The following is a 128,646-nucleotide window of genomic DNA, read 5'->3' on the forward strand; positions in this document are numbered from 1 at the left end:
TATCTTGCTTCTGTTTTTGTTAGTTTATTCGAGAGTTAATTGTTTGTGGTCCTACAATGATAGTTATGTTGATCATTCGTATTTTTTTTGGATTATCTTATTATAATTAATTCTTTTTCTTTTTTGGTAAAAAATAATAAAACTATGTATGATTGACTGTAACCGAAAAGAAATGTCTCTACCAAGAGATGGATGGAAGGAGTACATTACATTATCATTCAAATGAAAACCATATCATTGTCATTAATACTTAAATTAATTTGATTAGCGAGGAAAACAATGTGATTGAATGCAACGAGAGAGATAGAGAGGCTAAGTGGTAGGAGCTATATGGTCTCTTCCTGCCAAATTGAAAAGTGCAATATGTCTAAATTTGTCTGATTATTCTAGTCAAACTGCCCATGTAATTCTGCCCTGTCTAATTAATTACGCATACAGCTTGAAACTAGGTATGATTGACTTGGCACCACGCCTACTCTACACATGCTATGTTGATTTCTATTCTATTCCATCTCTTTAACTAGCTAGTCTCCATGCAGTCACATGATATGTAATTTCATCTAAATTTAATGAAATGTTTTTCACATCATTTCGTTGTGATGCTTCTTTTTTTATTATTAAATTGACCAACTTCGTATTTATTGTTTTATGCTAATTTTTTTACTAAAAAAAGTTTGGAAACCAATTTTGCGAACTACCTTTACAAATCTAATGAATAGTTTACTCAAAAAATTTCGATTCAGAAATTGATATTAAATTCACCAGTTACTATTACTAATGTGTTTGTAATTTCCACATAATTATTCCACACGAATTTTCAATTCATTAAAAGTGCGTAGAATTGTCGCAATTTAAATGTAGAAAGACGCGTGGAAAGATGACCTTTTATTAAAGGTGACCCATAAATTTAAAGCAATATCTTTTCAATGCCTTTTTTTCGAAAAAAATGAAATATTGAGCTTGCGAAACATTTTAAAAATATTTAGACTTGTATTTTAATCTCAAATTCACCAGGATCCTAGCACATTCCTAGATATAGACATGAACTTTGTCGGATAATTACAAAGTCTGGACAGACGACTGGTAGTAGAATTACAATTAGTTCAAAACAGATTGATGTTTTTTATTTCTCAAAAAAGGAACGGTACTAGTTTATTATAGTAAAATGAATCATTTCAATACTCCATTTGTAAAAATAATAATTCCATTTGTGGACAACACAGATTTTAATGATAAATTGATAAAGTAAGAGAAAAATAAGAAAACTTAGATAAATGAAGAGAGAATGAGAAAATATGGGTAAAATATAAGAAGGAAAAAATAGGTCACCTATGAGTTTTTTTTCATTTTCAAACTATTTTTTTGAACATTCTGAAATAACAAAACAAGACTATTTTTTTGGATAAGAGAGTATTATATTGTTCAAACAAACAGCTAGCCGTCAATCTCTTCTTTAACTTTGTTATAATAGTCAATTAATCAAATTACTCTCTGACATAGTCAACACTAATTATAGACGCTCATTTGATGTTAGAACGTCAATAACTCCTGATTAAAAGCTAATAAAATAGCAAGTATACAACGTAGATCTGGTATAACTAAAGGTTAGTATTGGGATATCGAACACAGGGAATAGATTGCAATTGTCTATCATATACTAAGCATTTTATACTATCTAGAGACACGAGAATTTTGGTTTGATTTTATAACTAGACAGAAAGAAATAAACAAATAATGAAAAACAATTGAATAAATAACTCCAAATCATAGCATGTTTACCCAAAATTCTACAAAATATGTTTACTACTCATAGACAAGTAAAAACAACAAAAAGTACTAGACAGAGAGAAAAACACAACAAAATCCAAGGTTGAATGATGTAGTCTTCAGTCTTCTCTTGCCTGGATCTGTAGAGCTCCACTCCAATGGAAGGTGGAAGAATAGTATGTGGAATATGAGATGGAAGAAGTATAGAGATGGAAAGGATTGGAGGCTCTGAGATGAATATTATGAATTAGGTTATGAGGTATATATAGGCTTGATAAAGATTTATAATGGGTAAAAAATATCCTTCAAGTAATGGAAAAGATGGTAAATTCAAATTCTTCAATTAATAGGAGAGATTTGGTAACAATTTCTTTCATTCTTTAATTTCCGCCAGATTTTGATTGCACTGTGTGACGTTCGTAGAATGGTCATAACTTTCTTCACAGAACTCCGAATTAGATGTTCAAGGTACCCACGCGAAGCTCTTTCGAAGACGAAGAGAATGGTATGTAGTAAGCACTGATTGGACTTCAAACTCGCTTCCATAATGTGCTCGAACAGAGGCTACTCACCTTGGCCTTTTTGCACCTTTTTATTTTATCTTTTTATATAATTTATCAACAAACAAGTCAAAAATACCAAAATGTATAATATATGCAATTTAAGAACACAAGTTTCATGATTGACATTTAAAACGAGACAAATCTAGGCCTTAAGAACATGCAAATCCCGTGTTTATCAACTCTCTTCATCTACGAAAAATAGCCCTTGTTGAAAATGTAGAATTGATATGGATTGAAATCTCCATCAATGGAGGATGAAGAAACTGATAAAATAGAGGAAAAATTGTAGTGCAGGAGAGAAAAGTGGAAAAGGAAAAATTTCACTAATTGACTACATTTTTGGAAGTGTTAATTTACAAATTACAGTAAGATGCCTTATATAGGCTAAAGAAAAATCTAAACTATCAACTAATAAAATACTAAACAAACAGTATCTAACAAAAGAAAAACAATATCAACTAATTACAATTTATTTTTAATTTCAACACCCTCCCTCAAGATGGAAGCACAAACAAATGCTACCATCTTGGAAAGAAGCATCAAACTAAGAAGGAAAAAAATACAAACAACTAAGATTTATTATAACTTTAAGTCTAGAGAAAATTCATCTTGAACATTTGCAAATCAATTGGAGATGTTGCTGCATAGCATCGAGTACAACCAAGATTCCCACACAAACCATACAACTTTTAATCCTCCAATATAGCTCAACAAGAGCTTTATGTAGTTTGAGCAGTAGCAGAAGCTCTAACAACAGATTTCCACTCCAATTTCAAACTTTGATTCTGAATGAAATAACACTGCAATCACCAATTGATGTATCTGAACCTACTAAGATGCAAGTGTGCTCTTACCAACACCACCAAATCAACATTGACCATCAACAGTAGCCACAAAAGGTCTTGCATTGCAACAACTAAGAACAATCACAACACCAACTCTCAATCTCTATTCCAATACCAACCACAACAAATAATTGATCAATAATACAATCTCCTTGCCTGAGAATCATTGCCAAAAATTCACAATTTCTCTAGGATAGCCTTTCCTCATCCAATACAAACAACAAATCTGGCTATACATCAAAATTCTCAATGAAGAGCAAAAACACATTACAACCAACCACAACCTAGCTTGGATCAGAAACAAAAGAGACTCAAACATCGGAAACATTCCGATACAATCAGAAAACAAAGATAGATCTGAAAATATATCCAGAGATTCTATCAACAACAAATTTGAGAAAACATATTCTCAAACTGAAACACTCAACCGATTTTAATCGGAGAGATACAAACTTGGATCATACAAATCCAATGAACAAAGGATACAAACTTGAGATTCGCAGATCTCAAAGAGAATAGAAACCGATTCACATATCGGAAACAAAACTGATACATCAGACTCAAAAACAAGTTATAATTGTGAAATCGGAGCATACAACTCCATACTTCAACACACTAAACCAACCATGAACTCTGAAGCACAGAGAACCGATTACAATCGGAATCGAGAAAATTGAAAAACTCAATTTAGATCAGAAGATAGAGAAATCACCGATCAATTGGTGAAAACATAACAATTTCAGTGAGAAGAACAAAAAAATGTAGATCGACGAAAAAGGAGGAACCGCCGAAGAGAGAGAGATAAAAAAGAAGGATACTAGATCGGTGAGAACAAATCAACTGATTCAAAATTAAAATGAAAAACAGATATTGATAAGAGAAAAATGAAAACCTGAGAGGAGATCAAACACATTTTTCTGCCGGCAGTGAGTCAATCGGAGAACTCTCCGGCAACAAATCACCACGATTTCATTATGAACAAAGAGGAAGGTTATGCACTCACTGTGGTAAAAACAATCATACTATTGATCGATGCTTTGTTCTACAAGCTTTTCCACCAAGTTTTGGACGTGGCAGAGGAAAACCTATGTTTAAAGAATCAATGTAGCCTAAATCAGTGAATTTGGTGGAGGATAATATTACTGATTATAGTGATAAACAATTCACTAACACTGCTACAAATTCATCTGTCACAACAGGTTCTATACATTCAACTAAACTATGGAGCAATGCCAACAACTCATGGCTATTCTGCAGTCTCAGCTTGGCATATCTTCCTCTCCTCAACCTACTCCACCTCCACCAGAAAACATCTCTGCCGCACTCATACATTCATTATCTCAAATTCCACCTTCACAGCCATCTCATTTTGCTGGTACATTTTCCTTCACTCCTTTTGTAGCTAATATTGTTGTTCCTTATTCTTTGTTAATTGATACCAGTGCTACACACCATGTATGTTGCAATTTATCCATGTTTGATTCTTCTTCACCAGTTAGTGAAACATTTGTGAATCTTCCTAATGGTGAAACAACAACTGCAACACACATAGGCACCATTCATCCCACATCTTCAATCACTCTTTCCTCTGTTCTTTGTGTGGCTTCCTTCACATTCAATCTTATCTCAGTCAGCTCTTTAACAACTTCTTTGCCTTGTGTTGTGAATTTTACTTATGATTCACTCGCAATCCAGGAAACTTCACAGGGGACTTTGATTGGGAAGGGTAAACGTGTTGGAAACCTTTACACTCTCATTGTTGATACTTGTATTATTCCTTCAGCTTCTGTTTCTGTTGTAAATGCGATAGTTTATGTTGATACATGGCATATGAGACTTGGTCATCCTTCCATAAATAAACTCAAATGTATTTCTGATGCTTTGCATTTGCCAAATAAAAACCTTTCTGTTTGTGATATCTGGCTCATGGCCAAACAAAAACACCTCAGTTTCACTCCATCCAAATCTATAGCAGATAACCCCTTTGATTTGATATATTATGATGTTTGGGGTCCTTTTAATCCTTGCACCACACAGGGCTTTAACTATTTCCTCACCATTGTTGATATGCTTCTAGATTTGTTTGGACTTTCCTCATGAAACACAAATCTGATGTCAAAGATATCCTCACTCAATTCTTTAACACAGTTCATACACAGTTTACCAAGAAAATAAAGATGATTAGAACTGATAATGCCCCAGAGTTCATTATACCCTCCATATACACTCATTTTGGAACCATTAATCAACACTGTTGTGTAGAAACTCCACAACAAAATGCTAGAGTGGAGAGAAAACACCAACACCTTCTAAATGTTGCTAGAAGCCTTCCTTTTCAATCCCATTTACCTAACACTTTCTGGGGAGATTGCATTCTCACATCAGCATACTTAATAAACAGAACTCCATCATCTGCTTTACCCCAACAAACCACTCATTTTCATATTTTATACAATAAAGAACCTTCATATTCCCACTTGAAAGTTTTTGGCTGCTTGTGTTATGCCTCAACTCTTCAAAGAGGCAAAGACAAGTTTTCACCAAGAGCCTCAAAATGTCTATTCTTGGGCTATCCATCTGGGTATAAAGGGTATAAACTTCTTGATATTGACACCATGCATGAGATAATCACTCGGAATGTTGTCTTTCATGAAAATATCTTTCCATAATCCCACCTCACTCCATCAAACTTTCCTGATTCACCATACTCAGCCTCACAAAATATTTCAGCCGCACAAAATAACCACATCTCTGCCGCACAAAATAACCACATCTCTGCCGCACAAAACACACCTGATGATCCATCTTCATCAAATAATCATCTCACATCTTCTTCAGATAATAATCATCAGATTCCTCCATCTAATTCTACCAGAGCTGGCAGAATAATAACACCACCACCTCATCTGACTGATTACTTATGTAATTCAGTTTCTCCAGCTACTCCCTATCCAATCTCCTCTTACTTCACTCTATCCAAACTATCCCAACATATCTTCGATATGTCATTCTGATGACTGCAGTTTTTGAGCCGGCCAGTTACTCTCAGGCAGCTCCTATACCAGAATGGCATATGGCTATTCAAGATGAGTTAGCTGCTCTAAAAAAGACAGATACTTGGTAAATCACAGCCCTCCCACCTGGGAAAGAACCTATTAATTGTAAATTGGTTTTCAAAGTGAAGTTTCATGCAGATGGAACAGTAGAAAGATATAAAGTAAGGCTAGTTGCTAAAGGATATACACGGCTAGAAGGTGTAGACTTCCTAGACACATTCTCTCCTGTAGCTAAGCTCACCACTGTGAAGTTTATGCTAGCACTAGCAGCTATAAATGATTGGGAACTCTGTCACCTTGATATAAACAATGCTTTTCTGTATGGAGAATTAGAAGAAGAGATTGAAGGGGTTGGCAGCGGAAGCGTGCATGAGATCCGATCACATAAATTTGATCTATTTAGCAGATTATTTAGACAAATTCTATTCGCGTAATTATTACATGTATCATGCTCATAACTTGAATTAAAACATGTTTTAGCATATAAAATCCCTAAAACATGCTTACTACGGAATTAGCCAATTTACCTCGTGGATTCAATCAACAATCGATGATGGCTTGCTCTGTCTCCACGTGAAGATCTTCAATACTCGACCTCGGATCTTCTGACTGGTGTCCCAGACTGTACACTGATATTTGTGTGGGCAAATCTCACCAGCGTACTAGGACTTGAATAACGAAGACAGAACTCAGCTCACGGAGGAGGCAAAATTTCGAACTCTCTCTTTCTCTGAGGGGGACGAAAATTCTGAGCAATAATAATTATATTTTCTGTCTCCTTTATTCTCCTATTTATAAAGTCACATATTGGGCCCAGTTAGGGATCTAAGGAAGAATTTGGACATGGCCTCACCCAATTAGCTTTTTACTAACTAAATTGAAACCACAATTTAATATAAGCTTATATTGGAATATTACAAGCAGCCACTACAGAAGTAATGTTGCACTGCCTTTCCAAATCCGAAATTACAAGTATTCCGGGTTTCCTTTTATTTGTTTAATTCATTTCCCGCGCTTAAGATAGAAACATCCATTAATTAATTAATGTCTGCTATGGACTTAATTAATTAACATATTTTATTCTCCAAGAGTGGACTTAGCAAGAAACTCTTATTTATTATTCATAGAGTAATTAAACTCCAACTAGCTAGGTTCCGAATAATAAAACCTCGTTTCGAGCTCCTCTTGTGGATGTTATCGAACGAGACTCTCCTCGCGCACGATTCAACATAATAGCAATCCTAGCACCACTAGGCAATGATCACCACTACCCAATATACCTAGATCGTTGGGTGATGAAAAACCCGCACCTTTGGTAAGTCAAATTAGTAGATACTCAATATCGTATGCTCAATGCTAATGTACATTGATTAAGAAATTAATTATCAAGACCTCGTCTTTCAGTAGATAGCATAAAGACTCGTCTTGCTGTTAGATCCATTCAGTGCTATACCACACCAACGTCATCATATTTCAATAAGGCTTAGAAATAATCGGACTGACATTGTAACCTTTCACGATAGGTAGTCTAGGTCTATCTGGGTTGTGAAATTCTTATTTTTCTTTGTTCAGAACTGACCGCGTACCTTAAATTGAGCGCAGCCCACAACCGGTCTACTAGAACAAAGACTTAAACTTATGTTATGTTCGCTTATACATTTAAATATGTAATAAACATCCATTGAATGTAAAACATAACAACATTATGACAAAAATAATTTGTTGCATTCATTGAAAAATAATTATTAGAGTTTTACAGTATTCAATCACTCGAAAGGTGATTTCTAGTATACAAACCCTAATAAAGATTTACATGAATATACCTCCTGGGCTGTCTGTTGAGGGGGTCGATTGTGAACCAGGAACCAGACTTGTTTGCGGACTTAAAAAGTCTCTATATGGTCTTAAACAAGCTTCTAGACAATGGTACTTGAAGCTATCCAAAGTTTTGAGTGGTTTTGGGCTTCAACAGTCAGCCTCAGACCATTCATTCTTCTACCAGAGAGATAGTTCAGGGTTCTTTGGCATAGTAGTTTATGTAGATGCTATCTTGGTTGCCACAAGTGACAAAGAAGATTGATAACTTCAAAGAATTCTTGACTCAACATTTCAACTTCAAGGATCTAGGCATTAATTCCTAAATATTTTCTGGGATTAGAAATTGCTAGAAGCAAAAATGGCTTACTTGTATCCCAAAGAAAATATGCTATGGGCTTGTTGAGAGAAGCTGGTTTACTAGGTTGCAAACCTTCTACAGTCCCTATGGATCCCACAAAGCAACTAGGACAAAATGCAGGAGAAATAATAAAAGTCTTCAAAATATAGAAGATTGATTGGGAGCCTTCTATATTTGTGCATCACAAGGCCGGATATAACTTTTGATGTACACAAGCTTAGCCAATATGTTTCCAAACCTTGTGAGGAACATTGGCTAGCATCCGAGAAGATACTGAGATATGGGAAAGGAAAACCTGGACATAGACTATTTTACTCCAGAAACCTTCTTTGAGTATATTCTCGTATGCTGATTGGGTAGCTTGCCCAGACACTCGAAGGTTGATGATAGGTTATTGCTTATTTCTGGGCACTTCCTTGATATCATGGAGAGTTAAGAAATAGCATACAATATCAAGGTCTTCGACAAAGGGCGAGTATAGAGCAATGACCCAAGCTAGTTGCGAAGTTGTGTGGGCATCGACTATTCTTGCAGATTTTGGAGTAAAGAGAGAAAGAGTCGTCCCTCAATATTGTGATAATCAAGTTGCGGTTCGTATTTGCTCCAATCCGGTCTTTCACGAACGTACCAAACATATGGAGATAGATTGTCACACAGTGAGAGAGTTGGATGGGATTATTAAGCCTATGCATATTCGGAACACTTTGCAGTTGGCTGACATATTTACCAAACCTTTGGGAGCTGCAGCGTTTCAAGGAGTATTGGACAAGATGAACTTCAAGAGTCTATACTGTCCATCTTGAAGGGAGGTGTTGAAAGTGAACTAGAGTGAGCTAAGTATGAAGATAATAAAGTGAAGGAAGGTCAAGCTAATAAGAAGAAGGAAGCCCATGTGAGCTGGCAGTTAGTTAGAAGTTAGTTGTTAGTTAGAAGAGAGATGATCGTGTGTGATCAACTCCCACGCACTCGTGTGCACCGTAGCTACATCCTAGCTCAATGAGCATTAGTATAAATAAGTAGCTAGCTTATCTTTCTCTGTATTCTTAATATCTTTTGATCAATGAGAAATATCTTTTCTTGTTTCTATTTTCTCTATATTGAGAGTTAATATCTTCATATCTTTCATATATGTTTGATTTCCAAATTTCATATATTAGGAATGGGTCACTCACCCCTTAAATAGAAATGAGTCACTCACCCCTTAAAAGGCCTTATAAGGGGAGGGTTATCTATACTTTTATAGGTGAGTTAGGATCGTTACCAAGTCTATGTGGGACAAGATATTAAGAATTTTAACACGCACCCTCACGTGTGGGCCGGAATGACACATCGGACTTCCATCACATGAGTAGGCAAGAGAAGAGATAAAGAGATAAAATCCATCATCGACTTGGGCCCGCTCTGATACCATATTAGAAATGGCCACTCACCCCTTAAATAAAAATGGGTCACTCACCACTTAAAAGGCCTTATAAGGGGAGGGTTATCCATACTTTTATAGGTGAGCTAGGATCGTTACCAAGTCGATATGGGACAAGATATTAAGAATTTTAACAATATATTAGAAATTAGTCACTCACCCCTTAAAAGGCCATATAAGGGGGAGGGTTATCCACACTTATATAGATTAGATGGGATCTTCACCAAGTCGATGTGGGACAGAATTTAGAGTTTTTAATACGCCCCCGCAAGTGTGGGCCGAAATAACACATCGGACTTCCATCACGTGGGTAGGAAAGATAAGAGAACCATCATCGATGTGGGCCGAAAAGGACATCGGTCTTCCACTCGTGAGGTAGATATGAGATAAAGAGAAAATCATCATCGACTTGGGCCCACTCTGATACCATATTAGAAATGGGTCACTCACCCCTTAAAAGGCCTTATAAGGGGGAATGTTATCCCCACTTATATAGATTAGATGAGATCTTCACCAAGTCGATGTGGGACATAATTTAGATTTTTAACACGCCCCCTCCTCACGTATGGGCCGGAATGACATCGGACTTCCATCACGTGGGTAGGTAAGAGAATACCATATTAGAAATGAATCATTCACCCCTTAAAATGCCTTATAAGGGGAAGAGGGTTATCCACACTTATATAGATTAGATGAGATCTTCACCAAGTCGATATGGGACAGAATTTAGAGTTTTTAACACGCCCCAGCACGTGTGGGCCAGAATGACACATCGGACTTCCATCACGTGGGTAGGCAAGATAAGAGAACCATCATCGATGTGGGCTGAAAAGGGCATCGTTCTTCCACTCGTGAGGTCGATAAGAGATGAAGAAAAAACCATCATCGACTTGGGCCCGCTCTGATACGATGTTGAAAATGTAGAATTGATATGGATTGAAATCTCCATCAATAGAGGATGAAGAAACTGATAAAATTGAGGAAAAATTGTAGTGCAAGAGAGAAAAGCAGAAAAAAAAAATTCACTAATTGACTACATTTTTGGAAGTGTTAATCTACAAATTACAGTAAGATGCCTTATATAGGCTAAGGAAAAATCTAAACTATCAACTAATATAATACTAAACAGTATCTTATAAAAGAAAAACAATATCAACTAATTACAATTTATTTTTACTTTCAGCCTCCCCATTTTTTTTTTTCGCAATGTCCGCAACAAATAGTCAATTTCTAAAATGAAAAGTCTCTCTCATACTTTTCTTACTTTTTCTCCACTTCTCTATTACTTTACACACTTTTTCTAATATTCTCTCTTACTTTACCAATTTCTCATTAAAACTCGTGTCGTCCAAAAATGGGACGAACGGAGTATCATATACGGGCAACGATGAGGTAGCTTACGCGGTGAGAGTAAGGTTTATATTTTGTTCTTTTCCAGAAACAATCAGTCAATTATGTCTATATCTTGTTTTTGTAATTTTTTTATGATCCTTTTTGTAAAAAAAAATATAATAAAAGAGATAATAAATTTGTTTTTTTTTGTTTTGAGTTGCTAAATTAAAATTTGTAGTTGAGAAATTGAATGCCGATTGAAAAAGATGAAATAATATGACAATGATAGAGCCCTCTAGCATCTAAAATCACGCTCAAGATCGTGTCCAAATCTCTCTCAATCTCCAACGTATTTTTTAATATTTAATTTGGCATATCTTTTGTAATCTTATTTATTTATTTATTTTGCTTATGTTTTAGGGTTTAGAATTCTATAAATAATAGTAGAGTTCTATAGTATTTTGATTCAAACTTATTCTCATTCTTGGTTCTGTGGAAATCACTCCTAGCACCTCTGATAGATCAAGGGTCTATCAACTAGTGCTTTCATTGAGAGCCCAAACGGCTCGGAGTGGTGGTCGGGCAATGAACTCTTCGTGACCAACGAGTACGTTTGGGGCCGACTCGGAGGGTGACCCACGGAGTGGTGGCCGGCAAAGAATCCGCCGTGACCAATGAGAACTCGGAGTGGTGAGCTGGTAAAGAACCAGTCGTGACCAACATGGCCGTGACCAATGAGGACGTTGGCCCTTAAAGGAGGGTCGAATGTTACGGACTCAATTCCCACATCGGTTGTGAGAACAACTGATGTGGTGTATATAGACTAAATGGATTCTCTCTCATAACATGCTAGTCTTTTAATATTAGTTCTCATGTTTGGTCTGTATCAATTGGCTATTCTCCATGAGCGCTGACTAGGAGATGCAGTTCCACGATCATCCCACGAATGTCTGTAAGAGTGTGTTGTTGTATTTCCCCTATAAAAAGCATTTTGAGAGATAAGTAGCGTGATGTGGTGTGATGTAGAAGAGTTTGTTTTGGGTTTGTAACTATTGTTCCGCGAGAGGTTTGTTGGAGATATTTTTTTTTGGATAGTTCGAGTCTTTTGAGAGATTGGAAAAGATGGAAAACAACCGTGAGTGTTGAGAAAAATTGAGAGAGCTTGATTGTGATGGAGGAAGAGTAAATCAATGGAAGCACCAGTTGATAGACCCTTGATTTATCGAACTAGAGCACCAACGATTTGTAACAAGACGAAGAACAAGATAAACCCTAGTTGAGGTGCTAGGGGGAGATTTTCACAATAACCGGGAATGAGAATAAGTTTATACTTTATTTCTCAATGAATGAAAATACTATAGAATTCTATTATTTACCGAATTCCAAACCATAAAACCTATCTTCATAATCAAGCAAGATAATTAAATAAAAAGCTTACAAAAGATATGAAACATAAATAAAGATATGCTAAATCAAATAAAATCAAGAAAGATATATTGAAGATATAGACCAGACAGGAGAACTCATCCCAAAAGACTAGCATATTAGGAGAAATAGCCAATTTAGTCTATATACACTGCATTAGTTGTTCTCACAACCGATGTGGTAATTGAATCTGTAACATTCGATCCTCCTTTAAGGGCCAACGTCCTCGTTGGTCACGACTGGTTCTTTACCAGGCCACCACTTCGTGGGCCACTACTCCGAGTTTTCGTTGGTTACGGCCTCGTTGGTCACGACGAATTCTTTGCCCTGCCACCACTCCCTAGGTCATGATAGGGCCCTCGAGCATCTAAATCACGCTCAAGATCGCGTCCAAATCTCTCTCAATCTCCAACGTATCTTTTAATAGTATTTGATTTGATTTTGCATATCTTTTGTAATCTTTTTTATTTATTTATTTTGCTTACGTAGCTAGATACGTTTTAGGGTTTAGAATTCTATAAATAATATAATTCTATAGTATTTTGATTAATTAAGAAATAAAGTTAAACTTATTCTCATTATTGGTTCTGGTGGAAATCGCTCCCTAGCACCTCTACTAGAGTTTATCTTTTCTTTGTCTCTCTACAAATCGTTGATGCTCTAGTCCGATAGATCAAGAGTTTATGAGACAATGTGTGAAGAGACCCATTTTTATGATGAATAGCCTCGACTAAAATATGCCCACCCTAGCCGATTTTGACACGGGCGTGTTGGGTTGGCTAGGTCTTTTCCTACCCTTGCCAAGACCTAGTCAAATGACAACATATGGTCTACGATCTCTTCTTTGATAAGCTCCAATTCGGTCTGCTTGTACCCTTAAATAACCTGCCATATTTAGTGAAGTTTAATTATTAATTTCACTCACTACAAAGAACTTAGTAATATCTTACAGGATGCAAAAATTGAAATGGAATTACTTGCTATTGAAAATTTTAAAAAATGACAACAATATAGGACACAATAGAAATCGTTTCTAAATTAAGGACTAACTAATTAATCTTTTACATTTTAGGACGCTTCTATTTACGTTCTCTAATTTTAATTGGAACACCAACAATATGCATATTAACTAGTTAATAACTTTTGAAAAGAGGAATAGCTGTAGAGAGAGAAAGAGGGGAATAGAATATCGAAATTTGAGAGAGGGCTATTAAAGTCAAGAGCATAAGTTTGAAGAGATAGATACACAATCACACCTTTTTTCATATGAATCTTTTTGAAGTGTTAGTGACATATTTAGAAACACAAATTAACGTCCTTAATTGCATCAAAAAGTGTCCTTTATATTAGACGATGACTCAAATTTTGTTGTAGTGACTCTTTGCAACTAACTTAATTTTACTATACTAGTATATATCAGACGATGACTCGAATAAATCCATTTGATTAACATAAACTTTTTTGGCTTCACCCGTGGAGTAGTATTTTTTGTATGAGTGAGTTTGTTGTGGGGAAAAAAAAGTGTCTTTGTATTAATTTCATCGACTTACAAATCAAATAATGCAACTCCAAAAACCTCAAATCTCAGCGACGTGCATGATGAGTTTGTTCTAAGAGCTGGTATCAGAAACAGGGCAAATTTTCTCTATTTAGGCGGTTTATGAAAATGTTTTGGTTGGACGTGGCGATGAGATTGTCTATTGGAGTTATGTGGTAAATAGAGAGGTGTTGTCTTTTGGCTGATCTAGGTAAATTACTTCTAAGTTATGATTAAGATCAACTTCATACGTTAGTACTTCTTCCGTCCCCAAAAAAATATACATTTTGGGCACCTCACGGGTTTTAATGTAAAATTGATAAAGTAAGAGAGATGTAGAGAGAAAAAGTAATTAAAGTATTGTTGGTGGGGAATAGGTCTCATCACATTAGAAAGGAAAAAGTTTTCAAAATTGGAAAGTACATATTCTTGTGGGACGAATTAAAAAGAAAAGAATGCATATTCTTGTGAACGGAGGGAATAGTAAAATGGAATTTTCTGATTTTTTCCATTATTTATTAACATTAGTGTCTCGACTCATTTATACATGGGCTCGAATTTTTAATTTGGTCATTTTCTTCACGTCATCAAATAAATCGTGTCAAGTCTGTTAATTAGTGACCTAAAATTCAAAGAGTCTAATTGCTTTTAATAAAAAAAAGTTAATTTTTTATTGCACTCATTCAAAAGATTTAAGTGTTTAGCCGAACTTGGATCAAGTTGTTTGACTTTGTGCACATATGCTACCACTAAACTAGATAAGTTTTGTTTCCATATCCCTTTGCTTCCAAACACTAGCGGATCTACATGTTGGGCTGAGGGTCCAGGCCCATCAACATTTTTTTTAAAATGGGCATTTGAGTCACAATATTTAGAAAATTTAATATCATTAGTTTTATAGATAATTTAATTCAAAAGATTTCTGTTCCATTTACGCGGAATTGGAATTCGAATCGAATTGGAATTAGAATTCTACGGAATTAGATTATAATTCAATTTCAATTTCTCTGTTTGGTAAAAATTATATAATTAATATGAAGTGTGTGTAGTATGTGAAGATGTCCAATTTCATACTTCGAATTTCAATTATCTACTTTTGTTGTTAAATTCAAATTGTGGAATTAGTAGTGTATGACCAACACTATATACTCAATGTTACATCCTTAGATATAAATAATTATCGAGATCTCATACTCGATTTATACAACAAAAAGTATGTATCTCAACGTGATTCATTCAATAACAAGAAGCTGAGTCATTTAACACCTTAAAAGGCACAAATTAGACTTTTTTTTGCTAAAAACTGTCCCGAAGTATGGTTCCAAATTTAACGGTTTAAATATCGGAGTTTGTTATAACTTATAACTGATGCATGTAACCATTCCCCATGATAGTGTAAGTCTAATCTTAATTCTTACCTCCATTTATAAATGGAACCTTATACGGTGGTTGAAGTTTTAATTCTTTAATTGCTCTTCATTTGATCACTCAAACTTCCAAATTTATACTAGTATATTAAAGGATAAATGGTTTACTAATTAATAGGGGAGATTGAAATTGATGTGGCATGATTTACCTTCGACTCATGTATGTCTAATTTCTTGTTTTAGAATATATGACTCAAATTATTGAAAATTATTATTTTACTCCCTCCGTGCACGAAAAATAGCCACATTTTGCCATTTCGGAATGTCCACAAAAATTAGTCTAATTTCTAAAAACGGTTTAACTTACTTTACTCACATTTTCTCCTCTTTCTCATTTTTTACTTATTTTTCTCCATATATCACTTATTTTATCTACTTTTTCTTCTTTTCTATTATTTTATCAATTTCTCATTTAAATTTGTGCCATCCACCACATATGAGACTTATTTTTCTCCATATATCACTTATTTTATCTACAAAGAAGTAATGAGAATTAATGGTTAAACTACGGCCGTTTAGGTGAAGAATAATTAAATAAAAATTCTAAGTGGATTAAATCGAAAAACTGAAATAAGCATACAAATCAATGAAAATATATCACATCCTTATTCTATTAGTATATAGTTCTATAAAAAAGGACCAGATTCCATAGAGGCCAGAATGTTCGATGTTTTATCGAACCCCCCCGATTGTTCTTGAATTATATATACCAAACTGCCAAACTGCGACAACTGAATAAAAAAATCATTCAGGTTAGTCCCATAATTAATTGATACTGCAAAATTCATTTGTGTCCACTTGCATAAGTGTGATATATACATGACATCAACTTTTCATTCTTAGCAATCAATATAATAAGTTGGATGAAAGATGCCATTGCCGATTTGCTTATCCTTAAGATTTAGCATCCTAAAAAACTTTAGTTTGTTAAAAAAATCTGGCTAATTATGGCAACACCAAATTGACCTCATGTTCATTATACGTGGACTTCTCTTCAACTAGATACATGTAAATATTACAATAGGGCAATTCTGTTCACGAGCATTTATGGCCATTCCCGAAAGAGCAAAGGTTAGGGCACCCGCAACGCTGTGCCGTTGCGGTTCCTATGCCGTTCCGGCGGAACGGTTCCGCGGCGGCACGCGTTGCGGGATGCGTTCCGTCGCCGTTCCGTGCCGTCGCCATTCCTATGCCGTGCCGTGCCGCGTTCCGTTCCGGAGGAACGCGGAACGGAACGTTCCGCCACGCGCCGAGGCGACGTGGCGGCCTCCCATTCGACGCGTGAAGCCCACTCGCTGCCCCGCGAGTGGGCTTCGTCCGGTGACGCAATAATTCATTTTTTTTAAATTCGAATTTAATAAAAAAAATAATAATAATTTTTGCAACGGTAATGAGACCGTTTTTTTTATATCCGTTTTTTATTTTTTTTTTAATTTTTATTTTATTTATTTACTCTATAAATACTCCTATTTCATACTCATTTCAATCACAAACACACATCTATTCCTCTCTATTTCCACCCCAATTTTCATCTCAAATCAACTCTATTTTCCTTCTCCCAAATTTAATCAAACTAATGGATCCTTATGAACAAATGCGTCAAATATTGGAACAATCACTTGAAGAAGATCGACGACGGGAGGCGGAAGAAGCTGCGCCGCCCCAACGACGCTCCCGTACGTATATCCATCGTAACCGGGAGGAAGCCGCCGCAAGGTTAGTACGCGACTACTTCTGCGATAACCCGGTTTGGGGAGGTACGTACTTCCGTCGCCGTTTCTGCATGGGGAAACCACTATTTCTCCACATCGCGAATACTTTGGCAGCCCGGGAAGAGATCTTCCAGGAAGGGTTCGACGCGGTCGGCCGTCCCAGCCACACGACGCTGCAGAAATGTACTGCAGCAATCCGCCAGCTTGCGACGGGACAAACGGCCGACATGTTCGACGAATACCTCCACATCGGAGACAGCACTGGGCGAATGTGCTTGCTCAAATTCTGCAAAGGCGTTCGGGCAGCCTTCAGCGATGAATTTCTCCGGAGGCCAAGCACGGTCGATTGTCAGTTCCTGCTCGACCTTCACGAAACAGTGCACGGATTCCCCGGGATGCTCGGCAGCGTCGATTGCATGCACTGGCAATGGAAGAATTGCCCGGTGGCGTGGAAGGGGTCCTACACGAGCGGCCACAAAGGCACCCACCCAACCGTTATACTCGAGGCCGTTGCCGACTACCGACTTTGGATCTGGCACGCGTACTTCGGGGTCCCCGGGTCGAACAACGACGTAAACGTGCTCCACCAGTCCGACCTCTTGACCGAAGTTTTGGATGGTAAAGCGCCGGCCATCAACTTCGTCGCCAACAACCGGCTTTATAAAATGGGGTACTATCTCGCCGATGGCATCTACCTGAAGTGGCCTACCTTCGTGAAGACGTGCAGTGGGTCTGCGAACCCAAAGCAGGCTCTTTTTGCGCAGAAGCAGGAGGCTGCTCGCAAGGATGTGGAGAGGGCGTTCGGGATTCTCCAAGCGCGCTTCAACATCATCAAAGCCCCGGCTCGTACGTGGTTCATGGAAAACATGGTCGACATCATGTATACGTGCATAATCTTGCACAACATGATTGTCCAAGACGAAGGACCCGAGGCGGGAAATTGGTTCGACGACGAATCCCCCGGAAGCTCAACCGCAAGTAGTCCGCCTCGAAGTGGAGCGCATCCGTCTATACAAGAACGATTATCTATTCGTGCAAGGACACGCGACTCTAGTGCCCACACCCAACTCCAACAGGATCTAATTGAGCACATTTGGGCAAATTTTGGCGGATGAAATTATTAAAATTGTGTACTTTTAATTTTTTAGGATTTTTATTGTGTGCTTTTTATTTTTTTAGGATTTTAATTGTGTGCTTTTTATTTTTTTAAGTTTAAGTTGTAATTTTTTTTAATGTTGTGTGTTTTTTAATAAAGTGTGCTTGTTTTTTAATAAAGTGTGTTTATTTAAATTGAATTGGGTTGGAAATAAAAAAAAATGAAATTGAATGAATAGTAATTTAAGGAACGGTTAAGGAACGGAGGGTTGCAGGTTCCGTTCCTTAGTTAAGGAATGGAGTAAAAAAGTACAGTGGGGCCCTCAAATAGTGGTTTAAGGAACGGTATAGGAACGGTATAGGAACAGCGTTGTGGATGGCCTTATAATTTTGAGTGCACCGTGATCAATCGAATAATTAAAATCTTAGAGAAGAAAATAATTATTTTAAAGTTAAAAAACAAGAATAACTACTTTAGTCAAAAGATTAAGTGGCTAATAAAGTTTACATTAAATAGCCATTAAGTGTTAAATTGATAGAAGATAGTACAAAAAAAAAAGCCTGAGTTTTCGCTAAGACCACCACGGTAGATCAACCTCAACTCAAGTCCCCTAAAGAAGGCACAATATTCTTCTCTTATATGAATACCATGAAGAATAATATTGTGGAAAAAACTATGGTGATAATCTTTAGACCTAAAAACCAGTCAGAAAGAGGATTTTGTAAGATTATGGCATCGAATCCAATCATTTCTTCAATGAGGCAAGTGGGTTTGGGCGACAAGTTGCAGTCCACTTCAATTAAATAAATGATGTAAAGAAAATCACGCCATGCACGAACTTCAATTCCACCTCTGTTTAAGGTTTCACTTTCTCCACTAAAAAGTTGAAGAAAATTATATTTTGTTAATTCTAGACTTTTCGCTAAGGAACCGTATTAATGTTACCTACAATATGTATATGTATCAATGTTGGGTACTAAAGTAAAAATAATAATCAAATTCTCATATTTTAATTGATTTTAAATTTGACCATTTTGCAGATCGATCTCATGTATATAATGGGAATTTATTTATTTTTATATATGAAAATATTTTGCACTAGGTGAAACCAAGTGTGGAAAATTGAAAAATCATCTTGTAATTTTCTATACAAACCGATTTAGGGATTAAGTTGGAAAAGGTGTTGAATGCTATGGAAAGGGCGGATCTAGAATATATTAGTGTTATATTGTACCTTGTAGGTATGGTCCTAAAAATTCAATATAATAAGTAGTACATGCATGATTGATAAAATAATGAATTTTATTAAAGAAAGTATCATATCTAAAGAAAAGGAGCAATTTCCAATCTTAATATGGATATGGCCCTTAAATAATTTAATTCTTTTATTTTGTGATGTCAGGAAGTAGCGCATCCTGATAGGGAGTCGAATAATATTCTTTCATCTAACTATACTATAGTAATTCAGATCATTAATCAAATCATGAGGCTTTATCATTAGGCTATTGTGCACACAGAGATATCCACTACTATCTTTTTCCATCGAATTAAGGGCTTGTTCACCTTCCTGGTTATAGGCAGAATTTGGTTCAATTATGTTGTTTATTGGGTGTTCAAGATTCTTGGTTCATTTGTGGAGGCCCTGAAATTAAAAGTGAGCCCGCACTGTTCACTGTAGAAATAGGCATGATCGAATTCTCAAACTTTTGGTGAGATTTAAATCTACTTACACACCAAATATGAAGACAAATTTCCTATTTCACCCTTGAAATTTTCCCTTTCCACCCAACATCGCAGCGGTCACCATGAGGAGTACTTTAGTAAAACCACAATTATCAAAAGTCAAATTCATTATTTTAAACCACAAACTAGGACCTACCCACACTCATTTCTTGCTCATTGAACAACGAAATAAATTTTCTAATTTAAGGCCGAACAGTGCCAAATCCCATCACGATTCAAAACTCAACAACCCATATAAAGGAAAGTGAACATCTAATATTCTAACTTGTCTCATAGTTCCCACGCTCCAGTATTTTTACCTCCATAAATATTGGAGGATTTAAGATTTAAGCTAAGCATTGTAACACTAATGATTGATTAAGTTAGTGTTAGTATAACCATTTTATCCACAATGAGCATCCATCAATTGAAGATGAAATCGAAATAATGTTACAATTGGTATTAAAATCAAGGCTTTAAAGGAGCATATAATTGAGGGATGTTGAAAGATATGAGTATTATTCATTCAACTTGTTTAGAGAATTACAATAGGTACGCATCCTTTAAATAGGCCAAGGGTTACATAAAATTGGCAAGATTTTCCATAATACTCATTCCCTAATTAATTTATTTTCCTTGCTTACATATTTTCCTTTCTAACACTCCCCCTCAAGTTAAGTAATGGGATTACCGATACTTAACTTGCCCAATACCTCATGGAAGCTTCTTGCATCGACAGCTTTCGTGAGTATATCCGCCAACTGATCTTCAGATCTCACAAAATGAAGTTCTACCGTCTTGGCCTCTATATTGTCCTTGATAAAATGTCGATCCACCTCGACATGTTTTGTCCGATCATGCTGAACTGGATTTTCAGATATACTGATTGCCGCCTTATTATCACAGAACAACTTACATGACTTCTGTGAGTTTAAGTTCAACTCAATCATCAATTTCCTCAGCCACAGAATCTCAGTCAACCCACTCTTAATCCCTCGAAATTCAGCTTCTGCACTTGACAAGGCTACCACTTTCTGTTTTTTGCTTCTCCACGTGACAAGATTTCCTCCCACAAAGGTAAAATATCCAGCAGTTGATTTCTGTCATTTGGGTTCCCTGCCCAATCAGCATCCGTGAATCCATGAATCTCTAAATGTCCATGATTCTCGAATAGAATCCCATGGTTCGCTGTCCCTTTCAGATATCGAACAATCCTCAGTGTTGCTTCCCAGTGAGCTACTTGAGGTGCATGCATAAACTGACTAACAACTCCAACTACATAAGCTATGTCGGGTCTAGTGTGGGATAGGTATATCAATTTCCCAACTAAACGTTGATATCTCGTGCGGTGAGTGGCTTCAGCTCCTTCAACTATCCGCAGACCATGATTCTGAACCATAGGAGTATCTGCTGGCTTACAGTCCAGTAGTCCTGTCTCGGTTAAAAAGTCAAGTACATATTTCCTCTGACTGATGAAGATCCCCTTCTTTGACCTTAGCACTTCTATACCCAGAAAGTACTTTAGTAATCCCAAGTCCTTTATTTCAAACTCTGCAAACAAATTCTTCCTTAGCTTGCTTATTTCCTCTTCATCATCTCCCGTGAGAATCATGTCATCTACATAGATGATGAGGCATGTAATCTTTCCTTCTCTTTTCTTCAAGAATAATGTATGATCAGAGTTGCTTTGTTCATACCCATACTTCTTCATTGCCTCAGAGAATCTCCCAAACCAAGCTCTAGGTGACTGCTTTAGCCCATATAGTGTTCGTTTTAGTTTCCAAATCTTTCCTCCTTCGAAATCTCCAACAAATCCAGGTGGTGGCTCCATGTAAATGGGCTTCTTCAGTTCCCCATGTAAGAATGCGTTTGTCACGTCGAACTGATGTAGTGGCCATTCCCTGACTGCCGCTATTGAGAAGAGCACTCGAATAGTACTCATTTTTGCTACCGGTGAGAATGTTTCAGCATAATCAACTCCATAAGTCTGAGTGTATCCTTTGGCCACAAGTCTCGCCTTATACCTTTCAATCGACCCATCTGGCCTCCGTTTGATAGTGAAGACCCATCTGCATCCCACAGTTCGAACTCCATCAGGTTTAAGACATACTTCCCATGTATTGTTCTTCATCAGAGCCCGCATTTCTACTAGCATTGCTTCTCGCCAGTGAGCAATTTTCATAGCCTCCTCGGCCGTATATGGGATTTCTTCTTCTTCGTAAAGTGCTGCTTCAAACGCCCTAGCCATCTCTGTTAGATTTGCTTTAGCCAGATTCGCCATAGAATATCGGCTTCTACTAATCCTCTCAGGACTGTATCTCTTAGCCGGGACCCCACGAGTAGTTCTGTTGGGGAGTATATAGCGGCCGGTATCACCATCAATTGCTGCATTCTCATTCTCGTCTACACCAAAAGTGTCAGGAGTAATAACTGTATTATCTGAGCTAGTTTCAGGAATTACCTCGGATATCACTGGAGGAGGACTCGATTCAGGCGTAGGCGGTTGAGGAGGCTCTACCGCAGATGTGACTGACTCGGCAGTGACACTAGCTTGTTCTGTTGGTTCCACGTTTGAGATACTTGGATGTGGCATCGGAAAACTGAGGGGTCCAATTTTATCACACTCCCCCTGAACAGCACTCCCCCTGACCCCGAGGTTGGGTGTGATAGAAGTATTCACTTTCTAGAAAATTACAATTCATGGTTGTTATAACCTTCCTAGACCCCGGGTGATAGCATCGATAGCCCTTCTGATTACCCCATACCCCAAAAAAACACATTTTATTGCACATGCAGAAAATTTTCCTCTTTCGTGTTTCGGTACATGCACAAAAAAGGAACAACCAAAGATTTTGAGCGGAAGTATGAGAGGTGGGAGAATATCAGTAAGGGATGCGAGAGTCTGCTAAGGAGTTTTCATACCCAAAATTTTTGTAGGCAAACGATTAATCAGGTAGACAGCAGTGGCAACAGCTTCGGGCCATAAAAATTTAGGAACATTTGAGTCAAAAAACAGGGCTCTCATGACCTCTAGGATTATCCTATTCTTTCGTTCAGCTACACCATTTTGTTCAGGAGTGTAAGGACAAGTAGTTTGATGAACTAACCCATTTTCTTTAAAAAAATCAGTCATGTCTTTGTTAACAAATTCCCTACCATTATCGGATCTAAGAATTTTGATCGTGGTTTGGAATTGTGTCTGGATCATTGTAAAGAAACGGGGAAATTTTTCAAAAACGTCAGATTTATGCTTCAAAAAATATACCCAAGTCAATCTAGTGCAGTCATCCACAAAAATGAGAAAATATTTAAAACCATTATCACCAACAATAGGAGTTGGACCCCAAACATCGGCATGCACTAGAGAAAAAATAGTCTTAACACGAGTATCACTTGATCTAAAGGATTGTTTGTGGTTTTTTGCCAAAACACAAGATTCGCAAGTAATATCCTTAAAATGGGAAAACTTTGGAAAAAGCAATTTTAAATACCCCGAGGATGGATGCCCCAATCTGCGGTGCCACAACCAAGCTTCCTGATTTACAGATCCGTGAGCAAGCATCGCGGTGCCACCTTGTTGAGTAATCTCATCCACATAATAAAGACCTTGACGCTCAGTGCCACGCCCAATTATCCTCCTCGTCCTGATATCCTGTAATACACAGAAATTTGGATGCATTAGTAACGTACAGTTTAATTCTTTCGTCACGTGACTGATAGACATAAGTTTATGAGATAATTTGGGCACATAGAGGCAATTTGTAAGCTTCAGGGTTGAGGATATTTCAATGGTTCCACTCCCACCCACAGCGGTCAACTCTCCATCGGCAGTTTGAATTTGGCTTTTAGTTGCCCCATTAAATTCACAAAAATCTTTCAGATCGTAGGTCATAGTATCAGTTGCCCCACAATCAAAAATCCACTCACTCTCCTTAGGGTCAATTTTACTTTGGGCAATGCATGCAATAGGTATATTTTCCAAGGGTGCAAAATGATTTGGGCTTAAGACGGAACTTTCAGACAGTTTTGGGGTCAAACGTGGAATATAGTTTTTCTGGGGTCCTAACTGTAATTTTCCCGGGTCATATTGCATATATTCTGAACTATAAGGACCAGAAATTAAATTACTCATGCTTTGGGGTTTATTCTGAAAATCAAATTGGGGATCGGGGTTTCTCAACCCCAATCCGTTACCTCCATATGACCCGCCTCCTTTCTTCTCTGCGAAGGCTGCCTCGCCGGGCCTGCCGCCTCCACCCGGTTGAGGACCGGTATCTCCTGCTCTCCCACGGGTGTTAGTCATCTCCCTATTCTCTGCTCCTTGCAGAAATAATCCGCCTCCATCTTCGACTCCGATGGCTAATCGAGCTTTAGCCTTTTGATTTTCATCCCACCATTCCGGAAATCCAACGAGGAGGAAACATGTATCTCGAGTATGTCTTTGTTTTCCGCAATGAGAGCACCAAAATTTTGATTTGTCGGGTTTGAAACCGCCTTGGCGATTGGGCTGTTGCGCGGCGGTTCGTGGTGGTGGTTGTTTTGGTCGCGGTGGTGGCTGGTTTCTGACGGCGAACCCGTGTCCGACTTGGCCCGATGATGATCCATCTTTGATTGCGCCGGTCTGGAGATCGATGTCTGCTGCTGGCATGATTTTCAACCGCGTAGCTTCTCGTTTTACCAGACCGTATGCGGTCTCGGCTGAGGGCAACGGGGTTTCCTTGAGAATATCCCTTCGGATCCCGTCATATCTTGCATTCAAGCCTGTTAGGAATTTGAACAGCCGTCTTGTTGCTACATACGTTCGAAGTTGGCTAATCCCCTTGTCGCAGCAATCCACAGGTTGATGTTGGCATCGGTCAATTTCGACCCAGATTCCGTGGAGATGTCGCCAATATGTTTCTAGCCCATGTTCCCCTTGCACGATTCGGCCTGCCTTTTCCTCTAGATCGTACAACAGATATGGATCTGCAGTACTTTCGAATGTAGTTTGTAGGCTCTCCCACAGAGCTTGCGCAGTTTGGTGATGTGCAAAGTCGACAACAATTTCTGTTTCGACTTTGTCAATTATCCATGAGAACACTGTCATATCGGCTTCCTCCCATTCTGTGTACCCCTTCATTCCAGGTTCCGGCGGCTGCGGTGTACCGTTGATATACCTGTTTGCTCGTCTTCCCACGATGGCTACTCTCATCAGCCGTTTCCATAGGGGATAATTCATCCCGTTGAGTTTAACGGCTAGAGTAACATTCTTACTCATCTTTAATCGTGTCTCCTCCATATTTGGTTTCTCTTCATCGTCTGACATGTTGCAGGTTGAAAATAACCGCCTTCTTGGTCGGGAAAGGTATTAGGCTATGATGATTTTGTTATGAGCCTTTGCTCTGGTACCATGTTGAAAGATATGAGTATTGTTCATTCAACTTGTTCAGAGAATTACAATAGGTACGCCTCCTTTAAATAGGCCAAGGGTTACATAAAATTGGCAAGATTTGCCATAATACTCATTCCCTAATTAATTTTTTTCCCTTGCTTACCTATTTTCCTTATTTACATATGTTCCTTTATAACAAGGGAAAGTGTCAATTGTTTGGATTGGAACATCTTCATGTGTTGTTTGTACTTGTGATCTCTAACGGTGGGGGGCATGGTTCTTCACTCATCCACACAATCCTGGTCGTAAACAACTTGTGGCCTTTATTTCGAATCAATTAATGGGTCCCATTTAATTAATTCAGACTTATTTGTTGGCAATTTTGTGTGTTTCGTTCTATTTATTGCTCTCTTAAACTATTTCCAATTTCTGACCATCATGTGTTTTATTTATCTTTCAAACTGTGCAAGACTACATATATGTGCATCATATAAAAGCTAGTAAATATTACGAGTCATCTAATTTTTAAAACTGATCGATCAACCATTTCAATCTAATAGAATAACCTAGTAAACAGGCCCAAACTCGAGTATTTAACTTTTGCCTTTACGCTTAAAGTTTGCAACAACAATTATATTTCTATTTTTGACAACTTGCAGATTTGCACGAGTTAATTTAACTAAGACCAACAGCTTAATCCTCTTGGCTAAAAGAAGCCAACCTGTCAGGGAGTGACGCATAACTCTTATGCGTCACTAACAAAAAGACGCATAATCCTTATGCGTCGCTATTAAACGACGCATAATCATTGTGCGTCGTTAGTTAATGACGCATAACCATTGTGCGTCGTTTATTAGAGACGCATAACACTTATGCGTCGTTTATTAGAGACGCATAATACTTATGCGTCGTTTAATAGCGACGCATAACTCTTATGCGTCTTTAGTTAGCGACGCATAATACTTATGCGTCGTTAGTTGAGTTTTAAAACGGGCAGAAGGCAGAATCAGGCAGAAACGCGACGAAAGAGGCGAAGCAGGCGAGGCAGGCGATTTCCGACGAATCCGAGCAAAATCCGGCGAATTACCACCATTTTGCAACCATTTTCCGGTAATTGTTCTTCAATTTGGCTAAATACATCCTTTAATGTTTAATTTGGGCATGTTTTCCGTTATTTAGTAAAAGTAGGGTTTTTGATTAAATTGATGGATTTTTGGTATTTTTGTGTTGTTTTGTTGCATATAAGTAGCGATTATGATGAAATTATGGGTTATGATGAAATTGATGGAATTTTTGGACGACTTTCCGTAATTTGTGTATTTCATATGGATTTAATTTAGCAAAATTAGCGTTTATGATGAAATTGTTGGATTTGTTGGTCGATTTTCCGTAATTTGGGTATTTCATATGCATATAATTGAATGGGTAGTAGCAATTGATTAAGTTTTTGTAATTGTGCCCCTTTTGGTGGGCGATTTTATGCATATATTGTGCCCCTAAGTTGCAATTTAGTTAGCTTGTTGATTGTTGAGTTGTTATGAAAAAAATTTGAAGCATGGGTGAATGTTTTGAAGTAGATGGCATCTGCAAGTTCCGAACAACAGTTATGCTATGGACCTGAGGATCCATCACTACTGTTTCATCAGAGCGAACACATTTCAAGCTCGTTGTTGGCGAATGGCACAACAAATGTGTTGAGAAGTCGTAGGACGGAGAGTAAGGTGTGGGCATTGCCTATACATGAAAATGTGATGTATTGGCTAGGTGTATGGGGGTTCAGAGGCGTGGTTGAATGTGGAAGACCGATGAGGATGGACAATGAGCTAATAACTGCCTTGATCGAGCGCTGGAGGCCTGAGACACACTGTTTCCACCTTCCAGTTGGGGAAGTTACTGTTACCTTACAGGATGTGCAAAGCCTGTGGGGTTTGAGAGCAGACGGTCGTGCTTTCACTGGCCGGGATGAACGAGGCAGCCTCTTCTAATTTATTGGCGGTATGTGATGTTTTTGTATATAAAAACGTCTTTAGTTTAGTTTAAAGTTTGTATTGCTCAAAGTGGTATGATGTCATTTGTATTTTTGTTATCTAGGTTGAGACCCTTCAGGGGATATGGCATTTGACCTCTGAGCATGACACAGACCCTCGGTTCATTCAGATTCGAGACATGGCTGCTTCGGCACTTCGTGCGATGAACCATGCTGATGCGATGGAGTATCCATCTTCTCAACGGCAAAATGTGGTCGTGCCGCCACGCCCACCAACTTCTCTTCGTCATGGACTGCCGGGTGTCCGGACGGGTGGGCACGGGATTACACGACAGCATAGGTTGGCGCAGCAGCAGCAACCGCAACCTGAGTATGCGGTACCAGAGCCCTTGAGTCCGGAGTACGATCCCCCAGGATGGTCTCAGTTGAGTGGTGCAAGCATTGAGCCCTCGCAATGGGGAGCACGCGCGTCATGTGATTCATTCTTTGGAGGTGTGTCTGATTGGGATGCATCTCAACAAGGACGTGACACGTACTTTCAGAATTATCAATTTATGGATCGTGTGGGGGAAGAAGAGGGTCAGGAAGAAGAGGGTCCGGAAGAAGAGGGAGGGGAAGAAGAGGGTCAGGAAGAAGAGGGTCCGGAAGAAGAGGGCGGGGAGGAACATGACGAAGTAATATTCCGACCACCGACCGCGGGATCCTCACGATCATCAAGTACGATTGGCCGGGCTATGCAGAATGTATTCAGGGGCTTCTCAACAAGGAAGAACAAAGGGAAGGCTCCGACAAAGTTCACGCCTCCATCTAGATAGATTTCGGGCATATGTCAGTATTTGTGTCTATTGAAACAGGTTGTGGTTGATTATTTTTTATGTGATGAAAAATAGGATCAACAAATATTATTTTGCTATGGTTGAATGAACAGTATTATGATTTTGATAAACAACTATATAAACGAATATCAACATATGACCGAGCGAAGTATTATGATTTTGATAAATCAGTATTATGATTTTGATATAAAATTCGGTTACAAATATAAACGAATACCAAATATAAACCGTATTATGAAACAAATAACAAATTTTGAATCATAAAATCGCCCGATCGGGCATTTTAGGCACGTAAATCGCCCGACCGGGCGAAGTTTCTGGACTAAACAGTGCTGAACGAAATTGCTTTTGTGACGCATAACTATTATGCGTCTCTATTTGGTGACGCATAACTCTTATGCGTCGTTACTTGGTAACGCATAAGTGTTATGCGTCGTTTATTGGTGACGCATAATGCTTATGCGTCACCAAGTGAATTTCGTTTCTACACTGAATTCACATTTTTGAACATTTTTTCCGGGTTGTGTGTGGCTTTTTGAAACACATAATGTTACAAAATTTTTAGTCTAGACATAATAAAACACATCATAAATGTCGACAACATCTCACAAATGTTGATACATACATAACATCTCAAATACACAAGTTCAGATGCAAATGGCTACCATGACTTTACTGAACGGCACCGGCTGAGCAATTTCTTCGGTCATGCCCCTCTATCCCGCAATTTCTGCAACGACGGGGAGCTCTCGGTTCATCCTCCTCCTGGACATCCATTTGATTAAGTATCCTCCTTCTTCTAACTCGGCCACGCGTTCTAGGAATCAACTGCTGAGGGGTGATGCACAATTTCCATGAAGGTGCAACCCAATACTCTTCATGTCTTGGTGCATCAAATGAAACTTCACTATAGTACTGTGATCTCCATGTACCTAGGTAGTACTTCTCATCTATCAGGTCAATCATAACATGACCTCTGTCTCTAGCAACCGCACAAGCATGCGAACAAGGGATTCTCCACATCTGCCACTTACCACAACTGCAACTCGATTCCAAATACCTGACTATTTGAACATTGTTGCCCTTTGACACTCCTTGTACGATTCTTCCTCGAGTTCGGACATGGTACTTCCCTAGATCTCGGTCAATGACAGTGATGTAATGTTTTCGCCCCTTTGAGTCATTCTTAGCAAGTCTGTCCCTCGCCCATGGGGTTAATTCACCTTCGGTGTGTTCTATTATTGTCTTCTTCTCCGCCCACCATTTTACCGTCCTCCAAAATGTCAAATCAACCAACGCTCTAATCGGCAACTCTCTCACACCCCTCAAGACGTTATTGTAGCACTCCGACATGTTTGTGGTGGCCACCCCCCACCTAAGTCCACCATCGTAGCACAGTGACCAACATTCTTTTGTAATCCTATTCAGCATTCGAACCGCACCACTGTTGACATCATATAGTGCTCGACGTCTTCTGGCAAATTTACGTTCCTGAGAACTGACCCCCAACTTCCATATAATGGCCTTCACATTGGGGCCCTTGTGCTTCTTCAACACATTTGCCCTCACATGAAGCAAACAAAATTTGTGGTGTATCTGCGGGGCCGTAGTCATGATTTCAGACTCCATTGCATTCAAGAGTCCTTTATGCCTATCTGATATAATGCACACCTCCCTCTCGTATTTCACTACATGAGTTCTGACATGATCCAAAAACCACGACCAACTGTCATTGGTTTCTTCATCCACCACAGCATATGCAATAGGCAAGCATGTCTTGTTAGCATCAAAACCACAAGCAACAAGCAACTTACCTTTAAATCTTCCTCGAAGGTGAGTCCCGTCCACTGTTAACACCGGTGCGGCCTTCTGGAACGCATGTATTGCAGGCCCAAATGCCCAGAAAACATAGTTGAACACCATTGTACGCCTCTGACTCAACAGATCGTTATGCTTCCACTCAACAATTGTGCCCATATTCTGTGACTGGAGTTCAAACATGTAGCTTGGCAACTGCCTAAACGACTCCTCCCATCCACCGTATACAAACTCTATAGCCTTTCTCTTTGCATACCACGCCTTCTTATAACTGATTAACACACCAAATCTGTCTTGAATATCAGCTATTATTGAGAAGACCTTGAAATCGGCACATTGTCGCACATGATGTCGAATCAACAGAGCTATCATTGGGGCTGAAAAGTTAGCATGATCTCTATTAGCACGATGGCCTATACAGGTATGTCGATTCTTCCACTTCCTAACTTCCCACATATCGTCATGCGACCTTTGTGTAACTGAAACCTCCCACTTACATTCCCTCGCCTTTTCAGCATCGGTGGTGCTGATGATGCCTGCCCCTGTGACTGTCGTTCCTGCTGGAAATTTGCATACAGCATGCCACCTTCTTAATTTGCTCTCGACAACCTTAAACTGTTTTTCATTCCATAAACTCCACATAGTTATAGCAGTTTTCACGTGTAGCTTGGAATCAAATTTTGTTCCCAACACAATCCGATGCGGCTCATTCTCATTCCAATACAAAAGGCTGTGTTCATTACCTCCCACATCATCCGATACTCCAGAAGGACGACTTGGTAATTCACGAAAGAATCTAAACCCATTAGGATTGTATTCCGGAAGTGGTTGTTCACCTTGCATAACAGGTTTACATGGTACTATCTCATCATCAGAACTAGCACCGACATCATCAGCACCATCACCATCACTGAGATCGGGGTCTGGCTCTGTCTCGGATAGTGGCCTTGGCTCATCAAGATCATCTGCATCATCTACCTCATCATTCAATCCAACACCAACATCAGCAACATCTACAACATCTACAACATCTACAACATCTCTCTGCTCATTCATTTGGTCCACCCTCGCAGATGATCCAATACCACACTCAAAACTCATTTGTTCAAACCTCGCAGATGCTCCAATACCATAATCAACAACTGGTGGGATTTCTTCACTCCTCACAGGTGAATACTCAACAAATAATTCAATACACCCACTTGAATTTTGAGCATTGTTGAACATAAACATTACACTATCATCATTGCGAATCACAGAACATGTATAACTCATACCGGAACCATAGACTATACATTGTCTCCATAATAATTCAATTGTGTGTTGGTTCATATCTATTCCCATCGCATCACAAATCATTGCTACCAACTCATAATAGGAAACACATGAATTTAATATAATGGAGCTCCTCGCACGAGGTGGGTCATAACCAATACCCATATGTGGTAGTTGAACTACTCTACCACCCCAATACAAACTCACAAATACTTGCATGATTTCTGCATCAAAAACATATAAACCAACGACAATTATGGACATTTTCCTACAAGCCCTAATTTGTATAAATTGGGTAAAACTAACAAATGAAAGCACAATAAACATGAATAATGATGAATGTAGCTAAATTGATGAACAAATTACCGGATCTTATGGAGAAATCGCCGGAGAAATTGCCAGAAAACGCCGGAAATCGCCGAGATAGAGGAATTGAAAGTGTATGAAGGTGCGTTCTGTGATCTGCGTGTGACTGGAGGCAGATAAAAGCCGCCTTAACGACGCATAACCAATGTGCGTCGTTCATGAGCGACGCACAACCCTTATGCGTCGTTAAGCGACGCATAATCCTTATGCGTCATTACTTAACGACGCATAATGGTTATGCGTTTCATTAAGAACGACGCACAATCATTATGCGTCACTCCCTCAATTAGAATGAATCTATTCTCCTTCATTAAATTGGAATTCCATTACTCTCTTAGCACAAAAGAAGAAAGACCTCGTGGATGTGTTAATACCTAATTAGGTGCTGTTCAATAAAAATCCTTACAACAAAGAATCCTTACAATACAATGAACTCAACATCACAGTATTAACATATATATACTCTCTCCTTATCATAATAGATGGCATATTTGAGAAGTATCACGAAATTTTAGGATATGTTATTTTGTGTATTAGATGGAGAGAGAAAAAATAGTATATTTATATTAATATGATAGAAAACTTTTTTTGAAAAGAAAATGTGAGATCTTAAGATGGGACGAATTAAAAAGAAAAGTATGATAAGAGGAGTACTAAGAGCATTAGCAGTGGGGTGCCCTAAGTGACGCTCTAAAGCCCGCTCTATGCACCGCCACGTCAGCATTTTATCCTCCTACCCTTACACCTGTGGTGGGGTGCCTATAAGCCGCCCTATAGGTTTCACTATTGTTTTGTTAATTAATTTAAATGTTTTCAAATATGTCAATGCAAAATAATTAAAAAATACCACGATTAATTAAAAACGGCAAATCCTACACTGATTAAAAAAAGTTTTACACGTGTTAGAAATGAAAAAAAGTTGACTACTCTACAAAAGTCCCAACTTGCGGCGCAGCTCGTCGATCATCCCGTGGAGGTATTCGGCTTTGGCCGGGTCCTGACATTGCATGAGGGCGTTGTATTTATATAAATAAATTTTTCGGAATAAAAAAAAACAAAACAAAAACGCGTTGCATCGTCCGCGCCATCGTTCGCGTTGCCCACAATGGGCGGACGATGGCGCGAACGATGCCATATCGTCCGCGTATCGTCCACGGACGATTTATAGGGCGCGGACGATGGCGCGCCCGAGGCATCGGGTGGCCTATCGTCCGCCCCATTGCGGATGCTCTAATAAGGTTTTAATTAATTAATGGGTTTAGCATCTACTCCCTTAGGTCATCCGCAACGTTGTCTCTTATCCGTCTCTTAATCGTCTCATCTCTTCACTATTCATGGGTCCACTGGACTATTCATCTCATCTCTTAACTAAGAGACAAGACCTACAACTCTCCATCTCTTAACTATCTCATCCCTTAACTATTCATTCAATTTCATTTTTTATTTTTATTTCCAACAAATTCAATTAATAAAAACACTTTATTAAATAAAATAAAATTACAATTTAAAATCCTAAAAAAATAAAAAAACACATAATTAAAATCTAAAAAAATAAATAAAAAACACATAATTTAATATACTAGAAATTAAAAATTACATGGAAATGTCAGCCATCGTGGGAAATGTCAGATACTCAATTCTGGCAAGATGGGCTTGATATTGGGGAGGCGTCATGCGGGAAAAGTCAGCCATCGTGGCGACCAAGTACATGGACATTAAGTTGTTCGAGCCCGAGCCCGCCTGGCTTGATTCACCTCGGCCCCTCCTCCCTCTAGCCGCCTTCGCCGCCTTGATCCCTTGCGGCCGACGGTTCCCAAGGGAGGACCCCCTGCATCGGTGGCCGTACCCTCAACCTCCTGTGAGGCAAACTCTTGTGCGGCGCTGCCTGAACTGCCCTCACTAGACGAGTATTGGCAACCCGCCGTGTGCTTCGTGCGTTTCGAGGTCGAGCTTGTGCTGGACTGGATACCGCTTGCCCACCTTTCCTCGTCTCTGACCATCTCCCAAACATCGACATGTTTGAATTCTTTGCCGTTGTCGTAAAAAAAAACTCGCAAAGCCGCTCTCAGAATGTCGGCTCCGCTTTAGTAATTCGCCGCTTCATTCTTGTAGATCCCGTAAATTTTTTTGACTTCTCTGTCAACTCGGTCAAAACTACTGCGGAGCATCTTCAATGTGCGGCGGCGGGACCCCTTTGGCTTAATCTCGTTGTAGGCGTCGGTGACCTTTTCCCAAAAACACTTCCGGGTTTGTTGATTTCCGACGATGGGATCGTACGAGACGCTGACCCAGGCGTTGTACAGGGCCATCGTGTCCTTGCGACTGTATGAATGACGACCTACATCCTCCTCCTCTTCCTCCGCAGCGTCGAATGCGCGAGCCCTGGAGTTTCCACCGCTTCTTCCTCCTTCCGGATTGGGTTCATCCGGATAATCCTGCCTAATTTAGGATAATCCCTGCGAATACCTCGGGGCGGAGGGACGAGCGTATGCATCCACATCAAAATGGGGGTGCTTGGTACGCCGCCGGCGTCGACGAGCTTTGGGTGCCCGGCGTCGACGAACCGGAACCGGAACCGGAACCACCCAAGACATTGTACATACCCCCAGTCGCCAAACGCGTTTATGTCAAAGCCGCCGGAGCTGCCAGAGTTTCCATCGCCGGACATTTTGTGATGAAAATTGGAGAGGTGAGATGAAAATTGGAGAGGAAATGAAGTTGATTTGAGAAGAATAGATGTGTGTTTGTGTGTATAATGAGGATGAAAGATGAGTATTTATAGATTAAAAAAATAAGAAAATAAAAAAAATAACCGTTGAACGGTGATATGACCGTTTTTTAATTTTTTTTATTAAAATCAAATTTTAAAAAAAATAATTTATTGCGTCAGCGTGCCGACGCCCACTCCGGACCGGCGAGCGGGCGTCACGCCTAGCGCCAGCGCTCGCCAACCGTCTCTTTGGGACGAGACGCTCGCCTAGACCGGGACGAGAAGCGGGGCTGCAACGCCGTCTCGATGTCATCTCGTCTCGCCGAGACGAGATAGAGATGACAACGAGACGCTTTGCGGATGGCCTTAAGCGCATTAATTAATGGGTTTGCGCTGAAGCAGCACGCTATCAATTCCCATTGGTGAGTGCCTCCACGCGCTGCTCCACCATCAAACTTATTGGTGTCTCTGGCGGCGCTGCTCCACCATCACACTTATTTTTCAGTATGTATACAATTTTGGAACCACCGATCTTAAATTTTAAAATGTAACACAAAAAATTTGAAAGCAGAAAAAAAACGTGGGAATTAAGTATTCAATTCTTGTTTGGAATTAGTTATTCAGTTCTTGTTTGGAACAACTATTTACGATGAGAGCGTAGACATATACTCCAACCCCAAACTAAAATACGTCCAGTTATATCGACTTTCCAGACTTCACAACTCAACCTATAATCGATTAATTTATTTTATACTCCCTCCGTCCATAAAATATTATTCACCATTAATCGGTACGAGTTTTAAGAAATATGAAGGAAATTAGGTGGAAAATGTTAATGGAGTATAGACCCCAACTTTTATATATTGTACTTATAAGTTTTATAGTGAAGAGTGAACTTCACCAAATATCCCCAATTTTTTGACTTCTTACACTAATGACCCATAACAAAAAATGGCACCGGAAGACCCTAATGTTAAATATAATCACGAATGGAGTTTTTTTAGTCACTTTTCGGACGAAAATGCCAAATAGCTTGAAGGTCATTATTGGCAATCCCTAAATTCGCTGACATATGAATTCTGTCACATTTCTGTCGGCTGTTTCTTATGTGATTTCCTAATAAGTCCTGATACTTCATACGATATTAAAGTTTTGTCAATATTTGTACCAAAAAATATTATTATATCCCTCTATTTCTAGTTAGTGGTAACAATATACTAGTTATATCATGTTGGAAATTCATTGAGAAAAAAAATATGGAAAAGTGAAGTTATTTATGCAATAAAATCCGAATCAATAATACATAAAATAAAAAATATGTCACATTTAATTAAATGATACCAAATTTTAATTACGTATGCAGTATCAGAATTTATTAGAAAATTACGTAATAAGTTTCTGACAGAAATGTGGCAGAAATCACATGTCAGCAATATAATGTAGTGACAAAAATAGCCTTGTAGGACCTGAGGGTGTTTTGGTCCGAAAAAACATGATTCGTGATTATATTTAACGTTAGGGTCTTCTGGCGCTATATTTTTTTTGTTAGGGGTCACTGGTGCAACAAGTCAAAAAGTTAGAGATATTTGGTGCAGTTCACTTTATAGTGAAATGTGAGTGTAAAGTATTAATTGAGTATAAGGCCCGCTTACCTAAAATGAAAGAAGTGAATGTGTACAATATTTTGTGAACAATCCAAAATAAAAATGTGGACAATATTTCATAGATGGAAGGAGCATTGTTTAAACATAGGAGTAGTATATTAAAAACTCTAGTCCTAAAAAAATGTTAGCAAAGTTTGTAGTATTAAGAAAATTGTAATTTACTGTATATCATAACTTTTGGTTGACTTCTGGTCGATCCATAACTTATAAAATTAACTAATAAATCATACGGTTTGCATATACAATTAAAATTTGGATGAAATTTGTCATTTAAATCATAATTTTTGGTTAACTTCTGGGTAAGTTTAGCATTACTTCATATTATGATGGTCGATTTTAGATGATTATATTGTACTCCATCTGTCCCACAAGAATATGTATTTTCCAATTTTGGAACGTCTTTTCTCTCTAATGAGGTGTGACCCATTTTCCACTAATAATACTTTAATTACTTTCTCTCTACATCTCTATTACTTTACCAATTTTACATTAAAACATGTGCCGAACCCAAAATGCATATTCTTTGGGGACGGAGGGGGTAATTCGTGAAGATAAAATGATGAACAGTACAAAAGTAACCACATATTTCATCAAATTTTAATTGTATGGGACATAAATATATAAAATTAAAATTGTGTTTGATTAACTATTTTTAAAATTTATGGGATAAACTATAAATAACCAAAAAATTACTCCCTCCTTCCGCCATTACTCATCTCTGCGTTATTCTCTCTCTTACTTTACAATTTCTTTACTTAAACTATTTATTACCATTATTTTTGTAAAACGAATGCAGAAAAGTCAATGTGACTTCTAATAGCGGACAGAGGGAGTATGATTTAAATAGCAATTTTTCATTTCTTATATCCGTAATGATTCAAAGATCCCACATTTATTCTTACGCAAGCACTCTCTTACACCCACGCCCTAAGCAGAAAATATTCACTAGTTCTTCCATACCAAATAGTACTATGAGTTGGTGTGTCCAACTAATCATTCTTTGACAAATGGAAAAATCTACATCCAATTAGGCAATCATTATTTAGGAAAAGTAGCTTAATAGGTATTTATATATGGAAATTATCTAACTGTATTTCGACTAATAATGCATGCTTATTTTGTGGTAACTTTCTTTAAATTAGTATCATGTATGTGCAATAATAAAATAAAACAAAAATTAGAATATTAAAAGCGAAGTTCACTTAGAAGATTGCATATATTAATATTATGTTATGTGAATGTTAATTATCATATTAATAGATAATTAATATCCAAATGTCAATTTAAATGTACGGATTAATAAGTTGATAATCTTTCATTAAATTTAAAATCAACTAATTTTCTAACTCTTTTGTTTAAAAGAATATAAAATGAATAATCTTTGATTTAAATCTTCTTATTTTAAAAATTTCTTTATTTTTGACATGCTACCAAGAAAAATAAATTAATTAATAGGCTAATAAAAATTTAAATTATGATCATGCATTTTATTTGTGTAGATTTTTCAGTTTAATTTATGGTTATATACATAATTAAATAAGAAAAGAAAACTATACCCATAAAATTTCAAATAAATATAACAAAGTGCATTGTATAACTATATTTATTTTACGCCAAAAATGAAGAGTACACATAAAAATATTATTGTTATATTATGCATATATATTATATGGGAGGTGAAAAACATGTGGTAATTTCCATATATAAATACTATACTACTTTTATGCAATTTTCCAGAAAAAGTGCTTGTCTAATTGGATGTAGTTTTTCCTTTTGTCAAAAAATGATAAGTTGGACACACCAACTCATAGTGCCATTTGGTATGGATGGACTAGTGAATATTTTCTAACGCCGCAACTATTGGAGCACTAGAGAGTACCTACTACTACTACTATTCATTTTCCAAATTACTTAATTTTTCAAATCTTTCTTATTTTGCATTTTGCAACTATATATATTGTAATTAAATTTACATAGTATTTAAAAAAATATTATTTTTATTAATATTAAAAGTAACATATTAAAAAAATTATATAATAAAATTAGATTATTATACTAATGAATAAACTTAAGCACATTTTCTTCCCAAGACGTGTAAAAAAGTGTTGCACAATTCATTTTTTTCGTTGCACATGGTAGACTTGTGTCTGCTTAAATACAAACTCAAAAAAGGATTCTCGTTTGCTACTTCCATTTTTGCTGTAATGCCGCCCATTTTTCCGACATCGTATCGCTTGAAGCCACCCCCTTTCCCTCCCCCTTGCATTTGGCCATCTTTTGTCCTATCAGGTGGCTTCTACTCACCAACACTCTCACCTGCGTGGTCTCTCTAAACAAGCTCGACTCCCTTGTTTGTGGTGGTCTGCCTTCTCTGAGAAGCCACTTGGGTTGGTTGGGACTTAGTTAGGCCGAAAGGTAAATCGGTTTGAATATTTTGAAATAAGAGTGGATTGTTTTAATCCACATTCAGTCCATCGGAATTATAGCCATCAAAATTTCATAATTAGGATTTGTAAAAATAAATGGAAGAAGAAGATGTTGAAAATATTGAAGAATGAAGGTAAGAAAATATTTTAAAAAATTGATTTTTCAAATTAATGGAGAGAAAAAGAGTTGAATATATAATTGTAGAGAGAACAAGTGGTTGATTATATTAATTAAAGGATAAAGTTTCCAAAAATATAAATGTATCATCTTAATGGCACAAACTGAAAAGGAAAGTGTGTTATCTTAGTTGGGATGGAAATAGTACTACTTATTTAGTTTTATTTCATTCCTATATTAGCAAGAATATGAATGAAATGAATGAAAGAATATCAATTTTATTCCCTTTGTGTTTCTTACTTATCTAATACAAGAATGAAATGATATGTAACTCCATTCTAATTCTCATTCAATTCTCATCTTCATTTCTTATTTCCTTTTTATTCAATTATACTCTCTCCATCCACGAAAAATAGGACACATTGTGAGTGACACGGGTTTTAATGTGAAATTGGTAAAATAAAAGAGATGAGAAAAAATCAAGAGAAAAGTTGTTGAAAACTTTCATTTTATAAATGTGCTCTATTTTTCGTGGACAACCAAAAATGACAAATATGCTCTATTTTTCGTATACGGAGGGAGAGAGTACCAAGCATGACCATAATTATAGTTAATTCAACAGTAAATTCGACAGCTTCGCTTCCTATATAAACCAGTTGCCAATAGCAAGCCTGAAAAGCAACCAAACTTCCCTCCATCCTTGAATATTCTCTCCCACATACACCAAACATAAACATGATGAAACCACATGTCGACAACCTCTGGCTCGTGGCTCTCGCTTCGAAATGCAAATCTCTTTCTCCTTCACACACCATAATCTTCATGGCTACTCCTCAACATGATCTTCTGGGCTCACCCCGGCAGCTCCGCTTGGGGCCGCTATAGGTGGACGAAGCTGTTTTCCTTCCATCGGGCCATTCCCGGCCCGAGGGGAGTCCCTGTTGTTGGCAGCATTCATCTCATGGCCGGCTTGTCCCACCACAAGCTAGCCTCTGCAGCTGAATCCTGCGGAGCCAAGCGCCTCATGGCTTTCAGCCTCGAGGAGACACGTGCGATTGTCACGTGCAACCCCGAGGTGGCCCGCGAAATCTTGAACGGCTCATCTTTCGTGGACCGCCCGGCTAAGGAATCGGCCTACGAGCTCATGTTCAGCCGCTCTATGAGCTTCGCTCCCTACGGCCTCTACTGGACTACGCTCCGCCGAATCGCCTCCGCTCACCTCTTCTGCCCCAAGCAGCTCAAGGCCTCCGCGCACCAACGCCTTGAATTAGCGAATCAGATGGCCGCGGCTCTGGATTGCTCAGACGGTCAGCCTGTCTGCGTGAGGAATGTGTTGAAGCTGGTCTCGCTTAACAACATGATGTACGCCGTGTTTGGACGGAGGTACGTGCTTGATTCTGCCAATCCAGAGACGGTCGAGTTGAGGGATTTGGTATAGGAAGGATACGATTTGCTAGGCCAGCTCAACTGGTCCGACCACTTCTCCTTTTTAGCCCATTTCGACGTTCAGAAAATCCGGTCCAGGTGCGCCCGGATGGTGCCCCGGGTGAACCGGATCGTCGGCAGGATCATGGCCGAGCGAGACACCACCGGTCTTGATTTCGTGGACGTGTTGCTGTCTCTAAAAGGGCCCGACCGCCTGTCGGAATCCGACATGATCTCGCTATTATGGGTAAGCAGCATTAACTTGTATGTCTATGGTCTAAAAATTGAAATTAGTTACTGTATAATTTTTATTACGAGCGCAGGAGATGAAATTTAGAGGGACGGACAGTTAAGGGTGCACTCCCTTAACAAGATTCCGGCGACGACGAGCGGTCGTCAACAGAAGGATGAAGGTGGACGTCACGGGCTTTCCCCGGGATCAGCTCTAAGAACAATACGGAATTGAAATAAAAGCTTGAAAATAAAATAGAAGGATAATTGATATTTCTGGATTGATTGAAATGAATAACAATGTCCAGTATATGAGCAAGACAGAAGATATGAAAAGGATATGCACTCCCTAAATATCTAACTAAATAATGCAACTAAATAATAATGCAAGATATGAAAGATATATACATAATAAACGTATCAACCCCCCGCGGTTAAAATCCACCTTGTCCTCAAGGTGGGAACCACGACACAACGAAGAGCGACGCGAACATAAGCTTTGGCGAGCTCCCCCCTCCTGGATCAAACGCACACAAAATAAATATGCAACTTCCTTCATCATATCCCTCCAAAATCACCAATGGAGGACCGTGTTGGATACGAGCCACGGCAGACTTCGAAGCAATATTGTGGTTATGATATTCCAGGGCTACAACGAGGAGCATGTCAACGCGTTCAAGAATACTCAAACAATGTGTGTCAATGCGCGGAGGGATCAACCGTGCATCAGCGTCGAGCGATGTTGATTGATGTTTCATACTTGCAACATCACCGACATGCATATCTACATAGAGAACGACAATTTTCGTCAAACCTTTTGGAATGACATATGCAACTTCATCTCCAACAAATGCACCTAGTTCAACACCTCCTTTCTGAACCAATTCTTCAGATTCTACTCCAAGCTCATCCGTAAACAACCTTCTCCTATCTTCTATTCCTACTTCAAGCTCATGCTTTATTGTCTCTGATGCAGCCTTGTGCTCATCAACATGGACTTGAATCTCCGTTCTCTCTTCACATTCATGCATATTTGTTTCTAACTCCTTTATTGAGCTCGAAATTGCAGCTTGTTGAGGCAGATCAGAGGCCAATGGTGGCGCTGTCATTGGCAGTGGCGGCAGCTCAAAAGGCGGTGCTAGACTTGGCTGTCGTGGCGGGCAATCTGATCGCGATAGTGGTGGTGGCTGCTGGTAGTCTTGGTGGGGCTGGTTTGCAGCGATGGTTGCTGTTAGTGGTGGTTCCCAACAATAAGTATGTTGAGCTTAGGGCAGATCGTATAGCTAAAATCCGAGCTGTTGTTACCGGATAGGCCACGTATCCTAACAAGTGGGTTGTCTGAGCGCGGTGTGGTGTGGCTGCTGAGGCGGTTGATAAGGCTGATCATATGGTGAGTATCCCTGCTGCGTGCACAACCTTGGCGGGTCCCAACAAGAGGGCGGTGGTGGCGAGTACAAATCTGGCCCATAGGACGATGGTTGCTGATACGCAGTTTCTTGGCGCAGCCATGGCGGGTCTCAAAAAGTGGGCTGACAGGCTTGGTAGGGATGGTATTGTGGGTGGAGTCGCCCATCCTATGGATGTGGATATGATGGCTGTTGATCGAACTCTCTGATCGGATGGAGCAGGGGATGATATACGGGCTGCTCAAGTTCTTCCATCGCATCCAATCTCATGTTTAATCTAATGCAGAAAGCCGTCATCCGATCACATAGGGAAACGATATCCTCGGTGGTGTAACGAGCCATGAGTATGACAATGAAAGCACCAATTGTTAAGGGTGCACTCCCTTAACAAGATTCCGGCGACGACGAGCGGTCGGTCTGAATTCTCGGAATTTTGACTAAAATTTAAATAAAGAGAATGAAAGAGTATTTATTCTGGAGTAAACAAAACACGATATTCAAAATTTCCATTTTAACTCGGGGATTACAAATATTGACGATGAAAATAAAGAAAATAACAGGGAAAAAGAAGTGCGCACGCTATTTTTCTTTTTCCACAGTAAACGTGTTGATTTAGTACAAGAAAGAAAATGTAGAACATAAGTTCGTCGCAAACTAACTACAATGCAATACACGAAGAGTTTAAGTCACAAATAGAGAAGTATGAGGTCTTAAAAAAGAGATAAGCAATAGCCCATCTTATCGGGCTAAGCCACGCCAAGCCGTGTCTCGATCGGCCGTTGGGCCAAAGGCCACGAGCCGTGTCGCGAAGGGCAGAATTTCCGTTAACTAGCGTGGTGCGTCGCTGCAAAATACAAAGGTGTAGGTGAGAATAAACGAGTCTTGGATACCACGTCGCTGCAAAATACAAAGGTGTAGGTGAGAATAAACGAGTCTTGGAACTACCAACGATGACAAACAAGATGGTAAAAGTAAGAGGCAAGTCTACTTTCTAAATGAAGAACAAGTTAGTACCAAAATAGGAAAGATGAGTGGCAACAAGCCCTGCACCCCAGCTTTAACCGAAAGATGCATTATCAGCCCCTTTCCAGCTGAAATGGACCTCAGATGTTAGCCACTGCACAGCCTTGGTGGCGCCTGCTACTGCCGAGAGTTGCAGTACCCTCCTCTGCCATCTTTGTGCACCTGCCACACCAACCGAAAGCCAAGGTGAACCAAGTACTACACCCCAACAAGAATCCAAATGCAGTTAAAGTGCTGCAAGGTGTACCAAGAATGCAGCAGCCAATTAAAACCCCACGAGTACACCCTTTCTTCCTATAAGAACCCCCGCACCACCTCCAAAACCCCTCTCTCATACACATCGAACATCCTTCCACCACATCAAAGAAATCAGCATACTCCTATTCCGTGAGGAGCCGAGAACTAGGCAGCAAGGGGGAGCTTTTTCCATAACACCACAACAGGTAACCATGCTCTCCACCCAAGTCTTCTCGTTGACATCATGTAGGAACCAAAAAAATATAGAAAGCATCAATTTTACCCCTCACCATCAAAATTAAGCCCAAAAAACTGTAATCCAAAAGTCCAGATTGTTCGTTCTGCCACATGCTCAAACTGAGAATCTAGTCTAAGACTGAAATTTAGAATTTAAACCGAGACTTAGCTTAATCGCGAGGAGGCTGCCACGCCGCTGGAGCATAGCGCGAGGCGGTGGTGGCGCGCCTCGAATCACGCTCGGACAGCAGCGGAGGTGAACGGAGAGAGAGCTGTGAACGAAGCGGAGGAGAAACCGCCACTGCCTTCGTTCAATTTGGAAATTTCAGAATTTGAAATTTGGGGATCTTCTAATTTTCGCAAAAGAAATGAGAAATAGAGAAGAGAGAGAGACGCCGGAGGAGACGGCGGTGGGAAACGGGAGTTGGGCGACGAAATCGCCGGGGAAGTCGGCGATTTCCGCCGAGGAGGAGGAAGCCGCTGATTTTCTCCTCCAGTAAGGTTGTTGAGTTGGGAATTGAGGAATGATTTAGAGAGGGGAAGCCGACGGCTGGGAGGGGTACTTTGAAGTTGGGCCTTCCTCTTTAAAAATCTGAAACGGGCCGAAATTTAATTGAATAAGGCCATCTCAATTAAAATACTTGGGCCACTGAAATCAGATGAAAATTTTTTGGGCTTTGTTTTTTTTTAAAAGAAAAGAGAGGAGAAAAGAAAAGAGATAAAAGATTTGGGCCGCTAAATCTGGGCCTTGGTTCTAATATTTATTGGACCATGATAATTAATTTTGATGGGCCATTGCTCGATATAAATTCAGGATTTAAGAAGAGAAATTTTCCCTAAGCCACGAAAGAACAGAAATTATTAAGCCGTGTTGAAATAGCACTCAGTGAATAACTAGATGGGAATTTTATTAGCCAAATAAGTATTTCCAAAATACTTAAAGAAAATAATCCAGGAAATTTTTATACCCGAACAGTTCGACAAGACTCCGAATAAATTAAATCGTTGATTTAATTAAAGATTTAAGACTTCTAAATTTAGAAGCAAGACGTAAAATAATAAGCACACGCTTATGCATGCATACATGCAAGATGAATAATTACTTAAAGCCTAATTTAAGTATTATTATTTGTTATAAAGGAGCGTCGTCGCACGACGAGTAATCTCAAGTCAGGAAACGCCCGTTTGAAAAAGTTAAACAAACGAGGTGGACTTTCTCTTCTTTCTTTTAAAGCGTGTTTTATGTGAAAACATGATTATTTGAATGAGTTGTCATGCCATGTTTTGTTTTATGATTTCCTATCTGTTGGCTATGCCAACCAATTAAATCGAATTCTGGTTCCAGTAGGTCAGTAAATCCTACTCGGGCTAGTGTACACATAGGGACCGTGTGCTAGCGCCAGGTTGGCCGGTCCAGGGGTCGTGAGCTAGCGCCAGGTTGGCCGCCAGTGATCGTGGAATGTGGCCACATTCCCGATCACGCAGTTTGATAAGGCATATCATCAGAAGTTTAAAAGTCTGCAGTCTATTTTCAGAAAGAAATAACAGTTATAGTGACCGGGACTTATTTTCAGAAAAACCTCGTGTTCACTCAGCTTGGCTGACAACTAAAAGAGAAATGTTTTCGGCATGAGCCCACTGAGTGCATCAAGTACTCAGCCCTGCATATTGTTTTCCTTAATGTGCAGGTTGGTCGTTGTCAAAGCCGAGGAGGTGTTGGGACAGAAGACTAAGTAAGTAGGAAGATAGTTGGTGTAGTATGTCTTCATACATATACATCTGTCTTGGTACTCTTCTGTTGCGCAAATTTAGAACTTACTTTTAGCAAAGACAATTGTTCCATAACTACTCTGATTCAGTATGATTTGTACCATCAACACATTTCAGACAATGTTTCCTTTGATTTAAGCATCTTGATGAGTTGAGACAGTTTCAGTAAGTTTTAGTCGCGATATAGCTACACTTTCTTTGACTAGGGAGATGTGGTCGTGACAACGTCACGGACTTTCCCAGGGATCAGCTCCAAGAATAATACGGAATTGAAATAAAAGCGTGAAAATAAAATAGAAGGATAATTGATATTTCTTGATTGAACGAAATGAATAACAATGTCCACTATTTCTAATAGTGGATACTAACTTAATGAGAAAGACAAAAGATATGAAAAAGATATGCACTCCCTAAATATCTAACTAAATAATGCAACTAAATAATAATGCAAGATATGAAAGATATATGTAAATAATAAACGTATCAACTGTTCGTGGTAGGAAATCATCGGAGTTGTGTACGACGAGAACTCGTCCATACGCGACTCCAATCTCGCCATACCTGCCATCATATGTTTGAACATTACTTTAATTGGGTCCAGGGGCGGTGATTCGACGACCGACGACAGCACCGGGTCCGTTACCGCCGGCAAGGAACACATGGGTTCCGTACGACCTCCGAACGACTGACAATCCGGCATGAGTTCAACAATGAAAACGCCAATTGTTAAGGGTGTTATCCCCTAACAAGGTTTCGACATCGACGAGAGATCGATGACGGAAGGATAAAGCTGGACGTCACGGGCTTTCCCCGGGATCAGCTCCAAAACTAGGGTTTGCAGAAAATTAAAGAAGACGATAAAATTGGGAAAATAAGATAATTTGATATTTCTTGAATTCAATGAAATGAATAACAATGTCCACTATTTATAATAGTGGATACCCTAACTTAAGGAACAAGAAAATATCCTAAACATATATGAAAAAGATATGACAAATCGCTAATTAACTAATTAATAAAGATATGAGGATCTTCATATAGATATGCACGTATCCGTGATACGGTGGCGGTGGCGATGGAGTGGATACAGGCGAGACTGGTGCTGCACAAGGATGTTCAGTCGTGTGTCCAGCGTGAGCTTGACGCGGTCGTGGGGAAGACACGTGCGGTGACGGAGTCTGATTTGACGGAGCTTGTTTACTTAACGGCAGTCGTGAAGGAGGTCATGAGGCTGCACCCGCCCGGGCCGTTGCTTTCGTGGTCCCGTTTGTCTATCAGGGACTCCACGGTGGACGGCTACCGTGTCCCCGCGGGAACCACAGCTATGGTTAATGTGTGGGCGATCAGCCGGGACCCGGAAAACTGGCCCGACCCGATGAGGTTCAAGCCCGAGAGGCACCTCACGGGCGTGGAGATTACGGATTTGAGGCTCGCGCCTTTCGGGTCGGGTCGGAGGTCGTGCCCGGGTAAAGCGATGGGCATGACCGCGGTTAGCTTTTGGATGGCGAGGCTTTTGCATGAGTTTGAGTTTGAGGCGGCGGGTGACGTGGACCTGACCGAGGAGCTGAGACTCTCTTGTGAGATGAAGGAACCGCTAGCGGTGAGAGTGCGTCGGCGCATGAGTTAAGACAACGAACATGGAGAATATATGTATACAGTATTCTATAATGTGGCGTTTCATGTAATGTAACTTAATTAATTAATTGATGTAAAGCGCATCGTAATATCGGTCTTTAATTAATTAATGACTTAAATCGTCGCATCTTGACCACCCAACTTTAGTCCGAAGTCCTAGCGGCTGAGTTTACTTGACATGGACTTGATTAACGTTTAGGATATGGTCAACTTAAGAAATCAGAGTATTGCACGTTTGATCAGATCATTATGGAAAGCTTGTTTTCGGATTTTTCTATTAAGTGTTGATTCTCCAAGCAAATGGAGTATATTTTATTTTAGGCATTTATGTACTATATAAGCATAATACACTCACTACCAACTTATTAAAATAACGATTTTTTTTTCTTTCCAACGATAATAACGTTTTCTTTCCAACGATAATAACGATTTTTTTTTCTTTCCAACGTTTTGTTGAAATACTACTCGAGTGAGTTCTGTTAACTTTGAATACTGAAGTAAATTCAGTTTTCTTTATAAACCAAATAACTCCCGTTAAAGAATTCGCTTAATCAGCTGCCAACATCACGCATGAGAAATGAGTTTTAAACTTGTGCTCGTCCAAAATTAAATAAATCTCATTTTCACTTGTACAAAATTAAATAAATCTCATTTTCACTCCATACAAGTTTTAAGGATACTGTATGAAAAAATTTGGTGGAAAAAGCCAGTGGAATGTAATTCTTACTATTGATACTCCCTCCATCCTAGCTTAAGAGTTCTAATTAGTTAGGGCACGGGTTTTAAGAAATATAAAGAAAAATGGATTTAATAAGTTAGTTGAATATGATTCTCACTCTTATATATTATTTTTATATAATAAAATGCGAGAGGAATAAGTTGGTGGAATGTGTGACCTACTTAGAGCACCCACAACCGTGCTCTTGCCAAGGAGCACGGTTGTGGGTCCGGCGCCACTATTCCTGCTTGGTCTTAGGCAAGAGCACAACACCCACAGTTGTACTCTTCCGCAAGGACGAGCACAAATCATTTTAAATAAAAACATTTCCATAACATTAAAATTCATTAAAAAAACCGAAATAATATTACAAATTACAAATAAAATAAAAAAGACATAATAAAAATCCTAAAAAATAAAAATTACATAATTAAAATCCTATAAATTAAAAATTACATAATTAAAATATTAAAAATTAAAAATTACATAATTAAAGCTAAAAATATCCCCGTGGAAGACTACTCATCCGGCGGCACTACCCCCAATTGTTTTTGGAGGCCCAATATCATGGCCTCGCGCGATCGAAGTTGCGAGGGGGTCATAGTTGACCTATCGGCCATATTGAGTTGGGCCAAAAGGGTCCACAACAAGTTGTTAGGTTGGCCGCCGCCTTCTTCCTTCCTTGCAGTCGGCGTTGGGAACCGCTCAGGCCGGCGTCGGGGCTACCCAAGTTAGCTCCGGCGAGTTGACTAACCACGTCTTCGGAGCCGGAGTCGGATAGGGATACCGACCTTGACCGTTTGGAGGAGCCGCTAGAGGAGGATGTTACGCCTCCCCTATACTTCGGATGCGACCGCGTCTCCTGCCAAATGTTGAGGTACTTGAACGCCTTGTAGTTCATGGATTGGTAGGTCAACATGGCGGAACTGATGATGTCGACCTCGCTCCGGCCGCTCCCCGCCGACCGCTCTTCCTGGAGGTAATACCCTTGGAACTTGTTAATTTCTTCGTTGGCTCGGTAGATGGCGTTGCGCACCATACTCTCGTTGCGCTTGATTGTTCCCTCCGGTCTGTTTTCATTGTACCGGCGACAGATGCGCCACCAAAAGTGATCGCCGGATTGGTTCGTGCCAACCTCCGGATCTTCGGAGATTGACAAATACGCCTTGAACAATTGCTCCATCTCCGCCAGCGGGTACGGTGTGCGGACACAGCTAGTAGGAGGAGTCGGAGTTTGGGAGGGGGCGGTCGACCTCACTCTAGGCTCGGGTGTCCACCCGTATCGCCATTCGGGGGCATCTTGGTCGTCGATTGGGTATGGCCGGTAGCCACCCGGAACGCCAGAAGTTTGGGTTTGAGGAGGGGCCGAATATTCCGTTTCCAGACTATGAAACGGTTGTGAACCAAACCAATCGGGGTTCCAACCGTGGGAGCCCGGAGGGTGATCGCCTTGGCCGGACATTGTTATGTTGTATGGGTGGAAGAAGTGGAGATGAGAGAATGTAGATGAGAATGGAAATGAGAGAATGTGGTGTGAATTTTTGGATGTGAAAGTGGGAGTATTTATAGATGAAAATGTGTATTTTTGGGGGAAAAAATAAAAAAAAAAAATAAAAAGTGTTAGAAAACGGTAAAAAACGGATATATTTTTTTTGGAAAGTGGAAAAATATTTTTTTTATTTGTAAAATCGGTTTTTTAATTAAAAACCGATTTAAAAAAAAAATCAAAGGCAACGGCTATGCCGTTGCTCAATCGCAGCACGCCACGTCACCTGCTCGCTGCCACGGACGTGCTCGATGCATCGAGCAGCGCCGTGCCGGCGGCGCGAGCGCAGCGGCGGACTAGCTCTTCCGTGCCGCTGGCACGGACGGACGCCGTCCGTCCGTCCACCGTTGCAGATGCTCTTACCATTTATAATAAGTGAAATATGACTCTTAAATTGAGACGGATGGAAATAGCAAAACATGACTCTTAAGTTGGGACGGGGGTATTAGTTTTGTTTGGAAGAAATCTCATACAATCAAGAAATCGATCGAGAATCAGGATTTAATATTACTACCATGTATACGATATTCTAAATTTGTTTGAAAGAAATCTCCTACAATTAATAAATCGACCGAGAATCAGGATTTGATTTAACTACTAGGATATTCTAAATTCCATAATTATAACATACTATATGTGGTACATATTGGCATACTAAAGGCATGTAAATCAGTAGTATTAATCAATTCAATATACAAAAACACAATTCTGGATCCTTCTGTAATAAAATGCCAATGAAATGAATAGTCGAAATGTAGACTCCATTTAACTAAACTAATCAAAATGAAATGAAACTTTTAATGGTATATTCCCAAAATGACAATATGAGACACTTTTAGGCTATGCTTAGTATTAGGGATGTCAATGCAGCCCGCAACCCGTGGGCTGACCCGAATAACCCGCCAAATTTATAGGGTTAGGGTTGAAATTTTCTAGCCCGATAAAATTACAACCCGATTAGCCCGCACCCGATTAACCCGCAACCCGTTAGGGCCAGGCCCGAAAACCCGATGGGCTGGCCCGAAAACCCGATAAAATTTCTATTGTTCTATTTGTTTGACTCCGAATTGGACAATTTCATTGATTATTTTTATAATATAGATAACTAAAAAAATAACATTCAATTTTATATTAAACATATAAATTATATATTAAATTTTTATTAATATAATAATAAATAAATAAATTAGAAACTTCTAATTCATTAATAAATATTTAAATTTATAAACATGTTTTAAAACATGCTTTAAAATATTTAAATTTATGTTTTATTTTACACAAATCTCAAATATTAGTATTTGATCATGTTTGTGTTTGAGTTTAAGTATAAATCTCAAATTTATCATAACTAAATATTTATATTTTATAAATATAACTAATTTTCGTCATTATTTATTGGATTAATCGCATGTTAATTTTATCGGTAGCGACCCGATTAACCCGATGGGCCAGCCCGAAACCCGAGCGTTTAGGGTTAGGGTTGAACTTTTATAACCCGAAAAAATCTCAACCCGATTAGCCCGCACCCGATTGACCCGCAACCCGAGTAGGGTTGGCCCGAAACCCGGTGGGCCAGCCCGATTGACATCCCTACTTAGTATGATGGAATGAAATAGTAGAATGAAATGTAATTCCTACTTCCATTCTATTCATTTGCTTGGTATAATGGAATGGACGAAAATGCAAATTTCATTCCAATCTCATTCCATTCCAACTTCCATTCCGTTTCATCTTTATTCCATTCCATCATATCAAGCGTGAGCTTAATGACTATATATATATATATATATATATATATAAAAAAAAGTAGAAATCATACACATACATCATGTGCAACCATTTAAAGAAAAGGGAGCAAAGTTTTGTTATGTACATATATAGCTTAGTCATCTTAGTACTAGATGGGACATGTTAAGGGACATACATTTATGGCAGTGAAAACAATGAAAATGATGAAATGAATAAGGATCACTGATCTGAACTCACATGCAAAAAAAACTTCTCTACTGTGCCTAAGATGATAAAAACAAAATGAAAATAGTTGAACAAATCTCTTGCAGATTGTGACAATATGGATGAATTTATGGGGATGCGTATATGTCTGGATAAGTCTCCCTTATGTTTCACATTATTGCATTAAACATTCAAGACGCGTGGAGAGCATATGCTAAGCTAGTGTAGTGGTGGTCGATTTCGATAGGAAAGGATATAATCAAGGGGATATATACAGATTGATATAAATTGTTAATATCGACCCCCTCTAGTTTTTAATTTCTGCAATCACATTGTAATGTATCCTATAAAAAGGATGTAGCTTTACTACTCTAATAAACATTTTAATCCAGCAGTTTTCCTCTAATATATTTGCTTAGTTAGTGCATGCACAAACTGTGAGAGAAATGGTCCAACCCAAACTTCAAATAATAACTAGATGGAGACACGATTCAAGTATGTTATTTGGATTTATGCAATATTTTCTCATGTTGTAATGCTCCACAGCTTTTGTCAGTGTTGCATATCCCTCGAATCTCGCACACTTGTATTGTACTACTCCTATAATTGTGCACATTTGGAAAATCGACTACTTGTTTTCCTTACAATAGTTGTGATCAATTTTCCTCCCCTCACTTTCTAAAGAAACAAAACTCACCAATTTGCTTTATCTACAAGAGCATCCACAATGGTGGCCTATCTCCGGAGCACATCTCGGAACCTATCTCCATTTTTTCCTGCCATGTCAGCAGGCCAATTCCAGAGCTTATTTCCCTGCAATGAAAGCACATCTCAAAGCCTATCTCATTTCCACATCATCACTATTTTATATTTTTCACTTTAATTTAATGTGAAATAAAATGATATAAAATAACAAGAAATAAAGACAACTCAATAAAAAATAAATTCCATTAAAAAAAACATCCTATATTTAAAAAAATTATAGAAAAAAACAAATAAAAAATATTGATAAATTAAAATATTGAAAACATGGTGGCTAGAGAGAAGTAAAATGTAGAGTAAGATAAAATGAAATGGGATGAATGTGAATAATTAATGGGGAGTGGAGCATATATATATGGGGAAAAAAATAAATAAAACCAAAAAAAAGAATAGGAGATCGGCTTAGCCGATCAATCGGTCTTTGGGGAGGAGCCCATGCTGAGTGGCCATCGGCCCTTGCTCCACAATGGGAGCCTTAGAGAGCCGATGGGTAGGCTGATCGATCGGCCCTTGCGATTGGCCTCCACCGTGAATGCTCTAAATCGTGGATATATTACTAATTTACTATGCCGTGAAACAGTTTCTATCAATGATTAGCCGATGAGTCTTACTCTGGTTCATGATGAGCACATCTTGTTTTAGTTAAATGATAGCCACTTAAATATTTGTATATCAAAATGACTATGGTCTTTGTTCAATCGTTCATACCTAATAGGAATGAACATGCAATTCTGCACATTCATGGAATAATAAGTGTCTACAGGTTTAAAAAAAAATACTATTTGAATTTGTACCAACAAAATAACTCACACGTACAGTGACCGATAGAAGTCTAAAAGATTTCTAGATTTCATTGGTGATAGGAGGCATGACTCATGAAACTATTTGAGTTTTCTTTTACTTTGGTGTGGAATATTGTTGTTTTTCATTTGCCATCATCCTCTCAAATCATTTAAGGTGAACCTTTATAGTGTATTCATCTACAATATGGAAAAACTACATGGAAAAACTACAATAAAATTTGTCAAGGATTAAATTAGTCATAAGAATGAATGGAGATGGTTAATCATGAGATACAGTCTAATCTTGGCATTATAGAGGTGGGCCAAGATACATTGCCACAGATCGAGCTTTTAAGAAAATGCAATTAAACAAGAGATAAGATTACTCATGGTGTTTAATCATAAGTAATCGTGGCAACCGAATATCCCCGAAGAAGATGTAATCACTGTACTTCTTCATAATCTAAAGGATAAAAATAGTTCCTTGTTCCTTTTTTAGGGTTTAGAGCCATGTATATTAGTTACTAATATACCTGGCTCTTTTAACTTGGTAAATAGAATCGGCCCATTATTAATGCCCTTAGAGCCAAGCTCCAAAATCTTAAACCATAGCCCAGCTGTTAGGTCCGTCAGAACCGGCCCATGAACGCCTATAGGTGGTAGTTGAAGTATAGGCAACAAAGAAAAAGAATTGTTTTTTAATACTGGAAGTCTGGCACTAATTATTTCCGAGCATAACCCAACATGACATAACACAAAATTTTCTGTGTAATTTCTATTCATTTATTGACAAAATAAGATATAGTGAACACCTATTATGCTTCTGAATAAATTACCATGCACCTTAACAAAAATATATTTGTAGCATTTTTGTTTTTCTGAGGTCAACAAAAATATGGACAACCATTTTCAGTTTTTAAATTGAAATTCTATATTGTATACCGAAGGAGTGCAACATCAAATATCGAATTCCATAAAGAATGAAATTTTATTTAATTTCGATCTAAATAACATAAACATCTCATTGTGTGTGAATAAAGCATGATTCCTAGTTCTCAGGAAATAGTGATTTTTTACTTGGTTTCATCCAACTTATTAGGGTGGGTTTGTGTACGTAGGGGTGACCCCATAAATTTACGTGCCGATTTATAGATAAATCACAAAATACATGAAAAAATGCAGAGTGAATCAAAACGTTGAAAATGGGAACCTCAAATTGAATAATAGCACTCCAAACCTCATGGAATCGTACGTTACAGAAATAGCAGAATACAAACACGCATCTATCATCTAATCAAACAATTAAATGTTCATCATCCGAGAGTACAAACACTTGCATTGCATCTGATAAAAAGAGCCAAGGATTCTTCATGGCTGCACCTTGTCTCACATACACTATTCATGAAGTAATCATTATATATTGATGTCTGCAATAAGATAGGATACAACAATTAATACAATTAACTTAATTCGACAGACGTCGAGAACAAAGCATTTTTATAATATACTCCTTCCGTCTCCTTTTGGGATGTCCCAACTAAGTTGAGTCATTTCATTTTTTTAACAAAAAATAAAACATCCAATTATTCTTACTTTATTCCACCATCTACTTTACGAAAACATAATCAGTGAGAGAGCATTATTTTACATGTAAAAAGTCTCTGAGTCGTGACTAGTCATCTTTAATACTATTTGAGGGTAGCATATAAAAGATCGAAATTATTGAAAATATTTACTTTCTATCCGAAAAGAGGACCGCTTTTATCAGTTCTCACTATCGACACACAAAAAGAATCAACTCAATTTTTAGCTTTCCGAAACTGATTTTTTCTGTCTTGGCTCACGCATGCACTAAAACACTATTGATAATTATCCCACACTTAACAGTAATATCATTTGGATAAAATTTGGAACTAAGGAATGGTTTTCATGTAAATTACGTATGTATTTAAAATACAAACTCAGAAAATAGAAAAAAAACACACCTTTAGTGGGAAGAAGCGAGGCGGAGTCATCAGTAGCCAGGCTCTTATTAGCATAATTATAACAGTAGTTATAATCATAATTATCTGAGGCCGGTAGTTTAGGATTGGTGGGTCCTACTAATTCAGGATGGATCTTTCTTGTCAACATTCTCCGCATCAGCTGCCATTCAGTATTAATCAGATGGTACTTATGTCTACGTCCTACCAAATCATGTTGTCGATATACTTATTAAAAAAAAAAAAACTGACTTTGTTGAGTTTGTGGATGGGGCGGGCAGTGCGGGCGAAGGAGGGCGCGTGCTTCCGACTCGATTTCTGTGTCGGTAAATGGTGGGACTTGCTCTTGGCATTGGCAATGCCGCATTCATCCTCATCGCAATCCGCCACGAACAAATCTGCCAGAGTGGTTCTCTCCTTCTTCTTCATCATTACATATTCAAACCCAAACTCAAGCTCTCCATCTTCCTCTTCCTCTTCCTCTTCCTCCTCCGCTAGAACCAACGGATTGCCGCCACGTTGATCTATGAGGGATGAGGAATCATCATCAACATCATCATCATCATCACAATCATCCTCGGAAAAGTAAGCCTCAGTAAGTTGTTGATTTTGATGCTTCAACGGATCGTAGCCGAATGTTCCAATGGCAAGAATTCCTCCTCTCCAGCTCTCCAAAACGACGTCGCATTCGTTTTCGCCCACAAACTGCTGCTCATCCGCCCTGGCAATGTCGCTGTTTTTCTTCACATTTTCCGCTGCATGCCCCGACCCGACCACCATCAGATTAATTCATTCCAATAAAAGAAAAAGAAGAAGAAGAAGAAGAAACGACTAATTTAATTCATTACCTTTGTTATTGAACCTTCGGTGAACCCAGTTGAAGATCTACAAGTAGACAAACAAAAAGGTGATAAAAACATTGAAAAAACATGATCAAGGATCTAAGGAAGTGATGGAGAAACTTGCCTTCATTTTTCTTGTTGGTAATGATAGTGGAACTTGGTAGTGGAGTGTCGATACGAATAGGAATAGGCCGATAGCCAGTAGGGGGATCTAATTAGCTGCCACGTGTCTCTGGGTGGGTCCTCCGTTTGGAAATCTCTCATTGGCTTCTCTATCTGGCTCTTTCGATACCTTCCCCTTTCCTTATTCGCTTACTTTTTGTACTGCCATTAATTTTAGAATAGAATCCCTCTGTCGACGCATATTTAGTTATGCACGAATTTTAAGAATTATAAAGAAAAGTAAATTAATAAGGTAGTGGAATATGAATTCCACTTATATTTATTAATTTTATAATAAAATATTAGTGAAATATGAGACATATTTACCATTTATAGTAAAGTAAAAATTAAATATGACTCTTACTAACAGACTGAAATGACAACATAAAACTCTTATTGTGGGAATAAGGAGTACTTCATTCCTTCTCACTCTAATGTAAGAAGATGTTTAATTCGATTTCATTAGGTTTTGGCTTTCCTATATGTACATACAATTGCAAAGTTCAAATGTATGTGTTTAAAAAAATTCAATATTTATTTAATGTATTTATTTACTCTAGATGAATTTGGGTTATGTATATCGAGCTATATATTTATTGATTATTTACTCTAAGATGAATTTGGGTTATGTATATCGAGCTATATATTTATTGATTATTTACTCTAGATGAATTTGGGTTATGTACATCGAGTTATATATTTATTGATTGCTTGATTCAGTATATGGTATATTTCTAGAAAGAAAACAATAACATGAGACATGACATCCATGTCTGGATTGGCCATGTATATATGGAGTGTGCTGTGTCACAGCATATGATGTTATGAAGAGGTTTTGCTTTGGATTCTTACATGAGAGGATATGTGGACTGCGATAGGTCAGAGAAATTCAAACTTTTTTGTGTATAATAATGGTGTGTTTATATGCATAAAATCCCAAGACAATATTTACTTTTCTGCTACCTAATTACATAATCGTGTTTGCAGTTGCTATAACATACTTACAGATCTGTACATCTTGATTAACTGTTTGTGGAATCGAATAGCTTGAGTTAAATATTAGTCCACCCATCTCTTGCCTCGTGCAAATCACGTGGACTTAATTACCCTCTAAGTTTATTGTATGTTCGAATTGTGAAATACAATCTTCCACTATTTATTCATATTGAAATATCATGTGCATGCGGACTATCAAATATTCATAATCAATTTAAATATCGTATACTATCATGTGTTTCCATGATAAAATAAGGAACCAACAAACTTTAGAGCTTGTACTTGCTTTAATCATTTATATGTGTCTTCTACCTTATTATAGGCTTTATAAATATATAAAAGGCTTGGGTCGAAAAGATATAAAAAGTGAAGCTTGATTAGAATCATTGGATCAATTGATTGAACTTTTAAGGATACAATTCTCGAATGCAAAAATATAGGAGTATTTAAAAGGTCAACTATCACACAAAAATGAAATGTTTCGGATGCGCATGAATAGTAAATATATAAATTACTTGAGCACTTGGAATTGAAAAAAAAATGTAGTATGCCATTTTAGTGGGTCATTAAACCTTTTATTTGCCTGCAATTACGCCTTTTTTTAGATTGTGAGGCTGTAATGCAATTCAAAAGATATCCCATTATGAATAAAACTAGTGGATCAAAATAAACTCTATTTCATTTAATTGTGTGGAAAGTAAGAGTAGGGTTGCATATTTTCTAGGCCAAGCTAAAAGAATAAAGCTGACACCATCTAAGCTAAGTGAGTAACTCAAATAACGATCTAACTTTTTGAAGCTTAGCACTCAACTCGGAGATTCAAATAATCTTGGAAATTGGGTACTTGAGCCACACTCTGCATGTATGGCCTAATGTAATCTTAATTATGACTGATGAATTTCAATTATGAATTCATAACTTTTTATTGTGTCCGGTATGATTAAAGAATGAACATAGCTTTTAATTTTTTCAAGTCAATTACATAATCTCTCGAGAATTACGAAGAAAGTATAATTGTTACTATATCATACTCTAGTATGCTTGTTGCAAACTTACTCCATCCGTCTTACTGAAGATGACCCGTACTTTTCTTTTTGGTTTGTCTCATCCAAGATGACATATTACTGAAAACGGAAACACATTTATCTCTAATTTATTCCCTCTCTTATTTTACTCTCCCCATTTCACACACAAAATATAATTGCATAAATTCTTGTGCATCCCAAAGAAGGGGTCATTTTCCTTGGGACCGAGGGAGTATTATATTGTCGGATCAAATTTGAGGTGTTTGCTTGAGTAATACTTTTTACTTTATCGTTGTAACTTTTGATCATTACAACTATAAAAACAGATAATTCCAATAGAAGCATCCCAATAGGTACTATATATTGTCGAAGAAAGCTTTCATATATTCATTCAAGTATATTACATAGAAGGGAATTACACGTCTAAATAGGCATATAAATATCTACATATGGTATGATTTGCTATGATTTACCCTAACTATAAATCAGGAAAGAATCACTCTTAATTGATTTCATAATCTTTGCATATCTTCCTTGATTTCTAACACTCCCCCTCAAGTTGAAGAATGAGATCTCCCATTTTCAACTTGCCCAATACTTCATAGAAGCTTCTTGCATCCACAGCTTTCGTGAGAATATCTGCTAACTGGTCTTTTGAACGAACAAACGGAAGGTCTATCACACTTGCTTTTATATTCTCCTTGATGAAGTGGCGGTCTACTTCAACATGCTTCGTTTGATCGTGTTGTACTGAATTTTCAGATATACTGATTGCTGCTTTATTGTCACAAAAGAGTTTGCACGGCTCTTTTGACATCAAGCCAAGTTCTGTCATTAACTTCTTCAGCCATAGGATCTCTGTCAATCCACTCTTAATCCCACGAAATTCTGCTTCTGCACTTGATAAGGCTACCACCTTTTGCTTCTTACTCTGCCCAGTCACAAGATTACCTCCCACGAAGGTAAAGTACCCTGCAGTCGACTTTCGGTCATTTGTATTCCCCTCCCAATCTGCATCGGTGAACCCATGCACCTCCAAGTTTCCATGGTTCTCGAATAAAATCCCGTATCCTGGTGTCCCCTTCAAGTAGCGCACAATTCTCAAGGCCGCTTCCCAGTGGTCAGCTTGAGGTTTATGCATAAACTTACTAACTACTCCCACGACATATGAAATATCTGGTCTGGTATGAGAGAGATAGATAAGCTTACTCACCAGGCGTTGATATCTCGTTTGGTGCGTAAGTTCAGTCCCTTCAGTTAGTCGAAGACCATGGTTCTGCATCATGGGGGTTTCTACAGGCTTGCAATCTAGCATTCCTATTTCCGTCAGGAGATCCAAAACATACTTTTGTTGGCTTATGAATATTCCCTTCTTGGATCGCATCACTTCAATGCCCAGAAAATATTTGAAGAGGCCCAAATCTTTCATTTCAAACTCGGCAAATAGATTCTTCCTTAGCTGCCCTATTTCTTCCTCATACAGGGCCGCCATAAAAGGCCCCTGCCATTTCTGTCAGATTTACTTTAGCCAAATTTTGCCATGGAATATCTACTTCTCTTCGAGATACGTTCTGGACTGTACCGCTTGGGTGGAACACCCTTGTGCTTCGATATGGAAGTGTGTATTGTCCAGTATCCCCGTCAATCACAGCATTCTCTGTTGGCTCTGCGGCAGAGTCATCAGGAATATTTGTACTATTGATTCCAGTTTCAGTAATTACCTCAGATATCACTGGAGGTGGACTGTTAGGTGACAACGGTTGAGGAGGCTCTGCCTGTGACAAGACAGGCTCGGCGGCAGTACTAATTGTCTCTGTTGGTTCCACGACAGAGTCGCTTGGTGATGACATAAACCAGCTTAGGGGTCCACTTGACCTATCAATAGTTCTACTCTCCCCCTGACCACTAAGGCTGGCATAATAATACTCACACTCTAAAAAATTGCAGTTCATGGTCATTATTATATTCGTAGACGACGGATAAAAGCACCTTAACCCTTTTGATTGATCCCATATCCCAAAAAAATATATTTTATAGCGCACGCGGAAAATTTTGTTCGGCTAGTGAGGTAGGGTAAGAGGTTCGGGTACGTCGGCTAGTGAGGATAACAGTTGTAACGGGGCTTTCATTTTCAAGATTTTTGTAGGAACACGGTTCACCAAATAAACAGATGTAGCAACTGCCTCAGGCCAAAGAAATTTTGGGACATTAGAGTAAAAAAACAAGGCACGAGTGATTTCCATAATTATCCTTTTTTTCCCTTTCGGCTACTCCATTTTGTTCGGGGGTATATGGGCACGAGGTTTGGTGAACTAACCCTTTATCCATGAAAAAATTTAATATTTCTCGATTGACGAACTCCCTCCCATTATCAGACCTAAGGACTTTAATTGTTGTCTGAAATAGAGTTTGGATTAGTTTTGTAAAATACGACAAATTTTTCATAAACCTCTGATTTGTGTTTTAAAAAATATACCCACGTCTTTCTCGAACAATCATCCACAAATAACAAGAAATATCTAAAACTATGATCACCAGTAACGGGCGCATGGTCCCAAACATCAGCATGCACTAAGGAAAAAAGACTCTTAACACGAGTTTCAGTAGACTTGATTGTCTATGACTTTTCGCCAAAACACAAGATTCGCACTCAAAATCCTTGAGATGGGAAAAATTAAGAAAAAGCAGTTTAAAATAACCAAGAGATGGGTGACCTAAACGTTTGTGCCACAACCAAGCGTCTCGAGTCGCAGATCCGTGAGCCAGCATTGCGGCACTGCTTGGTGAGCCATCTCATCAACATAGTAGAGGCCTTGACGCTCAGTGCCACGCCCAATTATCTTCCTCGTCCTGATATCCTATAATACAGAAATTAGGATGCATTAGCAGTGTACAATTCAATTCCTTCGTCACGTGGCTAATAGACATCAACTTGTGTGATAATTTGGGAACATAGAGACAAATTGACAATTTTAACATTGGTGAAATCTCAATTGTTCCACTCCCCTCTACCGAAGTTAATTCTCCATCTGCAGTCTGTATCTGACTTTTCATAGTACCACAAAAATTTACAAAATCTTTTTTATCATGTGTCATTGTGTCAGTTGCCCCACAATAAAAAATCCACCTTTTATCTTTTTCTCTAGACGTATGTTGCACAGTACATGCAATAGGCAGTTCGTGCAATATTTCAAAACTATTGGGACTGACTAATCTATCATCACATAATATGCATTTTTCGGATTAGTCAAAATATGAGGGGCAGACTGCAATGCATGGGATATATCATGCAATTTATGGACAAAGTGAGGATTAGGCGGAAAATCAGAAAATGGGTAGGGTTTGCAAAACCCTAGCCCATTACCTCCTTCACCGATTCCGCCGCTCTCTGTTCCTTCACCCCGTACGGCGAACGTCGCCTGCCCTACCTCCTCTCCTCGTCTGCCGCCGCCGCCGCCGCGTGGAGTTCCACCTTCAGCACTCCGCCCACGGGCGGCGCTCTCTGCTCCGCCGATTTCCTCCACTCCGATGGCCAATTTGGCCTTCCCCTTTTGACTCTCATCCCACCATTCTGGGAATCCGACCAGTTTGAAGCAAGTTTCCTGAGTGTGTTTGTTCATCCCCCAGTTTGAGCACCATAGCTTGGTTTTGTCGGGTTTGGTTGCTCTACGGCGGCTGTTGGTGGCGGTGAGGTGTTGTCCGGAACGGAGCGGCGCCTGTTGGGGTGGAAATCGCGTGTTCCGGGCTCCAAATCTGAGCCCCACTCCATTTGTTGCGGCAGTTGGGTCGGGGTTTGCCGACGACATGATTTTCAGCCGTGTGGCTTCCCGTTTCACCCAGCCGTATGCGACATCTACTAGAGGCATTGGGCTTTCTTTGAGGATGTCTCTCCTGGTTCCTTCGAATTGGGGGTTTAATCTCACCAAGAACTTGTATAATCTCCTTTGATTGATGATGTTTCGATACTCACCGATTCCTTTATCGCAGCAGGTGATGGACTTGGTTTGGCATCGATCAATTTCGATCCATACTCCATGCAGGGTTCTCCAGTAGGTCTCTAGATCCATGTCCCCTTGGACAATCCGACTGGCCTTATCCTCCAAATCGCATATCATATACGAATCCGACGTACTATGGTACGTCACGGCCAGGCTTTCCCAAATCGTCTTCGCACTTTGTTGGTGTGCGAAATCTCCGACAATCTCGATCTCCATATTGTCCACGATCCAGGAGAAGACCACCAAATCGGTCTCCTCCCACTCCAGATACTCTTTATCGGTTGGTTTTGGGGGTTCCGGTACTCCGGTGATGTGCCGCAACGCCCTCCTGCTTCCGGTGGCTACTCGCATCAGCCGAGCCCATAGTGGATAGTTTCTTCCATTTAGCTTGAATGCTACTGTAACATTCTTGCTTGCTTTGAGTCTGATGTCACCGGTTTTAACATCTTCTTCTGACATTTTTCAGGTCCGGTTGTCCGCCTTCTGGTCGGGACAGGTATATGGCGATGATGAATTTATCTTCTGAGCCTTTGATTATTTTGCTCTGATGCCATGTTGAAGAAAGCTTTCATATATTCATTCAAGTATATTACCGAGAAGGGAATTACACGCCTAAATAGGCATAGAAATATCTACATATGGTATGATTTGCTATGATTTACCCTAGCTATAAATCAGAAAAGAATCCCTCTTAATTAATTTCATAATCTTTGCATATTTTCCTTGATTTCTAACATATATCAATATTTTGAGAAGCATATACCCTAGTTGTTTCACTAATGTTAAGTCGAACTGTTTTCCATATATAGTTTTATTGCGTTGAGTTATATGAATATCTATGGCAAAAAATTCTACGAATTTAATATTTCTTACTTTATTTTCTCTCTTAATATCCTCTTCTATTCTACTCCACTTTGTTGTCTACTTTATTCTCTCATATTTGATTCTCTTCTAATATATTCATTTAGGGGATTTTCGATTTGCAAGATTGTATCCGGGATTAGATTTATATTATGTTTTGTTCATGAAATTTAATCTCATGACTCAATTCTAAATGTATAATCATGTATTAATTAGTCATAGCTAACCCCTATGACTAAAATAATCTCATAACTCAATCCTAGATTATATCTTGACAACCAAACACAACCTTAATATGCATTCCTTATTCTATGTGCTAAAAAAAGTCTCAACTAATTAACGTCGGAAGAAGAGAGTATATTCAGAATTGTGTAAGTAATAAAGATTGTCTTATAAATTAAACACGTCATGTAATATGAGTCAAATTGTTTAACATGTTCTCTGGATTTTATACACTTTTTAAGTGTTTTACGAGCTCAATTTCTTGAAAATTTGATATCGTGGAAGGTGGGTTGACAAAATATGGGACAGATTATATCCGTAAACTTACACTCAAGACCCGCAGTGTGAATTGTCATCTTTAATAAATTTAACACATGTTTATTAGCAATAAGCTTTTGTTTTCTTATTCCCAAATTTTTGATGGGTTTGGCCAGTTTGAATTACTTACCGATCTTTCTATAATAAAATTCCATCTGCTAGATTCATAAGTTTTGAATGCTCCATCCATCTCTCATTTATTGCCCATTTTTATTATTTTTCTCCGTCTCTCATTTATTATCCACTTTCACTTTTTACCATAAATAGTAAATGAACATCATATTTCACTAACTTATTCAACTCACATTTTATTATACTATAACTAATATATAAAAATGAGACTCACATTCAATTTTCTTTATATTTCTTAAAATCCGTGCCTAACACAAAGTGGACTAAAAATGGGGGACGGAGGAAGTAACGATTTTCATTTTCTGAAACAAACGTAGATGGTATTTTTCTTTGTTAAAAGCCTCAAATGAAGTACTATTAAACTTGAATGGACTTTAGAGCCATGTTAATAATGTATGATTTGTTTTACAAAAAATGGAGCCGGCTGGAATAAGTTGGAGTATTTGTTTATTTTTTTAAAAAATCGTTCTAATTTGGCTAGAGGACGAGTTCGCTATATTTTGCGTGTGCCGATTAGTCCGCACACAAGGGTTACAATTTGTACCCAAAAACAAATCCTGGTAATATATATTGAAGTTATTTTCGTATATAGTAGTATTGGTGTAGTGGTAAACTACTTTTTATTTAATTACCAAGGGTATCCACCGGCGGGACCAGTGACTATTCTATGTGCTGATTTGTAGGCACATCAGAGGGTGGGACAACTGGCCTAAGGATTTAAAGCTGCTCCATATCCAAAGGCAGAGATCAATCCCCTGACCATAGCATAGATCATGGTATTTGACTTTTCTCGGTGCATTTATTTTTTTATCTTTTAATTCTAATGGAGATAACAAATAAAATAAAATAAAATAAAAAACCGTCAAATTTTGAAGCTTTAATTAGTTACTGTTATTATTTGACGTATCTCAAAATCAAATATGTTGGATATGCCACTGAATATGTGCTGCTGAATGCATGCAAATCAATTTTTAGGTTAAACAATGTAGCGGTTTTTTATAATTATTTTTTTACTTTAGTTAACAAACTGATAAAAAACCGCATGATCGTTTGTAATAGATTACTGAGCTCACATGTACTTAGTTCATTGATCCCAATTAGACAAAATTTGAAGTACTTTCACAAGCAAGATATGATTAGGGGAGTAAGCACCGAAGGGTGCCTAGTGAATGTTAATATGTATTGCATTGATTGAGTGGATCGAGCATGGGTTATTACAAGATTTTAGGAGATTGTTTTAATTAAGACATAACATAATATTATTGCACACGGTCAATACTATCTGACTAGTGTTTCTTTGGATTCTCCAATTACTAAACTTGTAAGTGGTAGTTTGGTAGGTCATGCTCTCATCTCCACAACTGTCTGCTACTATATGACTTTTTCCCAGATGCTTTTGCATGAGAGAGTGATACTACATGTTTTCTCCATGTCCCAAATTCCATCTTCTGAGGCCAAATTTTGCACAGAATCTCCGTGCTTTCATATAAGCCTTAGAACTCCATTCAATAATGTAACAATCAAAATTTGTTAAAAGATTAAATTTTTGTGTCCCCTTTAATTTATTGAATCAATTATTGAAAAATGGATTCCGATAAGTTTGCTTGTGGCAGGTGACCGGCAACTTATCCCTAAGTATTCAATAAGTATATCCATAGCTGTATGGCATTGCCTTAGACTTAGATATTTATACGTATATAAATACCGGGACTATATACATTTTGATTTTAATTGACAATGCAAGGGAAATATAATACTTAAAAAAGGCAAATTAGTTAAGCGGGATTACACACCTTATTTTTTAAATTTTCAATATTATTCTTGTTCTTATTTGGTATAACTATAGTTAAATTTTATTATCAGTTGGAAGTTGGAACTTTGTCAGAAACTTTTAATACAAACAAAACTCATAATCATTATTGGAATTTACAATTAGGTTTTGTAAAAGCAAGTAGGCTGAGTTTGCATCCTAATCTTCCAAGCCCAATTAATATAAGCTGCTTTAAATTTTATGGGCTATTTCAGTATAGATATTTAAAAAATTTATGGGCTATTTCAGGAGTTTCGTTTACTTGCATTGGTTTTATTCATTTTTAGGTAACACTGAACTCACATATGTGTTATTTCCCCTTATGGATCAAAGATTGAGTTAGAAACGGAAACAAAACAGAGCTTAGGTCGAGAATAAGTTCAAATGAGAAATCATGACTGATTATGAAATACTTAGACGAGGAATTCATGACCCTAACTTGTGTTATAGAGTAGTATATATTTATGATTTGGATCGTCGATTTGATCTATTAATTATCAGTACGTGTTAATGGTGTTCAGGATGTAGATTAACGATCACTATGCTTCTCCTGAATTTTTAATCTGTTTATTAAGAATTACTTTGCTATGTGTTATGATTAGGAAAATTCCAAAGTATTACTATTGGAGTGAAAAATATAACACAAGTAGTAATTGAATGAATTGAAAGAATTTTTCATATTTTGATATCCGGAACGTGTTAGGAGCAGTGCCTTAACATTATGAATATAATTGTTTTTGTGTTTAATATACATCCCTGAAAATTTGTCACTTATTTCCATTTTCGTCGGTCCTTAAAAATTTGTCATCCTTTTTCCTTTTACCGTTTCTTGTAATGGACCCCACATTCCACTTTCTAATATAGGATTAACATGTCACTAACTTTTTGGAACTCACTTTATATTATATTTTTTTAAACATGTGCCGGGTCAAATGATGACAAATTATAAAGGACGGAGACATTAGTTTTTTATTTGTAGCTTATTTGTATTTTTATAATCCAAATTTTATTGTTTTAATCTAATTAGATAACCGTACATGGTACGCATCCATGTGGTCCCAAAATACTAGTACTCCGTATATTTTTTTCAGTTGTATTCTTAGGTTATACATTAAGGGACTGACAAACTCAAAGTTTAGGACAGTTTTAGAGATGATTAACCCATGTTTTTGTTGGATTAAGGTGTTTATTATAAGTTTTCACCCATTTAGTCATCAATTAGATGAAGTAATGAGTTTGTTGGAGTTTTGAAGTAAAAAACATGTTAAAACGGAGCGAACGAGGCTGGTTCCAGAGAGTTCGCCCGGTCTGGCGTTTCACCAGACAAAATGCCCGACCGGGGCGTTTCAGAGCCGATCCAGAGAGTTCGCCCGACCGGGCGTTTTGCAACTTGCTCCTAGCTCCCACACAACGATTTGTACTGACGCCCATTTTCTCCTTCTTTTCACTCCGGATATAAAAGGGGACTACACACATTTGAGCCCTAGCTCCCACACAACGATTTTGAGTAAGACAACAGGGTTTTGAAGAGGAGTTGAAGCCTTAGGAGCTTCCCCTCTCAAGAGATTGAAGGAGAAGACTCCCCACTATCATTTCTACCATAGAGAGTTCTAGATTCTATTTTCTATCCACGTCTTTTTCCATTTGCTTTGTTTTCCTTTTTGTTTCGTCTTTGAACATGAGTAGCTAGATTTTCCTTATGGATGTGGTGATGTTTGTATGGAATCCATGGGTTGATCCTTGATTTATGCTATCTATCTCTTGTGTTGGTTTTTGTTGGTTATTGAGCTCTTTTTATCCAATTGCCTAGCTAACAATTTGATATACCTTGTTCTAATTAATGACATTGAGAGATGCATGATTAGAATGGTTAGGTAATCAACAACTATGTGTGTTACATGTAATCGAGAGATGCATGAGCTAGAAAGAGGACTTGGGTCCGTTGTTCTAGGGAGTTAATCTTGAATTGTATGGAGGAGACTCCTACACTAGGGATTAATCCACGAGTTAGATGCACCCGAGAGGGGGGTCTAACCAATTAATCCGACCTTCCTAGCCATACATGAGAACTAATAGATGGGCATGACCCCTAGGTGAAACCCGTGATCCATACTAACGGATCTATATCCCTACCTTTCCAAATTTGTGTGAAAAACCATCATTTGTTTGTCTTGTTTAGTTATTTGTCTTTACTTGATCAATTGTTCTTTGATCTTAGTTATAGAAAACCAAAAACCCCTTTTAATAATCTAAATAGTGTTCAAAGTTGCATCGTAATACTCAAACCGGCTTTTAGTCTTCGAGGATCGATAATTTTAGGCTTGCCATATGCTACTTAGCCCGTACACTTGTGGGTGACTCTTTTTAATGTAAAATTAGCATGAGTCAGGGACAAAGCTTATTATGATTATAAAATAAAGAAATTTGTTATTTAAATCATATAATTTTTGATTGATTTTTGATTAATTCTACAACTCTTAAAATAGTTAATTACTCCCTCCGTCCACGATTTAAAGAGCCCTTTTGCCATTTTGGTTTGTCCACGATTTATAGAACCATTTACTTTATTCCACTTTTAGTATGCAAACCCCACAATCCACCAACCTTTTACACCCACAATTCAATATAAAACTAATACTTTAAATGGGTCCTACATTTAACTCACTTTCTCCTTTTACTTTTCTTCACCAAATCAAACAATTTCTTAAAACTCGTGTCGAGTCAAAATGGTTCTTTAAATGGTGGACGGATGGAGTAAATCATAACTTGTGTATATTTCTCAATTATCCTATACAATTAAAATTTTAGTGACATTTGTTATTTAAATTACACGGAGTAATTTTTAACGATGGTTATTGTATTGATTAACTTTAATTTGGATGCAACAAGTTATTCTTGATGCTAGGTTCGGGAGAGAAAAAAGCAGAGATTTGCTGAAAAGAGAATGTTTAGAGAAAATAATGGTGATAATTGTATTGATTAATGAAGACAAAATAAGCTTAGGTACTAACTTTTCCTGTCCCTCATTAATTGGTGCTAATTTCATTTTTCGTCCGTCTTTAATTAATTGACACCTTACTTTATACTCTCTCCGTCCCTCTTCAGGGCATCCGCAATGGGCGGACGATGGCAAGCCCGATGGCGCGCATCGTCCGCGCCATCCATCGTCCGTACCCATTGCGGGTGCGCGCCATAGGGTGCGGACGATAGTCGCGCCCTATACTTCGGTGGCGGAGGATAGCGCGGACGATGGCCATCATCCGCCCCATTGCGGCTGTCGCGGACGATGGCCATCGTCCGCGCCATCGTCCGCCCCATTGTGGAGGTCGCGGACGATGGCACGCGGTTTCGTTTTTTTATAAATACCGTTCATTTATAACATTTCATTTCACTCGATTTCATTTTCGAAACTTACAATTACATAATTACTACGAAATGGATTCATGCCCCAATAGTCCTACGTTTAGCGCAGGGGCGCATTGGCCGGGTACAGAACCTGGCGATTATCGTTCGTTCGACACCAACGCCCATTACGATCCCGATTTCAGTACGGAATCGTGTAGGTTGTCTGACATGGAGCCGTCTCCGCACCGCCCAACCACAGCGGCCGATCCCGACCCCGCCTCGACCGCTTCCGCCCCAGCCAGAAAGAAGCGGAACCGGCAGCGGGCGCAGAAGGTGCCGCCTCCCGGTGATTGCGATGAGTACGCCCCCGGCCGTACGAACTACAACGACGACGAAACTCTCACCTTGGCCCGGTGTTGGGTAGATATATCGGAAGATCCGATATTCGCAAACAACCAGCGACAGATCGCGTACTGGGAACGCATCGCGGACCTCTACAATTCGGTGAAGCCGCCGACCGCGTACAAGCGCAAGCGTGAGCAACTCCGCAAGCACTGGGATCAAGTCAAGAAGCAAGTGAACTTGTACGCGGCGGAGTTCGAGAAGTTCACGCGGTCACAGGGGAGCGGCGAGAGCGCGAGCGACGTGCCCGCTAAAGCGCTGTTGTCGTACCAGTCGATGTACGGCGACTTCAAGCACGAGGCCATCTGGGCGCTCTTGAGGGACAAGCAGAAGTTCCAAGGTGGAATTCTGCACACTGGTGCGCCAAAGATGACGAAGATCACTGAAGCTGGTGATTACACGAGCAGCGGCAGCGGCAACCACCCGGTTGACCTCAACCGGACGTACGTGGATGAAGGGAGTTCCGGCACACCGGTGTCCTTCCGGCGTCCTCCCGGCGTCAAGGCTGGGAAGGCCAAGGGGAAGGCGACCGCGACCTCATCGTCGACCGCTGCAACCCAAGCTCCGGTCCCGGTAGAGCTCCCGACCCAGACGGCCACCTCGTTTGAGTCGTTAGCAACAACGTCGATGGCAAGGACGATGTTGCAGACGCACAGGGCCCTCAAGAAGTGTACTGACCCCGACGAAGCCGAATATTTCCCAGCGTTACTCGATGAGCTGCGTCGGAAGTTGGGAATTGGTCCGACTTAGTTTTTTTTTTTATTAGTTCAATGATGTAACTTTTTTTTATTAAAACTTCGCCGTTTGTTATTTAGACAGTTTTTTATTTACTCGTTACTTGTTATTTGAAAACAGTTAAATTAATTAAACAAAATAATAAAATGATGATGTGGCGCGCCATAGGGCGCACCTTAGGGCGCCCCACTGTAGGTGGGGAGGTAGGAGGATAAAACTGCTGACGTGGGAAGCCCCATTGCTAATGCTCTTAGTTGAGTCGTATTCATTTCTTTTTCGGCAAAAAACATTACATTTCTTCTTTCTTACATTATTCTTGCTTTATCTCTCTACCTTTTTCTTTTTTACTTTATTCTTAACTTAACTCACTTAAAATTTAAAGAAATGTCGGACCGATAGAGTACTACTTTTGATAATAGAACGCACATTCTAGTAACTCATTTCAATCACATTTTATCATAAAATTAATATATGAAAATAGGACGGAAGGTGCATTAACCTATATGGGTCAACTCATATTGCGATTGGGCTAACAAATTGTCTTTATTCCTTAACATAATCCTAGATTGTTGACGGTTGGTTGGGCTTGATGATGGCGTGAGACTGGTGTATCATGCAAGATTTATGAGATTCTCTCCCACTCTCCATTCTATTGCCTTATTATAGCATCTTATTCATGATTATGGAGATTGTTTAATAATCATTTTGTGGTCGAATTCAGTGATTCAGAGTTTGGGTTGTTGTGTACCAACTAGCTTGTTTCTGTATATGGAGAAGATGAATTGTGGGGTCGTTAAACCAACTTGTATAGTAAAACAATTTTTAATATATATGGAGAAGTGTATACAGCAAGGGAAAAAAAAGACATGAATTTATTAGTCCCGTATGAGGGAATATATAGCATCTCCTCCCAGAATCACAAACAAGATAAGATTCACTCCCATTTAGCTAGCTTCCTTCCACCAGAAACTGGAATACATAAAAACAATTTGCTCAACTTTATTATACGACGCCCCAGCACAGCTGCATGCTCACGAGTGGGAGTGGCTACCCTTTCTGCTAACCGAGGTATGGATTCCTGGGTCCTTATGACGCACGTTTGAGTTGTACAAGATAGAGTTGTTCAGTCCCTGCACATTGCTGTTGAAGTATCCCGACATCGGAGACTCTGCTCCTTTAGCTTTATCCTTGCTTCTTGATTTTCCTTCTTCACCGCTATCACTGCCTGACCCTGACGTCTGCTTACCGTTTTGCAGGGCTTTCTTCTGCCAGGGACTGAGTTCCATTACTGCTCCCTTGTTTTCTCCTGCAAGTGTGATCACCCTCAGCTGCTGCTGCTCGGAATTTGAGAGTTTCTTGTTGATGCTATTATCTTTTGGGGTGTTTGGTTCTCTTTTTCCGTCGGGAGCAATGCCATTGTTGTGAGTTCTGCTCATTCTCAGAGTTCGATTGATGGGTTTGTCCTCGAGGACGTCTAGCTTTGTTTGCGCAGGTGGCAGTGTTAGAGGTGAGGGTGGGCGGGATAAGGGCTTGGGTTTGGGGGATTCTGCTTCGAATGGTTTGATTGTTTTGGGAGATGCGGTTGGAGTAGGCAGTTTGGTGTAGATAGGTTGAGCGGTGGGGATGGGGTTAGGGGATTTTCGGGTGGAGGAGGAGGGTGGTGGTGGTGATTTTGTTTGTGGAGAAGATGGAGGTGGAGTTTCTTTTTTGGGAGGGGGAGATTTTGGGGTGGTTTTGATTGGTGTTGGTGGAACTGGAGCTGGTGCGGACGGCAAAGGTGGTGATCGAGTTGATGCAACAGAAGGCCTTATTATTGATGGGGGCCTTGGTGTGGGGGCAGTCGGTACGGATGGTCGTGGTGGTGAAACTAGAGAAGGTGCAACGCCAGGCCTTAGTGGTCCGGGGGCAGTGGGTACGGATGGCCGAGGTGGTGAAGCTAGAGGAGGTGCCACGGCGGGCCTTATTGGTGGTGCAATAGAGGGCCTTGGTGGTGCGGGGGCAGTAGTTGGTGCTGGAACTGCAGCGGGCACCTGTGGAACAGGTGCAGGTGGTGTGACAGTGGGGCTTATTGGAGCTGCAGCTGGCACCTGTGGGCGAGGTGCGGGTGGTGCAACAGTGGGCCTTATTGGAGCTACAGCTGGCACCGGTGGGCGAGATGCAGGTGGTGCAACAGTTGTGATTGTTGGGGCTGCAGCTGGCACCGGTGGGCGAGGTGCAGGTGGTGCAACAGTTGTGATTGTCGGGGCTGCAGCTGGCACCGGTGGGCGAGGTGCAGGTGGTGCAACAGTGGGGCTTACTGGAGCTGCAGTTGATGCCGGTGAGCGAGGTGCAGGGGGGCTTACTGGAGCTGCAGTAGAGGGCCTTGGTGGTGCACGAGGAGTAGTTGGTGCTGCAACTGGGGAAGATGGTTGTGGAGTAGGAGCAGGAGAAGGAGACCGCGGTGGTGGCGGCTGTTGGGGTGGTGGTGGAGGGGATGGCTGCTGATTTAGGGTTGGCCTAATTGGAAAGGAAGGACGCACCGGCATTGGTGCAGGCGCTGGTGCACGAGCAGGAGCGGGAGCTGGTGCTGGCGCTGGCGCACGGCTTCCTAATGAAAACCGGAACCATGGTGGGCGTGGTTGGCTTGCCATTTTGTGTAAAGAAAAAATGTGAATGTGCTATGGAACAAAAGAGGATGGAAGATTTCATTTATAATGCCATGCATGGGAAACAAGCAGAAGAAAAAGTATCAGATTCAGAAAAAACCAAAAATTAAAGGAAAATAACAAGAAAAGTTGTGTAAGTTAAGGTTGGCATCACCTCTTAAAGAGGTAACTCATTGGGGACAAAAGGTAAAGTGAGAACACCACTTTGGCCCATTTAGAGATGTCTCTTATGTTTTACTACTAAAGTCCCAATTTCGCATAAAACAACAAATTAAGTAATTACCATGACCGTAATCAACATTTGCCAATCAAAATCTTTACTGCTGTATTCCTTTTACGCCTCAACTGTATAGCCAGATGTTGAGAGTGTGATTAAGACGTGGTAATAGCGGCAGCTGCTATTCGAATGTCAGCATTTTGCATTTTCTAGCACGCCAAATCTTATTCCCCTGGCATCCACTTTCTCAATTTCTTACACTAATATAATTAGTCTTCAATCAGACAATCTACAATCGTGAAAAGGACAGTTGAAACCACAAAATCTTGCTTCTTTTTCTTCCTTATCTTGAGATTCCATGCCCTTCAAAAAGCTTCGGTGTTTACACCTGTGTCGTTGCTTCTTCTATTCTTCTTTCCCCTTGCAGTTTTTACTTGGGATCACCTGTTACACTTTTGTAATTACTCCACCACATGTACTAGTATTAAATAAGTACTCCATGATACATTTTCTGAAATTGATCATTCTCAACCACTAAATTCACCTTACAATGACAGAGTGGATGTTTCCTTTATTTCAGAAACCGTGGTATATAGCCTCTGTTTAGGTAATAGTAATAGATGTTTGTGTTGGTCACTCACTCACTCATGACTAGAACTAGAATCACACAGCATTAGCTGTTTTATTATTCTGTTCATATATTAATTGCATCCACTATTTAAAAATTAATGTAAAAGCATAATATATAACAGCAGATTGTGAATAAAGCTGGCTGGAACTTATTCTTGAGTGTTAATGGTTAAAATTAAAATGCCTTCTCCCCTGCTTTTAAGATTTCACACAAAGTATATTCTCTGTAAATAAAAAAACTTTAAAAATAAGAAACATATTTGTAACAAAAAATATACAGTTAAAAAAGGAAATCAGTATACAATAACAGCGGCTCAATATACCCTGGTTTACAAACTTGCGTAACTCATGTGATAAACAAACATAATTGATTTAGAAGAATTCAAGGCCATTTGGTGAATTCAAAGACTTTGAAGACAATATCAATTCCAGTAGGTATTTGGCAGACAAAGAGAAGCACATTCAAGAGATTGAGTGCGATGTGAAGATTTCTGGCAGTTTCACTTCCCTTCTGCATCGGAGGTACTAATGCAGCTGCTGCTGCCCATAATACTGCTATCGCTGTTTCATAATAATATACCAGATCATTTCAAATTCTCTTCTAAATCATAAATTATTCCGTAAGATTTAGCATTTCTTTTTTTACTTTAACATTATAGTATACCTGCCCCAGCATAGAGGTGAGGTCCGGGAAATAGCTTTCCGGTTCTGATGTATGTGTTGAGCCCTCCGAATACGGCTTCAAACACTCCAAACCCGAGCAGTATGGATCCAGCGTTGAAGTGCTTATCTCTATATGACCCTTTGATTAGCTCTTTTCGTTCCTGAGAAACCATACAACAGGGCAACTTACCACTTTCTCCACAAGAATTAACTAGCAACCTTTCCGTCCACCAAAAATAGTCTTATCATTGGACGTCATGTGTTTTATTGCAGAGAAAGGGAGTGTAATATATTTAAAAATACACAAAATATATCTAGCATTGGATGGACAATAGTAGACTAGGATCTCTATCACATTCACACTACAACACATAAATGTGAGGATTAGTATAATTGTATAATTCATACAAGGAATTAATCTGGTTTAAAGTGAGTATTAGGATTTGTCCTAAAAGAACAGAACAAAATGTGAAAATCCCTTGACCAATCATAAGATAGGAGGGGTAGATGGTTAACCTGAGTGAGCTGCTGAATCTTGGCGTCGAGAGGCGAGGGCGGAGAGCCGTCGGGGTTAAGCTCCTTCTTGAGCTGGTTAATCTCGTCCTGGATCGTACGGACCCTCCTCCATTGCCACCCGAGATATCCAGCGTACAAAGTGTACACAAAGAGGCCGCTCATCACGATCGGATGAATCAACGCAAAAGATCTTCCTTCCAGAATCCCAAGCTCCCCTCCCACCGCAAATGCATCCTGCATTCATTTATTAATCACATCAAAAAGTAAATAAGTGCAGTTGGAGCATGAAATTGAAGGTAGGAGATGGAGAGGAGACCTGTGGGGGGAGAAAGAAAGGCAATGTGATTGCGGTGAGAGGGAGGGAGACGGATTTGAGGTGATGAAGTAATTGGGGAGTGTGTTGTTTGGGAGAGGAGGTTTGGGATAGTTTGGATTGGATGAGCCGCCGCGGTGGGAGGTGGGGAAGTTTGGAGAGGCTGCTGAGTGTGGCGGCCATGCTTCCCTCAGATGATTCTGGAGAAGCAGAGTGAGAGTAACGTTGGAGAAATCAGGATAAGGAAATATGAGGACAACTTCTCATGTCATCACACAGGCCTCTCCCTTTTTTGAGTTTTCTCATGCTTTCTATACCCACGTAGACATCAGCAATCCAAGTCTCTTAATACCTACGTGGTATGTTCTACTTAAATTAAAATGGCAAACAAATTAAAATAACAAGTTTTATAAATTTTACATAATTAAAATAAAAAGTCTACATAATCACGAAAATAATTACATAACTGACCAAAAAATTGCTAATCATTCGTCAGAGCGGATTGAAACACACTCAAATTTCTTTAAGTACATCATTTTAGAGTGGACTGTGGATCTCTTTATTATACGCCAACTAAAGGCGCTTTAGCTATTCTCAGAATGATTATGGCACACATTAATTTGGGGTGTCTCTTGCACTCGAGGTGCTCGAGACACCGATCATGTTTTTGTCTATCCAATTAGGCTACTTCCATCGGTAAAATTAGAAACAATGTCACACATAAAAAGACAAAATAGTAAAAATAAAAATATTTCTAAAATCAATTACTCCAACCCCCTCATTGTTTGGAACGAGTTCCTTCCCAACCCCACAACGAAGCGCAGCTCGGTGGTAAGACGCTTCACCTCCGACCGTTAGGCCGGGGTCCGAGTCACTTCGAGGGTAGATGGGGAACCATCGTTGATCCTCCTTTTTAAAAATTAAAAAAAAACCCTCATTGTTTGGTGTTACCCTGTCATCCCATAGAAAAAGTGGGGTCAAGTCCACATGTCTTCCTTTTATTGGTTGGATATTAAAATATTTTATTACTTTTATTTATTAATTTGTTTTATTCAATTATTATTATTTACTCCCTCCGTTTATTCATAGTTGAGGCAAAACTTTTCGGCACGGAGTTTAAGAAAGGGATGTTGAATGTTTTAAATAAATAGATAAAAAAGTAAGAGAATGAAAAAAGTAGAGAGAATAAAGTAAAAATTGAATAAAGTAGAGAGAATAAAGTAAGAGAGATTAAAGTAAGAAAGAGAAAAAAATTACTATATAGGGAAATGACTCAACTATGAGGAAACTTCTCAAAATGGAAAAATGACTCAACTATGGAGAAACGGGGAAGTATTATTTATTTTCTATTATTGTACCATATTTCTTTTATTTGTGTATTTTTATTATGTTGTACTTCATTTATATATGAATGTGTACTAATTTTTGTTATAAATTTGAATTATAAAATAATTTATATAAATTTTATATGAGTTTTTAATATATTTGAATAAATTATAAAATGTATATTGATTAAAAATATATGAAAAAAGAAAATATGTATTGGGGTTGAGTTGGGTTCATTAATGGAAGTAAAAATTTAATAAATTGGGGGTTGTATATTTAGATGAAAGAGAAATGAGTATTTTATAAATAGAAATGATTTAGAGACATAATGGCAATGCCATAATGGGGGTTAAATAGTAATTGTGCATTGTATTTATTTTTTAATTAAATTTATTATATATATATATATATATATATATATATACATTAGTAACATAGAGATCAATCTAAAAATATTAGTGTCTGCACCACCATATTATTAATAGTTGTATTTCTCTTAAATGGTAAAAAGCATTTAGAAATTAAAATATAAAGTATAATAAAATTATACTTATAAAAAAGAAAATGATTAAAAAATATTAGTGTCTACACATATTTTTTGAATATATCGGTGAGATGAGTGATACTCCATATCATACTCTCTCCCATCCCAAAATAACTCGGGTATTTTTTTTTACGGAGAGTTATCTTTATGCAACTAAGTCAAAATTGCAAACACTAGTTTAATTAGTACAAGTTTTAATTAATGTAATTAAATGTTAACTAGGGTAATAAATGGTACTCTTTCTTGGCGCGTATGAAATAATGGTCGCTAAGGAGGGGGAGTATCCCTTGCTGTGGGGATAAACACAACACCAAATGTTGTGGCATGAAATGGCGTAGTTTTACTTTCATTAATAATCTCAGCAGCAATTTTATTCTCAATTGATTCGATTTATAATAATTAATTCATTTCCTTCCTCTTTTCTATGTACATAGTTTTATACTGATCAACTTTTTGTTCAAACTTTTCTATTGCTTAATATTACTGTTTCATAACTTTTTTCCACTTAATTTACTTTCTTAAACCAGTTTAGGAATAACCTGATCTAACCTTTTACACGGCGGCAATGACAGAGTCAGAATTTAATGTTGGGGGCACGGACTAATGTCAACACTTAGAGCACCATCTCAGAGCCTCCAATCCTTCTCCATCTCTACACCTTCTTCCAATCCTTCTCCATCTCTACACCTTCTTCCATCTCAGAGCCTCCAATCCTCTTCATCTCTATACTTCTTCCATCCAATATTCCACATATTATTCTTCCATCTTCCATTGGAGCGGAGCTCTACAGATCCAGGCAAGATAAGACTGAAGACTGCATAATTCAACATTGGGTTTTGTTTTGTTTTGTTTTTCTTCATGTCTAGTACTTTTTGTTGTTTTACTTGTCTATGAGTATTAAACATTTTTTGTAGAAGTTATGGTAAACATGCTATGATTTTGAGTTATTTATTCCGTTGTTTTTCCTTGTTAGCTCTTATAGTTATTTCAATTTCTCTTGTGCTTATACATTTGTTTGATTGGTCATCTTATAAATGCATGTGGATTTTACTACAATACTCGGGAGATGAGTAGTTTAATTTGAAAGAAGAGAAGTTGACGTCTTTGCCAATATAATCGGGAGATTTGAGCCTTTGAATGAAGCAAATTTATCTTAGGAGCTTTTAGGAGTTGTTGCCTTAGTTCTAGGAAGGACACTCCGGTTCTATATAGCAATCTTCAAATTGTATGCTTCGGGAGAAGATATAGTTTTACATTTGTGATAGCTTAGTAACTCTAGAGACTGTAATTCAAGGAAGTCCTTTGGATATTAGCTTTTGATTGTGGTTCCTAAAATTCTACATTTCAGGCTTGCTTTGTATTATTTGTTATTTATATTTTTATGTTTCTGTTATTTATTTAAAAAATAAAATAAAAAAAACTCCACGGCCGGACCACACCCGGGTCCCAGCCCGCGGCCTGCAGCGTTGGAGGGGAGGGAGTTGCGTTTTAGGCCGCACCTGAGGACGAGGAAGAGTCCCGGGGCCGCGCCCCCGGTTGCATCCCGGCCCGACGTTGGAAGCTACCGGGAGATTAAAAATGAGATTAAATATATAAATTAAAAGTCGTATTAAAAATAGTCATGAAACTATCACGAGGAGGATTCAAATTGTCAAAACACCTCCGTTAACTTAGACCTAAGCCACAACGAATATAATGGTACGTTCAACTAGTTTTAAATTTCATTATGTAATCTATACAAATATAAAGTGTCAGTTTTTTTGTCTGCCATGTAGCACTGTTTTTGGGGGGGAAATGAGGTTTTTTCATTTTTATTTTTTTTTCTTTGGCTTTTTTTCATGCATTTTTGTTACTGTTTTTGGTATTCTACATTTGTGCTTCGAAAATTGCTCTGTCATGAAAATATGTGTGTTGTCTTGAAAATATGTGCGTTGATAGTGTTGTCTAGAAAATATGTATGTTGCCTTTTTCCAATGCTGGTATTTATATTTTTCTCTTTCTTCGGCAGCTTTAATCTGAAAATATAAATATATTTTACAACAAGTTAGTAATATAATCACAACCATAGAATGAGATACTTAATAAAGTTGATGAAGCTAATGAATTTCACTTAGATTTACGAAGTTGCTATGCAGAAATGGAATATAGAAACCTAAAGTAATAGAGTTTATCTTAATTATTCAGTCTATTTCCTATTTTCGAATTGATTATAATATTTTACTTTATGTTTATGAATCTGCTATAACATTAATTTAGGTTTGAGTAGGTGCTATATAGGTGTGATTAATAGAAACTGAATTAATTTTTTTATTAATGAAAGAATATTATACCTTTTGTGTTTATCTAAGCAGATCTTCCAATATTTGTTGCTGAGATGGAGTTGCGCTCCAGCTTCCCACACATTCCATGTTACATGTATTCTCTTTATAACGATTGTTTGCCTTGTTTTTTATTTTGATCATCTTCACTCTTTTTTGCTGCAGAAAGTGAATAGTTTATAAATGGATTTTATTTTTTTTGTCTTTGTTATTTGGAAGGTCTTTTTCATCATTGTGTCTTTTTTGGAACAATGATTGTTTTTTTAGACTGCATGCTTACAGTTTTTAGTCCTATAAATAACTTAAGTTGCATACAGATTTGTACCATCATTTGTAGATATCCTCATTCTACATAATCAGCATCTTGAGCAAGTGAAATTTGAGTTCTTATCATCTTCTGAACAGAATTATGAAGATCAAAGATGTCACCTTTCATTAGATGGCTTGATAACCTTCATCCCAAATTCTCCAACTCTATCCTATCATTAAGGTCCGTTGTGTCCTGGTTTTTTAATCAAATCCTGCAGATAAATCTAATAATAGTTACTACGGTATGTTTTGAATGAGAAAACATGTTATTGTGTTTAAATTTCTTTTATGATTATCAGAAATACTTTATGTTCATTTCAGTTTGTTGAGAATTTTTCTATGTAGAAACCGATGATAAATGTTTATAGGTACAGATTTGTTATAGAGATTGGCCAGCTAATTGGGGAGAGTCTTAGAAGTTGTGGTGGCTGAGAGTGATGTATAAAACTGTAGAATTATGTTTTGTCGATTAGAGTAAATGTCATATTTTTGGCAGGCTAATCAACAAGATGTTATACCTAAGGAGATTGATAAAAACTTTAGAGACAGAAGAATTTGTTGAAAGTACAGTTAAGAGATAGTTTGGAATTCTGTATGATATATCTATACACTGTTAATAAAGTATGCAACATTCCAGAAACTTTGGACAAGTATTTGCCTGAAGTTATGGAATCACACTATTCCTTTCATTTTTACAGATGTCTCGAGCAAGCTTTGTTACACCTAATTTGACATCAATTACCAATGATACTCATGCTGAATGGATAGTTGAAGGAACTTTCAAAAGGTGTTAAAGAGTTTGATTCATGTGATGATGCCAATATGTTCAGTCTAACAAGAAGAAAGAGATTGTGGATAACCAATGTGATATTTTGTGTTTCAGTCAATGTTTTTATTTCTATTAATTGTTAGCTTTCTGTTTTGTACTTATGAATATGGTTTTTTTATATTTGATGTTGTTAGTTTAGACTTCTTTTTTATAGTTATATTGAATTTAACATCATCACACAACTTTGTTAGACTCTAAATTATATTCTGTTGTTACACTTGAATAAAACATGTCAGTCTAATTATAATTTTATCGTCAACAATAACAGGTAATACATTTTTGCTAATAAGTTAAAAAGCTCATTCCTTGATTGACATCAGTTGAATTTCTCAGAAGTTGGTGTTTGAGAATATCCTTCTGTATCCTAGCATTTTACATCAAACCATTATTTAAGTTAATTTCATGTTGTGAATTATCAATTGTGAAAGAGTTGAAGTAAATTTCTTCCAATCATATAGCTGAAAAAGTAATATGAATTATAGTATTTACCTTCTAAGTTATAGGTCTGCTTTTTCTTAGCTCAATTAGCACAATTATTCTTGTTTAAAGTTCAATGGCTGAATTTATCTTTTGCAGAAAAGATAAATTTCAAAACATATACATGATACAAATAAAGCTAAAAATAATGTTCAGAACTTACTTAAAAAGATACTTATAAAATGTTAAATGACTGTATATACCATTCAAACTCTTTCTCAAAGTAGATAGCACCATTACTGCTCTTAGTATATATGTTGAATTTAAACCGGTCACATGTTAGAGAAATATCAGAACAACATATGTTGAATTAGTTGGTAATATTTAGTCATATTTAGCAAAGAAATCTTAATACTATGAGTTTTATATAACTTCAATTATGTAACTTATTTTAAAGCATCCTTAATCCGAGAGGGATAATTTATGAGGTCTTTTTCAGAGCATGATGTATGAGGATTTATTGACTAACATAGATGTAATAGAATAGTAATTATATATGTAGTGCTAAAAAATCATGATTGTTTCTATTTCGAAATCAGTATTAAATGTTTATTTAATCTAAATTGTTTTTGTGTTAAATGAAGCCTCTGCTTGGTTTGTGTGATGTATGTAGTTTTATTGGAGAGTTCAAGAGTCAAAATTTCTGGAGATAAAGATATGGCACAGGATCTATGATTCCATATTCAAAACTGAAGTATAAAGAAGTTAAAAAAATTATCCATTATTAAGGGTATTCAATCACAGCATACACCAGCTACTACAAGTGAGTTATTTATCTAATATTCATGTGATATTTAGCCACACCTAGATGTTTTGATACTTATTTATCTAATATTCAATCACAGGTGAATTGTTGGGCTAACCAAATGCCACTGTAATAGTTTTTTCTGCAAAATGGCAATTAGTTAGACATAATATAAAGTTATACACTATATGAAAACAAATATTTTTATTTAACTTTAGTACCAGTTTACTTATCTTCTTTATAGTCACCTTATCTAAAACTAAGAAGAAAATGATTATTACTGATGAAGTTTGTAAAAGTTTATGTATGTCAATCGTTGTTTGAAATTCTCTTCATATTAACATATTAAATTAAAATCAATAGTTCTGGGTAAAATTTGTACCTTATGTGGGTGAAGTTTGTACCAGTTTTGGCCGATTTCTTCGCCGGACATAGTTTCCGCCAATCAGAGTTAGGGTTTTCAAGATGTATTTCGGCTTGGATGTTTTAGACGAAACGGTGTTGGATTTTCTTCGATCTGTATTTTTTGTATTGTTGCGTATTTCGTCGCCGCGTTGTTGCCGTCGTGAAAAATTGGAACAACCGCAGTCAGCAGCTTGATGATTACTCAGTGTCGTCGTTTATTCAAGCGGTGGAGACTTTGTCTTCGTAATCGCCGGTTGCGCTCGGATTGGGTTTTGGTTGTTAGGGTTTGGAAACGGTGGTTGAGTGGCGACGTGTTTGGGAAGAAGATAAGCTTATGTACCTTTAATTAGTGATGTTAATTATAGTTAATTTTTTTATTATGTGATTTAGTTAATTAGTAAGTCAGCTTTCATTAGGAATTGGGCTTATGTTAGTTTTTAATTTTATTTGAGAGCTGGGCTTATGTTATTTGCTTTTGGGCTGAGTTTCAATTCAGGATTCCGAGCCATGTTATTTTTGTGGCCCAATGTGGTTTTATTTAGTTTGACCCAGTTCATATTTATGTAATCAGGTTGTACATTTTGTTTGTACATGTTTTAGTTATTAAATTATTTGCTTATTCTTTTTTTATTTTTATAGTTGGGTGTTATTTTTTATTACATGATTTTTTATTTTTTATACATATTTTTAAAAAAATTTATCCATTTATTTTTGTTTGCAGAATTTTGGGTATTGGCGATCCTTCTTTTACGTGTTTAATTCTAAGTTTTGCACTTGGTTTTGAAAATATTTGTTTTTTGTCCCCAGAACTAATGAACTTTTTTATTTTTGGAAATATATGATTTTGTTCGGTTTGTGTTTCTATTAGTTATATCTATTATTCAAAAATTTTATTCGCAATGCATATCACAGGTGTTATTAAAAACCTACTATAAAGTACTCCATCTATAGCTGTCAGAAACCTCCAACCAAAAAGTAAATCTTGATTCCAAATATCAAAAGCTTTTTCAAATCCTGTGCAGATTGCCAAAAGCTCTTTCAAATATTGTGAAGATTAAGTTCCTCGAAATTCTGCAGAAAGTAAATTTTGAGCAAAGCGAAGATAATTTATTTAAACTGAAATATTTTCTAAAATGTAAATTAGACATGAAATATTTAAATTTTTGAAACAATATAAAATTGTGCTGGTGTAAATGACAAAATATATAAACTTATATAAATACTAGAGAGTGAATAAAGAATTAAAAAAGTAATGCAACACAACTCAAATAAAATTGAAATAAGAATTGCAACACAAAACATGCCCAAAAAAACAACAAAGATAGCACATAGGCAGGTTCTCAAAACAAGTATCTGAAATGATTCAGATTTTGAAAATGAATTCAATTATTTAGTAAAAGAGTTGATTTTAAAAATTTGCAAAACCAATGTCAAAAGAAGTGTCAAGCCACTAAAACGGCTCAGAATTGTTTTAAAAATTAGCAAAAACAATGTCCAAAATGACTTTCTAAGGAAGTGTTGGTTCATTATAAATACCAATTACAAAGAAACATTAGTCACATTCTACTGCGTAAATGAAAAAATCACCATCAAAAAAATTCATTTACCAATCTGCGAAATCAGTATTCATCGACGAAAATCTGATTGCATAAACTTAGTGTGGGATTGACCAGGCAAGATATAGAGATGGAGTATCCATTACCTGATGCTTGTTGGTCAGTGGCGGCAAAAGGTTTTTGAAAACATCTTCCTGCTGTTGGAATCTTGGAGATGGCGAAGAAGGCAGACGGTGTAAGAAGGAGCTAGACGGCGGGTTCGATGAGGGTTTTGAATTAGCCAATTCGGAAATTTAAAAGCCAAAGGGGCGAATCATCCTTCGCAGCAGGAGACGACAGAGTCACGGAGGCCGCTTGGAGCATTACCTTTTTCGCCCGGTTCCGGCGGGGGATGTTATTTTTCCGATTTTGGCAGGGTTTGTATAAATTTAAAAGTTGCGTCTGTTGTATTCATGGTTTGGAATGGAGGTTATGTTATCCAGGTGGTAGTGTCCTCACCATTTTGGAGTGGGATGGAGTTGTAGCTAGCTGTTGTCGTTTCGGAGTAGGATAGAGCAGATAGAGAGCTAGGGTTTGACCAAATCGAAACGGTGTTGCTCGCCAACTCATCCACCGTTTCGCATCGGCGGTGACTGAGAGTGGTGAGGAGTCATCGCGTCGCCGTTTCGAACATTTGGTGAAGGCGGAGAGATTAGGGTTTTGTTGGTGGGCGGCGCACAAAATGAGAGAATTTGGTATTTATATGGTCTAATTTATATTTAATTATTCCTAATGTAATTTAATTATCAGATTTAATTAAGAGAAATAGTCTAGGTTATAAGTTAATCAGATTTCATTTAATTGTTGTATTGAACTAATTTAACTAATTTATTCATTGACCTTACATTTATTTGATTTGAGCCATTTTAATGGAACAAAGAAATTTGGAGGCTTGTATTAATATAAGTGTAGATTGGGCCAAATTTTCATTTTATTTGCAACCCATTAATGTTATATCTAAAAATTATATTCTTTGGTGACCTAATTTTGTCCACTATAATTGCTTTGTAAATTTCTAATTTTCCATATTTTCGATTTATTTCTGTTATTTAAATATAATTAATATAATTATTTGTAATTTACTTCTATTCTATTAATATTAAGTTTTTATTTTGTTAGCTGATGTGGGTGGATTTGTTGAGAGTCCCCTAATTATAAATGGAGACGTTGTTAAGTAACATTGTTCGTGTAATTTGAGTGAAAGTAATTTGGATTTGTCGAATTTGTTTCAAGGTGAGGTAGTTTTGCCCTTTTTCAATTTTTATTTCAATGTTTAACTTATTTAATATTATATTTTCAATGGTGGCAGATTCCTTTGACTGTGTTGTATGCAGTGACGATTAATAAGAGTCAATTTCAAATGCTTTCTCATGTTGAACTGTTTCTGAGAAAACCTGTCTTTAGTTATGGACAGCTCTATATTGCTGTATCAAGGGTCACAAGTCGTGAAGGTTTGAAGATTTTAGTTTGTAAAGATGAAGTTGATGGCAGCAGTGGTAATTCTATTGTTAATGTTGTTTATAAAAAAGTGTTTCAAAACTTATGAATTTTTTGTTCATAGTTTTGCTTCTAAGTTTTGTTTGTATACTTATTAAAATGTACTATATTTTTGGTCTCTGAAACTTATGAACTATTTATTATTTGGAAGTTGTTTAAGTAACGTTTGTGTCTTTTTACAAATTACAATTATATTCATTTTTGTTTCGATTTGGAATTTTTAATTTTTTTATATTATCGATGCAAGTTCTTAGGTTGGATGGTGGCCATGAAGTGTTGATGCCTCAAATATCTTAATACCTTTAGATCCAATGTTTCCATTCAGATTCCAACGACACCAATTATCTGGCACGACCGCATTTTGCTAAAGACAGCGAAAACAGGTAATCCGCGACTAATAAGAGGGATTTATATAATCACAGCTCCATTTTGAGAAAAGATGATATTTCATAACTTCAAAGTTTTTGATTTATATCCACACTAATGTGCTGGATATTAAAAGAAAGCCCACCTGATACGCTTATCTCCAAATAACAACTCTCGTCTGGCCTCACTTGCCTTTGAATAATTTATCCTTTAAAATAACGTAGCACACTAATTAGTACTTGAACTATTTTTCCTGATAAAAGAATGCATGCATCTTACAAGATAGCACCTACATCTTAGTCTCGGCTTATAGGATTTTTTCTAAATCCTACCTCGGGCTTCACTGCTCTGCAGAGTTTAATTATTCACTTTACTACTTCGGAGAAATTCTATTCTCTATAAAATAAATATTTTGGCACTTATTTAATAATATATGTATTCTTGGAAAATCCCTTTCTTAAATCCTTTTCTTCGGATTTTTCTTAAGGCCGCCCATGGCGTCGCGGGGCTACGCCGGTCGGCTTTCGCGTCTCCCACTTCATCACTTTCCATCCTTGGGAAGTTAATAATTTATTCGGGAATTAATTAACCAAGCTCCAGCTCGATTCTTAATTTAATTCTCAATCAACATACTTAAACTCTAAGTCTGACAATTATTTTATGCCTTGGCCCAAATAAATACGCCACTTAATTACTGAAATGAAATTGGCCAACTATTAATTAATCTCCATAGCCCAAGTTCTTTTAATGAATAACTAGTATTTACACCCGTGCTATGCACGGGGCATATAATTTTTAAATAATGAATATAAATCTTAATAAAATATAGAAACTAAGAATGAAAAACAATATAAAGATTTACAAAAACATAAATGTGATTATAAATAAAACATTTATAATAAATGAAGAATTAACTCATCAACTATAAATGAAATATTTCATATTCGGCAATCAATTTTATACAATTTTAATTTATGATATAAGTGGAGTAAAATAAATGACAAATAAGAGATGTAAATAACATGAATCAAAGAGTATGAGTTAGTTAGAATATGATACATAAATAAAGAACTTGTTATTTGAGTAGAGATTAAAGAGTAAAATTAGAAAACAACAACAAACCAACCAATAGTTCATAAGTTTTGAAAAACTTCTTTGTAAACAACATTAACAGTAGCATCGCTTCTATTATCATCTTCATCTCCACAAACTAAAATTTTGAGACCTCCACGACTCGTAACTCTAGATATAGCAACATACAACTGTCCATGACTGAAGACTGGTAAGATTTGTCTATTAACTCTTCATATCATCTATCAATAGATAAAAGACAAGTTTTGAAAAAAATTATATAGGGAAGATACTCGGCGGGCTGCTGCCGGCGTTGGAGAAGTCTGGCGGTGGGTTCAGGCGTGAGGGGGAAGGGAGTATACGTAAATGCGATGAGAAATAAGGATTGATAATTTTCTAGGGCTTCTTCTTCTTTAATTAGGATTTCTCTTTTCTTTTTTCTCTTTTTTATTACGCCCAACAACAACAACAACAATAATAATAGACCAGAACTATGTTTTTCACAAATTTCCATTTAATGATAAATTGGTACATTAATAATTTATATCTATCTATGTATTTATTTATACATATATAAAAGGAGAGTTTTCATAAAAAATACATGAATGGCATTATATTAATTTAAATTTATATAAAAAAATTTGCTTCAATTTAAAGTCATTTTCGGCAATTTCACATACAAATATAGTTCATTTGATATGAATTGAATTATAAATATAATTCAAAACCTTGTGATTTTCAATTTTCTTATAAGCTCCATTAGGTTTATAGATTGTTCAATTTTATGACTATTCACGTTCTTAATTTGTCCTACAAAAGGTATATAGATTTAGATGAATAGCACCTCACAACTTAAAACATTTATGATTTATCTCTCATGTGTATAACCCGCGCCATTCACAATGCGTCATATTTTTAGTGGACGGAGGGATTAATTACTTATTTCATTAAGATTAAAATATTCAAAACATAGAGATGAAGAGAATAAAGTCGATAATAGCCGATGATAGAATAAAGTTATTTCTCTACAATATTAGACAAATTTAAATATTATTGATTTATGTAAAAATTAAAATATTTACTTAAATTTCATTTCAAAATCCAATGAAATGAATCTATTTTATTTTATATATGATTTTCAAACTATCACATATTCAAAATTCATCACAATCAGTAATATAAAATGCATATAATTCTTTTAAATCTTTTAACAATTAAAAGAAACACGATTTGGGTCTCATATTCATACATAAAATTTTTGAGTAGTACTACAAAAATTTAAGAAAACACTCTTTAATTAATTTTGTAATTGAATTCTTGCATTGGTTTCAGCCCAAGAGAAATATAAATCACCGACCCAAAATATAAATACTCAACCTAGTTATCTTCATCTTTTTTCATCACAATTCCCAACCTTTTGGAGAGAGATGATCTTCCCTCTCTCTAAACCTGTCGCAGTCTCTGCCTTTGCCCGCCACGCCTCCTCCTCCTGCGATCCTTCTCTCTCAATATCTTCTTTCTCTCAACCTCTCTAGTTATCTCTCTCTTTCGGATATATATCTCTCTCGGCTTCTACCTCCATTCCCATTCCCCAGCTAACGCTGCTGCCTGCACTCGCCGGTCGTCGTCAGCCACAGCATCGTCTGCCTCTTCGTCGTCCCCGCAAACTCGACCCTCACCTCAACACCGTCAGTCATTCCGCCGTTGCTGCGGGCGGTGGTGGCCGCTGCTGCATACGGTGGTTGACTACAGCCACTGCCCCACCTAAACATGCCATCGTCGACGTCTTCTTCGCTGCTCCACCGGGCGCTCACCCACCCGCCTGCCTCGCCGCATTGCTCTACCTATGTGCACATTAAAAGACCATAGCCATTTCTCGCAGTTGGATCTCCCTCTCTACAACTTAAGCTTTTGTAGCAATGGTGCATTTTTTTTATAGATAATGCTCCGAAACTTCTCTTCTAAGCTAAATTTTTTGGACGACCACTTTTTTTTTGGGAAGACCACTTTAGCTTTGCACAAATGCAGTCAATTCATTTCTCTATGTATTTTTCTTCTCACATTTTTCTACCACTTTCTATTTTCCCTCCAAAAGGGGTATTAATGTCTTTTCACCACACTAGCACTTTAAATTAGTATAGAATCATTAGCCCAATTTAATCAAATACACTCCCTCCCCATCGGACTCTCTCTCCCATTCTTATTCTCAAATCTGAAAATGAAATCCCTAATCTTTGGAATCAGCGGCGGGTTTCCTCACGGCTTCTCCGGAGAAATCGCTGTCATCCCTCCCCTCTCCGGCGAACTCACGCTCGGAATGGCTTCTCTTCCTTCTGTCAAAATCAAAGGTGGAGAGGAGGCGTCGCCTCTCTTCCACGGCGTCGCTGCCTGGTGAGCAGTCGTCTCTGACGGGCGCGTGCACTCTCTCCGGTGACACGCGGCTTCCCCGCCGTCGCAGCTGGGGCCCTGTATCAGCTCTCTCTCTCTCCGGAGTGCAGCAGCTCCGGCCCATTCTTGGCCTCCCTTTGACGGCGCCGACGCCAGCCTTCTCCCGCTGCTACTCCGACCGCGTCGCTTCTTCAAGCGATCAAGCTAAGTCCCCTCCCTTTATTCCCTTAATTTCCGTTAATTATTTCGTAAATTTTTGGAGTTCCCTATTGGTGATCCTTTTTGCTTGAAACTTGAGTACTCAAAGTTGGGGTTCATACTGCTCAATTCTAGTAGTGGATATTGCTGTATTCGAAAATTTCGGGTGCTCTTGCTCCCTGGAATGAGCTTCTAATTGTTGTGATCGGGCTAGCCGTCGGCATAAAAAGATCACATCTTGGCTATTGATGAGGCTTTCTATGTTATGATTCTAAGTCCTTGAGCATTTATCCTACTACTGATCTTGGAGAAAAAAAACACTTGTCTCACTAAGTCCTTGGACTATCCTGTGGCTGTTCTAATCGTGATGCAAGAGTTGGTTTCGTGGGATTACCTTAGTTCGGTGAACTTGGATTTGCCCTCTTACTGCCACTGCCTCACGCTGCCTGTTCCTCCCTCCGTCGCACTCCACGCCTGAGAGTCTTGTGGCCGAAAGAGTGTGTGGAGGGAAGGGTGATGGCTGCATTTATAGGCCAAATTCTTTGGCTTCTTGTGGCAGAATTTTGGGCATTGGTGTTCCTATTTTTGGCTACAAGTTTAGCTCCCTTTTGAGCTTTATAACTGTGCTATCTATGCCTTCTTGGTGTAACTTGTGGGGCTGTTTGTAGGCTGACTTTCCAGCCTTGGATTTGTGGGGATTTGCCTTGCTCCTTTTGAGCTTAGGTGGTGATCTCATCTTGAGGTTTCTATTGCCTCTTTTCCCATAATGGAAGATTTGGAGGATCTCGATTCTTTTTCCCACTTTAAAATTTGGCAGGGGTTGTTTGATGGGGACATAGCATATTTGGCATTCTTACTAGATTGATGAAAATAATACTTAATTTATTCCAAAGTCGGAAATTACAATGAAAATTCTACGCCTTCTAAACGTGAATTAATTAAGCTAATAAATTCGATTTATCTTGAAAGAAAGGAACGAAATTCCTGGGCGTTACATTATCATTGGCTGTGTCATATGCAATAACCATTAACAAAATTCAAGGTCAATCTCTATCCCATGTTAGATTATTTTTGAAAAAACCGATCTTCAGTCATGGACAACTTTATGTTGCTATATCTAGAGTCACAAGTCGTGAAGGTTTGAAGATTTTAGTTTCCGGGGATGAAAATGACAGTAGAAGTGATTCTACTCTTAATGTTGTTTACAAAGAAGTCTTTCAAATTGTATGAATTACTTTCAAATTGTATGAATTACTGGTCTCAAAGAGATGTTTGTAACGATTTTGTTGAGAAGATGTTTGAATTCTATGTTTTGTTGATCGAAATTATAATGAACTATTTATTTTTTTCAAATAATTTTATTTATTTACTTTGGTATTTAGTATTTCTCAATCTTTTATTTGTATATCCTATATAATTTCTATTTCTTTCCCCCATATACTTTCATTCCAGTGGATTGATAGATTGATAGATGTAGAAATAGAAGTATGTTTCTTAAATCTTTATAATTTTATAAATACAATATTTAAATAGTTTCTATTCTTGATTTGCAATAATTTTTTACATTTTTTTATATATTCTTTATTTTGATTTAATTCATTTTAAATATATTTTCTTATTTTTTGAAAATCATTTGGTCTGTGTATATACGATTTCAGATACTTGGTATCGGGTATATCCGATTAATGCTTGGTATCTGGTAAGGCTCGTTTCATTCATTGGATTTAGATCAAAATTCTGTGTTTTCGGTGCACTAATGTATGTTTCTAAGTTCAGGTGCGTGTAAAATCTGCCGGACCTAGGAAATGCATATAATTTACCAGGGGCAGAGAAAAGGAGGAAAATGAAGTGAAAATGCCAACAATTCACCAGACCAAGGTGATGAAAATGAATGCTGGCAGAATACAAAAATGGAGCAAGAAGCAAATATAAAGATGAAGGGCAAAAAATACAAAATATGAAGAGAGAATCCCCTAGGGATTGCTTCCTATATAAAGGGATGACTCCTTTTAGAACGAGAGCTCTTTCAACCTCCCTTTTTAGCATTTTACACTTAGTCCCCTTAGCTCCATACTCAAATCATAGTTCACTTCACCTCACACGCACTTGGCACTTATGGGGTGACTTCAGGCTACTGCGGTGGTTCTTAGCTAGTTTCTGTGGTGTAACACCGTCCTTGCGAGGGCGAAGATACAATTTGCTTTAAATTTCCGTTGTTTATTCTAGCCGAGAACTTCATTGCTGGAAGCTCGGCGATTGTTTTGTGTTTAGGATATTATTCTCGTGGCTATGACAATGTCTACTTTTTGTTTTACTTTGGTTTCTGATGTCTGATGTGATTTTACTGATTTTGGATGCTTTTCGCAATTGAATGGTGAATCGGAGTAGAGATTGGTGAAATCTGAGTTCGTTTGTTGAGGAGTTGTTAGAATCGCATTGATGTTCATGGATCTGAATGTTGTTGAGTTTGGATTGGTTGGATCTGGAAGGGATTGTGAATTGGAGTTATGGATCTGATACGTGGTGATTCGAATCTGCATGATTATGGCTATTTTACTGTTGCTTTCGATTTACTTGACCTGGTAGTTTAGATCTGATGGTTTTCTGTTTAATCGTAATGTCTGAAATCTGATCCGTGTTTACTCTGTTTCTGATGCTCTGTTTCGTTCATGCTCATGCTTATTTGCTGAAGAAGATGAAGATCGTAGGTAGTTAGACTCAGATCCGTTGTTTGTTTGCTTTTTGCAGCATTTTTCTATCGCTAGCTAATTTAGGAAAACTGTTGCTTTTCTTTCTGCTTCTTGTCTCACCGTTTTGGGAAACTTTCTACTTGACCCAAGAGTTTGATGACCCTCTGCAGTTAATTTCAAGTTCCGAATCATGAATGTGTTTATGTTTCTATGTTCTTAGGTCTAGTACCTGATGTTTTTAATCCCCGTGACCCAGTAGATAGATTAGTTAGTTTCCATTTCCTAAGTCCAGTAGTTTAAAATTCTCGACACACTTGTTGCGTGGCAGCAGCCAAACCCTCCAAAACTCTCCAAATGCATACTCCGTTCTCGTGGGATTGATCATTTACTTCCCTATACTAGCCAATAGTGTAGTGGGTTGAGATTTTTGAAGCGGGAAAGTGTGTGTCCAACGACCGGATTCCAAAGGTTCCACGATCTCCTAGACCCTGTGATTTAGCGAATCCTCTGGATCTAGGGGTTTGCGATATATCAAACAATAGCACAGCGCACATATCTTCTTGCAATCTCTTCAGTATCGGGTATATCCAATTAATGCCTGACTATCAAATTTATAGTACTAGATTTAAGTTTGAATTTATTTTACTTAATACAATTATATTTCAATGAATACACATTTGATATTTCACTAACAAGTTCAAAGCCTGGCCTCACATCCCCTTTGCAAGTTGCGACCTTAGGCCCTCGTTGACATAGGCGCTTCTTGTCTAGGTCGTAACTTTTGCCTCGCCTCGATTCACCTTACCTTGATACACCATTCGCAACCTCCATTGGTCGTCTAGTCAAGCCTCTCTTGCCTTGCTTGCTTCTGAATCAGCCTCCGGCTGTCTAGTCTTGTCGCCATCATTGGTGATGACGTGATTTCATGGCTAACATATAATATCCAATTTTAGCAAAAAATTTCATCACAAGATATCACAATTTTTCCACTTATTTTTAGCATTTCTAGAATATGAACCAACTTCATTATTTTTTCAATAATTTATTCTAATCCATTCGTCTCACAAAGTTTGTTCCATTTTACCATTTCCATATGTCCCACAAAGTTTGTCCACATAGAATCTTACCAAAAATAGACATTAAATACTCTCCCAATCTCTTCAACGTGGGACCCTTATTTCACTACACACCTTCATTTAATACAAAGTCAAACAATTTCTTAAGATTCGCATCGAGTCAAGCTAGAACAAACTTTGTGGGACGGAGGTATGGCTGACAATTTTTTACCCGACACGAATCCGCACGAAAATAATGGGTTTGGGTAAAGCCTTATTGGGTTCGTGTCCTAATTGGGTTGACCGGTTAAGAACCCGAAAAATTCAGATTGGGTTCTGGTTGGATACGGATAACCTATTAAGAAATACTCTCTCTGTCCCATTAGAAATGAAACGTTTTCCTTTTTTGGTTGTCCCATTAAAAATGAAACATTTCCTAAAATGGAAACAACACTATCTCTACTTTTTCTCTCTCTTACTTTACTCTCTATTCATTAACTCACAAAACAACAATACATAAAATCATGTGCCGGAAACCAAACGTTTCATATTTATTGGGACGGAGGGAGTAATATTATTATTTTCAATATTTTTATTATTATAAAAAAATAATGCTTTACAAATTTTTTGTGAATCAAGATTAAATAGTGGAAAATGGCTTTTTATCATATAAATCAAGTTTAAAATTAGTTTTAATCGTGTTCGGGTTTGAAGGTAGCAGGTCGGGTTCATGTTCGGATTGACAGTTTCCTTAACATGTCGGGTTCGACTTAGGCCTTATTGGGTTGAGTCATTATCAGGTTGACATGATACGACCCAATCCGCATGATTTGTCATCCCTAGACGGAGGGAGTATTTGACAATTCTAATATTTCTCCTTTTTTTTCTTCAAACTTCTCTATTTAAATCATTGTCTATTCAAAAATTTGTCTCGTTTATAAATTCTCTACTTAAAATTAAACGATGAAAATAATAAATAAATCAAAATAAATCAAAATTCTCTCAACTTTATTAAAAATAAAATTTGAGGCCGAATCTCGAAATACCAAGTAGAATCGAATTTCTCCGCCCACAACTTTATTGGTCTCACTCGTTGACAGCTACTAATACTTGATATTTCCTGCCTATATAATCTCCATCTACCATGAAATTCCCTGTAATTAATTGTTAGGTTCTCCTTCGCCTCAATAAATCATCAATTCACCCGAAAATAAAGAAAGAAACCCCATACTGTATACATCCATGTTTGTTGTGAATCTGTTGTTGATATTGTTCTCGATTATCTGCTCGATTTTTCTGGTGCGATGGTTTCTGCACCGGATCGCTCTCATTTACGCCGTGAGGAAATGTGTTGAATGGGCCGCAGACCGATTTCACGTGCACCAGCACTTCAAAGTCCCCGAGTTGAACGATTCCACCCAGCAGCAGAACCTCTTCTACCGCCGAGTTTCGCTCTACCTCAGTTCTCTGCCTTCATTAGAGGACTCCGATTTCACCAACCTCTTCACCGGGAAGAAGCCAAACGACATCGTTTTGTCGGTTGACGAAAATCAGGCGATCCAAGACGTTTTCCTCGGCGCTCGAGTTTCGTGGCTCAATCAAGTGGATAGAGATCGCGGCAATCAGATTGTTCGCCGGAGTTTTGTGCTGAGGATTAAGAAGAAGGATAAGCGGAGAATTCTGAAACCCTACCTTCAACACATCCACGCAGTCTCCGACGACATCGAGCAGAGGGGGGCGGAATTGAAGATTCACAACCACTGCGACGGCAGGTGGAAGTCGGTTCCGTTCAACCACCCCGCCAATTACGACGCGCTCGTGCTCGATCCGGATCTGAAAGCCAAAATTCGCCACGATTTGGAAACGTTTCTGAAATCGAAACAGTACTACCACAAGCTAGGCCGCGTTTGGAAGCGCAGTTATCTCCTCTACGGCCCTTCCGGCACTGGGAAATCCAGTTTCATCGCCGCCACGGCGAATCTCCTCAACTACGACGTTTACTACGTCAATCTCTCGCAAGTGGCCGACGAGGCGGATCTGAATTCGCTTCTGTTGCAAACCACGAGCAAGTCTCTGATCGTCGTCGAGGATTTAGATCGTTACGTCTCAGAGAGGTCAAACGCGCGGATTACGTCATCCGGTTTGCTGAATTTTATGGATGGGCTAATGAATTCGCAGGACGAGAGGATTTTCATTTTCACGATGAACAACAAAGACGGAATTGGAATCGATCCTGCTCTGCTGCGGCCGGGGAGAATCGATATGCACATTCACTTCCCCATGTGTGATTTCGTCTCTTTCAAAAATTTGGCAAACAACTATCTAGGAGTGAAGGACCATAAATTGTTTCCTCAAGTGGAGGAGATTTTCCAGAGCGGAGCTAGGATGAGTGCGGCGGAGATCAGTGAATTGATGTTGGTGAACCGGTCTTCGCCAAGCCGCGCATTGAAATCAGTCATCTCCGCCTTACAATCGAACAGCAAGAGCGGGGGAAAAGTTGCGACGCGGCTGAGCGATAGTTCGGCATCGTCTCCAGCGCCGCCGTCTGTTACGGAGGAAGGCGGTGGCGCCGCCTGGAAGGAAACAATGCCTAAGGAATTCCGAAAATTGTATGGACTGTTAAGGCTGAAGAGCAGCAAGAGACCTGGATCGTTCGATCAAGATGAATGTGAACGGTGACAGATGTCAAACTATACGAGCATTTTAACGAATAGAATTTTCTCCGTATTTATATCCTATATACATTGAGTGATAATGTTTATAATTTGTGTATAGATTGGATTTTGATTTATTTCATGTTTTTTTTACCATTCGTGCAAGGGCTGAGCTGATTGCTTATTTAAATTTACTTAGACTTCATTCACAAGAAACACAATTATATTGTTGTGATGATTTGGAAGCCACTTGCTTCACCAAGTTGTTTTAAATGATTGTTTATACTTTACAGATTAGATGCTGACGAGGTAAGGTAATGTGTTAATGTATGAGCATATCCACATTGTTGGTGATTTAAAGACGTTCTCATTTGAGCAAAAGTTATTTTAAAATGGTGTGGACATATATAGTGCTCACTTTTTTAGATTCGAATAATCGAATAGGCAAACCTCAATTCTTATTATATAAGTACACTTTTTAAGTGAAAGAACCCTTCAAGCCTTATGTCACCATTCGAACATAGATAAGTTCAACTATAATTTGCGATCAGCATCCGACCCCCCCCCCCCCCCCCCCCCCCCCTCCAAAAAAAAAAAGAAAAATAATTAGTTTAGTGATGAATTGAGCTTCTCAAAGATTGAAAGGGTGGGATTTGTAGAAGAAAAAGTACTACTACTACTACTACAACTTGCTTGGTAAAAGGGAACACTTGGTTGCCACCATTGGGCAAAGCAGGGCTTCTCCATACCATGTCAACTATAAGCAGCAGGCATATAAATTTGGATACTATCTATTCCTTTTATATCGTATATATAATAAAAAGAAATATTGCCAAAAAAATAAGCATGGAGATAATAAAAATAGAATGAGAGTTTGAAAGAGAGGGGTGGTTGGCATGATCAATTTCAGGAAAGCGAATGGGTGTGAGCTGTGCGATATCTTAGTGTTGCTTGCTGTCTGTGCCAGTGCCGCCTTCATCTGCATCACATACCTTTGCCTTATTTGTATCGATTCTCAGTGGGACAATATTTTTTGTACAATTAATTAGTTTTGGAATAATGACAACTCCCACAATCATATGATTTGGCAATTTCCGTTTGGCAATATTATTCGTCAAATCATTTCAAAGTTGACATGGAGTACTGGGAAGGAATATGTAAAACAAATTAAGATTTATTCATTGTCATAATGACCTTTTTCATTTGTATTGGAGGATGTGAAATTGGATTATAAACTTAAATCAGATAAAATCAAGTATAAGTATTGCTACCATTGAAGCTCATAGTAGAGTTTAGAGAGTATTTTTTAGAGCATGCCCAAACAACAACCTGGTCATATAACTTAATTAAGTGGGGTGGTGTTGGAAAGTAAAGATAGTGAGAATTAAATAAAGAGACAAACATGTTATTTCTAAGATAAAGAGGATCTCAGCGGAAGTCAAAATATGAGATTTACAATAGTCAATAACTTTACTTATTAGTAGTAGCATATTAAAGCTTGTGTAACATCATTTACATTTAACCAAAGCAATATGTCTTCTAACCGCAGGAAGATTACAAAGTTGAGTTTCCCTATATAGAAAAACATGTATTGAGAAGAATCAATCAAGGAAATACAAAGACATACTTACATATTAAGCCTATTACAATGTCTTCTTTCTTCACCTTCATCCTCATTAACAGCTTGTGCATTGGCTATGCAAGGAAGGGAAGGTTTGGTCGTGACAGAGAGGCGTTGTGTGAGGCTGAGAGGTTGTTGAATGACATGGTAGGGAGGCGCGTCCCTCCGAATTTATTTACGTGTAAACCTACTGATTAAAGAGGGTTATGCAAATGAGGGGGTCAAGATTTCTGATCATATATTGGATAAAGGGTGCTGTATGAATGAATCCACTTACTCTGTCTTATTTAAAGGGCCATTACAACTCTAATTGTAAAGCTGATATGTTGAATGTTCTTGTTGCTATTAAAGTAAAGGTGAAGTCAGATTCTTGAAGAATTTTAGTGAATAAGGCAACATAAACGCTACTTGAGAAAAACATTTCAATAGAGTATGTGGATTTGGGAAAAAAATAACAAGTATGGTAGTCTTTTATTTCACTATACTTATAAACATATCAAAATATAAAAGTGGCTTTCTATTTGGGTTCTTTAATCATAAATGGTGTAGATGCATCAAGCCCAGAGTGGGCCTAATAGATCCAAGGTCCAACCAACAAGAAAGTGCTAAGGGGCCTATGACACATTGAATTATTTTTTATTGAATACATCATGGAAGCAGCTCCTATCCCTTGCAATATATTCATCACTTATTTGTAACTTGTGAGTATTCTTTTTTAATGTATTGCCATTGGTTGTAAATTTACAAGTGCTATCTGAGCAATACTAATATCATAACATGATGGCTATTGTGAGATAAACGTTGAAGAAAGACGAGCTTACTGTTTGTGCTCTAAAATGGTAGGGTGCCTCCAAAACAGAGGCTGGAGCTATGATTAGGAAAATGAGCTTCTAATGCAAGGCCTACCAATCTCTCTTATCCACACATCGAAATGTTCTACACTTCCACTTTCCTTGCCATCACACCAGATTGGTATTGGTTCAGATGGATCCATGATGCCCATGGCAATGCTATGCCAACCAAACTAATCATAAGGCGATCAATTAGTTGTATCATTCACATGCCTCCATTTACTTAACATCGTTGTGCAATTAGTGAAACCATGATTGGCAATGACCGCTCAAGCTCAACTTCCGATGGCTCTAACTTTTGTTAGCCTTCATTATCACTCACCCTTCTTTAATTCTTCATGCAAGGCCTCTACCTCCTAACTTGCACCTGTTTAATGAGAGTTATTTCATCGTTGGCATTATTTTATATACATGTCATTTTTGCATGATAGGCATCTTATCTAAACCAAGGCCAACTAAAACATCGAAAGACACTTTGGGCGTTACAGGAGGCCGGGGCGGACGCAGAAATTTTTTTTGTAAGGGTTTCGTTGCACACATATTTTATATAGTCAATATATATAATTTTCTCTACTTGAGTGTCATTTTTTTCTAATCGTACTTCAACTACATTTTTTCTTTATTTTTCTGTCACTTTACTATTTTCAAAGAGTAGGAATGTATTTTATGGACGGAATATACAATCAACAAAACTATAGATGTACATAAATATTTTATAGTACATTAAACTAGTATAACATATATCTAACCTAAAGAATGAAACAAATAATCAGCATGCTTCTAATTTGGAGGTTTTTAACTTGGAGAAGAATGAGTTTAATTTAAAGTAGTCATGTAATTATCTTTAACTTCTAGTAATAAAAAAGGGTTAGTTTTTAAAAAGATACTCATCTCTATAAAAATTTTGAAAACCCTAAACACTTATAGTCTATACTCTACACTTATATAGCCTTAAAAAGTGCTAGTAGCCTGCTATCTATAGTAAATAGGACTAGTAATATTATATTACTAATATTCAATACTCTTCTTCTTCGTTTCAAGTTTTCAACATACAACTGCCATTTTTGTTTCTTTAAGCATTTTTCAGATACTCAAATTCAGCCATTTTCTTTTATTTATACTCGGCGCTTTAGTCTTTAGTGGGTTATTTTATGAAAATTTCAAATATTGTACCAGTGGAAAAAAAACGAAAAATAACATTTGGGTAAGGGCTTAAGCCCCACCCTTTGCCTTAGTGTGTCCGCCCCTGACAGGAGGGTTCTTAATACGTCGGAATTTTGCTTTTGTACAATCCGCAACTCAGAAAGATGCCACAAAAGTTTTGTAGTGAATATGACAATATGTTACTTGCTTTGCTTCATCTCTATCTTTTTAAAATTTCTTCCAGTTGGCTGATAAATTAACTTGTGGATTTTCAGTAAGATATTCGATAGTGTCGTAGTATCTGTTAATTATACTTTAAGGGACCACGATCAAAGGAATAGCCTGTGGACGAATGTATGAACTTGTTAGTACTATGAAATTTGTTGGTTTCAATTTGAGATAGTGAATGTGTAGAAGATGCATTTAGGCCAAGGATAAAATTTACTGAGATAAGCAGCTAATCATTTTCCCCTGCTGTTTTTTGGTTTTGGTTAGGATGGCATGCCTAACACTCTGGGTGATGGGAATTCGTATAGAGTCAATTAGAAATAATTAAAAGCATCCCCACATCAGACTCCTACAAAAATTAAAAGCATCACACATCATCTCTTACGCATGACTATTATACTAGAAAAATTGTCAAACCATTTAAAGAATTAGTACCTTGAGTCCTCATCACACAATATAATCCACTTCTAATGATATAAAATAATCCAAAATCTAATTGCCAATAACTTAGCAGCTAAAATGCAAGAGATAGTACATGAAGAAACATAAAACTTGTATTTACCAGTTGGCAACTTTACAGTTACAATTTTAATAGTAAAAGAAATAGTTCCAAAAGTACAGCTACCAAATTTGTTTAACAATCTTGAATTTTTCAAGCACAAATTTGCCTTCCTTGTATTTCTGGGATTCCTCATAAGCCTTCTCATACTTCCAACCAAGAACCTCTCTGCAATCGGCACAGTGCACGTCCGCCACCAAGTGCAGCCCCGTCATCATCTGCCGATCCTCCTTCCTACCCGAATACATGTTCTGTGCGTGCGAGAAGAGGAAGGCTCTTCCATTTTTCGACTGATCAAAACACTCCATCAAATCAAAGTTAGAGCATAGCGTTGAGAGTTAATTGTAGAACAAATTTACTTTACCTGAAACGACTTTGAAACAATGTCATCATGGATGGCCACATGGTTTCTGCATTTGTAGCAGCCGTACAACCTCGGACCCATGATCAAATCACCCATTTTATCATCAATTTTCTTGCTTGTGATCAGTCAATCAGGGGAATTGAAGGGACTTGGTTTTTTTTTTTTTGCTATGCAAGAAAAGATTAGACAAAAGTTAGTAGTAAGGAGGAGTTGAAAAGATCATTAAAGTATCATAGCCAATGCAATAAAAATAAAAGATTGAGTGATGATTCCAAACAAGCTATGATGTTAATCAAATAAAAAACAATACATTATTTTAGTACAATCTTGGCGTATGGGCTATCAATAATTGTGGTCGCATTCAATAGCCCCCACTGCCTTGCGTTTGGACTTCCACTCGTTCCACTCCAAATCGACCACTATACAACAACTATTTCGTGTTCTTTCCCAAACATTATATATGTGGAAAAATTAAATAAATACTATACTTTGCAGCATTATGGATGGAGTTGCTATAATGGTTTCCTACTACTTTTTCATCAATATTTACAAAAGTTTATTTTTCTATTTGAGTTTGGGTGAACCACTAAAGGTGCAAATCCGTAACATATGAAATAATTTTTTTTACTAGCGTCCGAATTTGACGAAATATCACGTGATTTATATTCACTTTACATTGATTTTGTGGTTGTAGCAACTTTTATATATAAATTATCACTTTGATTGATTTAATATGACCAAAATAAATTGGTGCTATGTATATACATAGTATGTGTTCATTAATCTATAGTAGTATAATTTTTTCAAAATCAAACCGGTTGAGAAAATCGAAAATACCCTTTTATATAGTATGTGTTCATTTGATAAAGTTTAATAAAAGTCAATATGGGATTGGAGCTTTAAATAGTACATCTACCTTCACAAATCAAATTTATAGCCATCCTTGTTACCTTGTATTCGGAATTTCGGAGTTTGAATGAAATAATTGCTTTTGGGTATCATTTTGTTTAGCATTAGGAATATTAGAACTGACTTCCAATATTATTTCATCTGGTGCTTGAATATTAAAATAAACTTGTAAACATCATCTCATCTTGAGCTTGTAAGATTATAGCTAATTTTTAGCGTTATCTCGTCTGAATATTGAAAGACAATTATTGGCTTGTGTTCATTATCGTAACTAGAATTTGAAAAACCAAAACTAACTTCCAACCATCATATTGTCTGGGGCTTGAAATAAGAATTAAGTTATGAGCATCATCTCATTTGAAGCTTGATAAATTATATTGTTCTTCTAAGCATCATTTGATATCTAGTCTTAAATTTAAAAGACCAGAATTAATTGCTGTCATAGTAACCAAAACAAAATTGATAGCTTGTGACACTTCTATAGGTGAGTCGATAAATGTCATGTGACAAATACAATGCTCAGTACTGAATATTTTTAGCAAAGTTGGCTAAAAGAGTGATGATAGTTATGGAGAAACATAGAGTAATCACTATTGGGATGTGGAATGTGATGGTTACAACTTGCCTTATTGGAAACCGATTTTACACTTCGCCCCAATTAAGAGATTACCAATCATTTCAGTACTAACCAATATTACAACTTATTAACGCAAGTGACGTAACTCGGAATTAGCCGTATTGTGCTATAACATAAGCTAGTCGATTTCTTTCTTGTTATCAGTAGCAACAACTTTGCTAGTTCTAGATTTCTTTTCTAGTGTTTGGTTGAAAGGGTGGGGTTTGTTTTTCCATCTATAAACAAACTATTCAAAAGGTTAAAGTATTACAAGATGAATTCGTACAAATAGTACTATAAGGGGGTGTTCGGTTGACAAGATTAAATCTCATGATTAAATATGTATCATGTTTGGTTCATAAGATTGAATCATTCAACTTAATCCTAGATGGATAGTCTCATGATAATTAGTCATAGCCTCCTTCCTCCAACTAAAACAATCCCACAACTTAATCCTAGATGGATAGTCTCATGATATTAGTCATGACAATCGAACGCCACCTAAGAAAACTAGGTGTAAGTTGCACTCTTTGAGATTTTTTTTCCACTAAAAATGATGTAGGTTTAAGTGTGAATATTCAATTTGGTAGTGATTCGGTTCTTGAATAGATGAGTTTGATGATTATAGGCTAGATACGTTTGGGAGAAGCATTAATTTAAATATTCCTATCTTGTCTTGTGGAGTAAATGGTTGATCTTAGTTCTGTTAAAAAAATATTTCAATTTGATACTAATAATTTTAAAAAATAAAAAGGGCATAATTGATAACGTAATGATGGTAGTAATTCTTTAATTTCTCGATTCATTTTTCGTTGGATAGTTATGAATTGGGATATTAAAATACATACTTTCTTTTATTATAAGAGCATCAGCAATCGCGGACGTCCACGAGGAATTCCCACTGGCGTGCGGGAATTCCGTGGCGGACGTCCGTCATTGTGCGTCCCTTCCACGGATACGGAATTCCGCGAAGGAATTCGCAGTTCCAAAACACGGAATTCCGCGGGGAATTCCGTGCGGACGTCCGTCATTGCGTTGACGCCCGCGGAATTCCCGTTTAATGCATTAAATATTTTTTTCGGTTCCTATATATACATCCCGTTGAACTTCATTTAAATCGCACCACTTGTATTAACAAGTTTCTCTCTCTCTAAATTTCTTTTATATATCCGTAATGGCCGGTAGTGGTAGTGGTAGTGGTGGTGGGCATATGAACATATGATGCGGATGATACACGCACGTGTGCGGGAGGCCGCGGAGAGGGAGGAACAAGCGGCCTCGGAGCCGGTGGTGCCTCGACCCATCCATCGTCGCACTATAGTGCCCCGGCTTCACCTAGCTGCCCACATGCGGTTGTACGAGGATTACTTTGCGCCGGAGCCACGGTTTGGGGAGAACCTATTCCGACGACGGTTTAGGATGCATCGGCCGCTCTTTATGCATATCGTGGGCGCTTTAGAGCGTCGATATAGGTATTTTAGGGTGCGGGATGATGCGGCTGGTAAACCCGGCCACACGCCGATTCAAAAGTGCACTGCCGCAATTAGGCAGTTGGCATACGGAGGTTCGGCCGACATGTTCGACGAGTACCTCCACATCGGCGAGACGACTGCGCGCGACTGCTTGAAGTATTTTTGTCAGGGCGTTAGATAGATATTCGAGGATAGGTATCTTCGGAAGCCTACCCCCGAAGATTGTCAGGCTCTGCTGGATATGCACGGGAATCAGCACTGGTTTCCGAGGATGTTAGGTAGCTAGATTGTATGCACTGGGAATGGAAGAATTACCCCGCTGCCTGGAAAGGGATGTACACTACTGGTTTCAAGGCCAAGAATCCCACAATGATCCTTGAAGCGGTAGCTGACTACCGGCTGTGGATTTGGCATGCCTATTTTGGAGTAGCCGGGTCGAACAACGACATCAACGTCCTCCAGTCGTCGCCCCTTTTCAACGACCAGTGCATGGGCGTTGGTCCGGCCGTCAACTTCGTCGCCAACGACAACCAGCACAACATGGGCTATTATTTGGCAGATGGGATATACCCTATGTGGCCCGTCTTTGTGAAGACGATCAGGTGCCCGGCAGATGAAAAGAAGATATATTTTGCGGGTCGCCAGGAGGCAGCGAGCAAGGATGTGGAGCGGGCATTCGGGGTGCTACAGGCTCGATGGGCGGCAGTGAAGGGTCCCGCACGGCTGTGGTATGTTGACAGCATCGCAAACATCATGTACTCATGTATTATCATGCACAACATGATTGTCGAAGATGAAGGTCTAGCACTGACTGATTGGACCAACGATGACACGGATGCTGCGGGTCCAAGCCACAGCGTGGCCACTGGCAATGTCCGCATGGGGACACCCCACGACGATATCGATCGAGTCCGTGCATTCGCCGACATGCGCCAAAAACAAGCCCATGTTCGACTCCAGAACGATATTATTGAAGAAGTATGGCAGCGGAGGGGTCGTCGTTGATGTGGGGTTGGGCATTATTGAAATGTATTTTTTAATTTGGTGAAATGTACTTTTCTTTTTTTTATTAATGGAATATTTTTCCCTATTTGTGTCGACTATTTAATTCCGTAAATTTCTTACTTCCGGAAATTGTTTAATTTGTGAATTTGTGAATTTTTTTATTGTGAGAATTCCTTCGGGAATTACGCGGGGAATTCCTCCACTGTGCAGTGGGAATTCCGTATGACGTGACAGGAGGTGTTTTTATGAATTCCGCGGGGAATTCCGCCGGGAATTTCGTACCACTGTTGATGCTCTAATATCATTCATAATGATCCTAGTCTGTTTCTTTTATAATCATACTTCGTCCGATAAAAATAGGAACTTGAGAGACGACACAAATTTTAACATCATATTGAGAAATAAAATGATATAAAAAATTGGAGTATTGTTACTAGAGAAAGAGGTTCATTGCATAAGAGAGAAAATTTTATCAAAAATGAAAAAAAAAACTATTTTTATAGTACAAACGAAATACTTACTGTTTTTTTTCAGAGTGTTGTGTGAAGGAATAAAATAAGCTTCAGTTTCCATCTTATATCTTAAAACCAAATACAAAATCTAGGCCTATGATAAAAAAATTTATACTCTAATTAAGAGGTGATATTATACTTTCTACAATATATAGCTCTTTGGTCAAAAGATTCATGTGCCCTTAATATTGGGGGCGGATGCAGAAAAAAATTGCAGTAGGGGTTGTATTATATATATACTTCTTTCGTCCGCGAATAGTCTCTTATTTTCTTTTCTCGTTCGTACGTCAAAATAATCTCATTTATTCTTTTATTACTTTTGGTAAGTGAACTTCACGTTCCATTAACTCGTCTCACTCACAGTTTATCATAAAACTAATTTAAAATGTAGAACTCATATTTCATTAACTTTTTACAGCCAATTTTCATTATAAATATTAAAATTCGAACCGAGTCATTGTAAGACAATTAATCAAAAACTAATAAAATACTTTTTAGTAATATATGAAACAATATAGTATTAAATAAAATATTAACTCCAATTGAATAAATCAAATATTGTCCTATACTAGTTGTTAAAGATGGAAAAGGAAATGAAATAGTGAAAATAGAATTTACAGATTAAATCAATAAGAGCATCCGCAATGGTGGCGACGGTCGTCCGCGCCGCTGCGCTCGCGCCAGCGAGCAGCTGACGTGGAGGCACGGGATTGGGCAACGGCATAGCCGTTGCCTTCAAAATATTTTTTTATTTAAAATCGGTTTTTAATTAAAAAAATCGATAAAAAAAATTCACTTCCCAAAAAAATTATAACTGTTTATAACAGTTTTTACACTTTTTTATTTATTTATTTTTTTCCCCCAAAAAATACACACTTTCATCTATAAATACCCACACTTTCACACCCAAAAATTCACATCAAACTACACAATTCTCATCTTCATTCTCCAATATTCATTCTCATCTTCATTCTCCAATATCCATTCTCATCTTCATTCTCCCATATCCATTTTCATCTTCATTCTCTCATACCCTAACAATGTCCGGCCAATGCGATGACAACCCGCCCTCTCACGGTTGGAACCCCCAATGGTTCGAGGGACAACCGTTTCCTAGTCCGGAAACGGAATATTCGGCCCCTCCTCTCACCCAAGACTCGGCCATTCCGGGTGGCTACCGGCCATACCCAATCGACGACCAAGGTGCCTCCGAAGGGCGATACGGGTGGACACCGGAGCCTAGGTCGACCGCCCCTTCCCAAACTCCGACTCCTCCTACTCGCGCCAGTGTCCACACACCGTACACTCCGGCCGAGATGGATAAATTGTTCAAGGCGTACTTCGAAATCTCCGAAGATGCGGCGGTTGGCACGAACCAATCCGGCGATCACTTTTGGTCGCGCGTCTCTCGCCGGTACAATGCAAACCGGTCGCCGGGAACGATCAAGCGCAACAAGAGTATGGTGCGCAACTGCATCGGCCGAGCCAACGAAGAAATTGGCAAGTTCAATGATTATTTCCTCCAGGAGTCGCGGAATGCCGGGAGCGGCCGGAGCGAGGTCGACATCATCACTGCCGCGCTGAGCACCTACCAATCCTTGAACGGTAAGTCGTTCAAGTACCTCAACGTTTGGCAGGAAACGCGGTTCCACCCGAGGTATATGGGAGGCGTAACATCCTCCTCTAGCGGCTCCTCCAAACGGTCAAGGTCAGTATCCCTATCCGACTCCGGCTCCGAAGAAGTGGCTAGCCAACTCGCCGGAGCTAACCCCGACACCGGACCAAGCGGTTCCCAACGCCGACCGCAAGGAAGGAAGAAGGCGGCGGCCGACCGCCGGCGCTCCGCGACTCCATCGGCCCCCGCCCCCGCCCCCGAACCCGCACCCTATGTTCCACCTCCACCCCCGAACAACTCGTTGTGGGCCCTTTTGGCCCAACTCAATATGGCTGATAGGTCAACTATGACCCCCACGCAACTTCAAACGCACGAGGACATGATATTGGGTCTCAAAAAACAATTGGGGTTGGTGCCGCCGGATGCGTAGTCTTCCTCGGGTAATATTAGCCCATAATCATGTAATTTTTTATTTTTAGGAGTTTAATTATGTAATTAATTTTAAATTAATTGTGCTCGTCCTTGTGGAAGAGCACTGCTGTGGGTGTTGTGCTCTTGCCAGAGAGCAGGCAGAAAAAGTGGGGTCGGGCCCACAACCGTGCCGCTGGCAAGAGCACGGTTGTGGATGCTCTAAATAACCTTTATTCTATTAATTAATTAGAGAATAGTTTCAATATTAAAATGTGATATCTCTATTTATATTTAAAGAAATCAAAAGGCTTTCAGCTCGACACTGCTTCCAAGATTTAAAACTATCACAAGAGTTAACTTTCAAATATGCCCTATATAATTATTTACATTGGGATTTTGGTCATCTTCTTCCCCCAAACAGCCGACAACCATATTTTTGAATTCACATATGCAGATTTCAAATTTACAAATTTAGTTCACCCCCCTTTCTATCATTTATGTTAGGTGATTTAGTGTTAAATAGAATTGATTTAGTAAGGGCTCAAGATTGTCTTTTGAATTTTAAAAAAAAATTATAGTAGGATAAAAGGAAAAAAAAATTGGGTGAAGGCTTAAGCCCTACCCTAGCTCCATGTGTGTCCACCTTATAAAAACATTTAGTGCTTAATATAAAGTATTATCCTCCATCTCATAAAAGTAGAGACTTTGTTAGAGAGAATTTGGTAAAGTAAGAGAAATGTAAAAAGAAAATTTGATTGAAGTATCTGTTAAGGAAGAATGAGGCCTACCTTATAAGAAAGAAACGACTTGCCAATAATAGAAAGAGACTTTTTTTGTTGAATGAACTAAAGTGAAAAAGAAAAAAAATTTTATGGGACGAGAGGACTATATTTAACTGTTGTTTTTTTTGCGATTGGAGGTGTGATGAGAATTAGGTTAGTTGTTTTTGGGGGTTTGATGCTGCTTTATTGTTAGTACTATATTATTTTTATATCCTTTTGATTCATTGATGCTTGTCAAAGTGATTAAGATTAAAATACAATATAAAGCGGTTAAAAAATATATTATCTTTCAAACTAAATAAATCTATCTATGCTAATATAAAAGGTGAGTTTTGGGTATAGTTTTGAATATTTGCAAGTTTTGGGTGCAATTGCAATTAATTTAAATTTATACAATAATTAGATACAAATTTAAAATCTTATACGGCAGTTATAACGAACAGTTATGTTGATCCCATTTAATATTTCATGTATAAAAGCAAGATTAAATGCCATTATGATTATAACTGTTCTTTTATTAGTTGTTAGTCCATAATTGAAAATTTGCATTATGTGCTTTCATGTTAGTATAACAAGGAGAGGAAATGTAAGGTCCGATTTAGTGTTTCATGTTTCAAAGCAATATTAAATGTTTGTCCGTTAGAAATATTGGTCTCCAATATGTTACTAGAAGTTTAAATGTAATAGTTTTAATGCTTACGGTTATGCAAATAATTAAGGGGTTTAAATGTAAGAATGTAATGTGACGTGTGTCGTTTTTATTACGAGAAGAATGCAAAAAGCTACCCATGTTCTATAAATTTAGCTTGTGTTGGTTTGGTGTTGAGTTGGGGGAGATTGGAGAGCCTAGAGTTCGAGAAAAATAAATGTATGTGACCAAATTTTGTACAACCAATAACCGGTTTATTTGAAAAAAAAAAGATTATTTATGCATTTAATTAAAATATATGGACGCATATATAATACAGTGAACGTGCATAATATTGTGGTCTGATGAGACTCGTTTCATAAATGTTTTATGTGATAAAACTGCAACCAAATCTGTAAATCTAACATGCAAATATGAGTCAGGTGTGTGAAATTCCGCCATAGTCAGAAGATTGAACTGATCAGTTGGGCAGACGAACGAATCAAGAAATGAAGTCGAAAACCTGCAATGCTGAGTTGATCAAGTTAGAAGTAAACGGAGCAAGCAAGAGTTTTTCACATAGAAGATTGAGCTAAGGACCCCACCAAAAGCCAAGGGCAGGAATGACAATTCAAGAGGATGGTACCTAGTGATCAGAGCCCTACACCTTCTCCCTATATAAAAAGCCCAATGCAAGTAGGAGGAGGTCGGCGTGGTCCACGGTGTGCATCTTAGGAATTCAGCACTCTTCTAGGGCTGAAATGGAAGCTGATTTCACTTCATTTTCGTGATTTCTTTCGCAGACATACACTGGTCCCTATTCTAGTTTAGTTTAGTGGTGTTTTGGGTGTTAGTTTTTATTACTTAACTTGCTTTGGTTCTGTAATTCCGCTTCGAGAAGGAGCGATGAAACAATTTTCAGTTTCTTTAGTCTACTTTCAGTTTATGTGTTTGTTGCAACTCTTGATGTTTTTGGATCCAGTAATTCTAGTGTTATGATCTCAATTCCTGTTGCAATGCTCTGTTTTTATGCATGAATTCTCTGATCCGTGTTTGATTTCCTATTTATGATGCATATCTTAGCTCTAATGTTTTGTTGCGGTTTGATTTGGGAAGATCTGAGCTTTCGATTCATGTTTTGTCTAGTTGAGAAGAATATTATGGATAAAGTGTTTTAGGATGTTTAGATATGATAGATGCGTTGGTATTTTTGCATGATCATGTGTTAGTCTCCTATTTACGTGAGTGCAGTTTAGTTCTTAGGAATAGATTTAAGTTTACAAGTTGTTATGATGCTTTATTGTTCAGATATGCTTTTACTCTGTTTTTCATGTTGATTCTGTGAAGAAGATGAAGTTGTTAGAAAAGTTTTACTTTATCGTACGCTTTGCAGGAGACTGACAATCGTCTATTTTATATTTTATTTTGTTTGCCCATTTCGGGAAAGTTTTAGTATGAGTTAATCAAGTAGAATTAGTTAAGTTTTAGCAAGTGGATCAGTTTAGTCTCTCAAGTCAAGTATCTCAACTTAACCCATTGTAGTGAAGCGTGGCAGCATCTATCTCCATTCGCGTCCGCAAACAAATGTAAAACACATCATCTCTGGGGGATCGATCCTTACTTCCCTATACTAGTTAATATTATTGTGGGTTAAGGTTTTGAAAACACTTTTGCGTCTGTCTGTTTATCTCACTCAAGGCGGATTAAGTCAAGTTGATCGGTCTGAATCTCCACTGGATCCACTCACCTGTGTTTGCAGGTAGAAGGCACGCATCTGGCCGCTTGATCAGTTGGACAATTCAACTTGAGCAAGCCACAACGATAAACAAAAGATGAGAATGAAGGAGAGTGAAAACGTGGGCTTTCATGGTCATATATTAATGATTTGTGTCTAAATTTTTTATTTTTTGGAACCATAAAATGTAGTAATTAATGTATACTTTAATTCAAATTTGAAAAGCAAGAAATAATTCAAATATAAAAATAAAAAATTGAAAATGAGGATGAAGGCTAATAAGATTTTTTAACTTGTCCACTAATTATATTTATTATTTTAATATATAATGAATACATCAAATTACTAATATTACATTTTTTGGTTGTACAAAATTTTGTTATTTATAATAGTGCAGAGGTTGAAGAATGTGCAGGGGTGCCTAAAGCTAGCAAGGATGGTGAGGAACTGATGATGAGGTGAAAGAAACGAGGAGATGACGTATGGTGATTGGGGGATGTCGAGGTTGAAGGCGTAAATTGTCACCATGGATGGAATATAAGGGTGTCCACTATAAGGTGGACACGCCCAAGAGCCCCACCCCAGTTTTTTGTCCATAGCCCCAATTTTTTGTCCATAGCCCCAAAATTCTATTTCCGCCACTATAGTGGACAACTCCAATAGCCCCAAAATTTTATAATCAATTTTCATTTTTAAATATTTTTTAGTTTCAATCAAGTGTAATTTAAATAATCGCAGTGTAAATAACCAGAATACGAGGTAATTAGGCCGAATATTCGTTGTATTGCATACCGGTAAAATTATACAACGAATAATGAAAATAAAATACAACAACAAAACTCCGGCACCGTCTACTCGGTGTCGGAGTCGGCTTCCTCGTCTTCCTCTTCTTCTTCTTCTCCTCCTCCTCCTCTCTCGCTGCTGCCGGCCGCGGTATCCCCAGGCGCATTATCAACCAACCCCAGTCGACTCTCAAGCCGATTGATGAGCCTCTTGTAGACGTTCTTGACGTACGGGTCAGTTTCCCCTGCGTATGACCTGCATACGTCTTGCAGTTGTTGCATCAACGTTACGTCTATGCTATTGGCCAATACCTCGTGGGGTTGCACCGTGGGCTGTGGGATTGGGGCAGACTGGGGGATGCGCGATCCGGACGCGACCGCCGTTTGGCGGGAAGCACTTCTACCTCCTTTGGCTCTGCGGATAGAGGCATGTTGTCCCATGGGCCGTCGTCGCCTAATGTGAGTCGCGGCTGGCTCTTCGACTTGCTCGTCGGACTGCTCGAACTCGTGCGAGCCGCTCCCACTGCTGTATTCCCCGGCAAGGTTGTGCCTTGTGCGCATCGAGCCACCGGCTGTTTCCACCTCGTTCGCCACGATCGACCTGAATTTTGGACAATCCGCGAGGACAAGATACTCCTCCCACAAGGTGAACTTCGGCTGGCCCGTCTTGCGGTATTGGCCCTCCGACAGGGTCTTCACATCTTCTGCGCTTCTGCCACTCTCGGCGTGGCGAAGGTTGTTCTCGTATATGGACGCGAACAGCTTGGTAGCCCGCAGTATCCTACCGAACTTTTTTCGGATCTGTTCTGGGTCGCGCTTCTCGGCGCCGTCGGGCTTCAATTCCTCGTATGCCATCATGACGCGCCTCCAAAAGCTCCCCGACTCCTGATCGGTACCAACCACGGGGTCCGAAGTGATAGCAATGCTCTCGTCTTTGTTGTATGGCTTGCCGCGGCTGGACCCCTCGGGCTGATCACCGCTACCGCCGGGGCCACTGCCCTCGCTACTCGCAATGCCGGGGGAGCTGCCCGAGTGTCCACCGACGTTGTCGGTGCCACGACTGCCGCCTCCGCCCCTAGGGCCTCTGCCCCTACTGCCACCAGAGCCCCGGCTGCCGCAACCTCCTCGGGTCGGAACGGGTGTTTCCACCCGCGCTACCGGCGTATCTGGGATGCCGGTACTCAGCAGACCCAACATAGTATCAAATGCGTCTTGATCTGCTTCGGTGATTGGAGATTGGCTGGCTTGAAAAGGGGAACCCGACCGCGCCAGGTGAAGCGCGTCTAGGTTGGGTCGGTAATCTCCAAAAGCGGAACGACTCAGATTCCGTTGTAAAGCGGGCGGCGTTGGTGAGGATCTCCACGACTGAGATGGAGGAAGGGGTGGACTCGATGCCCACGGTGGTGGTGATTGATTCCAACTCCAAGACTGTGACGGAACCGCATATCCGCCAAATCCCGACGGCTGAGAAGCATATCCGGCAAAACCCGACGGCTGAGATGGATTGCTGTCATATCCCGATTCCTCAGTGTCGGGTGATTCGTCGTCTCCTCGGTGCATTTTGTAGAGAGTGTTTTTGTAGAAAGTGGGTGTATGGATGTTGTGAAAAATGGGAGTGGGGGAGGAGGGAGAGTGGTATTTATATAGATATGAAAAACGAAAAAAAAAAATTTCAAACCATGCGGCTAATCGCAACCGCCGCGGCTAATCTTCGTGGCACTATAGGCGCCGCGCCTATAGGCGCGGCTATAGCCACCCCGCAGCGTCCTCGCCCCACTCGCGGCGAAGCCTCGTCCGCCGCCCTCCCCCCACCAGCCGCGTCCACCCTCGCGGCGGACACCCCCTCCACTATAATAGCCGCGCCTACCGCCCCGCTTCCGCCCCGCTCGCGGCTATAGCCACGTCCACCTTATAGTGGACGCTCTAATGGTGTTGTTGAGAAGGTTGGAATTTTTGGGATTTTTTTTATTTTTATGATTTATTAGATTCTGTATTTTATAAATGACGGGAGTGGATTAATTTTTTCAAATGCCGAATTTGAATGATAGTTGTTTCAAATGTTCCTCATACATTTATTATGACTCAGAGTTAGGGGTGAGTAAGTACGATATACCTTACCAAAATCATCATACTGTATATCTTACCGCAAATTCGGTATGTGAAAAAATCATACCTTTATCTTACCAAAATTTTCGCTATACTGAACTTCGGTATACCTTATTTTCGGTATGACGAAATTACATACCGATACCGTACCTCATTTTCGGCATACCGTACCAAAGTTCGGTATACCATACTTTTGCGGTATACCTGACTTTCAACATCAATGAAAATAGATAATTTGTGTTTTTAGAATATTATTTATATTTTATAATTTAAACAATATATTAAATATATTTTATTCGTAATTTTATTTATATTTCACAATAAATATTATAATTTTAAAAATATAAAATATAATTTATATATAATTATATTTATATTTTACGGTATATACCTTAATTTACTGTATATACCCAAATTTCGATATACCGCGGTATATGAAAGTTCGCACCGTTACATTGACGAAATATTTCAATAAGGTATCATACCGTGCCGAAAATCACGGTATATCGAAAATTCGGTATTTTCGGTATTTTTTCGGTACGATAAGGCCGATATTTCGGTATTTTCCCCCTGCCCTACTTAGAGTTCTCCCAAGTTTTTATAATTTGTTGTATTAATTATTTTAAGTTTATTAGTAGTATGTTTTAGTTGTATAATTCTTTGTTCTTATTATTTGTATTTTTTTTACAATTTTTATATACTAACATTGTTTCTAATTTTAAAAATAAGAAAATCTATTTATAATTTACCTTAAACCATATAGAAGGAAAGTTCAAGGAAAGGGGAAGAAAAATAATTCGATAAAGAAGAACGACGGAGGCGACAAGGCAACCACGCATAAACAATTACTAATATTTAAGAATTTTTTTAAAAATGGATTCAATGGGCTTTTCAACGGGCAATTTAATTGGATGATTTAGCTTATGAGTTTGAATTTCTTTTTAAAATACTGTACTACTCCATTTAATAAATTGGTTAATAGTTAAAAATTTTTAAGCTGCTGTAATTCATATTGATTTATAATTAATGGATATTAGATTTGTTTATCATGTTTTTAATCAAAATCAGTTTATATTAAATAATTGAGAAAAAAAAATTTGATCGTTGCACGGGTTGATATTTAGCTCTAGTATAAAATTTGAGTTCCACTTTTCATGATAAATTTATATAGAGTAAAGGTCAAAATTGGTCCTGAACATATGCTCATTTTACGATTTTGGTACTAAACATTATCTTTTGGATTTTTTGGTCCTTAACATATGGAAATTTGATCATTTTGGTCCTCCATCAATATTTCCGTTAAAAACTAACGGTCAACGGGTTTAATCCCGATTTTGACCAAATTAGACTTTTAATTCTGATTTTTTACTCCCTAATTAATTCCCTAATTATTTTCATAGAGAGAGTGTGTGGATTGGAATTAAAAATGGATTTCCATTTTTCATTTCCATTTCAATTCCATCTAATTCCATTTCTCAATTTTCCAATCAATTTACATGAAGCAGAGCATGGATGAAATGAAGCAATTGCTTAAGCTAAGCATGGAGCTCCAAGAAACCAGGGTCCGAGCAGACCAAGACCTCAAATCGCGCGACGCCCAAATCCTCCGCCTGAAGGAGCTCCTCGCCGCTGCCATTAAAGAACGCGACGAAGCTCGAGAAAACTGCAAGAAGATATTGTTGGAGAAGATCCTCGTCCACCAATCAACCCTCAATTCAGCAATCTCCAGCATAGAAGACGAGCCCGCTAAAGGAATCGACGGATTGTCCTCCTCCGTCTGCGAGGAGAGCATCGCTTCGTCGCCCGACAGAATGCCCGTGGAGTTGATCAAAGACCCGTTGCCGGAAAAGGGGAACCTGCTGCAGGCAGTGGTGAAAAGGGGAATTAAAAATGGATTTGCGTGAATGTGAAGACAGTGATTAAATTAAAATAACAAATTGAAATTAAAATAACAAAATGCAATTCATAAATTTGTACCCACGCCAAAAACAAAAATGAAGGGAAATCTGATATTCGCCAACGGTTTCCAAAATGCGGAATCGAATTCAAATGCTCTGTGAAAGTGGAAAGGAATCGATCTGCAGTCGAGAAAGCCCGAGGGCAAGCTCTATCCGGTGACGGAATTCTTCCACGAGAAGATAGACGACGCCGTCCTCGGCCACGGAATGGGCTGCGGCGTTGGATTGGGGTTCGGAGTGATCGGCGGCGCCGGCTTCCTCAGCTCGTCGTGGAATGATCTTAGATTGGTATTTGGCGTCGGAACTGGATGCGGAGCCGGTGCCGGAGTCGGGATCGGGTAGGGTTACGACGGAGGGTTCAACTTGGAAACCGTGGGTACAAATTATAATTATAAAAGTGGGTACAAATTTATGAATTGCATTTTGTCATTTTAATTTCATTTGTTTTTAGTATATTTATTGTTAATATATTTGTTTTGTTTTACTATGAGTAATTAAGAGTTTTAATTGGTCAAAATTGGGCTAAACCCGTTGACCGTTATAAAATTAACGGAAATATTGACGGAGGACCAAAATGATCAAATTTTCATATGTTCAGGACCAAAAAATCCAAAAGATAATGTTTGTGACTAAAATCGTAAAATAGGCATATGTTCAGGACTAATTTTGGCCTTTACTCATTTATATAATAGGATAAACAGCAACCCTACAAGAATTAAACTTGATATCTTTTGGGTGCTCCATTTATAAGGGCATCATTAAACTCATTCTCATTTCAGGCCCAAAGTCCCCTCCACATCATCATTCCCATACAGTTGCAGCCCAGGTCTCAACTGCTCTAACTCTGCAGGCCACAACCCGGGCCGCAACTAATAAATGACACTATTCACAACTTCAACCTATTTACACGTAAACACAATAAGTTAAACAATTCAAACCGGGAAAATTTATTGTTCAGTCGGAAAAAAAAATTACAAATCCTAGGAAAAAAAATTACAAATCCAAAAAAAAATTATTAGGCCCTAAAAAATAAAAATTACAAGTCCTACAAAAAATATTGAAATAAATTAGAGGATAGAAATGGAGAAATTGGTGGAAGAATGTTGAAGAAATGAGTATAAATGGGCAAAAAAATAAAAAATAAAAAAGATTTTTTTTTGGGTTTGCGGCCCGTCCCGACACCCTCCAACGCTAGCCAGGGCCGGACCCCGGGAGCATCCCCAGGCCGCAAATGCGGCCCCGGGACCGGCCCAGGCCGCAACTCCCCTCCATCCAACGTGCAGGCCGGACCGGGACTCGCGATTTGCGGCCCGGCCCATGGTGTTAACGATGCTCTAAGACCGAAACATAAAATTGAGGATATGAAGCAGCTCTTTCAGATTTATGAATCCAATGAAGAATTTCAGATTAATTTTTTCCCGAGATCAAGAAATTCAGAAATTAAGGTAACTCGGAAAATGATGCAGCTCCCCTACCCACACACAAAATGATGTGAGAGAGAGACCAGAAAGGCCAACATCCATTCCATTATCATCAATGCTGAATTATAAATTCTATACTTCATGATTCTTAAATTTAAAGTGAGTTGCTGAGCTAATGTTTGATGAACCAATTGCATCCCTACACGTGGGAATGATGTCACTATGATTTCTCCTTTTTCTTTTTGGGCACACAAGTAGAAGGCATTGCTAAAATGATGTTCAATTCTTTGTAGGTTGCTGCTGAAGTTGCAGTGATTTTTTGAGTGCATTGCCGAATTATGGGTCTGCTTACAAACAGAGTGGAGAAGCATGAAATCAAACCTGGGGATCATATCTACACTTACAGAGCCGTCTTTGCTTACTCCCATCACGGTTCCTTTTTATTCATCTCTCTCTTTCTTATGAAGTTGATTTTGCCTTCTGATTATGTTTCGATTCTGCTTTTTCCCCTTTCTGGTTTGTCATTTTAGTCCTGCGTCTTCTCATGCCTTGAATTGCTGCAATTTTATTGATTGTGGAATTCTCTTTTCAACTCATCCAGTTGACTCTTTGCATTTCTAGTTTCATTTCATTTTCCTATTGATTAAATCACCTCAAACTAGCTTAGATCCATGGCTTTTTAAGTATATGTTGTTGATTTACTTTTCACTCATCTTTTAAGATGAAATATTGATAATGGATGATGAAAAAACATTAGTAATTGAGATGCTAAGTCGAAACATGACTTGAATTTGAGTTGGGCAGACCAAATATGGCACAGTAGAGCTATTTTTTTACATAATGTGACTTAGGTTCTCAAAGCAACATTTGTCATACAGAAAGAAATTGTGTTAATGAAGCAAAAAAATAACTGGATGATAATTCTTTTTATTTGGGGCAAAGTATTTGAATTCTTGGAGCGATAAACAGATATCCAGAAAGGTTATTTGTCTACAGATAAAGCTATTTTAGGATGTTCTAAACTGAACATTTTATTAAGGATGTAATCCCATCCTATTATTTCCTTGATTTGTTTGAAGTTATTCATTTTTACCTGCTGTACCTATACACTTAGGTGGTTGCAATTACAGTGTTGGCTTGTTTTTAGGTGTTACACCCTTGTATTTTCTGCTAATGTCCTGCTTCGTTTAACTTACTTGTGAATATGGTGTGTGGCTTAGACCTTTTAATGTGTGATTATGCAGGTATCTTTGTTGGGGGTAGCAAAGTGGTGCATTTCACCCGCGTTGGAAACACTTCCAGCTCCAACTCTGAAGTATACGACGAAAGTGAAGAATGTCCGACCTTTCCCGACTGTGGATTCAGGCAGCCAGATAGCGGAGTTGTCCTCTCTTGTCTAGATTGCTTTCTCCGTAATGGCTCCCTTTATTGCTTTGAGTATGGAGTGACCCCGTCTGTGTTTATTGCTAAAGTGCGTGGAGGCACCTGCACAACTGCTGCATTCGACCCTACTGACATGGTTATTCACCGAGCAATGTATCTGCTCCAGAATGGATTTGGGAACTACGATGTGTTTCAGAACAATTGTGAGGACTTTGCCCTCTACTGCAAGACGGGGCTACTCACTGTTGACCGGGTTGGGGTTGGAAGAAGCGGTCAGGCCTCCTCTGTGATCGGAGCACCACTGGCAGCTCTGCTTTCATCGCCCTTGAAATTCCTACTACCTAGCCCAGTCGGGATGGCTACAGTGACCGCAGGGATGTACTGTGTGAGCAGGTACGCCACGGATATTGGAGTCCGTACGGACGTCATCAAGGTGGCCGTGGAAGATCTAGCCGGGAGCGTCCGTTGGGAGAATAATGAAGGATAGCTGCACAAGATGCAATTTTAGAAGGACAAATTCTCAGATAACATTCATGTACTCATCAAACTGTTATCATTCACACAACTGGATTATGCTATCAACTGATTCTCTTTTTCTAGCTACTCTGAATTAGTTACTTTATGAGCCAGTATATTTACAGCATTTACTAGTTTCTCTGTTCTTGCAACTATCTCTATCAACAGTGATGACAGTGTGACTAGCTGGACGATGGCCACAAATGGTAAGACAGACTCTCCCTTGCCTTCACTAAACTCCTCTGGTTTCGTTTCTGTTGCCACAGTGTTTTGGTTAGACAGCACCTTGAGAGTGTTATGTAGTTCTTGAACTGCCACACACATCTCTTTTTGCCTAAGACCGATCTTGGGTGATTCTGCTGATGTGCGGACAACGACCACCAACTCCCGTAGGACTGCTGAGGAATTCAAGCTCAGCTTCAGACACACGGTGCTGAAATGCCTCTTCAAGAAAGCTGGTGCCTGTGATTGGAAAAGTCAGCAAGAGTGGTGGAATCAAAGAGGTCCAAGCATGTCTCAAATCAATGCGACTCACTCACTACCTTTGTGTCCGAGACAATACCAGAGAGGGTGTCGATGCAGTTAGCGTAGCTTCTGAGTAAAGCCCCGAGCTCGAGGTAATCCTTCCAAGGATGTTTGAAACTGAAGCCTCCATGAGCAGGCTCCCATCTCGCATAATTAACCTGTAAGAGAAACATAGAAGCATTATATATACTACATAATTTTGATGATGTATTCAATTGCAGTGAAAGCATACCAAGGATTCTTCGGTAGACATGGAATCAAGAACGCTTCGGTATCCTACCAGTTTCTCCTTAGAAGCTTCCTTCTTCATGTCATCTGCATCATCCCGGAGGTATACTGCTACATATGCTGCATAATTTTCAGCAAAAGAATCAAATCAAAGGCGATTCTAGTTTCAAGATATATATTAATGTTCTCTTACCATCCAAAGAGTCAGCAAGTTTTTCCATGTTGTTTAGAATGAGGCTGTGAAGCTCGTTTCCCGCCCAAACAGGGCAGCAGAAGATGCTGGTGACAACGCAGATGGAGGTGCCAATCGCAACATTGGACAGTCTGTGTTGTGCGAAGTCAAACAAGTCTGGCATGCGATATCCAGACACTGAGACGAGTATGAAGGTAAAGATAAAGATGAGAGCTCCATGGTCGAAATGTGTTTTCACTGATGGGAGGAACCGAAGGAAAGTTGTTGATGAAGCTGTAACAGAACATAGCAATGGTAAATGTTTCTAGATGGCTCTAGAATGAATTGATGAGAGAAGACAATGGAATTTCAAATAATACCGAAGAAAAAAACTGAGCCTTGGAGGATTATGGGCTCCCACTCCTTCCCAAACAGGGTAGCTACCCAATGCACACCAACACCCAGGGCCCCGGCGATGAACGTTGCAGTTGTTCTGTTCACACATTTACAAATGGTTGCACCTGGCATTGTTGCACGATATAAGCGTAATATAGTCAGATTTTAATCAATTTTGAGCATATTGAGATGCCTACCTACGGTGTACTCGAAAGCAACAACAACTGTGAGGACAGCCCACATAGCGTTCCCTCCGACTCCTTCATACAAAGGGTCAACATAGTAAAACAAGGAGACGAGGCACAGAGCCATCCCAACTTTGAAACAATGGATTATCTTCCGAGGCTCGCTCGTTCCATATCTCCAACCACTTTGCATCAATCCCAACAAGCCCACAACGAATCCAGGGGTGTGAGGAATGCACTCGGAGACGAAAAGCATTGACATGCCATCAGGGAAGCTCATCCTCCACTCCCACGGCTCGCCTTCCTTGGCCATATTCAATCGATCTATGTAGAATATATATTCGATGATAGGTATACGTATACTTATACATGGTAAGGTTGTGAAGAAATAAGGGTAGCAAAGTGTCAAAATCAGAGATTGTGTCTTTGGCTAGGTTGCTGGAATCAGTTGGTAGTCTAGTAAATATACATGGCTGTCTGGGGTTGCTTGGAGTTCCTAAAATGATTTTTGATGTGTGAAATCATGTTGGAGGATCGTAGAGGAAATCAAGAGTGTTATTTGAGGTTGGTCAGTCTTAGGTTTTCTTCTGTTTTGAATTTCAATCATTTGCCCATCTCTATCACCTTTAAACAAACTTTTAAGCATATCATATGCCAAGCATAAATTCATAATGCATGTTAATCTATTAATAGAATTTACCCATAATTTTATTTCTCTTTTTCATTGACAAATTCATCATGCACATGGAGGTTGGCATACGAACAACCATTCCTCTGTACATCGGTCATTGTATTTCATTGTTTTAATTTCATTTGACAATAACATGCTTCAACAATTAGACTTTATTTCTGTTTTTCATTAAAGACAACACCAAAATTTTCATTTGGCACTTGAATGTTTGTTCCCACGACTCATCATCATTAAACTATTGCATTTCTTATTTTGAAATTCATTTAATATTGTATTTTTGTTGTTGTTCAAATTGACCAAGACCTGGCCCAGGTGAAAGATGTTTATTCCTAAATTAAGGGCTCGTTTTGTTTTGTAGCATGGACTGGATATAATATGATAATTAACCTGGGATTAAATTTTTGGGCCCAACGTAGGATAACATCTTGATTTGTAGAATTGATATTGCTCAGGATTATTACATAGATAAAATATGGAATGACAAATATGCCCTGTTCGATTAATTAGAAGTTTTAATTCTAAAAATTATTCTATTGTGTTTTACTGGAATTCAAAGTAATGACTTATTCCATCTTAGCAATGGCAAATAATAAAAAAAAATTCACAATAATCAAGCATCCATTTTTTATTTTATGGAGCACAAAATTTGGAAACGAGCATCAATGCTCTTGGATTAAAATCAAACGAAGAAATGTACAGAAAATTTAAGGAGATTCAAGATCTAAAAGAAATCATCACTGCCTCCAATTTGTGTAAAATTTTCAAAGAACACAACATTATGCGGCAACAATGAATTCATAGAATAAGAAGGTTCAAGTTCAGAACAAAACAACTATGGTGGACTAAATGATAGAAAAAATCTATTGAAGCAATTTATAGGATCAAGGCTCAGATTTGGAATACCAACATCATCACTGCCTCATATCAACCAAAATTGAAGGAGGTGACGGAGGTAAGTGCGTCATCGGCCGTAGAGAAAGGAGTCTATGCACCGACAATCACTACCACCGGACACCTGCACTACAGTCGCCGGCCATTTTTGGCACAGAGAAGAGAGAAGCATCGACTTCAATCAATGGAGAAAGAGAGTGAAGAGATAGAGAGTGATGGAGTTAGGTGTGGAGAGGGCGGTCGTGCGCGGGCGCCCGCCAAAGCATCGTGCAAAGAGAAACAACTTTAATTGACGGTGAGAATAGATAATCAATCAAACCAAAACAAGACAATGAAGAAAGTAAACGACTCGATCATATACGTGGTTCGGCCTTAATGCCTACATCCACAGGAAACTCCAGCTCGATTTTATTGAATGAATGAATCTGAATCACGATGAATACAATACAAGAACACGATCTAAGCTCACACAAATCTATGGCTCAAAATCACGAATTTGAACGGAATGATCTCACCGAAGCTCGACGGCGATCATCAACTTCATCGATCGACTCTGATCCTCAAAGATCTTCTTGAGACGCCAACTTCTTGCTCAAAATAGCAATCGAGAGAGAATGAGATTTTGTGTGTGTTTTCTGTTGTATTTCTTCTAACTGAAATCGACTCAAGTAAGTGATCTTATATCTAGCTCCAACAACTTAACCACCTCATGCAGCCAGCTCATCACCTTGACCCCCAACGGTCATATTTGAATGAATGTTGTTGAGCCAACATTCCTAACAAATCTCCACCTTTGGCTCCAACATTCTCTAATCAGCCATCATAGCTTCCAAGTCCCGACCCCTCATTTCCTTTGCACCTTCACCAACTCTAAGAAGTATGCAAACTTAGAGGCAAGCAAAGCCTTTGTCAGAGCATCTGCAGGATTATACTCTGTCCCAATCTTCTTCACTTCAACTTCCCTCTTGCTAACTTCATCCCTACCAAAATGAAGTTTAACATCCATGTGTTTACTTCTGTTGTGGAAAGTTTGATGCTTAGTGAGGCAAATAGCACTGCTGCTATCATAGTTGATGACCACCTTCTTCTGATTTACACCAAAATCACCAAGCAATCCCTTAAGCCTATAACTTTCCTTTACTGCATCTGCCAAAGCATTATACTCTGCTTCAGTTGTGGATAAGGCTACTACAGATTGAAGATTGGATTTCCAACTAATGGCTGAGTTAAAGAGGGTGAACACATAACCAGTTTGTGACTTTCTATTGTCACAGTTAGCAGCAAAATCTGAGTCACAGAAGCCCTCTAAATCATCCTTTGTCTGGTCATGGTCTGCTGAGTATAGAATTCCATAGTCTGAGGTGCCTCTCAGATATCTTAGCAACCACTTCAGTGTCTTTCAATTCACTCTCCCCGGATCACTCATGTATCTACTTGTGAGGCTCACAGCATGTGCAATGTTTGGCCTTATGCAGACCATAATGTACATCACACTACCAATTATATTGGCATATGGTATCTTACTCATCTCCATGCTTTCTTCTTCATCTTTTGGCTTCTGATCTGCTGAAAACTTGAATTATTATCCCAATGGAGTGGACACAATTCTGGACTCATCCATCTGAAACCTCTTGACAACTTTGCTGATGTAGTCATGCTGGTTTAGCTACAGTCTTCTTCTTCTTCTTCTTCTTCTTACAATATCAATTCCAATGATTCTTTTGGCCTCTCCAAGATCCTCCATCTCAAATCTATTTTTCAGATCTGACTTCACTCTACTTATCTCATCCATGTCAGAACCAGCCACCAACATGTCATCTACATACAGAAGCAAGAAGGCCAGAGACTTTCCATTTCTCTTCTTCATATAGACACAACTGTCATACTTGGAGCTTTCAAACCCAAACTGAATCATATGTTAATCAAATTGCTTATTCCATTGTCTGTTAGATTGTTTGAGACCATATAAGCTTCTTGTCAGCAGGCATACTTAATCTTCATCATCGGGCTTCCCAAAGCCCTCAGGCTGCTCCATGAAGATCTTCTCTTCAAGTTCACCATTGAGGAATGCTGTCTTGACATCAAGCTGATGCAATTCCCAGTCATTCCTTGCAACCAAAGCCAACTACATTCTAATAGAATTGTGTTTTACCACATGTGAAAATATTTCATTGAAGTCAATTCCTTCCCTCTGGTTGTAGCCTTTTGCTACCTACCTAGCTTTGTACCTGATTCTATTGTTGTCTGATGCTTCAACCTTCTTCTTATATATCCATTTGCGTCCAATAACCTTTTGCATGACAGACTTGGTCACCAAAATCTAGGTTTTGTTCTTGATGAGTGAGTCAATTTCTTCTTGCATAGCCTTGACCCACCTATCCTTTTCCCTTTATTTCACTGCTTCCTTGTATGTGCTAGGTTCTGCAGAATCAATTTCCTCTGCTACACACAAAGCATAATGCACCAAACTGGCATTACTATATCTGGTTGGTTTTCTCACATTTTCTCTTCTCTGCCTGTCTCTGGCAAGAAGATAATCTGACAAAACCTCATCTCCATCATTGGAGTTACCAGGTGCATCATTCTGATTATTTTCCTGTGCATTTGAATCAGTAGCTTCATTATACTCTTCCACTAATTTCAGATCATCTAACAACTCCACCTCAATTGAAGATTTCTCTTTATCAGCTACAATCAGTTCTTGTGCAACTTTATATGGCATTTCTAACTCCCTCAAAGTTACATCTTGGCTGACTATAACCTTGTTGTTGTTTGGCTCCATAGACCATAACCTATACCCCCTAAATCATTTATGGTAACCAGGCATTACACACTTGATTGCCCTTGGCTCCAGCTTGTTTTGCTTGACATGAGAATAGGCTGTGCAGCCAAATTGCTTCAACAAAGAATAACTTCCATAAAAACCATACCACCTGTAGTCAGGAGTCTACATTCAATAGCAGATGAAAGGCATTTGTTGATCAAAACTGCTGCTGTTGATGCTGTCTCTCCCCAGAATTTTTGTGGCATTCCAGAGGATATTAGCATGCATCTAACTCTTTCTAGGATAGTTCTGTTAGCTCTTTCAGCTACTCTATTTTGTTGAGGATTGTTGGGAACTGTCTTATGTCTCTTGATCCCTTTCAACATGCAGAAGTCATCAAACTGTTGTGATAAAAATTCGAGCCCATTGTCTGTTCTTAGACACTTTAGTGACAAGCCTTTCTCAACTTCTGTCACCTTGCACCAAATTCTAAATTTATCAAAAGCTTTTGACTTCTCCTTTATCACATAGATCAACAATTTTCTGGCGAAGTCATCTATAATAGAGATGAAGTATCTTCCTCCACCTATAGTTGTGACTGAAGCTGGCCCCCATATGTCACTATGTGCGTAATGCAGTGGTAAGGTAGAACTATTCTTTCCTGTAGGATAAGAGCTTTTCTTGCTCTTTCCTAGAACACATATATCACACTCTTTTGAGTTTACTTCAGCAGACTCTTTGATCACACCTTGTTTTACTATGTGTGTGACTCCACCTTGAGAGACATGTCGAGCCTCAGATGCCATAAACTCACATCCGATTTATATACAGAGTTAGCATGATCCATAATCACATCAACCAGCAAGTAATACAAGCTATGCTTCCTCCCTGCTTCCATAACCATCCTGGTGCCCATTAGCACCTTCATCTTTCCCTCTGTAATCATGAAAGAGTACCCTTTCTTCTCAAGAGCACCTAAGGAAATAAGATTCCTCTTAATATCTGGAATGAATTTTACTTCTGTTATCACCTTCACAGATCCATCAGGGAGTCTGAACTTGACCTTCCCAATACCTTGCACATTGCAAGATTGATTGTTTCCAAGCAGTACAGATCCAGTAGCATCTTTGAGCTCATGAAACCATTCCCTCTTAGGACATAGGTGGAAGCTACATCCACTATCCATTATCCAATACTCACTTATATCAGATTCGATCACATTCATCACTTCCACAGTTTCTACTTCCTCAGCTAAATCTGCTCTGTTCTGCCCTTTTTCTACCTCTTCTTGTTTTTCTTCCATGCATAACAATTTTTCTTCAAGTGCCCGGGCTTCTTGCAATAATGGCAAGATCAAGTTTCTTTTTCTTATTTATCCTTCCCAGATTTCCACTTCTTCTGCCCTTTCTTCTTGAATCCTTTCTTGTCTGCAGGTTTGACATTCATTGCTTCAGTTGCAGGATCATTAGATCTTCTAGCTATGTTTTGAAAATCCTTCAACTTCAAGGCAGAATGGACTTCATCCTATGAGATCTTGGACTCTCTTCCCATGAGGATTGCATCTTTGAACTTATCAAAACTTTTAGGAAGAGAGTTGAGTAACATCAAGGCCTTATCTTCATCCTTGATTTCTTCATCAATGCTCTCAAGATCATCTACATATTTAGCAAATTCTTCTAGTTTCTCACCAATCCCCTTTGAATCAGAGAATCTGTATGTGAATAGTCGCTGCTTCAACTGCAGTATGTTGGAGAGGGACTTGGTCATGTACAATGATTAAGCTTCGCCCATACATTCTCTACAGTGTCTTCCTTTAACACTTCCCTCAACACTCGATCGTTGAGGCTGAGGATTAGGGTGCTATAGGCCTTATCCTGAAGGTCTGCTTTCTTAGCTTCGGCCTTCTCATCGCCTTCAACCCTCTCTCCCTTCAATACCTCCCATAACCCCAAAATCGTTCTTCCCTTTGAAATTCTCCATATCAAACTTGGCTGTTGACATCGCGATAGATTCCCCCAAATCTTTCCCACAGACGGCGCCAATTTGAGAATAGATCAATCAATCAAACCAAAACAAGACAATGAAGAAAGTAAACGACTCGATCATATACATGGTTCGGCCTTAATGCCTACATCCACAGGAAACTCCGGCTCGATTTTATTGAATGAATGAATCTGAATCAAGATGAATACAATACAAGAACACGATCTAAGCTCACACAAATCTACGGCTCAAAATCATGAATTTGAATGGAATGATCTCATCGAAGCTTGACGGCGATCATCAACATCATCGATCGACTCTGATCCTCAAAGATCTTCTTGAGACGCCAACTTCTTGCTCAATATAGCAATCGAGAGAGAATGAGATTTTGTGTATGTTTTCTGTTGTGTTTCTTATAACTGAAATCGACTCAAGTAAGTAAGCTTATATCTTACTCCAACAATTAACCACCTCATGCAGCCAGCTCATCAACTTGACCCCCAACGGTCATATTTGAATGAATGTTGTTGTGCCAACATTCCTAACAAATCTCCACCTTTGGCTCCAACATTCTCAAATCAGCCATCACAGCTTCCAAGTCCCGACGCCTCACTTCCTTTGCACCTTCACCAACTTTAAGCAGTATGCAAACTTAGAGGCAGGCAAAGCCTTTGTCAGAGCATCTGCAGGATTATTCTCTGTCCCAATCTTCTTCACTTCAACTTCCCTCTTGCTAACTTCATCCCTAACAAAATGAAGCTTAGCATCTATGTGTTCACTTCTGTTGTGGAAAGTTTGATGGTTAGTGAGGCAAATAGCACTGTTGCTATCATAGTTGATGACCACCTTCTTCTGATTTACACCAAAATCACCCAGCAATCCCTTAAGCCAATAACTTTCCTGTACTGCATCTGAAAAAGCATTATACTCTTCTTCAGTTGTGGATAAGGCTACTACGGATTGAAGATTGGATTTGCATCTAATGGCTGAGTTAAAGAGGGTGAACACATAAACAGTTTGTGACATTCTATTGTCACAGTTAGCAGCAAAATCTGAGTCACATAAGCCCTCTAAATCATCCTTTGTCTGGTCATGGTCTGCTGAGTATAGAATTCCATAGTCTGAGGTGCCTCTCAGATATCTTAGCAACCACTTTAGTGCCTTCCAATGCACTCTCCCCGGATCACTCAGGTATCTACTTGTGAGGCTCACAGCATGTGCAATGTCTGGCCTTGTGGAGACCATAATGTACATCACACTACCTATTATATTGGCATAGGGTATGTAACTCATCTCCATCCTTTCTTCTTCATCTTTTGGCTTCTGATCTGCTGACAACTTGAATTGTTGTCCCAATGGAGTGGACACAATTCTGGACTTCCATCTGAAACCTCTTGACAACTTTGTTGATGTAGTCATGCTGGTTTAGCCACAGTGTTCTTTTTCTTCTTCTATCTCTGACAATATTAATTCCAAGGATTCTTTTGGCCTCTCCAAGATCCTTCATCCCAAATCTATTTTTCAGATATGACTTCACTCTATTTATCTCATACATGTCAGAACCAACCACCAACATGTCGTTTACATACAAAAGCAAGAAGGCCAAAGACTTTCCATTTCTCTTCTTCATATACACACAACTGTCATACTTGGAGCTTTCAAACCCAATCTATATCATATGTTGATCAAATTGCTTATTCCATTGTCTGTTAGATTGTTTGAGACCATATAAGCTTCTTGTCAGCAGGCATACTTTATCTTCATCATCGGGCTTGATAAAGCCCTCAGGCTGCTCCATGAAGATCTTCTCTTCAAGTTCACCATTGAGGAATGTTGTCTTGACATTAAGCTGATGCAATTCTCAGTCATTCCTTGCAGCCAAATCCAACAACATTCTAATAGAATTGTGTTTTACCACAGGTGAAAATATTTCATTGAAGTCAATTCCTTCCCTATGGTTGTAGCCTTTTGCTACCTACCTAGCTTTGTACCTGATTCTATTGTTGTCTGATGATTCAATCTTCTTCTTATATATACATTTGCATCCAATAACCTTTTGCATGACAGACTTGGTCTTCAAAATCCAGGTTTTCTTCTTGATGAGTGAGTCAATTTCTTCTTGCATAGCCTTGACCCACCTATCATTTTCCCTTCCTTTCACTGCTTCGTTGTATGTGCTAGGTTTTGCAGAATCAATTTCCTCTGCTACACACAAAGCATAATGCACCAAACTGGCATTACTATATCTGGTTAGTTTTCTCACATTTTCTCTTCTCTACTTGTCTCTGGCAAGAAGATAATCTGACAAAACCTAATCTCCATCATTGGAGTTACCAGGTGCATCATTCTGATTATTTTCCTATGCATCTAAATCAGTAGCTTCATTCTGCTCTTCCACCAATTTCAGATCTTCTAACAACTCCACCTCAATTGAAGATTTCACTTTATCAGCTACAATCTGTTCTTGTGCAACTTTATACGGCATTTCTAACTCCCTGATAGTTACATCTCGGCTGACTATAATCTTGTTGTTGTTTGGCTCCATAGACCATAACCTATACCCATTAACTCCTTTCTAGTAACCAAGCATTACACACTTGATTGCCCTTGGCTCCAGCTTGTTTTGCTTGACATGAGAATAGGCTCTGCAGCCAAATGGCTTCAACAAAGAATAACTTCTATAAGAACCATACCACCTGTAGTCAGGAGTCTGCATTCAATAGCAGATGAAGGGCATTTGTTGATCAAAACTGCTGATGTTGATGCTGCCTCTCCCCAGAATTTTTGTGGCATTCCAGAGGATATTAGCATGCATCTAACTCTTTCTAGGATAGTTCTGTTAGCTCTTTCCGCTACTCCATTTTGTTGAGGATTGTTGGGAACTGTCTTATGTCTCTTGATCCCTTTCAACTTGCAGAAGTCATCAAACTGATGTGATAAAAATTCGAGCCCATTGTCTGTTCTCAGACACTTTAGTGACAAGCCTTTCTCAACTTCTGTCTCCTTGCACCAAATTCTGAATTTATCAAAAGCTTCTGACTTCTCCTTCTCACATAGATCCACAATTTTCTGGAGAAGTCATCTATAATAGAGATGGATTATCTTCCTCCACCTATAGTTGTGACTGAAGCTGGCCCCCATATGTCACTATGTGCGTAATGCAGTGGTAAGGTAGAACTATTCTTTCCTGTAGGATAAGAGCTTTTCTTGCTCTTTCCTAGAACACATATATCACACTCTTTTGAGTTTACTTCAGCAGACTCTTTGATCACACCTTGCTTTACTATGTGTGTGACTCCACCTTGAGAGACATGTCGAGCCTCAGATGCCATAAACTCACATCCGATTTATATACAGAGTTAGCATGATCCATAATCACATCAACCAGCAAGTAATACAAGCTATGCTTCCTCCCTGCTTCCATAACCATCCTGGTGCCCATTAGCACCTTCATCTTTCCCTCTGTAATCATGAAAGAGTACCCTTTCTTCTCAAGAGCACCTAAGGAAATAAGATTCCTCTTAATATCTGGAATGAAT

The 128,646-nt window shown here is 38.4% G+C and overlaps 7 protein-coding genes, 4 long non-coding RNA genes and 1 pseudogene across 23 annotated transcripts; 6 read left to right on the forward strand and 6 right to left on the reverse strand.

The window, feature by feature from the left end:
• The first annotated feature begins 30,277 nt into the window (after positions 1-30,277).
• Positions 30,278-30,662, forward strand: LOC121765283. The gene is made up of 3 exons (XR_006042808.1): positions 30,278-30,312; positions 30,396-30,511; positions 30,606-30,662. It is a non-coding gene; the product is annotated as an uncharacterized LOC121765283 (long non-coding RNA).
• An 8,722-nt stretch (positions 30,663-39,384) lies between these two features.
• On the forward strand, positions 39,385-46,652 carry LOC121765699 (annotated as a pseudogene).
• Positions 42,192-43,768, reverse strand: LOC121764658. Of its 2 annotated transcripts, none has more exons than XR_006042583.1 (3): positions 42,982-43,768; positions 42,726-42,896; positions 42,192-42,608 (listed from the first exon to the last, which is right to left on the reverse strand). It is a non-coding gene; the product is annotated as an uncharacterized LOC121764658 (long non-coding RNA). The 2 variants fall into 2 exon arrangements; XR_006042584.1 differs by having other exon boundaries at positions 42,192-42,555; positions 42,982-43,767.
• Positions 46,653-53,570: 6,918 nt separating the features above from the next.
• On the reverse strand, positions 53,571-55,366 carry LOC121764775 (protein TILLER ANGLE CONTROL 1-like). The gene is made up of 5 exons (XM_042160799.1): positions 55,323-55,366; positions 55,205-55,241; positions 54,609-55,111; positions 54,360-54,519; positions 53,571-53,801 (listed from the first exon to the last, which is right to left on the reverse strand). Exons 1-5 carry the CDS (start codon positions 55,326-55,328, stop codon positions 53,788-53,790), a joined length of 720 nt encoding a protein of 239 aa, XP_042016733.1. The 5' UTR covers positions 55,329-55,366; the 3' UTR covers positions 53,571-53,787.
• A 13,214-nt stretch (positions 55,367-68,580) lies between these two features.
• Positions 68,581-72,162, reverse strand: LOC121766040 (vegetative cell wall protein gp1-like; the record flags this gene model as incomplete). Its single annotated transcript, XM_042162368.1, has 2 exons — positions 70,385-72,162; positions 68,581-68,603 (listed from the first exon to the last, which is right to left on the reverse strand). Coding segments are annotated over exons 1-2 (1,473 nt in total), but the record flags the coding sequence as incomplete, so codon positions are not given.
• Positions 72,163-72,955: 793 nt separating this feature from the next.
• On the reverse strand, positions 72,956-81,487 carry LOC121765002. 9 transcript variants are annotated; one of them, XM_042161031.1, is made up of 8 exons: positions 81,119-81,486; positions 78,806-78,897; positions 78,389-78,535; positions 76,608-78,073; positions 74,192-74,540; positions 73,876-74,109; positions 73,361-73,520; positions 72,956-73,257 (listed from the first exon to the last, which is right to left on the reverse strand). In XM_042161031.1, the coding sequence occupies exons 5-8, from the start codon at positions 74,369-74,371 to the stop codon at positions 73,079-73,081; spliced, it is 753 nt and encodes a 250-aa protein (XP_042016965.1). In that variant the 5' UTR covers positions 74,372-74,540; positions 76,608-78,073; positions 78,389-78,535; positions 78,806-78,897; positions 81,119-81,486; the 3' UTR covers positions 72,956-73,078. The 9 variants fall into 9 exon arrangements, with proteins under 9 accessions (XP_042016965.1, XP_042016967.1, XP_042016969.1 ...); XM_042161033.1 differs by having other exon boundaries at positions 78,806-78,909; XM_042161035.1 differs by lacking the exon at positions 78,389-78,535 and having other exon boundaries at positions 74,192-74,388; positions 81,119-81,487.
• A 5,487-nt stretch (positions 81,488-86,974) lies between these two features.
• LOC121766041 lies at positions 86,975-90,570 on the forward strand. Its single transcript, XR_006042888.1, has 2 exons — positions 86,975-89,955; positions 90,033-90,570. It is a non-coding gene; the product is annotated as an uncharacterized LOC121766041 (long non-coding RNA).
• A 1,987-nt stretch (positions 90,571-92,557) lies between these two features.
• LOC121765657 (AAA-ATPase At2g46620-like) lies at positions 92,558-94,811 on the forward strand. The gene has a single exon (XM_042161856.1). It carries the CDS (start codon positions 93,244-93,246, stop codon positions 94,678-94,680), a length of 1,437 nt encoding a protein of 478 aa, XP_042017790.1. The 5' UTR covers positions 92,558-93,243; the 3' UTR covers positions 94,681-94,811.
• A 4,223-nt stretch (positions 94,812-99,034) lies between these two features.
• LOC121764572 (protein yippee-like At4g27745) lies at positions 99,035-99,856 on the reverse strand. 2 transcript variants are annotated; one of them, XM_042160584.1, is made up of 3 exons: positions 99,732-99,856; positions 99,422-99,588; positions 99,035-99,347 (listed from the first exon to the last, which is right to left on the reverse strand). In XM_042160584.1, the coding sequence occupies exons 2-3, from the start codon at positions 99,515-99,517 to the stop codon at positions 99,120-99,122; spliced, it is 324 nt and encodes a 107-aa protein (XP_042016518.1). In that variant the 5' UTR covers positions 99,518-99,588; positions 99,732-99,856; the 3' UTR covers positions 99,035-99,119. The 2 variants fall into 2 exon arrangements, with proteins under 2 accessions (XP_042016518.1, XP_042016517.1); XM_042160583.1 differs by lacking the exon at positions 99,732-99,856 and having other exon boundaries at positions 99,422-99,704.
• Positions 99,857-115,296: 15,440 nt separating this feature from the next.
• On the forward strand, positions 115,297-117,373 carry LOC121763324 (protein LEAD-SENSITIVE 1-like). Of its 3 annotated transcripts, none has more exons than XM_042159326.1 (3): positions 115,297-115,397; positions 115,667-115,805; positions 116,618-117,373. In XM_042159326.1, exons 2-3 carry the CDS (start codon positions 115,712-115,714, stop codon positions 117,241-117,243), a joined length of 720 nt encoding a protein of 239 aa, XP_042015260.1. In that variant the 5' UTR covers positions 115,297-115,397; positions 115,667-115,711; the 3' UTR covers positions 117,244-117,373. The 3 variants fall into 3 exon arrangements, with proteins under 3 accessions (XP_042015260.1, XP_042015258.1, XP_042015259.1); XM_042159324.1 differs by lacking the exon at positions 115,297-115,397 and adding an exon at positions 115,408-115,532; XM_042159325.1 differs by lacking the exon at positions 115,297-115,397 and adding an exon at positions 115,482-115,578.
• Positions 117,274-119,413, reverse strand: LOC121763323 (aluminum-activated malate transporter 10-like). Its single transcript, XM_042159323.1, has 6 exons — positions 118,791-119,413; positions 118,578-118,718; positions 118,219-118,491; positions 118,030-118,145; positions 117,815-117,955; positions 117,274-117,734 (listed from the first exon to the last, which is right to left on the reverse strand). Exons 1-6 carry the CDS (start codon positions 119,089-119,091, stop codon positions 117,357-117,359), a joined length of 1,350 nt encoding a protein of 449 aa, XP_042015257.1. The 5' UTR covers positions 119,092-119,413; the 3' UTR covers positions 117,274-117,356.
• Positions 117,726-118,393, forward strand: LOC121763325. The gene is made up of 3 exons (XR_006042422.1): positions 117,726-117,889; positions 118,019-118,128; positions 118,256-118,393. It is a non-coding gene; the product is annotated as an uncharacterized LOC121763325 (long non-coding RNA).
• Positions 119,414-128,646: the final 9,233 nt, after the last annotated feature.

The sequence above is a fragment of the Salvia splendens genome, chromosome 14 (assembly GCF_004379255.2).
Source record: "Salvia splendens isolate huo1 chromosome 14, SspV2, whole genome shotgun sequence".
Taxonomy (NCBI): domain Eukaryota; kingdom Viridiplantae; phylum Streptophyta; class Magnoliopsida; order Lamiales; family Lamiaceae; genus Salvia; species Salvia splendens.

What these genes read in the sequence shown, in the direction of transcription:
- LOC121764775 (XM_042160799.1), bottom strand. An exon ending in CCGAAGGTTCAATAACAAAG is followed by an intron (nt 55,112 to 55,204) that starts GTAATGAATTAA and finishes CGGGGCATGCAG; the next exon opens with CGGAAAATGTGAAGAAAAAC. An exon ending in CCATCCACAAACTCAACAAA is followed by an intron (nt 54,520 to 54,608) that starts GTCAGTTTTTTT and finishes ACTGAATGGCAG; the next exon opens with CTGATGCGGAGAATGTTGAC.
- LOC121765002 (XM_042161035.1), bottom strand. Translation starts at nt 74,371, where the DNA reads ATGGCCGCCACACTCAGCAGCCTCTCCAAACTTCCCCACCTCCCACCG. An exon ending in CTTTCTTTCTCCCCCCACAG is followed by an intron (nt 74,110 to 74,191) that starts GTCTCCTCTCCA and finishes AAATGAATGCAG; the next exon opens with GATGCATTTGCGGTGGGAGG. An exon ending in AGATTCAGCAGCTCACTCAG is followed by an intron (nt 73,521 to 73,875) that starts GTTAACCATCTA and finishes ATGGTTTCTCAG; the next exon opens with GAACGAAAAGAGCTAATCAA.
- LOC121765657 (XM_042161856.1), top strand. Translation starts at nt 93,244, where the DNA reads ATGTTTGTTGTGAATCTGTTGTTGATATTGTTCTCGATTATCTGCTCG.
- LOC121764572 (XM_042160584.1), bottom strand. Translation starts at nt 99,517, where the DNA reads ATGGGTGATTTGATCATGGGTCCGAGGTTGTACGGCTGCTACAAATGC. An exon ending in TTGTTTCAAAGTCGTTTCAG is followed by an intron (nt 99,348 to 99,421) that starts GTAAAGTAAATT and finishes TGTTTTGATCAG; the next exon opens with TCGAAAAATGGAAGAGCCTT.
- LOC121763324 (XM_042159326.1), top strand. Translation starts at nt 115,712, where the DNA reads ATGGGTCTGCTTACAAACAGAGTGGAGAAGCATGAAATCAAACCTGGG. An exon ending in CTTTGCTTACTCCCATCACG is followed by an intron (nt 115,806 to 116,617) that starts GTTCCTTTTTAT and finishes GTGATTATGCAG; the next exon opens with GTATCTTTGTTGGGGGTAGC.
- LOC121763323 (XM_042159323.1), bottom strand. Translation starts at nt 119,091, where the DNA reads ATGGCCAAGGAAGGCGAGCCGTGGGAGTGGAGGATGAGCTTCCCTGAT. An exon ending in TGCTTTCGAGTACACCGTAG is followed by an intron (nt 118,719 to 118,790) that starts GTAGGCATCTCA and finishes CAACAATGCCAG; the next exon opens with GTGCAACCATTTGTAAATGT. An exon ending in GTATTGTCTCGGACACAAAG is followed by an intron (nt 117,735 to 117,814) that starts GTAGTGAGTGAG and finishes TTCCAATCACAG; the next exon opens with GCACCAGCTTTCTTGAAGAG.